General features: G+C 43.3%; 3 protein-coding genes and 2 long non-coding RNA genes across 41 annotated transcripts; 4 read left to right on the top strand and 1 right to left on the bottom strand.

Moving 5' to 3' along the window:
- Positions 1-6259: 6259 nt before the first annotated feature.
- Positions 6260-21721, top strand: ZBTB21 (zinc finger and BTB domain containing 21). 20 transcript variants are annotated; one of them, XM_086879559.1, is made up of 4 exons: positions 7332-7544; positions 15111-15165; positions 16026-16073; positions 17964-21721. In XM_086879559.1, the coding sequence occupies exon 4, from the start codon at positions 17977-17979 to the stop codon at positions 21151-21153; it is 3177 nt and encodes a 1058-aa protein (XP_086735685.1). In that variant the 5' UTR covers positions 7332-7544; positions 15111-15165; positions 16026-16073; positions 17964-17976; the 3' UTR covers positions 21154-21721. The 20 variants fall into 20 exon arrangements, 18 of the variants coding, with proteins under 18 accessions (XP_086735673.1, XP_086735686.1, XP_086735674.1 ...); XM_086879555.1 differs by lacking the exon at positions 7332-7544 and adding an exon at positions 16963-17100; XM_086879548.1 differs by lacking the exons at positions 15111-15165; positions 16026-16073 and adding an exon at positions 8809-8926 and having other exon boundaries at positions 7024-7554.
- A 5913-nt stretch (positions 21722-27634) lies between these two features.
- LOC147653893 (uncharacterized) lies at positions 27635-29207 on the bottom strand. Its single transcript, XR_015284029.1, has 2 exons — positions 29053-29207; positions 27635-28105 (listed from the first exon to the last, which is right to left on the bottom strand). It is a non-coding gene; the product is annotated as an uncharacterized LOC147653893 (long non-coding RNA).
- A 9609-nt stretch (positions 29208-38816) lies between these two features.
- On the top strand, positions 38817-75886 carry C2CD2 (C2 calcium dependent domain containing 2). The gene is made up of 14 exons (XM_086879561.1): positions 38817-39215; positions 41141-41239; positions 49651-49770; positions 50101-50202; positions 53248-53370; positions 53651-53771; positions 56972-57080; positions 59063-59124; positions 60748-60887; positions 61126-61297; positions 62293-62406; positions 64551-64678; positions 65418-65730; positions 70226-75886. The coding sequence occupies exons 1-14, from the start codon at positions 38934-38936 to the stop codon at positions 70450-70452; spliced, it is 2112 nt and encodes a 703-aa protein (XP_086735687.1). The 5' UTR covers positions 38817-38933; the 3' UTR covers positions 70453-75886.
- Positions 75887-79308: 3422 nt separating this feature from the next.
- On the top strand, positions 79309-111961 carry PRDM15 (PR/SET domain 15). Of its 18 annotated transcripts, none has more exons than XM_086879529.1 (25): positions 79309-79482; positions 83211-83257; positions 86447-86540; positions 88797-88950; positions 89666-89918; positions 91034-91159; positions 93499-93597; positions 94360-94587; positions 95210-95345; positions 96380-96561; positions 97188-97282; positions 98063-98150; positions 98865-99032; positions 101009-101103; positions 102212-102343; positions 102720-102854; positions 105189-105352; positions 105802-105881; positions 106474-106593; positions 107246-107377; positions 107881-107964; positions 108183-108355; positions 109456-109536; positions 109866-110078; positions 110537-111961. In XM_086879529.1, the coding sequence occupies exons 2-25, from the start codon at positions 83221-83223 to the stop codon at positions 111014-111016; spliced, it is 3549 nt and encodes a 1182-aa protein (XP_086735655.1). In that variant the 5' UTR covers positions 79309-79482; positions 83211-83220; the 3' UTR covers positions 111017-111961. The 18 variants fall into 18 exon arrangements, with proteins under 18 accessions (XP_086735655.1, XP_086735660.1, XP_086735653.1 ...); XM_086879534.1 differs by having other exon boundaries at positions 79353-79482; positions 96437-96561; XM_086879527.1 differs by having other exon boundaries at positions 79394-79482; positions 108180-108355.
- Positions 111962-130965: 19004 nt separating this feature from the next.
- On the top strand, positions 130966-134353 carry LOC147653892 (uncharacterized). Its single transcript, XR_015285371.1, has 4 exons — positions 130966-131028; positions 132322-132434; positions 132951-133082; positions 134175-134353. It is a non-coding gene; the product is annotated as an uncharacterized LOC147653892 (long non-coding RNA).
- The last annotated feature ends 7710 nt before the right edge of the window (positions 134354-142063 follow it).

Here is a 142063-nt window from a genome sequence, read left to right as displayed (position 1 = left end):
TCAGGGCTGTTTTCAAACAGCAACACTTGTGCTGTGGCTCTCCAGGACATATTCTTGTTGTGATGGTCACATGTGACCCAAAACTATGACCTCTGTGAACATAACTAAGGGAAAAACAGAGAGATGTCATTTGTATAACTGAGAGAGGGGAAGCCAACTGTGTAATGGCACAGACAAATTTTATCTCTTTACATTCAGCCTTCAAAATGATATGTACACATGTGCTGTGTAAGCACATGCAGCTCCCAAATGCCTGGAATGTAACACGTTACAGGCAGTTTGGTCCCCAGCAGGATGCTGGTTCTGGAGAGGCAATCAGCTTCTCTCCTGCACATATCTCACTGGCTCCTGTTTAATGAACTGCCACAGGGAACTGGGGGAAAGAGTGTTAAACTGACAGAAAAGCAGGTCAGGCGAAAAGGCCTCTTCCAGTGCACTGCTTCTGTCCTTCAGAACTGTAAAGCAACCCTTACTAAATAAACCACCATTCTGTTTTGGGGGCTGAATTCATCATGCATGGAATGTAATTTTACAGTCCGGAATCGACAATAAATTCAATCAGTAGCCTGAACATAAAGACATCAATAATTCTGTATCTTGGCTATTTTTGCTATGCCACTTGAGCTTTCCCCTCAGTAAAGAATAAATCCATGTGGAGATGACATCAGTCAGAGAGCCCAGGCCATAGAAATGCAAAGCTGACCCTCAGCTGTCGCAGGGCAGAGCCCCTGTTCATGACATGAAAGCAAATATTATTTCCTCATCTCACACCATGGGCATGTCTGTATAGGGCACAGAAAGGCACAAGAATAAGCCTGAAGTTGTTATAAATTGCAAATTCTCCTTGAAATACATATTTTATCATCTAAGAACCAGCATGTTAACATCAGAAATTAAATTAGTGACACAACAGCACCCTGGCACTATCTGATGGAACAAAGAAATGAAAATGTATTTTTTCAGGAAGCCAGTTCCCTTACTTCCTAACTTCTGCATTTTTTACTTGACAAGAACTTACCACAAATCACCTCTAACACTTGGATACAATTGCTGAAAAGAAAAATAATCTACTCAACATACACCACACTTTTCCAGCATCTCAGCAATGCACAAACACAAATGGACTCGCTGAAATTCTGGAAATTGCTGTCCATCTCTGTGGAATCTCTAACCCCTGAAGATTGTCATCTGAGGCCAGACTGAGACTGAGGAATGAAAGCATCAAGCTCACTTTTCCAGCGTGCCATAGCCCTAATAGCTCTTTGGTGCTCTCTCTGATTCACTTACCTGAACCTTCTCAAGCACTGAGGCTACAGCCACGCTGCTTTCTGCCAAGAAACTCGATCCCTAAAGCCACATTTACAGGAAAGCAGGACATTAACAGAATTACTGTACTACAGCAAAATTTTGCACTATCATTCCACTTCTTCTTCCTGGAAATTAACTTTGTTAAGTATGAAGCAAAACATAATTTTATTTTTTTAAAAATTTTTTTAGTAATAAGCACCAGAAAACTATTTTGTCTTGTTTTTCATTGCTTGAATTTTTTGTCTGGATGGAATTACAGAAAATGCTTGCCATATCATGCATCTCTCCATTTGGTTTTTCCTGAATCTCTTTACATACACAATTAGCTGGGATGAAGACACTTGTAACTAGGAAACCAAAGCCACTTTTTAATAGTCTTACACACTTCCACTGTAATCAGAATACTCAGGATTTTAATTTTAGAAGGCTCAGACACCAAACTCCAGCTGAAGTTATGCAGAGCTGGGAGAGCTGCTAACACAAAATTGCACCCTATCTGCTGCGCTGTGACAGATTTTCTATTTCAGTTGCTCCTGCAGCTTTTCATCAACGTGTTTTTTAGAAATACCCACGAATTTGCAACCCCTTACTAGCTGCAAATGAAGACTTTTTTATGCTTTAAGTGTAGTAACCCATGACTATCTGCCCACTTAGAGAAAACATGCACCAATACCTGTGGCTTATTTCTTTCTGAATAATTGTCCAACCTGTGGAACAATCACCTTTTAAAATAGAAATGTGTTTCTTGCTATCTAACAGCTTTCTAGGTTAATATTGCCACCCAGCTTGTCTCTGTCTGGCACCATTTATCTGAACCTGTCCGAGCTGTTGCATGTGGGCTCCAAGTGGAAAATATTAACTAGATTGTGCTATTTGCAGGAGAATGACAAACTGACAGCTATAAAAGCTCATGAGTTGGCACTCAGAAGCAATAGCATCAATGAAGGCAATTTTACATTATTCTGTATTACAGTTATTTTCCTGGTAAGAAATTTACATCTTCAGGAAGAGTCTTGTCTGTGTGCCTTGTATCACACCGGTAATGGAAATTCTGCAATTTTTTTAATGTTCACACCATGTATCTCACTGTCTGGTTTTCCCTCTGAATACTGGGAAGTGTCTCTACTTTCATGACAAGATAAGTGATAGGTTTTAACGAGGCAAAGTAAGATTCCTTACTTACCTACTAGTATTTGCTACAGGAAGTTTCATCTGAACACATGAAAAGAAATAAATAAAAAATGCAGGCACCCTTTTCCGTGCTGTCAGCAGTGAGAAACTGGTGGAAAAGTCTGTGTTTGCATTTTGGCAAGTCATTAAGTTTTGGCAGAATATTTGGGATCAATAAAACGAGATCTCTGGAGCTCCCAGGAACATCTGCTGCATTCAAAGGAATGGGTTCATTCAAGTGTGTTCTGTGATCCCAAGTAACTGTGCTCCACATCCCAGAAGTTCTGGGATAGAAGCTGGTATCTGAAGGAATGGGGTAACAGCCACAGCATCTGCTCCACTGATAAGATTTTTCAGGGCCAGAGAGACAGGAGGCAGTTTCTCAGAGATTAATTATCTCCCTCTGCACTAAGTCCTTGGCAATAATCAGTTCCAGAGGATTTGGTGAGAAACAAGAGACAAAACCCCGTGCCTGGGGTTTTGCATTTCCGCTTTTACAGCGGTTTCAGGAGAAGCTTGGAGCTGGAAAAGCCCCACTGCCAAGAGGGAAAGGGAGCTCCAGCAGGATACACTCCCAAAGCCACCAGAGTACAGAACAGATCTATGTGGACAGAAGACCTGAAGAAAATTTACCGAGATGAAAAATGTCTCCATCTAGTCAAGGTTCCCCCACTGAAATGAAGCAGCTTCTCCTGTCCTTATCCTCTCTCCTCCCTCAAAACCAAACTCCTCTCTGCAAAACTCTTTCCCAGCTGCTAATAGAGAAGTGCCTCAGGGTATCTGAGCTACTTCTAAGGCTCTCTGCAGAAAAAGAACCTGATGTCATTAGATTTAAATTAATCACACAAGGTCCAAATCTTCATTAAAGAAAATTTTAGGTTCTCTACACGTAAAAGAGCTGAAACTACAGATCTAAAAAAATAGACAGATTAGCTCCAGGATATGACTTTATTCCAACTATTTTTATATTGAATATGTTACTATTCAGAGTACACAGCTTTGCCCTTTAGTGCAATATTTACACTACAAAAAACAGTAATTCTCATACTTTCAATGCATGTACTTCAATGCAAGTGTTTTAGCTTTTACATGTTAATTTGTTCACAATGCCCATGTATAATCATCCTTTATTTACTTTACAGTTTCTTTACATTCTACATTTTGCAGGGGCTCCATTTTTAACAAAATTCCAGTGACAAAGCTTGTTGGCAAGTATGATCCAAAGTTAATCTGAGTAGTTATTGGATACTCCAAATGGAGAACAAACTGTATACTTAACAAACACGCACCTGGTAATAACAGCTGCAACCATACAGATGAAAAATATATCAAACTAAGCCCTCCATCAAAGCATCTAAAATTAGAAATGTTGGGAAATATGTTCATAAACAAGATAATCTTGAAGAACCAGAATATATTCAAATAATTGGGAATAGTACATTTGACAAAATTAACCTACTTACAGACAGCTTAAACCCCCAATAATTCTACAGAATTAATTCCTCCCCAAGATTTCATTAGAATCAAGAAAAACCTAATTTACAGGGATATAAGGCATTCATAAACCTTAATAACATCAAGTCAATCAGACTAGATCATGAAATACAGTCAGATTATGTATTTTTTGAATCACAGAATCTTGGAGGATTGCATTCAAAATTTTCTCAAATTATCTGTTTGTAAGAATGACAGAACTATAAAACCACAGAATGTTGGAAGATCATCTCGTCCTACCCGCCCTGCCATGGCAGGGACATCTTCCACTATCCCAGGGTGCTCCAAGCTCCAATGTCCAACCTGGCCTTGGGCACTTCCAGAGATCCAGGGGCAGCCACAGCTGCTCTGGGCACCTGTGCCAGGGCCTCAGAACCCTCAAACTGAAGAATTTCTTATTAATATCTCACCTAAATTTCCCCTTTTCCAGTTTGTACCCATTTCCCCTTGTCCTGTCACTCCAGTTCCTGATGAAGAGCTCCTCTCCAGCTTCTTTGCAGGTCTCTTCAGATTCTGAAAGATGTTTTGAAGTCTCCACTCAACCTTCTCCGGGCTGAACACCCCAACTTTCCCAGCCTGTCTCCACGGGGGAGGTGCCCCCAGTTCTCTTATCAACTTTGTAGCCTCTTCTGGACTCACACCAACAGAATTATACAAGCCACTGCATGGGCTCTGTTCCACTGGCTGCACTTTCACTAGGGAACCTGACAAATTAAAAATATTGGTAATAAATACCTGCACAGCTAGACACACACGTGTAAGAACACCTTTCAGCAGGGTAATTCTGGGACAGAGATCTGTGCCACAGGCCCTTTTGGAGAAACACAGATGAGAAATTATGCAAGACCAGCTTCTACTTGGCCGAGAAGTAACTAAGTATATATGAAGGGAGGGGAAAAAAAAAGAAGAAAAAAGAAGTTATCAAGGCCTTGATTTCCAAGCTCATGTTAGCTTCCCAAATTTCCCTGGCAGCACAGCCATCATCACTGCACAAACTAGTTTATGGGAACAGTTGCAACTGCTTTCCCAGTATTATTCACAGCAGCCCCTGTGCCAGAGCAGTTGTCTGCACACCCGCACAGCAAACCAGACCAGGGAACTCTTCCAGACAACACCAAGGAGCTTGCTGGGGTTTTGTGCTGGCTCACAAAGCCACACTCCCATCAGGGCACGAGTCCCTGAGTTAAAAAAACCCCACTCCTTTCACAAGCAGCTTCCCGAGTTTCCAAAGCTATTAAAAGAGCCAGCAATGACACAAAAACCCCAAGATGTAGAGATGATAATAAAAAGGAGCCAGACCCAGTAAGGTACATCACCTTCCCTTACATGGGTTTTAGCTTGTTTGCAACAAAACCTTGGCAAAAAAGGGTTTAAATGCATCCCTAAACACATTCCAGGGATTCTACAGCTGCTTTGGAGTATTTGTGACCTAGGTGGGATATCTAAAAGCACACTAAAAACATGTATGGGATTAGAGACAAATCTCTAGTGCTGTCCTTAATGAAAAGATAACGCTCCAGATTAGCTTTTGACAAAAACAAGAGAAATCTTGTAATTCTTAATTTCTATTTTAATACTTGCATTTTGACACATAAAGCCCTATTCAGGTATTTAATTCAAAGCGGATAATCACGACGAGAAGCCAGCCTAAAGCAATGATAATGGCCATGGTAGTTTTTTCAAATCACATCGAAAGGAGCAAGTAGAGCAGCTACAAAGGGCTTGAGCCAAAACCCACCCGGATCTGGACATGTGTGTCCTCGATGGGAATGGAGAGTGGTGGGCTGGCTTGGGAGGGGGATGGTGGGTGGCTTGGGAGGGGGACAGGGGGATGGTGGTGGCTTTTTAGGGGGACAGGGATGGCTTTTGAGCGTTTGGGGTGGTGGCTTTTGAGGGGAATGGGGGTGGCTTTTGAGGGGAATGGAGGGGACTTTTGAGGGAGTGGATTTAGAGGGGGACAGTGGGTGGCTTGGGAGGGGTTCAATGGGTACCTTGTGGTACCAGGGGGTGGCTGGGGGAAGTCGGTGACTTTTGACGGGGACAGTGGTGGCTTCTGAGGGGGACAGAAAAGTGAAGGGTTGAGTGGTGGCTTGTGAGGGACACAGTGGGCGGCACTAGGCACGGCGCTCCACAGTCCACACTGGGCCTTAGCCCTGCGCTTAAAAAAAGACACAACATGAAAAGAATAGTAACAATAACGACCGCAATAAAAACTCACGACGACACAATTACGGATTCGGGTGAATCGCACACTAACGCTGCACGCGGGTTCCCCCCCTCAGCCGCCGCACACAGGCCGGGGGGCGGTGGGTGCGGGTTTACCACAGCGGCACCTCCCAAATCCCACAGGTCCCTCCGTGTGTCCCCCCTCCCCCCGTGCCGGGCCACCCCCCTCACGCGCGGCCGCTGCCTCAGTTTCCCTGCGGCGGGGCGGGCTGAGCGCTGCGGGCGGCGCTGCCCGCGGTGGAAGGCGGTCGGCCGGTCGATCGGTCGGTCGGGCGGGCGGGCGGTCTGCCGGGGGATCCCCATTGCCGTCCCCGTTCCATTTCCCCGTTCCCCCCGCCGTCCCCCCCCGCCGCGCCGCCCCCTCGCCCCCCGCTCCCCCCCGGCCCGGCCAATCGCGGCGCCGCGCACGTGACGAGCGCTCCCCGCGATGACCTCATCCCTCGGTTGTGGGATGACGTCAAATTCAAGATGGATGGAATCACGGCGGCGGCGGCGGCAGCGCGGGCTGAGCCCTGAGCGGAGGCGCCGAAGGGGGCGAGCAGGGGGGGGCGGCGGACAGGGTGAGTAGCGCCCGCGTGTCGCGCCCGTCCCGGGGGCTGCCCGCGCCGCGCGGGTCTCTCCGCGCACAAATCCGTCTTTTCCTGACGTAACTCTGAGGTGGTTTTTTTTTTTTCTTTTTTTTTTTTTTTTTTTCTCTCTTTCCTCCTTCCCCCCCCCCTTTCCTCCACCGAGCGGGGATGCGGCTCCCGCGCGCATGCGCCGGTTTCGTAACCGTAACTCTTCCCCCCTCGCTGGCGGGGCGCGGCGCAGGCGCCCGGAGCGGGCGGGCGGTGCCCGCGGCCGCCGCCACATCGCCCGCCCCGCCCGGGCCCGAGCCCCGAGGGGGAGGCGCGGGGGAAGCGCTCAGGGCGCATGAGCGCGGCCGGCAGCAATGGAAGGAAGGAAGGATGGATGGATGGAAGGCGGGGAGAGGCGGGTCGGGAGCGGAGCGGGGGGAGCGGGAAGCGGCGCGCCGACCTCCGGCTTCCCTGGGCTGCGGCGCCTCAGGAGCCCGTTACCCGCTCCAACGGGCGTGAGGGCCGCGAGGGTCCGGCCGCCGCAGGGCGTGAAGGACCGGTGGTGTGAGGGATTTCAGGCACCGGTGGTGAGAAGGACCGGTCTCCTGAGGGGTGTGAGGGTCCGGCGCTTCCTCCTCCGCCGGCGGCTCAGGCTCTTTCCCCCGCTCCGATCCGAGCTCTAAAACACGAGCGAGGCGCCGGGAGGGCCGTGGCTCGGTGACACGGCTTCTCCCCGGTGTGTCTGGAAGGGAGAGCGCGTTTCATCTCCCCCCAGCGAGGTCCCCGCGTGTAAGTGCAGGCAGGTACCAAACCTCATCCAGACCTCATCAGTGTCTGTCAGTAGAGAAAGGGGAGGTGTCAGAGGATGGTCCGGGCTCTTGCTCGGTGGTGCCCGGCAATGGGCAGAACCTGATGCACAGAAATTCCACCTGAACATAAGAACTTTGCTGTGCAGTGGCCGAGCACCGGATTGTCCAGAGAGGGTGTGGAGTCTCCGTCATTGGAGATACTCCAGAACCATCTGGACACAATCCTGTGCCGTGTGCTCTGGGATGACCCTGCTGGAGCAGGAGGTGGGACCAGATGACCCACGGTGGTCCCTTCCAGCCTGACCCATCCTGTGGTTCTGTAAGCAAAGTGTGGCTTTGCTGGCCTGAGCACTCGTGGGCTGGATTATTCATCAGCAGGATGAAGCACATTTCTCAGCCAGGTGGGGAACTCCTCAGTGCTAGGCTGTGCCTGTGCAGAAAGTTGGGGAGTTGTTGTTTTACCTGGTCACAGCTGTCAGAACTTTACTGTAATCCTGCATGAAGTCCAAGCTGATGGTGTGTTCAGATTGGATGAGATGTATGTAAATAAACAGGAGAAAAACTTCAAGGAGTTACCATTAGACAGGAAATAATTGTGGAGTGTGTGTGTGCTGAGTAAGCTCATCTTAATAATTAAATAGCAATTGCTTTAGTAGCTCTTCCTTTTTTTTGTAGTTGGACTCCCAGTGGAAGTAAGAGGTAGGTAGGCTGTACTTACAAGAAGAGATTGTGATGAATTACACAATCACAGAGCTTTTTGTGAATACACTGGGTATCTTGTAGTTAAATTAAAATTAATATTTTAGCCTTAGATAAATTAATGTGAAACTAGATTTTTTAAAATGTATTTTTGTACAGGACATCCTTTGATATTAAATCAGGAGTAGTAAATACACACTGCAGGTAAATCTAGTACTGTTTTATGTGTAGATTTAGTGTTCTGTTCTGACTTTGCTCAAACTGACAAAGAGCTCTGACTAAAATTTTCCACCAGTGTTATGCTGATCCTCTTGAGGGGAAGTTTGGAGCAAATTTAAGCAACTGTTTTTATAAACCTTGTTAGCAAAAAATCCCCACATTATGTGGCCATCTCTTGGGTGAAAGGGGATCTGACATCCCTTTCTTTTAGATGTGTTTCACCCATATGCTGTAGAGTTGTAATTTCTTAAGAATATTTTGTTTACCTGTGGAAAGTCCACCCATCCTGACTGGATCATGACCATTTCAAGAGCTGTCATTTACAGGTTCTCAGTAGAGGCTTGCAGGGAGATGTCACAAATTAGAACCTCTGGAGTTTTCAGCTGCAGATGAGAATTCCTTGGGGCTTTCACCACTTCGCCTGATTCTGCTTTAATGTTCAAGGTAGCTTATCCTTTAGCACATATTAGCATTCTTATTGACTATAAAACAGGCAGCAGCTTTTAAGAAGTTCCCAAAGTCCTTTTTGTGCTGTACATTCAGTGATAAATGTGAACTTTTGTGCCTCTTGTTCCTGCTGTGTAGGTTCCAAGTGCCAGGGTGACACTCTGCCACGTCCATCTCATACTGAGAACCCTCTGGATCAGTAGAAGCTGGATTTTACTAATAAATTAGGTTTCCTGAGCTCATGGGAGTTTTTTTTTTGTGTGATGCTAGAGAATATGTGCACACAGATAATTAAGTGATCATCTGATCATCTTTGTAGTGATGGCTGATCACACTTTGCTCAGAATTAGTTAGGGGCAGGTCAACATTTGGATTTAAAAGGACAGCTTTGCAGAAAGCCTTGATCTTTCTTACTGTATTGATGTTTTGTTTTGAACTTCAGGATCTGTGAAGCAGTTACTGTTAAAAACCAACCCTCTGCAGCTCTCAGGGTTTTGAAATTTGCTTTATCTGCAAAATGGTGATAACTTCAGCGTGTGACCAAGTGTGGACTCGGAGGGGAGAGGAAGTTGGGCTGTAATCAGCACAAGGTTTGCTCTGCACTGGGAGGGGCTGTGCTCTGAGTCACATGCTCCAGTTGCAACAATTTCAGCTCTTACTAAACTTGAGCAACTGAGCGTCTTCATTTTGAAATTTGTCTCATGTAATGATCTGAGATCCTCAGAAAGCAGCACAAGTCTTCAGAAGCAGCAAAGTCATTTGCTGCAAATGACAAGACTGCAATGTGCCCTCCTTTAAAATAGGTGTTCTGTGCAGGGGGGTTTCTTACCCAAATATTTGTTGTAGTTTCATATTAGTCTTTGTACTGTGGTGCTTTGAATTTTTTTTTCCTACTGGTCATATTAAAGACATCAGCTCTCTTACATTTTCTTTCAATAAGCAGTGAAATAAAAATAAATTTGTTGTCTTTTCTTATTGACTACTTTATGTATTTTGCTGTTCTGGAACAGTTCAGGCATGTTTTATGAACAAGGAAAGAAACTGTTGAGCAAGTCTTCAATCTTCCTGAGCTCCTTCCATCTCCACCCCCATCAGTTCATCAGTCTTGCTGTCCATCAAAAATATGTTTTGAAATCCCCTGGTCCTGATTGTAGAAGGATTTTCCCTCTGAGAGATAGTGAAACACTGTATCTTTCTTGTGCAAATTCTTTCCATGCAGTCTGTGATGAAAAGACATGAAAAATCCTTTGACCAAATATATGTATTTTTTTAAAATGCTGCAAAAAGTAATTTGTATACAATTAAATTGCATTCTTTGGGAAAGGAAGAAATATTTTTCTCTTTTTTGTCTGGGACCATTAATCTCCTTATCCAAGGTTTATCCTACCTCACTACTGAACGTTGTTGAGTAACATTTAGGTTGCAATTCATTCTCTTCAGCTTCTGACAAGTTGTGGTTATTGCAGGGACAGTTCTGACACAGAGCCCAGTGAGTGTCCCCTCCACCCCCTCACAGTCTGATCTGGACACATGTGTGAGTATCTTCAGAGCACTTCTAAAAAACAGGGCTCTTGGGACAGTAAATATGCCTCACAAAGCCCCTGTTAATGTAAATTAAAAGTCATGGAAGGAAAAGCAGCAGAATTGCAGTGATTTCTAATTACTGCAACACTCAGTCATAACCAAAAGGAATTTGTTTATTCTGTACCAAGACATAGCTCTGAGTACAGTCCTTCAGCTGTTAAGGGCCAAATTTCCTGGAATTCCAATAAAAATATGGCCATCTCCATTCTCATAAATACTTTTGAGGAGTAAAGAAAATACAGTGCTCTTGTTCATGGAGCTGGATTTTTAAATTAATTTTTTTAACTGTGTAAGACATAGCCTACCTTCAGTTGCTTGTGGACTTTGAGTAAACTGAAAGTCTTACACATGCTACTCATGAGCTTGTAAATCTCTTAAGGTAAAAACTCAGGTAAAATTGCTGTTTTCTTTCCTCTTTCCTGTATCTTCTTCCCAGTATCTTGGCCAGAATCAGTGATGGCTGAATGACATTTTCTTTGGATCCCTTCAGTGGGAGGAAGATACCTGCAATCCCTGAATCATAACTTTGTCACTCAGCAATTTTTTAGGCTCAGCTTTTATATTCTGCATTTTTCAGATTAAATGTGTTTCTCCCTCATGTCTCATTTTCTTAAAGAAACCTTAGTGTAAACACTATTCTGTTGATAGAAAAGTACCTTACATGGATTTGTGGCTTCCCATCCAAAATACACTATGCCTGTAAAAAGCACCATTAGGGTAATAGAAATGCAACCACAATTAGGGTTTGTCACTTTTACTATACCAGCAAAATTAAAAGCTCTGTGTAGACAAGTTTTTATTGTGAATTAGGCCAGTTAATGTGTCTCATCTAGTAAAGCAGATGACTGAATATTATTCCATTTGATAAGTATATCTCAGCATTGCCAATAAAACAATAAAATCAACCTGTAGCAATAGTACGAGTGTACACATTTGGTCTACAATTCTAAAATTTCATGCATCTCTTACCAAAAAAATAACAAGAAATATTTCTGGGGATGAGATTTCTGTAGGTGTTTAAATTTGATGACCATGGAGCCTTTCAGACTTGTCCCTTCAGAGAGTTTAATTGCAACATTACAAAGCAAATGTTGCTTTGTATTTTGTGTTACAAATACAATTTCCCTTGAAATAAACATTTCAAGGGAATGAAAGATGAAGAACTCCTAGGGTGAGATGTTTTTAAACTTTCAATGTTTTGGTTTAGTTTACAGCAGTTTGGAGGCTGAGTTACACACCTTTTAGTCGAGGCGTGGAGGCCAGGACAAATATCTTATTGAATTGTGTTTGATTTAATCTTCACTGAATGTTTCAGGAAGAACTTTGAGAGTTCCCAGACAGCATTTCCCTGGCCTGTCCCTTCCATCCTTTAGCTGGATCTGCTCCCTGCTCCAGCACAAGGCAGCCCTTCCTCAGAGAGGGAGGAGACACGGGCTACTCCTTGCAGGAGCAATCCCTGGTTAGACTGCTCTGGGAGTAAGATGAAATTGCACCCTGAGCTGCTGCTGGCTTGTAAACAAGAATGGGAATGACAAGAGGAGCTTTGTACTCTGACATTCTGTAGTTTGCTGCACGTCAGGGGGAGCTATTTTAAGTGTCAGAATATGAAACTGAGGGTATGATCTGAATGTGAAAAGTAGCCTCTAATTTCTAAGTGAATTTCATGTCTGTGTCAGGGTAACTGCTAATTATTTGTCCATAGCATAGGGCAAAATAGATTCCAGAATAGTCAAACTGAGAGCAGGTTTAGATTAGGTGTTAGAAAAACACAGTTCTTTACTGTGAGGGTGGTGAGGCACTGGCACAGGTTGCTCCATCTCTGGCAGCGTTCAGGGCCAGGTTGGATGGGGCTCTGAGCAACCTGGTCTAGTGGGAGGTGTCCCTGCCCGTGGCAGGGGGGTTAAAACTGGATAACCCTTAAGGTCCCTTCCCAAACCATTCTGTAATTCTGTGGTTACAAAATTTCTTCTTTTTCTCTCCCTAAATTACTGCTTTTATATGTCTGGAGGATAAATAGGTAGAAATTAGTCCATCAATTTCACACACTAGCAAGCATGTTATTTATCTGATTTTGTGCCTGCCTTCATACCAGTGGGTCTCTCTGTGCTGCTGACCTATTGGAAATGAGAAATGTTTGTCTTCATGGAGAAAGTTCACAGAGCTGTCTGCAGTGGAAAACAGCAAGAGCAGTGAGATCTCATTTCATTAAATCCAGGAAGACAGAATCCCCAAACTTGCAGCAAGAAATTATTTAAGTATTCAGATAGAAAAAAGATTATAGGAATGCAAACAATATTCCTATGTGGGTTTGCAGCTTTTACCTACAGGTTTTGGGGGTATATAGGGGGATGTGTAAATCTGTATGTGCTGCGGGAGATTATCGGTGTTGCAAAGGTTGTTGATGGGAGAAGAGATATTTTATAAACTGTTGTCAAACTCAAGTCATAAAATCCAGTATAGGGTCCTTGAGTAGAAGCTTAAGCACAGTGTAGGTTCCTTTTTCATCTGGATATATGACAAATAAGGGAACTTTCTACTGTTCTGGTGTCTGAAACAGCACCAGCATTGTCAAAGCCATCAGATCCTCAGAAAAGCACTCAAATGGATACAACATTCCTGCATTTTCCAGGGGATGCCCCGGGAAGTCACTTGTATTTTTTGGCTGAGTTTTATAATCCACATTTCTTTGCTTTCTTTAGTGGGTCTGTCCTTGCCATGCTTCTTGTGTGTTTTCCCTGTTTAAACCCCTGTTCAGTCTGTCTCTTCTGTGTGTTTTCTCCTCCAACCTTGTATTCTCCACTTCTCTCACAGCCCTGGCACCTCCTTCCTGCAACACTGCATCTCACTGAAGGTTTCAGAACATCATTTTTCCCACTGCCCCCCCAGCACACTGGTAATGGAGCTTTAGCTGACAGTCAGATGGCAACATCATAACTTAGTTGCTCATGTATTTGAAGGTGTAGCTGTTACACTGAAACCATACATAAATACCTGCCTGATTCTGTCTGTCAAGTTTTAGCTGTAAAGTCAGTGTCTCTGTTGTTTCTAAAGGTGAAATTCCAGCTGGAGGAAGCTGATGGAATAACTTCCTGACAAAGAATGGGGAGGTGCATGGCTTCTCTTGCTGGAACCCTGATGCTCATTTGACCTCTCAGTGAGCTGATTAAGCTCCCTATCCTATAAAATAGCAAACAGATCTAAAAATTTGGAATGGTTTTGTTTATTTGTTTGTTTCCTGCTTAATTTTAAAGCATTAAATCAACTCACTGGAAGATCAAATGAGCAGCAGAGCAGGTGAAAGGAAGGGGACAGTAGGACAGGGCTGGGAGGAGGAGATGTGAGTAAGGAACAGAGGAAAGGAAAGGGAGCTACCACTTCAAAGGGAGGTTGCTGTTGAAGATCAAGAAACTGTTGGGCCTAAGTTTTTTCACCCTTCCCTTGTGAAGAGCTTTCATAAGATTTATTTTACAAAAGTTATTTTGAAATAGTAGAGGCACCTTTTTCTATCCTTGTTCAAAATATAAAATATAAAAACAATCTTATACCAAATATGGTACTTAGGCTTTTGAAATCTAGTTTTCTGAGATCAGTGGAGGGCTGTTGAAGGAGGGAATTAGAGGACTGGAACATCTCTCTTACGAGGGAGGGCTCAGGGAGCTGGGCCTGTTGAACCTGGAGAAGGGATGACTGGACCTCATTAATGTGTATATATCTGTGTGTATAAGTGTATGAATATCTACAGGATAGAGGATGGGCCAGGCTCTGCTCTGTGGTGCCCAGAAATGGGACAAGAGGAATGGGCAGAAATGATGCCCAGGAAGTTCCACCTGAACATGAGGAAGAACTTCTTTCCTCAGCAGTGACTGAGCACTGGTACAGATTGTCCAGAGAGGGTGTGGAGTGTCCCTCACTGAAGATATTCCAGAACTGTCTGGACACAATCCTGTGCTGTGTGCTGTGGGGTGACTCTGCTGGAGCAGGGAGGTTGGACCAGCTGACCCACTGTGGTCCATTGCAGCCTGATCCATCCTGTGATTCTGTGAGGGCTGTCACTAAAATCTCTTCTTGGCCTCCTGAAAGTTCCTGTTGCACTGGCCCTTCCTGGATATGGAGTATAAATTTAGTCACTGTTCCTCCTGAGGACCAGCAGCTGCTGTGGCACGAGGCACCTGCATACAGACTGGGAGATTTTCTGATGCGCTCCTGCTGTTCCCATGATGTCACCTGAACATCATGGAACAAAAGAGGAAAACTTCGTTTCCAGTCAGTAGTGAAGGTGGCTGGAAAAAAGTGGTTATCTGCAGCTGAGAAGTAGGAGTACTCAAACACCTGGAACCAAACCTGGTATTACAGGAGACTGCCAGAGTTGTGTGTTTACACACAGTGCCAGGGAAGCTTTTGTGTGGGGCTAAGCACCGGCAGCCAAGCACTGGCTTTGGGGAACCAGTTCTTGTCCTCCTACGGCTGTTCCTATTGCTGCCTCTTCAGTTCTGCCAGTGCAGTAGTTCCTGATGTGGTTTACTATAAAAATTGACCAGCATTTGAAAAGAAATAATGTTGGGGGTTTATTTATTTTTTGTTCTGCTACGTCATACAGGCCTGCAAATATTTGTACTGGCACAGCTGAAGGAGGAGTGACCTGCAGTGTGCAGGTAAGATGAACACAAGAGAGCAGGGATGGCTTGGATCAACTTTGTTACAGAAAAGTGTTCATGTAGTGAAATTTTGACACATTGTACTCTGACTCAGGTGTTCTTTGGGTTGATTATTTTTTCTACTTCGAAGCATTTCAGTCTTTCATGTGATCTGAGTAAATGCCTTAAAATGGTTCTGCAAAACAGTTCTGGTGTGTTTCTTGCTATTGTTTGTTTAATTTCTGCCGGTTGTGTCTAAATGCTATTAAGCTGAAAGTCAAGCGCTTGAGTTAGGAAATACCAGGATTAAAGCTGCCTTTGGAGGATTGATTTGGTCCTTCGCCATTTGTTTATGCAGCAGCCTTGGTTACTGTTAAAGTGACAGAGTTACATTGCACCCAAGCCTCCTTCACTGTGCCCTGAGCCTGACAGGGAGGGATGTTTATGTCTGTGGTGTTTAGTGTGATGAATTGAAGTAGTTAGAGGAATGAAGAAGGAAACTGTGGCCAGCAGGATGGGTGACTGTTGGGTTCTGCTTTAGTCCTGCAGATTTTACACCACTCTACTGGTTACACTGCACTGCTGCATTAGGTGGGCAGAGGGACACATAGTAATTACATGGTGTTTATTCTGCCAGTTTTAAAAACACAAGAGCAAAGCAGATTAAAATGAAAGCTCTTAAAATATTTCAAAACATTTGACTAATGCATTCTGTTTCCACTGTGTCCTTGAAGTGTGGGTTATGCAGCAGCTTCTCTTGGGTGTCTCTACACCACAGTTAAAGTTCCCTAAGCTCTGTTGATCTGCTACCTCCATTTACCTTCTGCAGCATGCATCCCAGAGGAATCACTTGAGTTTGCAAACTCACTTTCTTCCAGGTGAAGGGAAAGGGAAAGATGCCCTCCTGGAGCACCAGTTATAACTCTGTAAGTGTTAATGGGTGCTCAGACCATGAAACTGGATTAGGGCCAGTCACACTCTTTAAATTGCAGTGGCATCCACAAAGGAGGATAATGAACCACCATCCTCACACCCCCACCTCCATCCTTCCAGTCTTCTTAAATAAAACACAGAAAGCAAAACAAACCAGATTGCTTTCTCAAATTAAGATTGACTGCACTGCTTTTTATAGATGGAGGTGTGGGGGAATTATGCATTATAGCTATCTAAGGTGAATTAAGGATAAATTAGTGTTTATGAAATGACACTGCAAGGCACTGAAATACTCAGTAAAGACTGATTTGGTGAGGAAGCAGCATTCTGGTTTTGCTGTTGCCATGTCACTATGAACTCATTTGGTATTTTTAGGTGGAGAAGTGGTAGCTCAGTCCTTGATAAGATCAGTGCCCTGAGACACTGCATGCAGCATCCTTTAAGTCATTTCTCAGTAATAGCAATTCAGACTTTGATCACTTATTTATACCCATTAGTTTTAAGATTTACCATCATAATTTATTAACCATGGGGTTATAGCTTCTCAGTATTTTTTTTTTTTATTTTGATAAACTTTACAGTTTTGCTTGTAAGCTGATGAGCAGTGAAACCTTTTCATTGTAGTTGCATACATCATGTACAAATGAAACTAAAAAGTAGTTTCTCAAATCAACTGTAAATATAAGAGAATTGCTTTTAACAGACACATCATTGACTTGTTTTATAACCACCATGGAGGTAGAGAGTGTCTGTGAAAAAAATAAGATAATTTAATATTGTTGATTTCTCTGTGTGTCTTCTTGTGCACAGATATATAAATTGCAACTCCTGCCAAAGAAGTTCTTTGTTTAACTTAGAGCCTGGTTATCTTCTTTTGTTAAGCTCTCATCAGAAGCAGTATATTGAGTTATCAAGACATCCTGCAGTATGGAGTAGGCTGTGTTTTGAAGCATATGGATCATGGAGATTTCTGCACTGCAGCTTAATTTGTGCTTATTGTACTCTTGGATGCAACCAAGGGTAACTGCTTCTCAGATATATGGGTTGTGGGCATAAAGTGCTTTAATGCCAATGAATGAAATGGGGATTTCAGTTCTCTGATTGCTTTTCATCCTGAGCAAAGCAATGCAGGGATACTTCAGTGAAAACTGACATTTCCCAGAAACCAGATCCTGACAGTGCAGTTTTAAGGGACACATACAGTTAGAAGTAGATATTAACAGCACTTATTAAGCATAAGTAAACATGATGAATTTGGGTTACAGACAATAATCCTGCTTCCTTCTCTCTTCCCAGTATTAATGCCCTTTCCATCATCCTATTAAAAGTGACAACAAAACCCCCTTAATTTATCTGGTCAGCAGGAGACTGTCAGGGTTGCTTAGCCTCAGAAAGGCAAGTTGCTATAACTAAGCTTTAGATACCTGATCCAAGAGTTTATCAATCCAGTTGTCAAGAGAGATCTTCATAAAGCTGAAGCAGAAAAAGAGATGATCAAGAGTAAAATGGTGGAACTGTTCTTACCTGTGGAAAGGTGTATTTATAGGAAAAGGACACTTTAAAGGACAATATAAAAGCCCATCCATCCATCCATCCATCCATCCCCCAGTTAGTTAGGTGTAATATCCTTGGTGTAAGATTAGCAATTAAAAGGATATTTCAAAGTGGGCAGATGAGCTGGCTCTTCCCATGCCTGTGCTTTTTTGGAGCTAGCAGTGGTGTTTTCATTCCCAAACCTTTCCTCCACACAAGCTGTTCCTTTAATCACTGTTTGATGGTGGTTTAGCCAGTCTACAGAGTACAGGAGATGTGTTTACTTTGCCTCTAACAGTTACAGTTCATATAAGGCAACCTACAGCTTTGTTGTTGTTGTTCTTTTTCAGGGGCATCGGAATCATGGAGGGGCTCTTGCATTACATAAATCCAGCACATGCCATTTCCCTCCTGAGCACCCTGAACGAGGAGCGTCTCAAGGGACAGCTGTGTGACGTTGTGCTGATCGTAGGAGACCAGAAATTCCGAGCTCATAAGAATGTTCTGGCTGCCAGCAGTGAATACTTCCAAACTCTGTTCACAAATAAGGAGAATGAGTCTCAGTCAGTGTTTCAGCTCGACTTTTGTGAGCCAGATGCTTTTGATAATGTGTTGAACTACATTTATTCTTCATCCTTGTTCATTGAGAAAGGCAGCCTTGCAGCTGTGCAAGAACTGGGCTACAGTCTTGGAATATCTTTTCTTACAAACATTGTTTCCAAGAGTCCTCAAGCTCCTTTTCCTTCTTGTCCTATAAAAAAAATACTCTATCAAGATGAAGATGAAAGTAGTTCTCAGAAGAGAAGTGTCATCGTCTGTCAGAACAGAATTGAAGCACAAGCAAAAACCGTAAATCAAACACAACATGACTTAAGCCATACTCCTAAACCTTCACCCTCCGTGGCTGTCAAAGCCAGTGGCAGACCACAGGTAACAAAAGCAACTGAAACCCTTCACAACTTATCACTGACTGAAAGGAGGTGGCTGAAAGAGGGCCCTGTGAGCTATTCGAAGGTTCATGAAACTTCTGTAACTGTGGAGGATCAGAGCAGAGGTGCTTTAGTGAAAAGGAACATGGTGCTGCCTCAGATGTCTTTAGCAGAGAAAGAAATGGCAGGCGGTGAGCCAGGAAGTAGCGCTCAGCTTCTGCGAGGAAAAGTTGCAGAGATGTCTTTGAAAAGACCACGTCCACCAGTCTTGTCTCTGCGTGGGGCAGCGGAATCCACATTTTTGTTGCGAGAGGCAGGAAAAGGAAATGGTCAAGGGGAAGACAGGAATTTACTCTACTACTCCAAGTTAGGGCTAGTAATCCCATCTAGTGGGTCTGGCCCAGAAAACCAAAGTATTGACAGAAGTGGGCCCCTTGTAAAAAGTCTCCTTCGAAGGTCACTGTCCATGGACAGCCAGGTTCCTATTTACTCACCTTCTGTTGACCTAAAGCCTGCACAGGTATCCTCGTGCTCCTCACCGGGAACTAACGATTCCCAGAAGACATTTAATGTTGCATCCCAAAAGTCATCCTCAAAAGAGTCATTGGAGAAGTCAGCCTTGGACGAGAAGCCGCAGGTAATACACCCACATCGCCTTAGGTCTTTCAGTGCCTCTCAGTCAACGGATCGGGAGGTGGCTTCCCCTCTCTCGGAGGTGCGGATCAAAACCGAGCCCAGCAGTCCCCTCTCAGATCCTGCTGAAATCATACGAGTTACAGTGGGTGATGCTTCAGCGTCGGCAAACAAAGACTTTGCTTTTAAAACTGAGGATGACCGTAAGGAACCCAGCAGCCTCCCAGCGAAAAGGAGGTTCCAGGATGATAGGAGGCTGCCGTTCAAGAAGCTGAAGGCAGATGAGCAGGGTTCTCCTGGCTCAGAAGAGAACTTTGAGGAAGGCTCGAGCCCCACGCACCTTGATGCTGATTTCCCTGATTCTGATGTCAGTAAAGATGAGTACAGCGAGATGGAAGAAGCAAGACCAAATAAAAAGTTTAAATGTAAACACTGCCTTAAAATTTTCAGATCAACAGCAGGTCTTCATCGCCATGTTAACATGTATCACAATCCAGAGAAGCCCTATGCTTGTGACATATGCCACAAGAGATTCCACACCAATTTCAAAGTGTGGACGCACTGCCAGACACAACACGGAATCGTGAAGAATCCCTCACCAGCTTCCAGTTCACACGCCCTTTTGGATGAAAAATTCCAAAGAAAACTGATCGATATAGTGAGGGAGAGAGAAATCAAAAAAGCTCTGATTGTGAAACTAAGACGTGGCAAGCAGAGCTTTCAGGGTCAGTCTGCTTCACAAGCACAACAAGTCATCAAAAGGAATTTAAGGTCGAGAACCAAAGGAGCCTATATTTGTACCTACTGTGGGAAAGCTTATCGTTTCCTCTCCCAGTTCAAACAGCACATAAAAATGCACCCTGGGGAGAAACCCATTGGAGGGAACAAGGCTCCTAAGCAGAAAGATCACATTCATATTGAAAACCCAGTGGAAAACAAGGAGGTTTATCAGTGCCGTCTCTGCAATGCCAAGCTCTCCTCACTTATCGAACAGGGAAACCACGAGCGACTCTGTAGAAACGCCACTGTCTGTCCTTACTGCAGCCTTAGGTTTTCTTCTCCAGAGCTGAAGCACGAGCATGAAAGCAAGTGTGAGTACAAGAAGCTGACTTGCCTTGAGTGTATGCGCACCTTCAAATCATCCTTCAGTATCTGGCGTCATCAGGTTGAAGTTCACAATCAGAACACAATGGCTCCATCAGAGAACTTTTCTTTGCCTCTCATGGATCACAATGGAGAAATCACCAGTTCGTCACGGCTGCCTCCGCAGTTGGAATCCAATAAAATGAACAATTTTGTTGCTGCAAAGGAGGACGGTGTGTTCAGTGATTCATCAGAACAAATTAATTTTGATTCTGAAGACTCTTCTTGCCTGCCTGAAGACTTAAGTGTTTCCAAGCAGTTCAAAATCCAGATCAAAGAAGAGCCTGCAGATGATGTAGAGGACGAGGTCACCGAAACGAGCAGGGAACCTAAGGACGTAGTCTCCAAGAAAGATCCCAGTTTGTGGCCCTGTGAAAAGTGTGGGAAGATTTTCACTTTACGCAAACAGCTGGAGCGTCACCAGGAGCTCCTGTGCTCCGTGAAGCCGTTTATTTGCCACGTGTGCAACAAGGCCTTCCGAACGAATTTCCGGCTCTGGAGCCACTTCCAGTCTCACATGTCCCAGGCTGCGGAGGAGTCCACAAACAAGGAGCCTGAGATATGTCCACCAGCTAATTCCCCATCACCCCCACCCTTACCCCCACCCCCGCCACTCCCCAAAATCCAGCCTTTGGAGCCTGACAGCCCCACGGGCTTGCCGGAAAGCTCCGGTACTACTGAGAAGCTGTTCGTGCCGCAGGAGTCGGACACGCTCTTCTACCACGCCCCGCCGCTCTCGGCAATCACCTTCAAGAGACAGTACATGTGCAAACTCTGCCACAGGACTTTCAAGACGGCTTTCAGCCTCTGGAGCCACGAACAGACACACAATTAGCTTTAACAGAACCCTTGCAGAGCTGGTTTGGGGGGGCTGTGTTCAGGATCTCAGAGGCCTGTCACATAGACTACACATTTAAGAGGATCAAAACGATGATGATGGAAAATCTGGAATTTGTGATGCTGCTTGGATTTGGAGATTAGGGAAAAGTATAACTTGGTTAGTAGGTAGAAAGCAGAGTAATTTAAAATACTGTGGTCTGGGATCTAATAGTAACAGAATAAATTTTATTTTATTTCATTTGACACTGAAATACAATTGCATCTGGATTGTATGCATGGATCTTCAACCCGTGATGTTGGTGTGTGCGTGTGTATTATATATAAAGTTATATATTAAACGAAAGAGAAACAACAATTTGGATTCTAACTGTGAGCTTATAGTAGTGAAATACTGTAACCAACGTCATAATTTGTTTTTCAAAAAGAAACCAACACACACAAGCTCCATGTAAGTGGTTGCCATGCACTGGCAGTTTTGGGAGGAAGTGGTTGGAGTGTCTTGCTGTATTGACCTAGGTCTTAGAAACCTTTAGCAATAACAAATAAACCTCAAGTTTGAGTAATCCTGATGTTATTGGATATGAATGTTTGCTATTTTAAGGGAACATAGAATTGTTTTGTTGTTGTATGGAACTTGTGCAAATTAAAATAGAATCTAAAGTCAGCAATATTATTACTAAGATTTTATATAAGAAGTAGCAGCAAGCCTGCTTTCAGCCATTTAATTATAACTTTCTAAGGAAAATTGAGAGAGGGGGTACTTTGCTTTATATAATGTCCCAAAGACTAATTTCCTATGGATACTTGGGTAGCTGAAGTCATTGTGTAACAGCCATCATAATGCAAATGGTACTGTTTATAACATGAACTGAGGTTGAATGGATGTCAGACAAGTTTCATAGTTTTGTTTCCACTATTTGTACAACTGTTTGTAATTTTAACTACAAAGGAATGTATAATTATTAAATCAACAAGAGAGAGCTCATTAAGGGACAGAAGATGAGTTGTGTTTCTAAACACAAGTAATAAGCTCGGCCATGAGTACAAAGATATGTTTTAACAAAACATAAAAATGTAAATATTTATATAGACACCTGTATAAATGAAGATGTATTTGAAATTTGTATTAAGCGTACATATCCAGCTCAAAGCAGAGGAGAAAATCACACTACAATCACTGTATTTTATGGATGCAATGCATATAGAGTAATTCTTTCTGCCGCTTTCTAGCATATGTGACTGTGTTGCAATTTTCCAATTTGTTGAAAATTGTGGTAATAATGGGCTGCAGATATTCTGTGTGGTTCCATTATTTTACCTCAAATGCCAACTGGAGCATTTAGTGTAAGTAAGGTCACACATATTTACCAGGAGCTATAGTAAGGGTCCAAATTTTTCTGTAAGTCAAGGAAATATTTACCCAGAAGTAGGAGGTGAACCAACAATGAGAAATTCTTCTGCTAGAATTTAAACTTAGTGGAGGGGTGGTGGGTTAGAATGATTTGCAAATAATGCAAACAGTGTTTATGATCCTGACCAACTTTCCCCTGCAGGGTTGGGAGAAGGGGGATGTAATTCCACACTGCTGAGTCAGAGCCCAATCTGTGTCCACTGAAACCAGCACAAGTTTGGTCACCAATTTCAGGGGGAGCAGGAGTGAGGCTTGGATTCCCAGTGTAACCATGTGTGTAACTGTTTTTTCAGTATCCCAAGTTCAAAAAGTAGAATTGCAAGCTGATGCTGAGATTCAGCAAAATCAAGCACAAGTGTAACTCCTAAGAATCTGAGGATGGGCACCATTAGGCACACACCAGATTTTTCTCAGTGAAAGCCAAGTGTGCCACCATTTTTTTTTTTTCCCCCCAACAGATATTATTTTTCCTGTAAGGGAAATTTGAATGAATTAACTCAGGATGGACCCCTGATTCTTTTCAGTTACCAAAACAATTGCAATGTTAGTTTCAAGCCTCTTCCGCTTCATTTTTACTACAATCTAAAATTGCTACTGGACACCTCTGAAAGTAACATGTTGTTCTTTTTTTGTCCTCTTTCAGGCAAACTGTGGCTGAGTATGATTAGGCTAATTTGCTTGAGTATCAGTTAAACTCTTTCAGTGGCATTGCATTTAAAACAAGGTACTTGCTTAACAGTGACATTTCCAGTTGCTGACTTTTTTATTCCACCTAATAAGACTATGAATTCCTTTCTTACCAGAAACAATTTCAAAATAAAATGGTTATTGCACTTAAACCTGGTTTTAAAAATCAGAAAACATAAAGCCTTGCTAAGTACCCTTTATATATATTTAAGAAATCTGTGTGTATAAAATATGAACGTGTTTTTGTAGAATGGTTCCTAAGTTTTCCCCAGTGATTCCTCTGCACAACAGCCTAAAAGTTGAGCTAAAGCCTTTTAAAATTCAGTGTGCTTTCTGAAGGAAGGTGGCAACCAGCTCAGCTGGGTCACTTCTAGCTGGGATTCTGCTCTGTGCTACACACTTTAAATCAAAACCTTGTGCAACATCTTTGAAGAAACCCTGGCCTTTTTCCTTGTGTACTAGGTATTATAAAGAATCCATAAAATATTTTTGGCCTAAATAGCCTCCTAAGTTTTTCTTCAGTTGCTTTGGTTTTGGTGGGGGTTTTAAAGTTTTATTTTCCACTTTGAGTGTGTTCTGTGTGATTTTTATTTTTTTTTTTTTTTTTTTTTTTTTTTTTTACATTCAGTTCCTGTTGTTTAGTAAAGGAATTCAGGATCTCTAAAATTTAAATATGAGATGTTTATATAGCAGTTCTGGTTTTCTATTAGCTTTTATACAGTATCTTAAAAGGCCCTTGATAGAAGTGTTTATTTTGGAGGATACGGAATAAATATGCTTCCACTTATATAACTTTAATATATGTCTTAAAATTTAAATTATGGGAAAAAAATGTTAGTTGCTTGTTTATAAATAAAAGTCTTTTGAAGAGTGTCTAGTTTGGCCACAGCCAAAATAAAAGGCAAATTTATTGATACAAAAGCCTGTCTTCATCATATTTTGTTTAACTTTATAGCTGTGTATTGAAGTGACACAAAGTTAGAGGTCTTGTTAAATATAAAAAAGTGTTCTACATTTTTTTCTAAAATTTGTGACAGGAATGTGCAGATGTTTTAATATATAGACTAGAATCTATAATTCTGTCCTTTTTTTGCTATTTTTATAACCTATCAGATAAATCTCAGAGAACTATCCTGCTTCAGTGGGAGTGGAAACTAGTGTTGCATTTCAGGGGAGCAGTGTTGAGCCATGAAATGTATTTTGGTTTGGGACTTTTTTCCTTTCAGGCACTGTGTTGGCAAAGCCTCTAAGCCTATCTTAAGTCCATTAAGATCAGTCTTAACCTTTTTAAAATTGTTCTGTGCAAGTTCATTGCTGAACTGGGACCATGACCAACCTTGAAAGTGAGCAGTGGCAGCAAAACAGAGGAACCAGTAACGAATCTGTGTCTAGTTTTGGGTGATTTGGTAAGGGAGAACAAAACACCCCTTGGCAGGTGATGGAGGAGATAACCTGGTGAAGTGGGTGACCCCAGAGTTTGTCTGGGCTGTTTCAAAACTGAGATGTGTTATCTGTGACCCCAAACAGCTGTAAGAGGCTTGGCCTGTGTTTCCTGTTCAGGCAGGAGCATCCAGGAGGGTTTTTTTGCCTGATGTTGTTTGTTTTCCCCAAGCAGGACATGTGGGTTTGCTCCAAAGCTCTGCGTGCTCTCTGTTGCTGTTCCAAACTTCCAGTGTTAAAATGGGCTCCTCCCATGGGATAAGGACAGACTATGCCTAATTTCTTGGCTCTGACAGTGAGGGTGCAAATATCTGGCATGAGCCTGTAATCTGGCATGTGCCTATACTGTTCAATAAAATTGTTTACATTTTCCTACCAGAAGATTTAGATGAAAATCAAAACAAGCTTAGGGGGTTGTTTTTTGTTGGAGGGTTTTTTTTTGTTTGTTTGTTTTGGTTGGGGTTTTTTTAGTGTTGCTGTTATTGAATCAGTGTTAAAATATTTTTTTTCTGTTGTTGCTGAACACAGCCTGATAGTATTTTTAATGTTATTGATTCTTGTTTATTTAAAATGACTTGTGAAAAACTGTACTGTAACTGCTCTATGGAAAGGGACACTCTCAAGAGAAAGGCTGGATACAGAAAATGAATAGACCTATATTAGAAATACTTTATATTAATAAATAATTTTGAAGAATTTAAAAACAAATTAGGTCATAACACTTGAGCTGCTTGGGCATGAAAATCCTATTATGGGCAGCCTCAGTTGTTGTGAGGATGTCTGAAAAATGTAACTGGATTCTGTGGGTTGAGCTGATTTTTCATGTTGCTTTTCCTCTCACTATTTCCAGAATAAAGGACTCGATCCTCTTCTTCCTTTCCCAGTCTCTCGGTGGTACACATTACCTTTTAAAGACACAAGCTTCCCACTATTGCAGCAGCAGCTTTAATTTAAATGTGTACAGAGAACCAGAACAAACCCTCTTCTGCAGCGTTAAGTGCAAAATACACATAAAGTACATTTTTCAAGGCCCATTCTTGACAGTGTCCCTTTTTAAAAAGCAGGAAAATGGGATCACTTTAAGTGCTTGGGTACAGGGGAATAGTTTCCTACTAGAAATTGGAATTATCCAATATATTTTCTAGAGAGATTTCCGATTAGTTACACAAAATCACTTGTCATTTTAAAGGATTATAGAGGTAAGACAAGCAATTCTGGGTTTATAATCCTGTATACCTTATACATTCTATATCTGTTCAATACACCAGGATGAGTTTTTACTTTTTTTAGGACTGAGACTTAATAGCTTATTGCAACTTTTTCTTTAATGTAATGTAAATCCATTGCTGCTTTGTACAACTTTTTCTACTGTGTGTTTTCTTTACTTAGATCTTGACTAAGAAATGTTGGCGTCCAATAAACTTACACTTTGTTCCTTTTGAGTCACTGTGTCTTCTACTGGAATCTCTTGGCAGAGGGTGGTGTTATTGTACAAACCATTGTGTCTGCGGGGTAGGAAGTGAGTTTGTAAAAGAGCATCTTTTGTCCTGTTTGTTGGATGTGTAAGTGCTACTGGTACACTACTAAAATCATGGGGATTTGTTTGTTTTAGTAAATGCCTCACTGAACCTTTTACTGGAAAATAGAGGAAAACCAGACAATCTCTGAAAAACTCGAGCACAGCCCAAATCCTGCTTCATGAGCAATCAGTGATTTGTGGAAAGAAGTGTCTCCATCTAAAACTGGACTGAGCCAGATGTTTGAAAAGACACAGCAATGTTTTTGGTGTTTGGCAGCTCTCTCATCCAAACCAATTTTGCTGCATGAATTTCCCTCTTCAAAACCCCCTGTGTGGGAATGTAGTGTGTGGATTCCCATAAAGCAGAGAATGATCTTTTTTATCTTTTGGGAATGGGTTTTACTGAGTTCCTCTCTTCACAATAGGTGTGACCTGTCTTTGAGAACACTTAGGCCAGTTTTCCCACCTTCTTGGACTGCACATTTGCTGTCTTTTGCCATTTTTGCCTTGTGTGCCCTGTGGTTGGACCCACTGACCAGTTTCATCCACGTTTAACAGAGGAGACAAGGTCTCAAGAGTTATGTCCCACAGGTTTCATGCAAATCCCTGCCTGGATGTCAAGGAATGGTGTCAGTGGGACGCCACATCTCCAGTGGGGAGGATCAGATTTGCCCAGAGGATGTGCTGGGCACTCTCCTGCACTTTTTACCCCAGCACTTGTCCCTGTGTGTGTGCACTGCCCTCCCAGAGGGAGCAATGGCTCAGGTGGGACACTTGGCAGAGCTGAAGGAGCAGCTCTGCAAAATGGTTGGAACAGGGGTTAAAAGGGCACTGAGCTTGGGAGGATGTGGGCTTCTCCTTGAAAATGGGGACAAAGGGCTCGTGGCCTGTCCCTCACAGGTTAGGGGAGCTATGGAAAAGGCAAAGAGAGGGTGGAGAGCTGCTCTCTGACCTATCCAGAGTCTTAAATCCCCAAAGAATTTGCTGTATCTTTCCCCTTCCAGATAAGAACTCCTCCAGCTCTTCCTGCATCCAGTTAATTCTGACACAGAGCCCTCTCTCCATCACTTCCAGCACAGACTGAGCTTTGCTAGAATGGTTCACAGAAAATGCTCCAGAGAACAAAAAGCCTGTGTTTTGCATAAAATTCAAGAAACAAATCAAAATTATTAAAAGTTACTGGTAATGCCATGAGCATTGCACCTGTTCTTGTGGTTATTTTTGTTCTAATTCCAGCTGTCCCCTTCTAAGACAGTTGGTCTGCAAACAAATCCAGCAATGTTTACTCTTCCATTCATAGGATATTTCCATCATTCAATATACAAATGCAGGAGCATCCTTACTATTAGACCAACAGGGATAGTATTTCTCTTTCCAGTCCTGAAATTCTCTGGCAATAAAAATTTTCAAGGTGTTGGCTGCAATGAAGTAACACACGACTTTTATTTCCCTTTCATTTTGCATATGTTGAAAGAATACATTGAGAATTAGTTTCTGCTGACAAAGAATTTGCTTTAAATTGCCTCTGCAGTTTTGATAAACCCTTAACAATTTATTAATGCCTTGTCAATCCAGGATCTGGGATGGATTCAGCTCTTCAGTGTCATGGAGCCCTGGCTGTAGTCATCAGCTTGAGCTGATAGTTGAGGGCTCAGGCTCCCAGCCAGCCACATGCATCTCTCCAGTGAAGTCCACTGGTGTTAAAAACCTGCTGGGATTGCTGACATCCAGGGGTGATGCTGCTGGAAGGAAGGGACCATGCCGGGGTTTGCAGGCTCTGCAGGCAGGTGGCTGAAGGAACAAAGGGCAACGAGCCAGAAGAAGAGGTCAGAGAAAGTACGATGACAACAGCAGGAGAATGTAAGATACAGAAGTGAGCACACTGTGACCCTGCCAAAAACAACAGCAAGAAAAAAAACAGCCGCTATTTTAAGGTGTCATTTGTGATTAATATGGCTCTTTTTCATTCCCACTTAATCCTTTCTTCCCTAAAGAACGAGGTGTTCCTGGGGACCTCTAACCCTTTTTGGCTGACAGAAACTGCACCCATTGCTCTTGTCATACATTTACTTATGCTATGAAGTCTATGAAACAGTTTAAGGAAAAAAAAAAACCAAAAAACAACAAACCAACTACCCAAAATATATTTAATAATATTTCCTCTACAGTCTTCCACTGAGGGAAGTTAAGTGCTCTTGGAACAGGCTTTGAAGACTGCACATCCTGAGGGCTTCCCCAGGTGTGACAATTACAGCTGTGCAGTATTTGCTGCTTCTTTACTCATCAATCATCTGAGCAGCCAAATGCCACAAGAAAACTTTGCTTTGTTATCTCACATTTAGATTATTTGTATCAGGACAAATTTGACAGAGGTCTGTAAAGGCACGTGAATATATTTTTTAAAACCATGAGGAACCTCTAAAAATACCTCTAAAAATAAAATTCTAAGTCTTGAGGAGATTCACAGATACTAAAATGAGATTTGAAAATGGGTATTTTTAACCAAGTATTTACTACAAGGTTTAAGAGAGAGACTCACATAGAATCTTTGTTTTATGGAGATATCCTATAATCTATTGTGTGCCTCTGATGCTGTGTACAGGCTTTAGAAGGAGACAGAAACAAAAGACTTGCACCACCACACTCAAACAGCATCACACTGAAGGTGAAGCCCTCTATATTTGCACAGGTCCTTGGATTTTCTTATCTGTCCAGCTGAAATGAAGCATTTTCACTGATCTTCCAGAGGAAGACATTTTTTCAAAGCCTGTTGGTTTCCTGCAAAATTCGTGCTGCTGCTCTCAGTCTAAAACGTGAAGGTGTCTTTTGCTACTTACCAAGTCCTTTCTCCTTTCTGATGCCCCACGTTCCCAGCTGGTCTGAGTGTCCTCCAGCATTTGTCTGAGGGACACACGGGTGTTTGTGCTGCCCGGGAGAAGCGCACATCCCTGGGAAGTCCCAGCGTGAGCACCTCTGGGGATCCTGGCGCTCTCTGGTGGAGAGAAAAGAACAGGATCCAGCAGCCAAAATGCAGGGAAAGGAAAAAAAAAGAAAAAAAACCCCAAAAAACAAACAGAAAACAAACAAACAAAAACAAACAAAAAAGTAAGCTGCTTGGCATGCTTTAGTTTCTAAAAACTCAGGGTATTTCACTGATTTTTTTTTTTTGTCAATATATTTTTGAAGAGTTATCATCATAGAAAAAATAATAGACCCAAAAATAATTTTCTTATCTTTCCATTGCAGTGCTAGGGACATTCCAGGCAAAATGTTTCTTGTTAGCTTTTGTCCCTTTTGCAAAATTGTGACCACTCGGAATAGATTAATTGCCAGATATGGAATCACAGAATGGTTTGGGTTGGAAAGGACCTTAAAAACTACCCAGTGCCAGCCCTGCCATGGCAGGGCCACCTCCCACTGTCCCAGGTGCTCCCAATGTCCAGCCTGGCCTTGGGCACTGCCAGGGATCCAGGGGCAGCCCCAGCTGCTCTGGCAATTCCATCCCAGCCCCTGCCCACCCTGCCAGGGAACAATTTCTTCCTAAAATCTAATCTAAACCTGATGTCTTTCAGTTTGAAGCTGGATTTGGAGAAAGGGAAAAGTGTGATCCTACAGGGAAAAGCAAAATTGTTATAATAATGACACTTATAAAATTAGCAGGTGGTATACAGGTGTGCTGTGGTTAATACAAACACCGTGGTGCCATTATTTGTCTGTTTCCACATGTTGTTATTTTTCCTTGTGTTCTGGTTTTGGGTTAAACCACAACCCCATGATAAGCTGCATTAGTGGTGGGTAAAGGGCTTCAAAAGCAAGTACAAGTATCCAGGGTGAACCAACTTGGGTCAACTCAAATAGAATTGAAACATGGCTCTGCAGCTTTGTTTTATATCCAAACACATAATCCAAAATTATGATTGGTCAAAATAAAACATTGTGACACATCTGCTCTGAAACTTAGCCAGTTTGTCAACAATTACATTCGTGGGGCATGGTTGTATTTTCAAGACATTTTTACGACCAAACCTGTATTTTAATAACAAAACTTATTTCTGATCTAATGAAACATTCAGCTCCTGGCAGTGTGTCTTCTTAAGCAGTTAAGAGATACAGGCATTTGGGCAAAGAGGAACTAAATGACCTTAAATGAATTGCAGTTTTTCTACTATGAGGTCATGGTGGATATGTTACTTTTTCTTTTACAGAAATTGGTGTTTGGATGGGTCAGATGTCTCCTGATTTTGCAAATGAACTGAAAATAAGAGCAGTTAGGTGGAGGTCTAGTGATGTCATCACCTCTGAGCTTTTTTTTTGTATGGAGCAAGACTCCTTCATTAAGCAGAGGATGTTCTCTGGAAGACACGAGCTTGGAGGGTTATTCCAGATCAAGAGCCAGACCTGTGCCAACCTCCTTGAACCCACACCAGCTCCAAGTAATGGAAGCTTACTTGGTGGCACATCCCTAGTGCCAGGCTGCTGATCACCTTCCAAAGAGGCTTCTGGGTGTCCCACCTGGCCCTTGCTCCATGTCTTGGCACACCCATCACCCTCCTCCTCCTCAGACAGCTGCCACAAAGACTCACATATGTTCACTCAGTCGGGATGGGATGTGTCACACCTGCTGAGTCTCACCTAGAAAGGGGCTGCAGAAAACAGACTGGAGAGTGCACACGAGGGCAGGAGGGCATGGGGGATCAATATTCTGGCTTTGGCTTTGTGCCTCTCCTGGCCCCACAGCTCCTGAGCAAACCTGCCACAGTCAGCAGGCAGAAGAATAGGGCTGTACCTGTCCTGGGAGAAAGACTGAAATGCTACATGTGAAAGGACAAGTGGTCCCTTCTGCCATGAGGAGCAACATGCTGAGGGATCACATTTCAGGTATGAAGATTTCCAGGTCTGGTTCTGCCAGCAGAGCTGTCACTGAGGAGGGTGCAGTGGCTCCACCACAGGCTGAGGTTATAAAACCTCAAAAAAGACACAGTTATAGCCTGTTTACTCATAGGTAAAGGTAGCCTCATAGAGTCCTGGAATGCTGCAAAAAGCTCTGCTGGCCAAAGTGTAGTTTTGACAAACTAAGCATATTTTGCACTCTCACACTCTTCTGACAAAGCACTTGTTTCAAATCTCACATTAGACTGCATGTATGGCCCCTATGAACCTTCTCTTCCTTTCATGTGTAGAAAATGGAGCACAGAGGCAGAGAATCAGTGGGAAATGTTTGTATTGATTTTATCTCTTTGCAATGTATTTGTTTCTGTATTTGTCATTTTAATTGCAGACTGAACATACTCCCTCTTTTTTATTAATTATTGTATTCACAGCTTAAAAAAATGAAATTTATTAAATAACTATGATTAATTAACTATGAATAACTATAAGCTATGATGTTTATTTCTGTAGCATGGGACTGGGGGTAATCTCAGATCCAACACTTTCCCGTGCTGGGAGTGGCAGAGGAGGCAGTGCTAATCTGAGGCATTTGAAGGTCTCCTCCCACCTTGATGAATCCGGGACTCGGAGATTGCCCCGGGCCAGCTGCAGCACCTGGGCTTTGGCCTTGTTGAACCTCCTGAGCTTCTCCAGGTCCCACTTTCCAAGCTTGTCCAGGTCCCTGTGCACGGCCCCCTCCTTCTGTGGTGTCCCTGCCCTGCTCAGCTTCCCATCCCCTGTAAATGTGCTGAGGGTGAGCTGGATCCACTGTCTGTGTCACTGGGGCAGCCAGGCAAGAGCCCTGGGGCCAAGGCAGAGCCCTGAGGGACACCCCTCGTCCCCGGCCTGCAGCCGGACATGGAGCCACTGCCCACAACTCCCTGGCTGCATCCATCTGGCCAGTGGCTCGTGCCCCGAATAGCCCAGCCTCCAAAGCCTCCAAAAGGGCTCTGCAGGTGGAAGAGACCGTCCCAAGTTTCCCTCATCTGCCTCACGACCATCACAAGAACAGAAACTAAGACCCTGAAAACCCCTGGGGACTTTGTGCAGGGGTTCTGGCCTGGTTGCGGTGGGCTCTTGCTAAGTGATTGTTTGAAGGTGTGCTTGACCTGACACCGGCTTCTCAGAGCAATGTGTCACACCACAACAGTAATAAATCTCACCAACTTTTGGCCAACTGCCCCTCGCTTTGAAATAGACCATAAAAGTGACTTTTCTAAGTTACTTTCTGAGAGAGATCTCCCCATGGAAGAAGACACTGGCAACCCTGTCACATCCATTGGTAGCTACAGCCCCCGCTTTTCTGTCTCTTTCCTTTGACTCTTTATCCCTCTCTCTCTCCCTCTCATCTATCACATAACCCATGATGCTGGCACTAAATTAAAGATGCATTATTGCTGTTGTGATTTAAACTGAAATATCTTGGTGTCCTTTTTGCACTCTGAGATCAAACAAACTCCCACTTGTGCTAGCGGATGGTGACAGCAGGGTGAGGCTGGGGCTGTCGTGTGTGGGACCGTGTCCAAAGCCTCACAGGGGCCTGGGCACATCAGGGGCTCCAAGTGCCCAAGTCTGGGGCTGCTCGGTGCCAGTTCCAGTGGGGTCGGCTGTGGAAGGGATGTCGGGTGTGGCCCTTTGTGACACAGGCGCTGATGCAGGACATGATGGTGCCAGAGGCCTTTGTGACATGGCAGAGCCCCGGCCTGCCAGAGGGGTATATAAGGGGCACAGAGGCCTGGGTGCCCGGTCCCAGAGAGCCGCTCTGTCAGGAGAGAGCAGCTCCCTGAGAGCCTCAGCAGCAGAGCACGATGGAGACGCGCGCAGAGGAGGTGAACCCCAACTCCCCCCCTGCCACGGAGCAGCCGGGCCTGTGCCTGAGGCCCCAGGTGACGGCCAGCCCCGGAGAGAGAGGGGACAGAGGGAGCTGGGATGGGGCTGGAGGCAGCGGCCTGGGGGCCAGGGCTGGGCTGGTGTCTCCTTCCCCCACAGCCGGGGCACAGAGCCAGGGCCCTGCCCCACACAGCCCCTGCTGCCCCCCCAGCCCCTATTCCCCCCCCAGCCCCTGCCCTGGGTGGCTGGAAGCCCTCTGGGAGCAGTGTGAGAGGGCAGTAAGGGGGACAGAGCTGCCAGGGCCACAGACTGTGGGGTGGGACTTGGCCAGGGAGGAGAGAGAGTGGGAACCCTACCTGGGCCAGGGCCTGCCCCAGTGGGAAAAGGAGAATGTCCAAGAGCTGGAGCAGTGGGAATATGAAAGATTTCAGCAGCCTTCCCAATGGGGAAATGAGAGATACCAGGAGCCTTCCCAGTGGGGAGATGTGAGAGTGCAAGAACTCTTCCCTTGGGAATATGAGAGATACCAGGAGCATTCCCAGTGGGGAGAAGTGAGAGTGCAAGAACTGCTCCCTTGGGAATATGAGAGATACCAGGAGCATTCCCAGTGGGGAGATGTGAGAGTGCAGGAACTCATTCCTTGGGAATGTGAGGGACACCAGGAGCCTTCCCAGTGGGGAAATGAGACTGTCCAAGAACTGGACCAGTGGGAATATGAAAGATACCAGGAACCTTTCCAGTGCGGAGACATGAGAGTCCACGAACTGTTCCCATGGGAGTATGAGGGACACATGATGCCTTCCCAATGGGGAAATGAAAGTGCCCAAAAGCTTTACCAGTGGGAATATGAGAGACACCATGAGCTTCCCCAATGGGAAGGCCCAATTGACCAAGAGCTGTATGAAAGGGAAGTCAGACAAGACCCAGAGCTGTCCCAAAGGCAACCCTGGAGAGACATAGAGGAGTTGGAGGAGGGTGTGGAAGAGATCACCATCCACACCATCTGGGTCAACCCCAAGTACCCTCAGCTCCTGCAGGACCCCGATGCTGTTCCACAGAGCCAGGGCCCTGCCCCACACAGCCCCTGCTGCCCCCCGGAGCCCTCAGCTCCCCAGCCGGGAGCCCAGGCCCTCAGGGAGCCGCCGGCTCCCCCCAAGAAACGCCCGTCCCGCTTCAGGCGGGCGCTGCGGGCGCTGCGGGCGCTGTTCCGCTGCCCCTGCCTGAGGCCACAGACGGACAATCAGTGCCCGCTGCCCGCGCCAGGCCGGGCCCCGCAGGTGGCGGCTGGCCCGGAGCCTGCCCCTGTCACACGGGCTGCCTTTGATGGCCAGGTGTCAGGGACATCAGGTCCTTGGCAGGAGAAGGGCCTGGCTGAGGCTTAGGCCTTGACAGGCACCAGTGGTGTCAGAGCCACGGGCAGGGCCACAAAGCCTGGGGACAAGGAGCTCCTGCTCAGAGGGGACACCAAGGACACACGAGTGACAGCCACAAGGACGTTTGGCAGAACTTCCCAGATGAGGACCAAACTTATAAAGCCAACTCAGGAACTGTGCTGAAATCGGCTCCAGCTGGGGAAAAGGGACTTCTGGCACGGGGAGACGGCGACCACCAACTCCTGGCCCAGAGACCCCATAACCCAGCAAGAAAAAAGAAGAGACAGACTGAGCACAGAGGAAGACTAGATAGCATAAGAAGCAAGGGAATCCTTAAACCAATAGAAGAAAAGTACCAAGATAGAGATATTAATGCCAGGATACTAATAGTAATTATTATTACAAATGAATATTATTCAATAATAAAAGTTTACATTATTATTTAATACATAGTGAAAAAAATACTATTATAAATTACAAATATAAATATTGTGTAACAATACCTATAATGGCTATATATAATAAATATTGAGAAAGAATATATAGTAAGATATAATATATATATTGTAACATTGTATATATATTGTAAGAGAATGCATGTAATAAATTATATAAAACATTAGTTACATATAATGTAAATATAACATCTAAATATTTAGATATGATACTATAAACATATGAAAATAATTTAAAAGAGTTAATAATATGTGAAATTAGTAAGGGAACCATATAACTGTTAACCAATAAAAATGAATGCCTTTGTTTGGTAAAATGTATAAATAGTGAAATGCTTTGATAGTCGCTGTGCTGGCTTTGTGAATTTGCCCCCCAGCACCTGTTTCTGTGCAGAACTGTAAATAAAAGAAATATCTGAACTCTGTGTTTGGATCGTCTTCTTGCACACGGGGTGAAAGAATCCATTTTGGGACAGCAGCTTTGCCATGGACACATTGATAAAAGATGCTGCTTTTCCTGCCATGCTCACCTGTGCCATCCCATCCATCCCAGGCACACATCCCTGCATGCCCCCACCTGGCCATCTGGATGGATGTGGTACTTTGGGATGTGTTTTAGGGGTGGTGATGGTGGTGCTGGGATGATGATGGAACTGGATGGGCTTGCTGGTCTCTTCCAGTCTTGATGATGCTGTGACACAGGGACTGCCTTGACCCAGGTGCAGCACTTTGCACTTGGCCTTGTTGAACCTCGTGAGGTTCTCGTAGTTTCACTTCCCAAGCTTGCTCAGGTCCCTCTGCATGGCCCTGTCCTTCCATGGTGTCACCATGGTGTCACTGCTCAGCTTCCCATCCCCTGTAAATGTGCTGAGGGTGAGCTGGATCCACTGTCTGTGTCACTGGGGCAGCCAGGCAAGAGCCCCGGGGCCAAGGCAGAGCCCTGAGGGACACCCCTCATCCCCAGCCCCTTGCCCAGCTGGTCAGAAGACCAGGCCCTCAGTGAGCACTTGGTGGGAGCAATGGATGTGTCAGAGACTGAGGAGGAAGAGTGGGAATCTGGCATGGATCATGAGCTTTCCCAGTGGGGTGATGTTAGGAGCTACCAAGAGGTCTCGGACTGGGAAGGATGCTTGGAGCAAGGGCTGTCCCACGGAGATGTCATCAGCTGTGGGGAACTCCCGCTGGGATGAGGCGAGCAGCAGCAGTCCCAGGGAGAAGCCCTTCTCTACCAAGAATTTTCTGCCTGGGAGGAATGCATGGAGCCAGGGCTGTCCCTTGAGCAGAAGCTGGTAGATCCCCAGAACTGTCTGACTGGGAGGACTCTGTTGGCCGAGAGCTTTCTGAAGAGGAAGACGCCGTTGGCCAGGAGTTGTCCTAAGGCAATGGTAGCAGACCCTCCGTGCAGTCCAGTCGGGAAAATGATGGTGACAAAGAGCTTGCTCAGGACAATTGGGAACACGTGAGGGTTCACAGCATCCGGGTCAAGCCCTTGCTGTGGAGAGAAGGACGTGGGACAAACCGAGCTTCTTGGAGCTGAGTGAGGCAGTCAGGGAGCACAGCCCGGGAGTTTTTGTGGCGGGCGGGCTCCCAGTGCCTGTCCCGCGGGAGGCCCGGGTTGAGCGCGGGGCAGCTGAGCCGTGCCAGGAGCCGCTCTGGGCCTCCCCTCCCCACCTGGCAGCCCCGGGGCCTCCTCAGGGCTCCGCGCCTCCTCCCACCTTCGAGGAGCAGGTGCCAGCGGCAGGGACACAGGGCCCGGAGCCTGCCCCTGTCACACGGGCTGCCTTTGATGGCCAGGTGTCAGGGACATCAGGTCCTTGGCAGAAGGGCCTGGCTGAGGCTTAGGCCTTCACAGGCACCAGTGGTCACACGAGCTGCCTTTGCCCCAACGTGGCCCTCCAGGCTCAGCAATGTGGGGGGAGTTGGTGCCAGGTGGGCCAGGGGTGAATCCCAGAGAATCATCATGGTGGGAAGAGACCTTGTCAGTCATGCAGTCCCACCAGCACCCTGGCACTGCCATCAGCACCCCAAAACCACATCCCCAGGTGCCACATCTAGACGACTCCTCAACACCTCCAGAGACAGCGATTCCACCACCTCCCTGGGCAACTTCTTCTAATACGTGACCACTGTGTCAGGGAAAACTTGTTCTAATATTTAATCTGAGCCTCCCCTGGTGGAATGGAAGGCCATTTGGTCTCATCCTGAAAGGATAACGTGCTAATCCTTTGGGGTTGTGCCCATGAGGAGTGAGCACACATGGGAGATGTTCCTCCATGGACATCACTGCAGGACTGCAACACAAATGATTCTTCCAAAACAATAAAGGCTGAATTTAAGTACTAGTAAGAAAAAAAGACCACAACCTCCCCACATACAAAAAAAAACCCCAAAAAAAAACCCCAAAAAAACCAAACCAAACCAAAAATAAGAAGATGATGGAGAAATAATAGTAGTAAATAAGAACAAGAAAAGGAGTAAGAATAGTAAGTTGAATGAGAATTATGAAGAGAAAAAGATAAGGAGAAATTGTAGTAGTAGTAGTAGTAGCAATAATAATAAGAAAAACAATAATAGTAAGGACAAGAATAAGAAGAAAAATAAATGGTAGTAGTAGTAAATAATAATAATAATAGGAAGATGAAGAAGATTAAACAGTTGTAGAAGTAAATAATAGTATCAAATTAAAATAAATATTCACACATCTTCTAGAACCACAGAATGAAGGGAAGGATCCTAAAGTCCTCTAGTTCCAGCTGTTTCTCTTCTACTCTCTTTCTGAGTCATCTTTCCCATTTCTTTCTACTGCTCTACCTCCTGCTTCTTCGTAAATAAAATCCATGTTAAATAAAATCCCTACGTTGTCCTCACATGGCCTCCTTTGCAGCTTCGTTCAGGCAGAGGCATCTCTCCCTCATGGGCTCGTAACACCTGCACAGGGCCCCTTCCAGCCGCAAGCATCCCGGGATTGTCAGCTCCTCACTTCCCTTTTCTTCTGGTCTCTGCTTTCAGCTGGGAATGTGCTTGAAAATGCCCAGCAGAGAAGCCTTTGCTGCCTGCTCTGGGAGCCCACAGAGCTTCAGGACCTTGTCCCCTGCACCTGCACAGCTCCCTCGAGAGGCACGGCAGAACCAGCACCTGAGAGCCTCGGGAATTCCCTCTGTGGTCCATGGCACACACTGCAATGCTCTGGAATTCCAGCTCCCAGCAAGGATAAGATGCTCCTGTGCTTTAAGGCAAAGCTCTGAAGGGACTGAAAGCCAAGTGGAGCAAGATCTTGACATTTCACTGCCAGCCTTTGGAATTTCATCAAGGGTTGCTTTAGCATGTGGATTGGGGAAAAAAAAACAACCCAACAGGGTAGGATCTTTGGCTGGGAGTTGCCACGGGTGAAGAGACACACTGGGAAAGATAGAGCAGGCACTTGCCCCATACCAACACCGAACCCCTCTACCCCCGGGAAACTGGGTGTCCCCTCCGTGTCCCCCATCCCCTCCGAGGTACCGGACACCCACTCCAAGCCCTCTGTCCCCGGGCACCAGGAGCCCGTCCCGAGTCCTTTTACCCCGGGGCACCGGGCGCTCACCCTGAACTCCTCTACCTTCGGGGGCACCCTGAGCTCACCCTGTGCCCTCTTATCCCAGGGTACCAGGTGCCTATCCCGAGCCTATCTATCCCCTTTACCTACCAGGAGCACATCACGAGCTTGTCCTATCCTCAAGAGCACCAGATGCTCATCCCAAGCCCCTCTTACGCCCGAGGGCACCGGGTGCCCACCCCAAGCCCGTGTACCCTCTCCTGCCCCCGGGCCAGCAGGCGCCCATCACCGCCACGCTGCAGGACACGGCGGGCCGAGCAGCGCCGCCAGCCCCGTTTGTCGCCCGGCCACCGCCCCCGCGCCGGCAGCGCTGGCCGGGAGCCAGAGCCGGGGCCGTGCCCGTGGCCGGGCCCCTCTCCACCGCCCCGGGGCGGGGACTGCGCCGCGGGCGGGCGGGGCAGCGCGGCGCGTCCCAGGGCAGCGGCGGTCCCTGCGCCGGCGCCGCGGGCCGAGCGAGCGCTGCGCGGGGCTGCGGCCGCCGCTCCGCCGGGCGCGCCTTGGAGGGCTCCGGAGTCGCGGCCCCATTATGGTCAGCCATGGCGTGGCTGCCGGGCGGGCTGGCCGAGCTGCGCTGGGGCGCGCTGGTCGCCCTCTTCGTGGCGGCGGTGGCCACGCTGGCCGTGTACCTGGTGCAGTACGCGCTGCTGGCGCTGCGGAGGGGCCGCCCGGCGCCGGCCGCCGCTGCCCCGGTGCGGCGGGACGAGCTGCTGGAGGAGGGCGGCTCGGTGCTGGCCTGGGCGCTGTCGCGGGGCAGCTGGAGGCGGCAGTGGCGGCGGGCCTGGGTGGCGGCGCTCCGAGCCGAGGCGGCGGAGCGGGCGGTGAGTGCCGGGATGCAGGTGGTGGGTGGGCGGCGGAGGGACGGAAGGGACGGAAGGGACGGAAGGGACGGAAGGGACGGGGGATGCCCGGCCGCGGCTCCCCCGCGCCCGCCGGGATGGGGCCGGCGCCTCCCGGCCGTGGGGCATCGCGCCGGGACGCGGCTCCGGGCGCTTCCCGCTGCGAGGAGCGGCTGTGGGGACGCCGGGACTTGCTGCAGGGATGTAGCGGGTGTGTTCCTGAGCCTCCGTGCGTGTGTTTGGATATTTACACGCGCGTGTTCGGCGGCTGCTTGGCTGGGATCGCGGGAGGGAGCTGGCCAGAGGCGCGGAGAGGGAGCGGGGAAGGATGGGGAGGAAGGAAAGCGCCGACCCCCTCAGCCCCTGGCAGGGGTTCGCTCCGCCGATAACATTGTCCGGGCGCAGGGACGAGGAAACAATGGAAACTTCCTGGCCTGGGCCTGCGGCCCGTCCTTCGGCAAATAATTCCCAGAGCTGGGCTTCCCCCGTCACGCCTCAGGCCCCGGCGAGCCCGCGTGTGTGTGCTGTACTCTGGAGCCCGCTGCATGGTGCATGGCATGCTCGGGTTTGGTCAGCTCGCCCGTAACCCGGCTCAGGGAGGATGCACAAAACCTGCTATTTCTGTCCATCCCAACCTGCCCTTCCTGAAAAAGGCGCAGTGTGGCATCCTGGCTCTGGGGTGTAATGGTATGCCCGGTGAGGTGAGGAGGTTAGGTGAGCCTGTGGCAAGCTGATTTCCTTGTCCTGAGGACTGAACCCTTGTCGTGTCAGTGCAAAATGCTGAGGATAAACTCTAGGAAGTGGCATGTCCTCAGGTCTCTGAATTTGCGTGCGTCTTAGACCAAAGAGGTTCTTCCCTACGTGTCAGGGAGCAGGCTGGGGAAGAAGGAGGAGTGGGGCAACATGTGCGTGTGAAAGATAAGAAATAAAAATGAGCACTTCCCAAATATTATAAGTTGGGCAGCAAAAATAAAAGATTTCGTCTGCCCTTTCAAATTTCACGGTGTGGTTGAGAAAAGAGTGGGTTGTGCTAAGAAATGGAGCTTGGTTTGCCCTGCACTTGTGGGAAAGAAGGGTGCAGACAGCTTGAGCACAGGTGCTGGGAGCTGAGAGTGACCAGACACAAGTGGCAGCTCCTGTCCCCAAGCAGAGGGGACACGACACCCTCCCTGCCCAGGTGAGCAGCTGCAGCCAGTTGTTCAGCGCCTGGAACTGCAGCGTGGCGTTGCTCCCGCTGTCAGGATCCCAAAACAGCGTCAGCAGCATGAAGCTAATGAAATTCCTGCGTGCAAAACAACCCCGGGTGATGAGGGAAGCGGGGCTGAGTGCTCGGTGTGGGCAGCAGGTGAAGAATGCGGTGCTGATGCTTCTGAAGGGATGACCTCAGTGCCCAAAGGCTGCCTTCGCCCTGCTGTCTGTGTGAAGACTGAGTGGCTGTCATCACTGTCTGCCTTCACTGATGAGGAGGGCTGGGCAGGGGAAGGCTTCTTTCCTCACCTCTGCAAGATGATATTTGGGGTTTCTTAGTTTTGGCACAGCCTACTGCAGCTGTATTAGAGGGCCAAACCAAACATGCCTTTTCGAACTACAGCACTGATAAATCTTTGCTGAAGAACAGCAGTTTCGCTGAACCCTGTTGCTGTTCATGGACTTGGCTCTGCACTGTGTACCTTGATATTCTACTACAGGGAAAGATGGGTTATGATTAGGTCCATAGTTATGTCCTAAGTATATGTTTTCAGGCTCTACCCTGTATTATGGAGTGAGGTGTCATGCAATTAATACGTGGAAGTTTTGACAGACGTTTGCAATTCCAGGAACTTGACTGGCAGTGCGTTTTTTATCCCTTGTTTTCAAGTGATGGGTTCATCACCTAATAATACTTCTTTTTTTTTCTTGTTTCTTAGGATTCCCAGTTGCTCACGTTTGAGGAAGACGACCCAGCAGAACCACTTGAGCTAGCAATTAAAGAAGTTACCAGTGTTGTAAAGTCAGCTGAAGAGAAGGTAAACTTTGGATTTGTTGCCTTTCAATGTACTTTGGGTCAGGAAATGTTTTATTAGTGTCAGTGGAAGTTTTATTTGTCAATAGATCTGTACCCTTGACCTGTGATTGTCGAGGTGGGTAAGAGGCTGCCTCTCTAAAGAACCTATGCAAACTCCCTGCATTGATTCACTTCTTTTGCATGTTGTGAGCAGAATGTGCTCCAGGGCTTCCACCAGATGCACAATAACCAGGGTTATGCCAGGTTTATAGCTACACCCTCAATGAGCTCATGGAGCAGCCCTTTCCCCCACCTCCACAGTCCTGATGATGGTTCCCCATCCTATTTGCTAAAGTGTGGAGTAGGAACTTCATTGAGAAGAGAGAAACTTCTCTCCTGGGGTGGGCAAGCATCTTTGCCTGCCTCTTGCTGTTTGTGTGGCTGATGACAGGTTTGCTTCCTAAGTGGGAGCTGAGTAAGGATCTGTGGAACAGGTGCAGAGTCCTGAGGGTGAAGTCTTGACTCTGCTGGACCCTGTATTCAATGAGGAGCAAGTGATTTCTGTCCTTCTGTCCCACTGCAAATACTGGGAGGTGGTTCAGTGCCTGTGAAATTAAAATAAGGCAGAACGTGGCTCTCAGAACAGTAAAAATGCATTAAAAAGGGGGAAAAAATAAATCTATATATGTTTATTAACAATGATAGCTCCTGCATTTTTGTCCTAGTGACTGTAACTACTGGTTACATTAGGCATCAAATTAGCCTAATGCTTTTCTTTTAGTTTTGCTTTGTTATTTTGCTTTGCTCGTCTGATTTAGATGCTAAGCAGCTCTCCTATGATTCCTTTGAAAACTATGCATGCTTATCTGCCTGATACACAACTTAGAGGCACACCCTGACTGGTGGCAGCTGGGGATTGTTAACATGTAAAGCTGTTTGTGTACTTATTTTCTCCCCTTCTTATACAAAACTTATTGCAGTGCCAGTGATCCCTTGCCCCAGCAGTGAGGCTGGAGAGACTGGGCTTGGTAGGGCTGGCACAAGTGTTATCCAGTGCCTCTGGAAGATGCCACGATGGGAAATAGTAAGGAGAGGGCAATGCTAGGTCTGGGAGGGATGTGCTGTGTCAGATGTGAAGCCAGAACCCAAGGGAGAGCTGCTTCAAGTAAAAGCTGACAAATAACAGCACAGAAAGCTGGTGTCTTGCAGTGCAGTGTCTAAAATGTTGCTGGAAGGGACAGGCAGGGCTGGGTTGAGCCATTCCAGCATCTTAATCGTGGTGTTACACTGCAGACAGAAGTCTGACGTGGTTTCAAAACAGCTTAGACCAATAGAAGCACATTCTAAAAATTGTTGTAATAAAACAGGTTTGCTTTCATACACTGAGTCCTTCTGAACTGTGCCAAAACCCATTTCAATAGTCTTGTGCACAGCTGCTGGAAAAAGTTCTCTGAATCATTCCTACTCCTTCAGTTAAGGTACAACCTGAATATTTATTTGAATTACAGGCTATAATAACCTTAGAGTGGCAGTCTGGTAGCTACTTTTCCTTCTTCTTTAAATACATCCCTTTCTCTAAACACTTCAGGATTTCTCCTATATGATAATTGTGTCTTACATTTCCTGAGGTAATACCAAGGGTGTTTGGTTTTTTGGGGGGAGTTTTCTTTATCTTGTTCTCTTCAAACTCTTAATGTTTGCATGTGAAATAGAAATCTCTCTCTGCAGCTTTCCCAAACTCCTAGTTCTGACAGAAATTGGTGTGTGCTGCACAGTGCAGGGCTGCAGACACGGCTGGAATGCTGCTGCTTCTCAGCTTGGCCCAAGCTGTGGTGATAGGAACAGAGCTGCTCTGTGGCTGAAGGCTACACCACACTGCCCCTTGATAAAGCCCCTATTTATGTGTTCCCTTCCTTCCAGTTTTGGGCCAGAGCCTAAATATATAGAATGAAGTGGCCTGTTTTCATCATGTGGTATTGGTTGTTTTGTTTTAATAAAGTAAATGCTAGAAATATTCTCAGTCTTGGCTTTTTCTGCCAGCCTTTCCATTAGTGCAGTCTATTTCCAGAGGACTTGAACTTGACAACAGAAACAGCAACAAAAAAGGCAGCAAAAAAGAGGATTCTCTTGCTGGGGACTTGGCACAGAGAATTTGGATGGAGCAGGCTGTGACAGAAGTCTCCCTTTTTTTTCTATTTCATGCTCAAATGGAAAGGGGTAAAACTCCTTCAGAGTGCCATTCCTTTAATGTCACTGCTGCACGCCTAACTGGCTCCATTCCTGGTTACATTCATGTGTTTATTTCTGATTATTTTTGGTGGGGTGAACTATCCTGACCATGACACACAGTTCCTGTTGTCTTTTAACTCCTCATTTTGCTTCAAAAGCCATCCCAGATCTTTGTTGCTTTAATGTCTGGGTTTTTTTTACAAGTCAAGGTGGAATTATGGCCTGGGGAGATTTTTTTTCCTTGGCTTTTCTTAGTTTTTGCACTAATATAATCCCTTCTCCTTAATGTGTTTACTCTTCTTCCATGGTGCTTGCTGTCAGTAAATGTATTATGAAGGGATTATATTTCCTTCTAGCTTTTGTTTAGCTTGCCTACATAAGTTGCTCCTTAAATCTCCTTTTACAAAGCTGTCCTGGCTCCCAAGTCTCTCCTATGCACCCATTCCCAGCAGCAGCTCCAATTAAATCCATGTTTTTGAACTTGATGGCTGAAGGGCCACACAGCCCTACAGGTGAGGTCTCACAGTGCAAGGAGGCAGCTTCTTTTTGTCTCTGGAAGTACTTTCCTGAGGGGTTTTGGGCTTCAGTCTGCCTCTCCTGTGGCTGCTTCATGCTGTGAGTGCCTTGTTGCATCAAGGTCTCTCTCCCTGTGGTGCTCTCCTGGTGATAAGCTGTCCTTTGTGTGAGCAGTAGTTGTTAATTCTTACACACACACAGACTCCGTATTTTGTATTGCATTCCTCTCCTGCATTTCAAGGTCTTTCAGCTTTCCTGTGTGATGAACTAATCTTCCTTTAGGTTGCTGCTTCCCAGCCTGCTTTCCTGAGCATCACATTTTCTTTCAGGTTTCACCTGAGGTATTTTGGATTTTTAATTGTGCGATAGGTCTGATGCCTGAGAGAATCTTTGGTAATCTCTTTAGAGCTTTCACCTCCCTGCTGGCTGTACTGTCCTCTCCCTTTCAAACATGCCAGTCCCCCTGAACGGGGGAATGATGGAGTACAATCTGAATTGTTAGTGGAACGAGTCTACAGAAGGAAACAAGACAACATTATGATCTGACATTGTTCAGAGCTGAGTGCCTTGTCAGGGGAACACATCCGGGTGGGGATTTGTTTGCCTCCCTGGAGGTGATCCTGGGTTTGGCACTGTCTGTCTTCCTTCCAGCTGCTGCTGCAGATGTGTCTGGGCCTCCTGTAGGCTTGTGCCAGGTCTGCCAGCTTGGCACAGGAACCAGGGAAGCCTTAGCACCCCGACATGGGAGCTGGCTGTGCGAGTGAATTGCTCTCCAAGCTACCGCAGCACAAACTGGCAAACCTCTCCCCAGGTTTTCTGTCTCTGTGTCTTCAGCTGTGCTGTGTCTCAGATGGTTTGGAAAGGCTTGCATGACAGTGAGGCCAGACTAGCAATTCTAGTTCTGGTATTGGTTTATATTCCTCTTTCTGAAATACAAGCACTGCTTCCTGTCTTTGCACAGTTTGATGTTCATTTGAACCTATTAGGTGGATTGAAAATTCTTCCTGTCCTGTCTCCTTGTACTCCCTGCTTGTTCATTTTATTCCCTCACTCCCCATTTTTTCCACCTATTTGAATTTGAATGTGTTGGTCTCAAAGGAGTGGATAAATTCAGATGTTCCATCAAGTTCTGCTTTGTTTCTGTTGCTGACATGGAAACTCTCCTGCACTGAGTCCACCCCTCACCCTGCCTTCACCATGGTGTTTATCACCATTTGGAAAACTGGTCTGAGGTTTTCACTGGATTTACAGGCAAATTCAGTTTCATACTGGCTCCTAAAAATCCACAATTGTCTGTGCCTGGGTTAGACATTGCATTTGTCATCTCCCCTTAATTTGCTCAGGTCACTTGGTAAATTGTTTAGGTAAAGAAGGAGAGCAGAAGAAGGTGGAGAAACCCCCTCAAGAAATGAAGGAATTGGCTCTGGTAACCAAGAAGATCATTTAATTCTGAACAGCTGAGTGCTAATGGCTGTCTAAAGGAACATGTTTTTGACTTGAAAATTTTTCTTGTGGTGAGGTTTTAAGCCAAGCACACAAACTGTCTGTGTGGCCATTGACAAGATAAGTTTTCCTTGCCAAAAAAAAGAGCCTTTTCACTGCAGTACGCTGTGAGACATATGGGAAATGGTGAGGTCCTAAATCTTACAGTGAGATCAAGGCAACTTTCACTGTGGGGCTGCCTCATAGTTAATTCTGTTTTTCTTGTGAAAATGTTAAATATTTGTATTACTTACATACTACTGAGTAACCTCAAGTAACCTTCTCTTTCTGGAAGTAAATACCAAGTGCAGTAAAACAAATTTCCTTCTAGAAAACAAACAAAAAAGGCAATCAGGGCCCATACTGCTGGGGGTTTTACAAACACGTGTGGTGTGGTCAGGGCCTGGGGAAGGTGAGGGAAATGTTCCCCATCAGGGCTGTCAGAACTTCCCCCTGAAGTCACAGCTCTTCTCAGAGAAGGAACCTGCTGCTGCTGCACTTGGGGAGGGAAGAGTAAAGAAAAGAGAATATGTAGTGCACAAATTAATGGGGTGCCAGTGCCAAAAGTGAAACCTCAAGGCAAGAGGACACCATGTGTGAGGAGCAGGGGCACCAAGGTGCTTCTTGAGATGAAGCAGCTTCTGCTGCTACTTAAGGAAGAAAAAATCTGAAATTTTGAAGCCTGTCTGGAGGAACTGCAAAGGGAAAAAGCCTGGATATAGATGGGGAGGGAAAAAGGGTTTTAATAGCTGTGAGTACACAAGTATGGACACTTGACTTTCTCAGAAAAATAGTCTTGCTCAAACCACAGTGCTTTTTCTGTCTCCTTTGTTCCTGTGGTTGTTTATCTGGAAGAGAATTGTTTTTAGGATCATTGTACTCAGAGATTTAGGTACGTGTGAGCAAGTTGTGTCACAGCATCTGTGGCTCAGTGGAGCTGGGCACCAGCGTTTTGCACTGGGGAGCTGAGCCCAGCCAGGTCTGGGAGTTTTGGCCACTGCAGCTCATCCCATCACAAGGAAGTCGGGTCAGGGATGAAGAGCAGAGGCTGGAAAGAGCAGGAATAACCCTGGCAATGGGGTGATTAAATACCAGCTGTGTGTGGGGAGGGATGGCAGAGGAGTGAGGAGGAATGGGGACACAAAGGAACCTGAGGAAGGATTGGGAACTCCTTCCATGGGAGATCCCCAAAGCCCATGGAGAGAGGGGTGCTTGTGCCAAGGGAGGTGCTGGAGGGAGGAAATACCTTGGACTTGGTTTCTTTGTGCTGCTACTTCACCCTATTTCTGCTAATTTTGGAGATGTGTCCTGTCCAGAGGTAGGATCACAGGAGGGAGCTGAGGGTGACCCCTCTGGGAGTTCAGAATCAGCTGGTCCCAGCTGCTGTGCAAGGCTTGGTTTTTAAAAATCAGTTTGTTATAAAAGTGACAGGTTTTCTAGACTCTAAAACAGAGGGTTGATACCTGGGGATGTCTCTGGTAAAGTCAGTGGGCGAGAGAATGAGGAATATAAATGAGATTGAAGGAGAACTCTATTCCTATCAGCCCAGGTTCCTCTGTTTTCTTGTGGACACCCATCCTTCCTCTTCCTCCCCCTGCCAGCCAGCAAGGGGTGCTTTGCCTGGTCCTCCCTTCTCCAGCTCTTTGTCTGTGCAGAGAAAATGAATTTGAGGAAGCAGGTTGGAATGAGGCAGGGGGAAAAGGAGCGGAGCATGGGAAGCTGCAGTGTTTTTCTTTGTGTGCCTGCCATGGGGGAAATGGCCTACATATTTCTGCTTGGGTCTATCAGAATCACCTGCTACACTTCTAAAGGAATGTCACTCAGCAAGGGAAGCAGCAGTTGCAGTCTCTTTAATCACCTTTTCACTATTTGTGGCAGCATCATAGATGAAAACAAAGCTGCTTTCTCTTCAAATTCTAGCCCAAAATTCTGCTTTTCTTGGTATTCTGACTCCATCATCCATCCTTCTCCCAGAACAAAGGGATTCACCTGACATAAATACATATTATTTTCCATTTGCAAACATAGAATCACTCCTTTTGATGATTGGATTAAAAATTGGCAGGCTGTATGTGAATACCACAGGGTTTTTTTAGTAAAAGTGAGGACAGAAGGGGAGTAGGGATTAGTACATATCATTGGCAAAAAATAAATTAATCAAGGAGTCTAAAAGTCCAAACTCCACTGGCCTTTGAAATGAAAGGTAAAATATATATATATAGATATATATAAAAACTGATTTAGCATCTCTTGACAAAATGCAGAAAGAAAAATGAAAGTTCCGCCACTTGCAGTGTCTGATTCCATCCTTTACTTGGAATTAAACATGATTAAGAAACAAGTGGCACATGAACTCATCTACCAACTCTCTGGTCACACTTTTATTTCTTTTAAAAACATTAATCAACCACATACTTGGCAACCTTGGCTCTTGGACATCCAGAAATTCCAGATGAATGGCTCTGCCTTGCATGTACAGCAAGTCTAACTTGTTCTGAATGCACTGAACTTCCTATGGATGTGTGGAAAAAATATGTATGGATGATAAAACACTGCATTTAGGATATGGAAGTGTTGGCAGTTGTTGCATCACTCCTGTCCTTTTACCTCCTCTTCTCTCAGAAAAGAGGGAAGAACCTTTTCCTTTTCCAAGTCTTTAAAGAATCTGTGTCAATCCATTACTTTGAATGAAAGGATTGATTCTGTGTTTCATCCCAGCTACAAGTAAAATAAGAAGCTGGAAGCAGCTGGACTCTTTCTTCTTGTTAGCTATAAAAAATCCTTTATATTTTACCATAATACTTGGTGTTGGTGTTGTTTGTGTGGGATTAAGGTCAGAAATCACTTCTGAAGGAATCTGGACTTTGGGAAAGGGGAGAGGTGAGGAAAACTCATTTGTCCACTTCTAAACTATAATTTGCAAAGACAACCTGAAAAGGCAAATCTTATTGCTTGTGGGTGTGGTTGGGATTTTTATTTGTCATATCCAGCTCCCCACTCCCTGCTCCTTTGTAATTAGGTCTCCACCTTGATGTACTCAGGCCCTTGATAAAACCCTGGCCATCCTTAAAATGTACCCCAGAGAGCCCAGAGAGATGAAATGTATTTAAGGAGAGACTGATAAGGATCTTTCAGGAGTTACATGATTCCTTTCAAAGCTTTCAGCTTCAATTCCAGTGCCCACAAGCGGAGCAGTAAGTGCACAAACACAATTTAATAGCACCATGCAGAGTTTATGTCAGACAAACCTTGCAGGGAATTATTTGTCTGTGCATTGCATTGACCTGGTTCCCTCTGCCTGAGTCAGGGTAAGGAGGGCCCAGAAACCACAGAGGGATGGTGACAAGCAGCCCTCCTCCACCAGCACATCTGTTTGCAAAACAAACATGCCTCTGTGGGGTGATGAATAATTTCTGACTTCCACCCCATGGGCTTTCCTGTGCTGCCAGGAACCCTCCAGGAATTTCTGCACACTCCAGGAATTTTGTGTGGCAGCTCAGTCAGTTTGCAGAGGGGAGGGAGCAAAAAGTGTCTGCTGCTTACAAACTCAGTATGATAACAAGTTAAATTACTGCTTGTAAAAGTGTATTGCAGTCAAGTGGCACTCAGACTTTTCCCAGACATTTAGCTTTGTCACCACATTTCAGGGCCTTTCTTGGTTTGGTCAAAGGCTTGAATAAATTCTTAAAGGCTCCTGCTCCTTCTTATCCCACTGAGAACTGGAATTACTCAGAATCCTCTGCTGTAGCAGAGTTTCCCATTTGTAGGATGCCACTAACCTGAAGATTGTGTGGTAAATCAGCTGTCCTGTTGGAGGCTACTTAGCTCAGAGCAGAAGAGGAAGAAGAACAAACATCTTTGTGCTCTTGGAGCTTTTAATACATAGATCTGTGAAATGGAAAGGAGCCCTTGTCAGGCAAGGAGTTACTACTGAATTAGGTAACAATACAAAAGAAAGTTTTATTTATGGAAATGCCATAATCTGCAGGTATTAAATTTCATGTACAGATTTGAACACTTGAACTATGTGCTTTTAGAAGGTGCAGAAGGAGGTGGGAACATGAATGAAATTGCTTGGAAATTTCCCACCTGCTAATAATTCTGCTAGCTTAAATTAATTCTTATTTTCTTTCTTGCCTTCACCAGACCTTCTGAAGACTAATTTGTTTTTCCCTTTGTTTCCCCTTGTCCCTTTCCTTTCTCCAGGTGGTCTCTTGCAACGTTGTGGGAGATTCTGTTAAATTCCTGGTTGCTGTCTCAGCCTCTCCACCTGCGGCTGCCGAAGCTCAGTCGTATTTTGTGAAGCTGTCCCCAGTCCACTTGCAGGTAAAGTCTTAAGTGTTGTTCTCTCTTCCCTTCCTTTTGTTTCCCCTCTGGGGCAAGTGGTAAATACAGGAATTAGGCTGCCTCTTCAGGAGACTGTGGATAAATAACATGTTGGGTAGTCTACTTGGCTATCTAGAACAATTCCCTTTTTTAACTGGCATGTACTCTCAAAGCTTCAGCAACTTCTGCCTCCTTAGAGTGTCACTTTGGAGTTACCTACTGAGAAACTGGTGTCATTCTTCCTGTGCTGAGCCTTAGAGTGCAGATTGACCTACAATTTCCTTACAGGATACCACAACACTCTACAATAACTCTTTTTCCTGTCCGCAGCTTCAGCTCTATGTAAAAGACAAAGGAGAAGATGTCAAAGTTGAGTGGTTCCTCATTAACACCAATGAAATCAACTTTGAAATCCAGCCAGCAGTGCAGGAGGTCAGTCAGTAAATTTTATTTGTTGCAATGGTAGAGCAGATGGGTCTCCATCCCCTTGGTCCAAAATGTGGTGGAAAGCATCTGCCATGGATCATCTATCAAACCCCTACATCTCTGAAACCCAGCAACACCTCTCAAGATTACTGAAACAAGTCTGTATTTGACAGACAAATGACTTTGCAGACATCCTTCATCCAAATTCAAGGTGTGAAAAATCTGTTCCTAAATATCTTCTCTCAGAACAGTTCTAAAATAATAAAAGACAGCTCAGTTGTAATGGTATTTCCATCAAAGCAATTAAAACATTGTTCCTTCCCTAACTTAAATCAGTTTTCAAATCTGTCAACAATAGATTAGAAGTGTCTGGGAAAATACAGTTATTTAAGGAGATGATGGATTATCTAAAATTATTTTGATGCTTTTGGAATTACACCTGATCTTTGTATATGAGCACTGATTCATTGGGACATCCCCTGCAAGTGTTTAATCTGGACTGGGATTCTTTTCTGCATTTGACCCTTCACAATTTTTTTATTTTTGGCACAAATGTGGTGATTTAACTATTACTGAGAACTGTGGGGGAAGGTTTGTTTATGTTTTGTGAAGTTGTTTTCTTGACTGAAGGCCTCATTAAAAAATAAGTTTATTGTAGAGCTGCTTCTAAAGACCTCTACTGAGAGAGCTACAATTATAATAATTTGTCATCACAGCTTTTGTCCATGAAAATGTGAAACTCATAACTAAAGACAGACAAGGCTTTTGAAGTGTGTTTTAATGTAGGTTTTACTATGCACACGTAGCATGTAAATGACCTTCATATGCCAGGGTGGCATGTTGATTATCCACATTTGAACAGTCATTAAGTATTAAATATTTCCTGACAAACACAGATGACTCTGGTGTAGTCACAGGACTTCACAATTTGGATAAAAAACTGGACTTCTCAGCTTTTTGACAGGTGCCCAAGTCCAGCTTTGCAGAGTTGCACCTGTTCTGCTTTGCCTGCATTTTTAGAATGAGCCTGTCAAGGTCTTTATTCCTTAGCAGGCTTTATTTTCACTTTGAAGTTTGTGTTAACACTTATGGAAGAGGAGAGGCAATAAACAGAGGGCTAAAACCTGTGAGCTACACCTTAGAAATTGCTTCAGCTCCTAAACCTCAATGTCAGCTTTTGTGTCTTGTTTTTTCCCCCTCTTTCAGAAGCAATACTGTGTGTACAAATAAATACCTTTAATTACTTGTGATTATCTCCAGGGTGGTTTTGACATCACACAAGCTGGGGATAATAACCCATTTTCTCTTGCTAATGGCTGGGTGAACCTGAGTTGTGTTGGGCAACCTGGCTGGGTTTGGATTTACACAAGGTGACTTCATGTGCTGATGTGCCCCAGGCTGGCTGTGGTGTACGCCCCTAGCCCGAGTGAAGCCCAGAGTGAAACCTGTTGTCTTTATCATTTTGGGGAGGCAGTTAAGCCATTATGGCTGGTCTTGTCGAGGGAGCTGCGGTGGAGAGTTACTTTCCAAAAAAAGGGTGGCTAAAAATGAGGCAGAGCTGGCAGGAGGCTCTTTAATCAATCTCCTTTCCAAATAACTATGGAAACAACAGCAAATAGCAATGAACAGAAGTGACTGAGGTTGCTGTTGTTACTGTTAAATAACAGATGTCACATCAGGCTGATGGCAAAGCAAGAGAGGCAACTGGGATTTTACAATTTAGGTAAGAGCAGGGGAGGGAAATTAACTCCAAAACAATGAAGACTAACCACAATTTACCTGCTTATTTAAGTAACTTAAGTAATGGAATTGCTGTTATTGAGGCTTTAAAAAGCCTAATTTACTGTGATCTTTATTAAAGGAAATGAGTATTTGTTTCCTTGGTGGTTATTTGAGGGCACATGGTGTAAATGCAGCAGATTTTTGTGGGACTGGCCAATGCTGTTGTATGTTTTGAGCATGTCATCAAAGGCCAGTTAGGTAAGAAGGCAGTAAAGCAGGATTTCTGCACACAGCATTCCTGGGATTTTTTGTGAAGCACCCTAAATGTTTTTGTAACACGTGGGTAGCTGGGAAAGGGCTGTTACTGCTGATCTGTTTGACCTGTTGTGTAAAGTGCACATCAGTGAAGCCTCAGTGTGGTATCAGATGAGAAAAGATGGATGGGTCCTCTGCTCTTAGGTCAGATCTTTGTCTCCTACTTCAGTCTTTCCTCTAGAAAAGAAACCTCAGTGAGATTTCAGAGCTGTTGCGTTTCAATCTGCCCTTTCTGGGACAGCTTGATTTAAAAACCTGTGCCCTGTAGGTAACTGAGCAGAAGAGAATTCCTGAGGAGCATTCTGTGAGAAGCAGGCATCCTCCAGGAGCACAGGGAGGGCAGGGCCAGTTCATTCTCTTCATACACCTTAGAATGAACCATGTGAAGCCACATGTGTGCACACAGAATCTTGGTGTGTTCTGACCCCTCAGAGGCTGTGGTGCTGAGCACAGATGGCCGTGACATTTCTTATGGGCAAACTACAGCTCAGTGCCCCAAAGCAGCATGACTCTGTCCATACACTGCACTTTTCAGCAAGGTTGAAGACCTCCAGGAGATGCTGTAATATTTTTTTTTCAGTGCAGCACAGGATTAGTTTCTTCTCAGCTGTTGCAAACTGGCATAACTCCCATTAAATCGGTAGAACGGTGCCGATCTGCTTATCTGATGTCCTGATCTGCTCTTTCAGGGGAGTACAGAGCAGTGCAGAATCTTTAAAACACCATTATAAGATAAAAAACTGTTACAGAAACTTCTGGTTTTGTTGATAACAGCTGTGCCTTCCTAACTCTCAGAATAGCATGAGTTTTTCAGTGTTTAATTCTAGCTTTCCTTTAATGCATAACGGAGAAATTGAAGTAATTCTTTGCATGATCTGTTGTTAAATTCTGTTGTTAGCAACAGACACTGTGTGTCTCTCTCTGAACAAAGCTTTGGTGGTTTAGATATATACCTAATCAATTTTTGCCTCAGTTTCTGAGTTTTGGGAAGCCTGATTGTTTGTTTCCTCACAGGAGCAGACAGCAGGGACATGTGCAATATCTGAAACGCTCAGAGATGTCTTGAAGAACCTCTTCAGCTCAGCTTCTCCATCTGTCGTGTTGAGTGTGAGGCCTGCAGATACAAAGGAGGTTCAGGTAAGCCTCATTCCTTCCAAAATCTTATGAGAAGTGTCCTTCTGCTTAGTGCTTTTATTATATACTCATGACTCAGAAGTGAGTTTAACAGTGTTCAGTGACAAGAGCCAGCTGGGACACACGTTTGGAGCAGCACAGCCCGTGGCAGTGGAGGCTCTGTGGTCACACCTGCAGTGTGGGTGTCACAGCCCAGCTCACCCCTGCTCCCCTGAGCCAGTGTGACACAAGGGCTTGGTGCTGGCACCTGCACAGTGCCCCTTGTCCTGCTTGCCTTTTGCAGAATGTACAGAGCACGAGCCTTCTCCCTCAGGGCACGAGTCCTCCCAAACCTCCAAGGGCTCATGAGCTCAAGCTGCTGGTGAGGAACATCGCGGCGAAGCTGAGCGATCTCCGTGCTGCAGGTAACGCAGCCCGGCTGTTCTGTGTCAGGCAGCCCTGGCATTGGGGTTTTTAACTTTCCTTTCAGGTGAGATAACGTGGGAGTTCTGGGTTACAGCCTACTCTCAAAAGAAGGTTTAAGAAATTGCTGTATTCTGAGAAACAGGCTTCAGAGAACCCCAGAATGGTTTGGGTTGGAAGGGACCTTAAAGCTCATCCCATTCCACCCCCTGCCATGGGCAGGGACACCTTCCACTGTCCCAGGCTGCTCCAAGCCCCATCCAGCCTGGCCCTGAACACTTCCAGGGATGGGGCAACCACAGCTGCTCTGGGCACCCTGTACCAGTTGTTGATTTAATGTATCTTTTAGTTTATTTGAGTATTTAAACATCTTGTTCTTCTTGTAGAGAAATCCATCATTGCTGAAGACAGATTGAAATGACCACACGTATAAAGCTGGCTGATTATTTTATGGCTTTTAGTTTTAATTTCTAAAAGTTCTCACTTTGGCTGTACCCAAGATGAGGGGCTCAAATCCAGCTCTCCATTAACTGCTGGCAATGACATTGGCTTGATTCAACATTCCCTTCTTTTTCTTTACTTTTGAGAGATTTGCAGATGTATCTCAAACTGTCCTCCTGTATTAGAAACTACTGAAAGGTGGCTTTTTTTTTTTGTTGTCAAGGTCATTTTCCCCTGATGAAGTTACTTCATGGTGCCTCTTGCAAGTGGAGAATGAAGCCAAAAAAGAGGTCACAGCCTAGTGAAGTTAGTGTTGGGTTTGGAAAGCAGCACCAGGCCTGTCTTGCAAGTACTCAGACTTCTCCAAGTGCAGGCACAGCTCAGATTCTGTCAGCAGAAATACAGATTGGAGGCTCTGTTATTTATGGCCACTAAACAATTCCATAACGGTGTTTTTAATGGAAGCTTGTGGCTGCTAAATTGGGCAAGGCAGTAGTAGTTTTAGATAAATATATCCTACTTGCTGTTCTCCTTTTTTCAGTTAGAGGTAATAGGTTTCTGCCCTAGAGTCTTGCATAATGCTGCTTTGCTCATCCTGGTTGGAAGTGATCCCCCTAAAAATCTCTGCAGAGCTTTTTGTAAAAAACAAAAAACAAAACAAAAAAAAATTTTAAATCCATTCTGGAACTCTTGGCTGTGAAATGTCTTTTATCAATAAAACTATGCTGGCAACTACAACTCAGTGTAGTGGAAAGTGTCCCAGCCCATGGCAGGGGGTTTGGAATGAAATTATCTTTAAGGTCCCTTCCAACTCAAACCATTCTGTGATTTGTTATTGCTCTACAATTTTGTAGTGCAAACCAAACTTCTTAAAAGATTGGGTCATTTTGCCTCACTTTAAAATTGATGAGATGAGATACCTTTGTGTGCATACAGTGCACAGAACAGAAGAGTCACCTTCTGAGAATCACTGCACCTTCCCTGAAAATGAGAGGGAAAAGAGACAATTCATGTGCTCTGCTCTGGGAACACAGAGTTTGGGAGGCAAAATCCCCATTTGCTATTCTAGCAGGAGATGGAGGGAATTTTGCTGGTTCCCCAGCAGCTCCTGGAGTGTAAATATTTGGAACTGAGTATGAGAAATAAAGCTTCATAATGGGGTTTAACTGTTACACTTGAAATCCCGTGGGAATCCCGCACAGCTGGAAAGGTTCTGGCTTCTGGACATAACTTGCTGACTTTTAATTAATATTCCCTTCCCTTTTCCTGGCCTTCCCTTGCAATAATGAAATATCCTGTTGGAACTCATGCTCCATGGGACTGTGCAGTATTTCAGGCTAACCTGCACAGGTACACAGGGGCCTGGGGAGGGGCAGCTTGTCTGTGCTGATGAAACCGTGGATGATTGATGGATGCTGACAGGGTTTATAGGAGCTGTAGATATCTTACTGGTGAATATCCAGGAGCAGAACTGCTCTCTGCTTATGGGCTGTGCCTGTTTTTATCTCCTTAGTTTGTGTGTGTAAACAAAGATCACCCTAGATTTTGTACACATGCTCTGCAGGGAATTATTTAGGGCAAAAGTGATTTCTGCTGGTAAGGAAAAAGTAGTTAATTGTTGAGAGCAGGGTGTCCAGGAGAGGAAAGCTGCAATGCCCTGTTGGGTACAGTTGGTTTGTGGCTCAGGTGTGGCTCCAGGCTGTGCAGGGTCCCTGCCCTGGGCTGGGGAGGTGGCAGCAGGACCAGGCTCAGGGTGAGCAGAAGCCAGCCCAGGTCTGTCAGCTCAGGCTCAGCCCCTTGAAAGCAGCTCAGCTACTTACTCTGGGCTCAGCTTGGATCCCAAATAAGCTGTGTGTACACAGTGCTTGCCTCCTCTAATCACCTTGCCAGGCCCAGGCTGATCCAGGGCCCCAGAGCATCCCCAGAGAACAACTGAGAGCTGCTCATAGCAAATACAAACCCAGATTCTTCTGGAGAGCTGGGGGAAACATCCTTTGTTTGCTTTGCACACAGTCAGTACTGAGCTTTTTGTTGCTTTCCTTGATGTGTTGGAAGTCTGGGTTTAAATTATTTCTGATGCTGTGAAAGCCATATTAAAGAAACTGTTTTAAGAGGAACACATCTGGCAAACGATTTCCCCATGGAGCAGCAGTGTAACTACTCTTAATATGCCAATTTGCAACACTATCAAATTCCGAGATCAAGGCAGAGATAAGTCTGCAGCAGCGCTTTAAAACTTGTTAGAAACCACAGTGCACAAGCCATTGTGAATTAGCACTGCTGTCATCAGTCACTTGCCAGCAGAAAAAGTTATTTTCATGTCCAAATAAACCACTGTGACTGTGGCCAGGAGGAACTTAGAAAACTTCGGGTTTTTTTAGGCAGATGAAAGGAACTTTAGTCCCTCCTGCTTCACACCCACAACATCACCTTCTCACTTTTTTTTTTTTTTTCTTTTTTAATCTCCCTATCATTTTGGAGTGTTTAATGCCTGCACTTTGTTGCTTCATGGCAAGGTTTAAATTGGGCTGTCATGTTTCACACTGTGTAGGGTAGTTCATACGACAGCAGTGATGCAACAGTGACCTTTGCCATGAATGCACAAACCAAGGGAAGGCATTTATTCTGTGGGAGGGTGAGGAAGTGTCTGCAAAAGTCAGCTCACAAGTGCAGTGTGCAAGGAAAGGGGTTTCTTTTCAGTAAGTGGCCTCTTGGTGACAGAGTATTAATAACTGGCTGCTGATTTTTCTTGCCCTTACAGGCAGCACAGACCTTGTGTGTATAGTTCAGTTGAATGACCCTATGCAGAAGTTTTCCAGCTCTGTAGCCAAAAATGCTGCACATCCCTTTTGGAAGGAAGAGTTTATCTTGTAAGTAACTTACCTACTGAGAATACTTTAACACTAAAGCACCTTTTTTTTCTTTTTTTTTCTTGAACTGTGTGAGAGAAGAATGGCATTTTGAAATAATTCCATTCTTGGCTTTTCTCTGTGTGGCCTCAGAGAAATCTGGAGCTGGTAGGGATGGCAGGATATCTAATTATCCTCTGCAAGGATATGAAATACAGGTCTCGAGGTGTTCCATGGTAGTTATGTGATTCTAGTAGGTGACAGCAGTGATAGGCATAATAAATCACCTCATGCTTTCCTACAATGCCAGAAAAGAAGTGTTAGCAAGGTTTTGAAGTCATTTTACTGTGAAAACTGTATTTAAGGGAATCTAATGTCTCTCCATTCCCTCCCCTGAGTGGGAAAAGCAAATGTGCAAAAACAATTGACCATCTAAAAGAATGGTGGCCATGACTAAAAAGACAGTGTAAAACTTTAGTAGACTTTTCTTTCTCCTGTAGAACAAAAAGAGGGACTTTCAGGCAGCCTACACAGTATTCTGTGATTCACCCAACTGCTGTAAATAAGGTTAAAAGTGAGCAATTCTAAAACTCTTTTTATTTTCATTTTCTAACAGCAGAGCAAAAATGGCTTCTGAGGTGCATGAGTTTAGGAAAGGGGAGAGTCACTGATAAACTTTGTTTTCTGAAGTATTAGAAAGTGCTTCAGCACTTGGGTCTGTGATTCACTTCAGCCATCTGTTGGTGGAACAGCTCCCGTGCTCAGTGTTGCAGAGCAGACAAGTTCCCAGCAGCTTGGGACAGGAAGTTTGTAAGAATAACACCCTTTTCCAGCTGAAAGGGCTGAGAGAGGGCAGGCAGGACATGATTAACTTGACTGGAATTTGGCCTTGAACTAGGAATAATGCTGGGGTTTCCACACTGCTTTTCACAAGTGCATGAGGTAAGCTTGGGGGCTTTTAGAGATAAATGATTAGGATTTTGGCAGGGGTTTTTGAACTTCTTTCAAGTTCCCATACACAAACCTCTGCACTTTTCTTTCTTCAGAGCCAAAAATATCCTCCACTCTCAACACCACTGTACTGACCACCATGTCAGGCTCTGCTTTAGCTTCGTGGCAAAGCAGCAGTAATGCCATCAAGGTGCTCCTTTCCAAGTTTTGGGGTGCAGGAAGGGTGGGAATGGCAGAGAAAAACTTAAAGTCTGCTGCACAGATGATGTGCCACAGCATCTAATGGAGGTGGGGTGTCTGGAGCCAGGATCACACCATCCTGAAGCAGAGACATAGAAAAATTAAATACATGTTTGCATGCCCTTGGGGTTTTTGGCAGAATGCCTGCTGAGAAGGCTATAAAATAAAGTTTTACTGGGGGGTTCCTCAGTAGGAACTGTCTCAGTCAGAGGGAAGGTTTTGTATCTGTTGTCTAGTCCATCTTAGGAAGTACCACATGTGTAATTCTGAGAGTACTTCACCTGGGTTTTGTCACAGAAACTTGTTCTTGTTGGCTTGCAGCATCCTTGAGCTGTGTTTTGGGAAAGTGATACTGACTCTTCTCATTTAAAGCTGTAACTACTTTTGCTTTCTTGCATCTGTCCTGTTTTTGCAGGACACTTTTCTGCTTTGACAGGGATGTTGGTTGAACCTGTTCCAGCATCTTGACTTACAAATTTGATCCTGCCAGGAGAAACAAAGCTTTTTGGTGCTGTGGTGTAGCAGTCAGACTAGGAACCATCTTCAGCTTGGAGGACAGCATTTGTCAGCTCCTGGGGAAAAGAAAAGCCTCTGAAATTCAACAAATTGAGTCTGTGCAAAAGTGGGGGAGGGACCCAGGCCATGGTTTTTCTGACTGTGATCCCTTTAAGTCGCTCTTACCCCACCTGCAAGATGCAGTGTTTGGCTTGGAGAGAGAGGGCTGAGAAAAGCTGGGGAAAGGGGAAAACCTATGTGGGAAGGAAAATCTGCTCAGCCTGCAAAGACCTAACGTGGTTTTCTTTCCTTCACAGTGAACTAAGTGCCAAATCCAAAGCATTGCAACTGCAAATAGTAGAAGATGGAAAATTGGATAGTAAGTATTAAGACTGAGTTATTTTGCATGATTGGTGTGTGAGCTTTGCTGAGTGTTGCCAGAAGTCCCCATTTATTTCTAGATGGCCACAGAAACTGTATCATCAATAATAATGGGTGGAAGGAGAATACACTGACCAGGTGCCTCTCGTGGTCTGGGTTAAAGTTACAGAGAATCTTGGAGTTTCTTCCTAGACTGTCAACATACTGAGTCTTCCAGGTGCTGATATCCTGTATTTTTCCATCTTCTAAACATCTAACAGATCCACTGTGAACCTTTTTGGTTTCAAGTTAAGCTTTTGAGTTCTTTCTGTGGCTGAAGGGGAATCATGGGGGTTAATTGTAAATCCTTCCTTTTCAAGTCCCAGAGACTGCCTAACAATTCAGGTATGAAAATCACAATTAGGTGTAAAGCACCCAATTCTGATTATGTTGGATTAAATATAAATATATTTGAATTAAATATAAAACATGGGGGTTCAAACATTTTTACAACTTGATTCTGTTGTTTCAGAATTATTTTTAATAATCTAGATATACAAAGTTGTGCAATACCTTATATGTAATCACAGGAGGGATTGGAAAATCAAAAGCTTTAAAAAAATTTTCTGATATGGATGCTATTTTTTATTTTTTAAAAAAATATTTATATGGAGCCAGCAAACTTATGTTTTGCTTGGACAAAATGTAATCTTGACTGTAACTAAGCATCTTTAGTCTTTCAAGCAACACCAGGAATGTTCTACATCCTAATTTCCAGCCTGGTTTCCTGAAGAAAAAGGTCCCAGTGGATTTCACTGACAGTTCTCTTCTTCCCCCTCTGCCCCTCCATGCCTGCTGAGCTGCTCTTCTCCAAAAAACTTTAATAGAAGACTCAAAGCAGAATCATATTAATGAGCAGAGAGCTGAGTTATTTGAATATAACATAGATTCCTACTTTACAGGCAAGAGTTTAATATACCTGTTAGGCCTGTCTAAATTGTGTTTGAGAAAATTGTTTAATACAAGTTCTCAGCACATGTTCTGTGATAACCTGACCCCAAAAGGCCAGTGAAGTGTAGGAATTTATTGTTTTCAAACATTCTGCTTTGCACAGAAAACCAGGATTTTGTCTCTGAAATCATGCAGTACCTTTACTAATAATTTGTTCTGGTCTAGTGGAGCTGCTAAAGTCAGGGGAGGAACAAGAGAATTGCTAAGTTTTACTGAAGTTCAAATTAAGAAACACTCTTGTTGTGATGCATCAGTTAAGCAGGAATACAAATTGTCCTCTGAAATGAAAGATGCAGAAACTGGTTATGGAGATTGTCCAAGAACCTAATAGTTGTTTCCTTTTTTTTCCCCTAGACATTCTGCATATAAAGGGAAAAATAATGGCCAGAAACAACAATAAATACATAATATTTCATGATTCCATTCTTTCCTGTTGCACAGTATTAGGCCAGGCTGAGGAACAGTAATAAAATGGAAAAAAAAGCTGTGAAATGCCACTTCTCTGCCCTGTGGTGTACAACCAGATACTGCAAATTTTTGACTGAATTTTTCTCCTTCCTTCCCGTATTCTCTCCCTTCCACATCCTGGCAGCCTAGATCTGGGCTGACCTTGCTGATTTGATTCTTCCAGGTCCTTTATCCGCGAGTGTGACTGTACCTCTAGACCTGTTCAGGAAACAGCCCTGTGGCCAGCACAGCTTTGCCCTGATCAGCGAGCCCAGGGAGAGCAGCTCAGAGCCAGGGCCTGGGCTGGGATCCATCAGTGCAGAGGTACTGCTGGGCTTGGGGGCTTTGGGGTGGATCTTGTGCTTCAGGAAGTGCTTGGGAATGCTCATCTCATGCTTGGACTTGTGGCTGAGTCAGAGTTCTGATTGCAAGGTATTTGTGTCTTATTGAAAGAATTAACTCTTGAGTTTGGCTCAGCAAAAGTCTTGGAGGAGTACCAGCTAGAAGGAGTGTCCTTCTTGCCTGACTGTGCTTCTGAGGTGGTGTTTTTCTGTCTCCTTAGTTCTCTTTCATAGAACCCAGTGAGCTGAAGGCAAGGCAGGTCTCCTCTCCAGTGCTGGCCACCAAGATTGAAAAGGATCGCACTGTGATGCCCTGTGGGACTGTGGTCACCACTGTCACTGCTGTGAGAACCAAACCTCGTCTGGAAGGGAGATCATCCCCACTGAGCACAGGTCAGCACGTCCAGATCTTCCTGTGTCCCCTCCTTGGGCAGCAGGAGAGGCACTGGGGAGCAGGATGTCAGGAAAGTGCCGTTTTCCAGAGCTCCTGAGGTGTTGGAGTGGGGTTGTTGTTTGTATTCTCCAGAGTCAGGTTTTTAATTTCCTTACAAGAGGAACAATTAATGTTTCTTTTAACCCACGCTGTAAATCTTCACTGTGGTGTGATAACCTAGAAAGGCTGGGTTTTGGTGCGTGGTTTTTCACATGACAAATATATCAGAGGTTTGTTGATAACAAACCATCCTGTGCCTTCTAACCCTGCTCTGTATTATCATCTCTGATGCAGGTTGGTGTCACCTGGTGACAAAACACCTTTTTTTTTCAGCATGTGCTCCAGGAACAGGTTTTCCAGTTTTTCTTGGGAAAGTTATAAAAAGTAAAACCTGTGAACAGTCTTGGTGTGAAGCATCACGAAGACCTGTGTTCTTTTAAACTCTTAAAGCAAATCTTATATTTAAGTGGGTGTTGTCTAATGTACTACAGCAGAATGTTTGAAAACATTCTTTAATGTTTTAAACATTTAAGAAGGTTTAAAAAAATTGTCACACTTTACTGGCCTTTTGGGGTCAGGTTTACCACAGAACATGTGTTGAGAATTTCTGTTTAACAATTTTCTCAAACACTTATGATTTGAACAAGCATAACTGGTATAACAAATTCTATATCTATAGAATTCTATAAATTATATATATATATATATAAATATATATCTATATCTATATAAATATCTATAGATATAGATATTATATTTTATATGTATATTCTATCTATATATGTTCTATATATTTATAGATATATATTCTATATATATAGATAATAGATAATTATAGATATCTATATATATCGATAATAGATCTGTACATACATACAGATATATGTATAATAAATAGTATAATAAATAAAAAATGTCTTGAGCAGTTCAAATAACCAAAAAACTTGATCCTCAGATTCTCCTGTGAAAACTCCAGTTAAAGTAAAGGTGACTGAAAAGGATTTCACTGTTGAAGCCCTCCATTCTCATGGTGCTCCAGTCAGCAAAACTTTGTCATCTTCAGATACAGGTAATAACAATGTTGGGAGCTGCCAAGGAGAACATGTCCCTGTTCTGCACAGATGTGGGGTTAATGTGATCCTGTGAAAATGACAGCCAACCCTGTGGCTGCTGCCTGTCAGCAGCACTGGGGTGTTTATGTTACAAAGCACTGTGGTTTGGGGTATGGCAGCCTTGCAGTGGAAGTCTGGTTTTAATTGGCAATTTAAATTGCTGGTTTTGAGTAAATAACAATGAGCTGTGGTTTGGAGAGGGGAGGAGACTGCAGAAAAATAAAAAGTAAGTATTTCCTCTTACTTTTGAATGAAAGTTGTCTCCTTTCATAAAGCATGGGAGATGCTGCACTAAATTAAAACCCTGTGACATGAACCTCTAAGTCCCCTGTGTCTGAAGAGAAGGCAGAGGCTGGACTGATGTAAGGAAGGCTCAGTTCTCTTCCTAGCCCTGCCACTGGGCTTTTTTGGTCTTTCTCTGCCCATTTGTCCACCTTCCTGAGTCACCTGGATACAGCTGAAGCTCCTTCCGAGTGTCAGGTGACTTTGACAATAATTACAAATTCCCTTTGAATTGTCTATAAACCTGATGCTGTCCCTGGGGAATTTACCTTTTCAAGTTGCAGCTGTAAATCCTCAGCTCATTTTTCAGTCCTCTGTGTGGTCACTTTTCAGTGGCCCTGTGGGCAAGAGCAGTGACAGATGTGAGCCCGTGTGGCTGCCAGTGGCACCTGGTGTGGAGTTCACTTGGCTTTGTGCAGGTCTGAGTGGGGAATGGACAATCTGGACATGATCTGGGCTGCTCCTGGCACAGTCAGGGGGTTTCTGAGAGACACAAACCTATTGGCCAGCAAATACTGGGAAGGGCAAGAAGCAGTAACCATGAATAGCTGTAACAGCACTTGGATCTTTTCCTATCTCTAGGATAAGAAATTCTCTGATACCATGAAGCAGTGTGCTACATCAATTTGGGAAATATTAAGATAGTGCAGGACTTCTGAGCTGACTCTAAGTGTTTATGTTATTAAAGACACAAAACACTGGAAAATTCACCTGGAGACAGCTTATTCCGTATTGTTATGGTCATGTTTTTTTTTGGGAGTGCAGGGAGATTTCTGTAAAGTGTTTATACAGGAAGAATTACTCATTAGAACTAAAGCCAAGTGAAAGAAATACAAAGAATCTTTTGGTATGGTAGTAACTTAGGTAAAAGTTGTTACAAATATCATGGCAAAATAACAGCAAGCACTCTGGAAAAGATGCTGTGTCTGTGCCATAGTTCTGAGTCATGACAGCAATAAGAATTAATGCAGGGGATGGGGGAGATGATAAAAATCAAGGTTTGAGATGACTGTGCAGACATACACACATATTCTTAGTTCTAGGCCTCACCTTTTATTGCATTACTGTCACAGTAACAAAAGGCACTGCTCAATTTAGTTAACACTGGTGCTGTTCCTGCCTCTGTGCTTTTTGTTGTTGTTGTTGTTAAAACTCTTGCCAGAAAAGTCTACCTCAGGCAATTAAACACGGGGATTTTTGTCTTCTTGCCTTATTTGTTCCTGAGCTTGATGAATTTGATCAATGTGTATTTTTGTCCTAGATGCCAGAAAGGGCCATGCTTAAAAATAAACTTGTTTTTGTCACTAAAGAGCATTTTGTACAGAAGATTTTATATTCCTGTGCAGTGGTTGGAGGGGACAAGGGGTGGACTTTACAGGATGTGGAGGCAGCTACTTTGCCTTCCCCATCCTATCACAGTGCCATAGCAAAACTGGAAATGCTGAGCAGGGAGGTCTGGAAAAGGAGCAAATTAACAAAAAAAGGTACCTGAGGAAGTAGCATCATGTAGCCAGCCTTGTTAGAACTATGGTTCTTCATGACTGTGATAACTCATGATGTCCCCACTGTCACCACAGGGTAGCAAAGCACTGAAATAATGGCATGTTTTGTCCCTGCTTCTCATGGAAAGGGTTTGTAAGTGCCAGTTTTGGTACCTTTTCTCCAAAAATGGTTGACAGGAGGGAAAGACAGGACCTGATTGCTGGGTGATGAATTGGAAAGTTCAGTCTTTATGCTATTTCTGTGAATTTTAGTTCAAGGACAAACTCTGCTCTGTTTTTTCCTGTTTTTCCCCTCTGAAATGATCCTTTCTTTTCAGAGCTGCTGGTACTGAACGGCACCGACCCTGTGGCAGAAGCGGCCATTCGGCAGCTGAGCGAGTCTGCAAAGCAGAAGCTGAAGTCTCCTCGGAAGAAAAGCACCATTATCATATCAGGGGTGTCCAAGGTAGAGCAGAAAACAGCACTCAGAGTTAATGCTTAGTTCTGTAAAGCCTTTTCTGCAACGTTAACATGGCTTCTGCTGCCCCTGCAGAATCCAGTTTGGTGTGCCAGGTGGTTTCTGTGACTGTTTAATCCAAATCAGGGTGTTTGGTTGTTATTGTTAGATTTGACAGCCTGACTAAGATGCACAGTGTCCTTGGATAGGAGTGGTGTTAGGGATTTGGGAAAATCAATTTAGGAAAAAAGAGAGGATAATCCTTCTCTTTCACCCACGTAGGGAAGATGCACTGAAAAGGTATGAAAGATTTTTCTGCTTTTTCTCAAAGCTGTTAAAGCCCTCTGAAAAACTTGTGGTTCTCTGGTCTCTGTTCCAGAGGGAGGGCAGACAGTGAGACAGGATGAAATGCTTTCATGTTAATTTTCTTAAAAGGACCAAAAGCTTCTCTGTGTATGCTGACACTCCATTACAGCAGCACGTACAGGGGAGTCCTGTTATTTGTCATGGGGCCAGGGATAGGTGGAAGGCATTTACTTAATTGATTTTTTCACCCATTTGGCCTTTGCAACATGATTAAAACTTTGCTAAATGCTCCTCTCTTTTAGTAGAGCTAAGGAAGCTTCAGGTGGCTTGCTGCCCATCCTGAGCAATACAAGTGTAAAGAGTTCAAATAACTTGCAGGGAGGTTTGTTTTTCTCCAGCAGGATGACTTGTGTCAGTGTTGTCTCTTATTTCCACTGGGCAGACCTCTTTATCTCAGGACAGTGAAGCTTCACTGATGATGGACTATGCTGCAGCCATGGACAGCTCCTGCAGGGAAGCAGATCCACCCTCTGTGGAAGAAGCTGTTGCAAAGATCACCTCTGATGAAAAGCAGTCACTGGGTGCTTCAGAACGAGCCCCTGGTACCGACCCTCAGCAAAGCACCCACAAGGCCTGGGGTTTGGAGAATGGCAGCCAGCAGTGGGACACCAGCACACTCTTAGACCAGACCTCTGAAGAAATATCTGGGAGTTCATTAAGTGTTTCAGAAACTGGCAGCATGAAAAAATCTAAAGGTACATGATCCTCGCTTCCACTTCAGTAACTGCTTTCTCTACGTAATTGGCTGCAGTAGTTCATCCTTTCTTATTGATTTTTTTGTCCTTCATGCTCTTTGTGATTATGGTGTTGGTTGAAGCTGTTTTACTTGCAGCTCTCTGAGCCAGCTTGGGCTTTCTTACCCTCCCCTCCCTGAGGAAACAGCTCACCCTTAGAAGCTGACAGCTCATTACACCCAACTCAGTTACCGGGGAGAGAAATCACTAGTCACATTATCAATTCCTCAAGGAAAACTGCATCCTTGTAACCCAGGACTTGCCCTATATTGGCAGCCCCATTACCAAGGTGAAGATGGCAGGGATCTACAGTTGCTTTTCAATACATTCCTCTTCCTCCTTCACATGTCTGAGCACAAGGCTCCCCTGCCTTCACTAAAGTGTTCAGGGAAGCACCACAGCTGAAGCAGAGACTGCCTGGTGAACAGATTTCCCCCATTCCACTCATTTTATTAATGCATAATTTGCTGAAGAAAATGGAATAAAAGTTAATTAAATAGGTAAATAAGGCATCATCATTTTGCTTAGGTAGTTACACACCTGAATAGCTTCAGTTTGAAAATGTCTTAAGAGTTCCTTGTGTTTCCTTGGTAAATCCACTAACCTCTGAGCACTGGTTTGTGGTAAACACAGGGGTTATTAGGAAGTCTTAGAAAAAGGCCAGTGCAGTGGACTGTGCTTTTCACTAATATCCATCCCTCTCTGCTTTCTTATTTTCCATCCTTTCCTCGCCCAGAGATCCTGGGGAATGGCTAACTACAAAACCTCCCTATTTGACTGGGATATCCCCCCCTCACCCACAGGGCAGACACTGGAGCTCTTTGTCAGGACCCTCCCTTAGAGCACGGAGTCCTCTTTTCCCACAGCTGCACATGAGAGATCAGCAGGGCACAGCAACAATCCCTGTCACACACATGCTCAGGCACTGCTGAGTCCTGGCTGTGTTTGGGGTGAGGGGAGTGGGTTAGCTGTCGTGGGATTCGGCTCATTTTGGAGCCTGGAAAAGTTTAGGAAGCTGTGTAAGAAACTGCAAAACCTCTGGATTCTTCTTCAACATGTTATTCTAAAGCAAGCCAAGTGGATGTTTGTATGTGGGTTGTTGTCTAGTTTTGGGTTTCCCTGTGCAAAGAATTGAGGCTTCTAGAGATCCTTTTCACACAATTCAGTGTAAGATTGCAAAAAAACTGCAAAATATCTCTGACAGAGTTGTATCATCTTGAAAAAATACTTGAAAAAAACTGGCTCACATCCCTTTCATTATACACAGATGTCTTTGTGGAAGTCTTGAATCTCTGCTTTGTCACAGCTGAGTAGCTTTTATGGAGTAAGATGGGAAAACGTTTCAACCCCCCTGCCTTCAGTGAGCTGTGAATAGTTGAAGGCTTCTGTTTGTCAAATGCTTTCCCTTAAAAAAAAAAAACAAACAACAGAAAAACCCCACCACAAATAAAACCGCAAATGCAACAACAAAAAAACCCAAATGCAGTAAAAAACCCAAACAAAACCTCTTCTGCTCTGAAAAGCCTTTTGTGTGTGTTAATGTCTTAAAGTTAGGAGGATGGTTTTTTTTTTTACTCTTGCATATTTTTGTTTGTTTGGGTTTTAACCTTTCTGACTTCCTCTTTCTTACCCATTCCCTTTTATAACTTAAGATGACTACTATGCCAGCCAGAATTAATTACCTACACAGTAAGTTATTTTGATCTCTTTTCTTTTTTATCCCTAAGAAAATATAGCTTTACAATGAGACACTCATTGTAAAAACTGAAGCAAAAATTAGTTTGGCACCCATTTTCTTCTTCCCTCATCCATTCCTTTTCTCCTTCCAAAATTACCTTCCTTTGCTCAGGTGTTTTAGCAGACCAGTCTGCTGTGACAAATCATCCTTCTGATGGTTGTGCTGTCCAGGAGGGTCACACAGAGAGGGCAGCAAGGAAGGCTTGGAGGGATGCTCTGCATTCCTAATCTCTCTCCATCATGCCCATTGCTGTAGTATCTGGTAATCAAAATCTGCTCATGCAAACCATGTGTGACCCATGTGTGACAAACTAAACTTATTTTAACACCTGCTGCTTAGACATTTTTAGATAAAGCCTTTCTAGCCTAACTTACAGAGCTACCACAATCTCAGCAGGTATTTACAAAATCAGCAGCTTTTTACAAAACCCACCTGAATGAAAACTGTTTTGGAAGTTGGGAAGGAATGGAAAGCAATCTCTATCATATCCTCGTAGATGTAGAAGGAAATCTTCCTCCATTAGCACCAGTGAGATTCAGAAGTGATCCCACCCCCACGAGCACTTTCAGAACACCCCACATTGGTGCAGTGAGTTCATGCAGTGCTCTCTGCTCATCTCCTGGTGCTGGGGGCAGGGCTGCCACATGGATCCTGTTGAACTGGAGGCATAAGCATGCAAACAGCACATGAGCCAGCACATAAAGCAGCACAAGCACTGCCAGGCTCCTGCCCTGCCCTGCCTCCTCCCAGGGGCTGCATGTCTCCACAGCAGGCAGGGCCACTGGCAGGCAGCACGCTGCAGACTGGCTGCAGACTGCTGGGCATGCAGCAAGCTTCCAGGCAGCAGAGACTGAACACCAGGGAGCTCTCATCTCGGGGGGCTGCTGCTTGTGCTGCTCGCAGGGAAGCGCTGCCCACGGTTTTTCAGCTGCAGGGAGTTGTCCCAGGCACAATTTTTGGAGCATTCTTAGTTGGGTGCTGGTTGCTGGTGTAGAAAATCAGTCTGAATGACAGAGTGGATGGGACTAAAAATCTGTTTAGGGTTAAAAGCTTGTGTCCCAGTGCTGCTGGCATGGCTGCAGCTGCCAGGGCTGCTGGGCAGAACAGCTGCCTGCTCAAACAGGAGCTGCACAGCATCCCCCCAGCCTCTGCACATCAACAACTCTCAGCGTCCTGGGGTGGAACACTGCTTCTTTTGTGCTGCTGACAACAGCTTGAAGTGGTAGTGCCTTGCCAAAAAGATCAATCAGAGGCTGATGGGAGAGCAGTCAAGATTCAAATCCACAAGTTCTGGTTGCTTTCAACTGATTTCTGCTTCCCATCCCATTGTGCCCTGTGAGGAGAGCCTCAGCAGCTGCCAGAAAAAACATGCTTGAATATCCTCCCAGGTGCTGAGTGCTTAGCCCTTAAAGTACACAGTAATAAACCCAAGTACATGTTTGTGACTGCTCTGGTGTGTACAAAGCAGCATCTGGCTGCCATGAAATACCTGTTCTGCAACTGTCACTGTGTGCAATGTGACACAGAGGCCTTGTCAGGTCCTTGGGGGACAAACATTTCATTCTAGCTCTGGCAGTGTCCCGTGAAAGAGCTGCACTGTGTGTTGCTTTTTGTGTCTATTTGCAGTGGGAGGAAAAGCAGAATCAGGACCATGACAGGAATTAATAGCTGAACTGAGAAAGGACCAGGAAAGCTGATAGTGGTGCAGGGAGGAGAGATGGAAGCTTTGCCAGAGATGTGACTGTCCCTGCATCCAAGTCTGACTGCCAGAAGCTCCTGTGCTGGCTTGTCACCTGGGTCCTCCTCTGTTCAAACGGGCTCCTACCAATTCCATACAGAACTGATGCTATTTTAACACAGAGCTGATGTCCCAAGCAGGCTGAGTGCTGCTGGTAGCCTGGAGCAGTGTCCCTGCCAGCTGCACACCAGGCACACGGGCACACATGGAGAGGGAGGGTGGAATTTGGCAGAATGGCTGCAAAAACAGCCCAAACTTGCAAAGAGAGGAGTAGTGATAGCTGCTGTTGGCAGCATGAGTCCCTGGTGAGATGACAGCTGCAATTGCCTTGGCTGCATGCTGGGTTTGACAAGGGGTCAAGGGAAGGAACACGGCAAAATAAAGCAACTTAATTTACCGCAGAAGGGATTTGGGCAGACTTCTGAACCTGCTGGAAGCAGATGTAATATTATTTTTAATCTGCTTGAAGTGCATTGCTATTCCTAACAGGGTTTTAGAATAACAAATGCTTTGTGAGTGCTACTCTGGGTGGTGCAGCTGAATTTGTATAGAACACCTGCTGCCTGGCATGTACAGAACCACTGCACACATGTTTACTGCCAGGTATTCTTGTCACGCACCTCAAATTAAAATTTGCTTCATGTGGTGCCTCACAGGCTGATCTTCACCTCCTTTGATCTTTGAAACAACAAAGAGTAACATGATTTCCTCTCTTTCATTCTTTTTATAAAATCCTTTCTACTTTACTGGTTGGGAAGATTGGATGTGCCTCTTTGACACGTGAGAGCCCTGGGTACAACCCCCAGCTGTGCATGTGTGTATGACCACTAGCGTGGCCTCCAGAAGAGCATTTGGAGCTAAGTGTAAAGAGACTTAAATCAGAGGATCAGCTTTTCTAGCTCGTGCTGCAGTTAAAGCTGAGTTTCAGGAGGACAGTAGCCTGTTCTGTCTAAAGTGTCCTGCACCTTTTCCTTCCACAGGTGGGATTTTGAAGAAAAGCGCGAAGCTGTTTTTCCGCCGGCAGCATCACCAGAAGGACCCGGGAATGAGCCAGTCCCACAATGACCTGGTGTTCCTGCAGCAGCCTCTGTCAGAGGAGAGCCGCAAGAAGGGGGGGACACTCTCACGAATTCTGAGCAAGAAGCTCCTTTCCAGGAACAAGAGCAAGAGCAAACTGAACGGTGCCTCGGGAGAGCCGTACCTATAAACCCAAACCCCCTCCGATGGGATCCCTGCTCACCAGCTGAGCACTTGTTTACAGAGCAGTACTAGAGAATACAAATATGGCTGATGACTTGCATAAAAGGATGTTCACTATTAACAGTGGGTTTTTTTTGGTTTATTTTTCCAAAACGCTTCTTCTTTCTGATGATGAAGTCGCTCCTCTGAATACGAGCAGTGCCGAATGTGTCCTGACAGCTTTTGGAGGAGCATGTGGTTTCTTGTTGAAGAGGAGGGAGGATGGGGAATGGTGCAGGTGGTGACCAAGAAGGCACCTGATGTCCTGGGGTGCACTGGGAAGTGAATTTCCAGCAGGTAATGCCCCTGTGCCCAGCCCTGGAGGCACCTCTGGGCTGCTGTGTCCAGCCCTGGCTCCTCAGCACAGCAGGGACAGGAGCTCCTGGAGCTGAGGAAGGGCCTGGAGCATCTCCGTGCCCAGGAAAGGCTGAGGGAGCTGGGGCTGCTCAGCCTGGAGAGGAGCCCCAGCTGAGAGGGGCCTCAGCCCTGGCTGTCCCTGGGTGTCCCTGGCTGTCCCTGTCCATCCCTGGCTGTCCCTGTCCGTCCCTGGCTGTCCCTGTCCATCCCTGTCCATCCCTGTCCATCCCTGTCCATCCCTGGCTGTCCCTGTCCATCCCTGTCCATCCCTGGCTGTCCCTGGGTGCAGGAGGGGCAGAGCAGGCCCAGGCTCTGCTCCAGGCCCAGCAATGGCACCAGAGCCACGGGCAGGGGCTGAGCCCAGCAATTCCCCCTGCACAGGAGGCACAACTTGTGCCCTGGGCAGTGCCCAGCCCTGAGCAGAGAGCAGAGAGGGGCTGGAGTCTCCTCCTGGGGATATTGCAGAGCCCTCTGGACACAGCCCTGTGCCCGCTGCTCTGGGATGGCCCTGCTGGAGCAGGGAGCTGGCACCAGGGACACACTGTGGCTTCCAGGTTGACCCATCCTGCAGGAAGGACCACAACATGACCACCTGGTTGACATCAATAGGAAACTCAGAACTGAAACATCACACCCAGTTCATGCCACTGAACCTCTACAGAGAGAGAAGACCCCACTGCGCTCCCTCACTGCAGCCTGCAACATTAGCAACTGATTTTTCTAGTCAGACTGAAAGGAGGGGGGAAAAAGAGGCCCAGATCCAGTTTGTGTTGTAGTTTGGAAGCGGGTGAGTGTTCAGAAGCAGAAGGAAAATGCTGACTCAGATATCCTACTGTAACAACTGTAGCCTGCTTTAATCACTGCTCAGCCCCTGTAGGTGGAGAGATGCCTTTGCCATTAGCCATAAATCAATAAATTATGCAAATACCAATACTAGCATATTGTTTCATGTTCTGCTTAAAAGGAGTTATGCTTAAAAAAATAGAATTTGGTTTTTTATTTTAAAAATCTACTTGAAGCTACTTGCAAACACCATATTTGCAAAATCTAACACGTAGCTTTTCTTCCCTGTGTGAGAAGCTGTATTGCTGATGCAAAAACTCATCTTAGGGGCTCTAATTCCTTCTCTCAAGTGCTTGTTAGACAAATACATAAACCATCATATCAAATGAAAAGCTAGAGCAGTAAATGGTGAATAGAGCATAGTCAACCCTACAGTGCTTTTCATTGGAAAGCTTGTCTCACTTGCCAAACACTTACTGAGATCTTAAAATACACAGTTGTGAAGAAAGCTTTTGAAAAAATATTAATTCCCCTAGTTCAGGTTCTAGATCTACCAGTGTTGTCATGTGCTGAGTGGTTGGTTGGTCAGATGAATTTTTTTAACCTTCTTTCCTTGCTAAATATTTCAGCTGCCTCCTTTAGTCTAAAATGAAAAACTGATGGGAGTAAAGGCACAGTTCTCATTTTGGCTATGAAGAAGAGTAAAATGTCAGTATTTCACAGGTACCATTTTTCATGCTTTACCTGTACTTTTCCATCATCTACATTCCTGCTGAGGACAAAGGACTAAGCCTGTTCTCTTCAGCCAAGAAAAACATCCATTCATTCCAACTAAATTACTGAAGTGAATGGATGATAGACCTTGTGCCTACTTTGCCAACAGTGATTTTTCCCCTGGCCCCTTTCCTCCCTTTAAGCTATCCAACACTTTGGCAGATATTTGTGCTTTCAACTTAATGCATTCATCAAAAATAGAAAGTTAATGAAGACTAGAAACACATTTCAAATTTCAAATTTTGACAGACTCAAGGTTCTCTGGTAATATCAAAGTAGAGAGGTTTGGTTTCTTTTTTACCAAGAAAATATTAGAACTGAACTGTCAATATATTTTAACTATTTATAAATACTGTTTATGTGTAACCTCCTAAGATCACTGTGGTAGTACAGTAGACCAGACTATCAAATAGTTGTACGTTTAAGCATGCTGCTTGTTATGAAAACACTTGAAGGCATTTTAATGTTCTGTATTTTGAAAATTGGGTACAAATGAATCTTCTGGAGCTGTATTGTGCTTGGAAATCCCAGTTCAGTAATACAGGTTTGTCCAGCCTGAATGTACCTGAACAGTTTTGTTTATTTCTAATTGAAAACAAAGTAGAAATTTTGTTTCTTCATTTGTTCTACAGTGGTTGATGATGTGAGCCCATGATTAAAACCCCTGATGCCAAGTTCCCTCAAGAGACACTTTTTCTCTTGATTTTACCAGGAAATCCCTGTGTTATGGGGCAGGGTGGGGGCCAAGTCCCTGCCATTTTTAAATGCTCAGTCTTTGTTGCTGAAGGATAAAACTGCAAATTCAAGAAATCTGAATGAAATTGAGCTCCATGGGTAGCACATCCATACACAAAAAACAAAGAGCTGTGGAATTGGGAATGTAGAGGCAGCACATAACATTATTTGAAATCTTTATAAATTACTGAGCTGGGATTTTAATTTACAGAAGCTTTAGCATGTACTATAGAACAGGGTGAAACAACACTGAGTAACTTGCAGGATACAGCACTAGGATTTGCTTGTAACTTACCTCAGAGAATGGATACACATGAAAAAAGTGGTTCATCTTAAGGTCTTGATGATCACTTGAATGCTTGTCTTGATGGTGGGAATGAAGAACATTCTTCACTGCAAACTGTGTGAAGGTTTGGGCTCACGTGTTGAGAAGGAATTCTTCAGATGAGGAGAGCAAGGCGTTTGGTGTAAAAAGGGAATTTGTTTTTTTATTTGCCTTCACTCCTCAGGAAAATAAACATTGTTTGGTTTGATGTTGGATCTCTGTATCTGGCGGCTGTGTTCCTCACCTCTTCTTACTCTGCAAATAATTTATGTCCTGCTGTAAGAACAAGCTAAGGCACTAAACAGAAATTGTGCTGTTCAGTTGTGACAACCCCCAAGACCCACAGTAATGAATCCCATCCCCTCCTTAGGTTGTCATTTAAGATCTGAGGATGTACATTTTTTGTGTATTTGGGTCGGTATGATCCTCACAACTTGCAGGATCCACACTGCAGTTTTGGGTCAGAAAGACTGGATTTGTTTACTGGCACAAATAACATCATACTGCAGTTTTTGTGAAGGATGCCAGAGGGAATCACCTTCTGTGTTTTGTAATTTGATCCACTGTTCAAATGTCTAGTTATTAAAATTATAAAGAATTGAGTAACAACCCACTAGAACAGTAGATAAAATTTTTACATGGTATTATTACACTGAAAACTTCTTGTTTACTGCCTTGCAATTTAATGGCATCAGGACAGTATATTGGTAACAACCTGTGAAATATTCATTCCTTCTGTCCCTTTTCTCACACATTTGTGTTTCTGGGTGTTCTGTACAGCAAAGAAAGCATGGTATTTATTTCATGAGGACTAAGAGATGAAGGCTTGTTTTATTTTCTAAAGATTTTTTCTGCCCATACCTGCAACTGCTTAATTTGTGTTTGTAGTTTGTTTTGCTTTATGGTATTTAAACTTTAAATTTGCCTCAAAGGAGACAAGCCCTATCCTCACCAAGATTTGTCTTAGCTTTAGTGTGAATTTTGACTGAGTAAATAGTACAAGAATTACACTGCTCTTTGTAGATGAAAGCAATAAAACTACCTAATACCTCTAATGGGAATACAAGCTAAGTAACTTTCTTAAAGTGATTGAGATCCCTTTCAAAGTCACTCTAAAGAGGAGGGGAAGACTTTATCCCTAGGTCATTGGTATTTCATATCCTACTTGCCCCAGGTAGAATATTAGAGTCATTTCACTCCTAACCATATATGAAACTTGGGAATCCAAGGCAGAAGGAATGCCAGGGTGGAAAAAAGTTCATTTTGAAAGTGAAATACCTTTGCCAGACTTCTTTGACTTACTGGACAGCTCATACACTGTGCAGGCTTAAATACTGGGTTTTATTCTTATGCTTTCTGACAGATTTTCTTTTTCCCTGCTCTTTCTTTGGGAGACAGGTTGGGGCTCCAGGCCATACAGACCTTGTATGGTCTTGCTCTTGAGAGGACTGGATTTACAATGCTGCTTTTTTGATGAAATTGGCTGGCAATTACACCAGTTTTAGGGATCAATGGAATTTTACAGAATTTTACATCCTGGTACTGCATCTCCTTGCTGGTTCTAGGTGTTTTTCAAGTGAAAACTTTTCTGCTATTTCTTGCAGAGTTCTGGTGTTCCTATGATGTGCAAAACATCATAGGGAAAAAAACAAAGTTGAAAGCATTAAATGCTACCAAATGTGGATGGGGAAGCAAAATAAGAATCTTGCTCTTGTTTTAACACCTTTTTTAGGTCTGGGAGCTCTGGGTGTTACACAGAGCATGGTGAGAGCTGCCTGGATTTTTCAGTTGAGTTTATTGCAGGCTTTGGTTTGGAGAGCTGAGGTTTGAGACAAGTGCTTATAGAATTAACTGTGCCATAGCTCCAGGCTAAGACATTCCTGTTGTGAGTGGGAACAGCTGACCTCATGCTCTGACCTCCACAGGACTTAAGTGGATTTATTCATGTGTTTAAAGTCAGCATATGCTTCTGCACATTGCTAAGCCTCAGCCTTGGTGACAAACAACTCCAGATTAATTATATAACAAGGGTGATTACTTTAAGTTAAGGGTGAATAATACCACTTCACTCAGGATATCCAAACTGCTACTATGCAAGGTGCTGGCATGGTGTGAAAATAGCTGGGAAGGATGATCTGAGGTCTTTCCAGTACTATAACTCTGTATTTCCCAATGATGTATTATGCTCTGTATTATTCCAAGTGGGGTAAAACTTTTTTCTTTTTTTTTTTTTTTTTTTTTTCCTAGCATCAACTGTCATAGTCACTTCTTCTGTGGTGTGTTTTTCTTCCTGTGCACACATAAACTCAAGTTGGTGCAATTATGGTATCTATGATGTACAGATTTATTATATCACTACAAAAACCTAAGAGGATTTTTTTAAAGAAGTAACTCCTGCTGTACATACAATAAAAGCCAATTGTCTCTGTGTGGTGTGCTGTCCTACATACCCGGGTGTAACAGATGGTTTTCTACTCTCCTTCACTAATTTGACCTGTTGCTTAACACAGACCATTTACGTGTTTGTTCAGGGGCAGAGTTCTTTCCTGATAACCCCAGCCTATCAGGCAGCCCCTTGTTGCTTGAGAAATCACCTGAAACACAGATTGGGTAGGAAATCTAGTGCCAGAAGGAATTGTGGGGCTCACTGTGGTTACTCAGTATTTTTTTTCTCTCAGTTATGTCATAATATCCTGAATTAGGGGGCAAAGGGAGAAGAATGTTAGGGCCTGGATCCTATAGGGAAGACACCAGTACTAGAAGGAACACAGCCTGGGAATTAGGTTCTGTTGTGATTTTATTGAAAGGGTTATGTTATAAATCAGTTCTGCCACAAAGCCCTACCAGACTGAGGGGAAAAAACCCCAACACTAAAACCACCACAACAAAACACCCAACAAAATAAATAAAAGGCATTCATGTGAAAATAGCCACAATAATGTTTCTATTTTCCTGCCAAAACTGAGGGCTGTACCCTCTTTTACAAGGAAATGTTACATTCCCTTACTGGGAGTTATTGCCCATATTTACATGCCTGTTCACTTAATATTATTTAAGTGCTTAGCTCAAATTTCCTGATAGTCTCTTATTAACAAACCTTTATCCTTTTCCTCCCTGCTCCAATCTGTGGTGAGTTTTTTTACCTTGTATGATGCCAGTCCTGTGCATTAGCAAAAGTGACAAGACCTGTCAGAGGGAGAGCAGGAATGGATGTAGCTCCAAGTGTGGCACCAAACTCTTCCCTCCAGTTCATCATTCTTAAACAATAAATATAAAGGATCTTCAATTTTTCACCTCTCTACCCAGGTGAGCCTGGCATAAGGTGCAATTTCACAGGCTGAGGTTAATGCTGAAAAAAATCATTTTGGAGCTGCAGGATCCAGATTCACATGCATTGTAAATGTACAGATAACTATACTGAATTAATTTATACTTATTTTGAAAAAGTGAATGCACTGCAAGTAGGATAAACAACTCTGGTGTGCTGGATGCTGGTGAAAACCAGGCAGAAATCCATGTGAGAGTGCACATGTGAGATATAAAGGGAAAATAACTAAAAGCAGACTGTACAAAAACTACCAGTCAGCTTCAGTCCTTGAAAAAGCAAATGATTTGTACATGCAGTTAGATGCTTAAAAAAACTCCAGCTACTACTCCTGTAGTAATTTAAAACTGGTGAGTCATTTTGAAAGAAGAAATGGTTCTGTTAATCCTGAAATTAACACTGTTTTGCCAAGTACAATATTTTGAAAATTCAAATGCTGCCTTGTTTCAGTATCCCCAAGCACCTGACGAGTCACAGGATGGCCGTGGTGCCCTGGGGGGCATCGTGATGAGCATTTTTGGCAGGTCAGGGAGAGGATCCTGTGCCTATGCCCAGCCCTGGAGGCACCTCTGGGGTGCTGTGTCCAGCCTTGGATCCTCTGCACAGCAGGGACAGGAGCAGGGCCAGCAGAGGGTGACAAAATAAGGGCCTGGAGCATCTCTGCTATGAGGAAAGGCTGAGGGAGCTGGGGCTGTTCCGTCTAAAGAAGAGACACCTGAGAGGGGACCTCATTAATATAAATTTATTTATAAATTAGCTATAAATAGCTAAAGGGGGAATGCCCTGAGGATGGCTCCAGGCTCTGCCACGGGGTGAGAGGAACAGGCAGAAACTGATGCACAGGAGTTCCACCTGAACATGAGGCAGAACTTCCCTGTGCAGTGACCAAGCCCTGAACAGATTGTCCAGAGAGGCTGTGGTGTCTCCCTTGCTGGAGTTACCCCAGAACCATCTGGACACAACCCTGTGCCGTGTGTGCTCTGGGATGGCCTTGCTGGAGCAGGGAGATGTGACCTGGTGACACACTGTGGTCCCTTCCAGCCTGACCCATGCTCAGAATGCTCTCTATGCGTCTCTTTTGAAACTGGTACTTGGCTTTGTGGGATGGGTGGCAACTGAGAAAGGCCCTGGCTGTGTCCAGCTGTTAAAGATGTAGCCAGATGTGAGAGGAGCACATTCCCTGGGGAAAACAGAGCTGGTGCCAGCTTCCCACCACCTTTTGATGTCCAGGGGTGTTCTGCCTGTGAAGGCTGACCTGTCACACCGTGGTGGCAGGGAACACTGCATAAGGCTTTGGGGGGACTCCACTGCGGGCAACACTTCTCAGCAGAGGAAAATATTGGGGCATCTTGCTTGAATACAAAAAGCCTGTGTGCTTCTTACCCTGGTCACTACCTGCAGTGGTGGAATAACCTGAAGATTTAACCCCCTCTAAATTATTTGTGCTGGCTGGCACAGCAGGGCTGGGTGCTGACAGATCCTGGTAATGCCAGAATGTGAGATTTAGGAACCATAGAATCATTTAGGTTGGAAATGACCTCCAAGGTGATTGAATCCAACCCTTGCCCAATCCCCACCTTGTCACCCAGCCCAGAGCACTGAGTGCCACGTCCAGGCATTGGACACCTCCGGGGATGGACATTCCAACACCTCCCTGGGCAGCCCCTGCCGATGTCTAATCACCTTTATGTGAAGAAATTCCTCCTAGTGTCCAACCTGAACCTCTCCTGGTGCAACTTGAGACAATGTCCTCTCATCCTGGAGCTCTGAGCCTCAGTTTGGCTTGGATAAGGAGGCTCAGGTGCTTGTGTACATGGCCAGGGCTTGGGCCAACAGATCACTGAGTGCCTGATGTGGCTTTTGTCCAGAGAAAGGCAACACAGCTGGGGAAGGATCTGGAGCAGAAGACCTCTGAGGAGCGCCTGAGGGAGCTGGGGGTGTTCAGCCTGCAGCAAAGGAAGCTCGGGGGCGATCTTCCTGCTCCCTACAACTCCCAGACAGGAGGGCACAGCCGGGTGGGGATCGGGCTCTGCTCCCAGGGAACCAGGGACAGAGCGAGGGGAAATGACCTAAGCCGCGCCAGGGTGGGGGCCAGGTCGGACATTAGGAAGAATTTCTTCAGTGATGTGATTAAACATTGGAACGGGCTGCTCAGGGACGTGGTGGAGTCCACACCTGGAGCCTGGGTGTGTTTCAGGAAACACTGGACGTGGCACGCACTCAGTGCCGCGGTCTGATGGACAAGGTGCTGCTGGCTCACAGCTTGGACTGGATGATCCTGGAGGTCTTTTCCAACTTAACCCACCCTGTGACTGTTTCTGCCAACCCTTGCGCCAGCTCGCTCCGGGCCGCCTCCCCCGCGGCCGGCACTGCCCGGGAGCAGACGGGAAACCCGGCGGGAGCCACGCGGGTGCTCGGCCACCTTCAGCGCGGCCACCGCCCGCCTCCAGCCCGGCCCGGGGCCTCCGGGGGCTCAGGCGTGGGGCCCGCCCGTGAGGGGAGCCGGGTGGCGGCACCCCGGGCGGCGGGGCTGTGAGGCGGGGACGCGGCGGGGGTCAGGGCCGGGGCCGGCCCCGCCGCACTACACTTCCCGCCCTGCTCCGCGCCCGCCCGCGCCGGCTTCCGCTGGCGCGTGGTTTCCGGAGCGGATCGGAACCCGGAGCGCGGATCCGATCCGGGTCTGGCCATTCCCAGGGCAGGTAACGCCGGCTCCCCGCGCTCCTCCCGCCGCACCTCGCGCCCTCCCCGCCACCCCCTCCCGGGACCCCCCGCGCCCGCCCCGCCGCGGCTCCCTCCGCCGCTCCCCGGGACGCGCGGCGGGGCCGGGGCGGGCGCGGCGGCCGCTCCGAGCGCTCCCGGGGCGGCGGCTGCGGCCCCGCCGCCTCCTCCTCCTCCTCCTCCGCCGCCGCCGCCTCCTCCAGGCCGCCTGTTCTTTGTTACAGCGCCCGGGAGGGCGGTAGCGAAGGGGGCGAGGCTGGTCCGAGGCAAAACCCGGCGGAGCCGCTCCCGGATCCCGGGCCCCGACGGGCTCCGGGCGGCGGCGGCGCGGTCCCTGAGGGGCGGGCGCGGGGCGATCCCCGCGGGCTCGGCCGGGCAGGGCTCGGCCGGGCAGGGCTCGGAGCCGTCGTGGCCACGGGGATGCGGGGCCGGGAGCGGGGAGCGCCTGGGCTTGGCCGCAGGGGGTTGGGGATGGAGGGGGGTGGGAGCTCCCAGGTGCGAGGGCGTGATGGAGAAGGGAGGAGGAGGAGGAGGGAGGTGTGGGGATGCCGCCCTGCCCCGGCGTGTGCCCTGGGAGAGCGTGCGGTGGGCGCCCGAGGAGACAAAAGGAGGAGAGCCGCGGTCTGCGGGGCTTCGCACACGTGAAATTTTCTGCAGTACTCTCGTTTTCTGCTCAGGGCCATTAAACTTTGCGTGTAGTTTATTCAGGCGGTCGCGGGAAGTGCTGGGAAGGGCAGGTGGCACAGACCCCGCCAGCTGCTGGGTTACCCCATGCCCCCCTGACTGGCCTAGAAATCGTCTCCCTCCTCAAAAATAATTGATAGAATAGCCTTCTTTTTTAAAGAAATATGAGGCCTCACCGTAGTTTGTTCTGCAATTCTTTTGAGTGGTAGCATGAACAAGTTCTACTACATCATGAGGAAAACTGGGTTTTTAGCGTATCCTTCCACATACATATGTGCAGCACCCATCTGCTTGTGTTCTCAAGTTATTCACACTCATAGAAACCCATTCTCAGATTGAAGAAAGGGTAACTTTAATTCTGCCTTGTTGATCATTAAGTTCGAGTGCAGATTTCCAGGCATTCTTTTAATTTTTCTGACCTACTTTTTAAAAAACCCATTAGCAAGATCAAAATGGCTCAGCTTAGCACTTGAGCCTGATTTTTTTCATCAGAAGTTTATAAGGGGAAAATGTGATTTTACATCTGTTCTTAAATTTTTACAGCTCACGTGGTTCCCTGACAGTATCTTTGCACATCATGGGCTGCAGGCAGGTACCTGTGATGCTGCAGCTCCTCAGTGTCATCATTTGGGTTCCCTCAAGTTCCAGATATGCTCAGAGGCCTGTGTTGTAGCTGGAATTTTTGTGTGGCTCTACACTTGGGCAAAAAAATCACCCATCTAATTATACAAGCCAAAAAATGATTTATGCTCTTTTACTGCCATCAGAATTAGGCTTTGTACCTGGTCTAATTTCCTCTGTGTGGCTTTTCTTCTGATTATTGACCGCTAATGATTACTCACTGTTTTATGGAAAAAAATACCTGGAAGCTTTGATTATCCCTGCAAGACAAGAACAGAATTAGGAGCAGTGGGATGAGTTGACTATATGAAGTATTTTTCTGTTACAAATGTTTGAAAAGGAAAAAAAAAAATTCAGACGTGGCCCATAGCAACGGCAGATGAGGGCAAAAACAATTCTGAAGCCTGTCTTCAGTGCCATCATGTGAGTGGCACATCGTGACTCTGTTTACCAGCTGGAGCGGGTGGCATGGTGTCGTTTATTTCACAAACTCCTGGGATGTGCAGCTGAGATCAGGGAGGAGGAGTTTTTAAAGTGCATGGGTGAGGAGGGTGTAAATCAGAATTGTAAAGCAGGTGCCGGTTGTTTGTTTGGGAGCGAGGGGTGCCGATGGAGCAGGAGTGCTGTGATGTGCAGAACACGGAAAGTCCTTGCTGCAGAGACGGGAACTGCGCTAATGCAGATCGCTGAGGCTGCTGTGAGAGGCACCTGTGAGGGCTCTTCACGCTTCCTCCCCATCACCTTGAGGAACGCTGATGATTTCTCCGCCCCTTTGTTGCTATTCTCATCTGACACGGAGCTGCTGCTCCTGTAATGTCACTTGTCCCCAGTCTGCTGTTTGCCAAGGATGCGACACAGCAGCGTCCTGGAGGGTGAATGCCTTTGGTGGTGTGGTTGCACTGCGCCCCTGAACCATTGACCAAGGCCGTTATTTGTTAATTCAGCAGTATTTAGGATTAAAGTCTTGTCAGGACACAAACTATCTAAAAATAGCTGGGCATACCCCTCTCGAAATAGTGCAAAGCATCCCAAAAAAGTGTTGGTTAAAAGGCAAACCAAACCATTTTTGCCACCAACTTAGGCCACTTGTTTTGCAGTGTTGTGCCTGGACTCCCCTAAATACCTGTTGCTTTTGAGGAAATTTCCTGAATTGCTGTTTGTGCTCAGCATTGGACTTTCATATAAATTTTTTTTTGTTCTGAGAAAAAAAAGACAAAAAAACCCAAAAAAAGAGCTTTTTTGTTCTGTTATTTGAGCTTAGTCTCCAAAAGCTGCAGCCAAGAAAGGCTCAGCTTGTGCCACGGATGGGGAATGTTTGTCCCTTGGCGCAATATTAGGGAGGGATCCTGCTGCTGACAGGTGGAGTTGGGAAGGGCAGTGTTTGAAGAGTCCTGATCCTGAGTAGTGGCTGTGCTCCCACATTTCTGGCTTGGCTTTTGTTGCTGTAGTAGCAAATGCTTTATCTATTTTCAAACAGGGCTCTACGAGTTTAGTGTGTCATGTTTCCTCTCCCTCTCACAGATTCAGGCTCTTAGTCCTTCCTGTCCTCTGCTTGGCCAATACACTTGCTGTTTTGCAGCCTCACCTCTCTCAGACTTGGGTCATGATCTTTGGGTTGCTTTGCTTCTCTTCTGGGGCATTGGGAAAATTGCTTATTTGAGGAGGAGACCCTTTTTTGGATAGAAAAGGGAAAAACCTAGAAAAACCTAGAAAAACTTGTACGTCGTGCTTGTGTTGTGGGCTTAGCCATACTTAATCAGACTTTTTGCCAACCATAATTTAATTGTTGAGGGCAAATAGCGTTCATGCAAGTTTTTAATACAGACTGACACTAATGAAGTGAATATAGATTAACCTTATTTAACTGTGAAATCAAATTGGTCAGTTACCATTTCATGGAAGGCCAGTGACAGAGGCAGGATTTTATTTCCCCAGATTTTCTGGTGCTCAGTACCACATTATACCTTTAGCTCTGGAAAAGATACAGTTCAATAAAATGTTGCACTGGGCCTCCTTCCTGCTGTGGTTGCTGCTGACCTGAATTGTCCTCTGGTCCTGCATGTTCTGAGGCTCCACAGGAGCTTTTTAGTAGGGATGGCTGGAACTTTGTCAGTGATGGGGAACAGCAGGAGACAGCATTTCCTCACAGAGAAGTGTCTAAGAACCCACAGACACTGAGGCTTCCTTGGTAGTGATGTCTGCAACACGTGTAATAATACAGCAGTCTCTGAGGCTTTATAGCAACTTTAATTTCTTTAATTTTCCATTGATACTCCTGCAGGGACATTAATGTGTTTGGGTGGACTCTGGGTCAGTCAGCATCATTACTTCACAAAGGGATGTTTGTATGAGACAGAAAGTAAAAGTCAATTCAGAACTAACTTTGTCTTTTGTATTTTGGCAGGTCTAAGAAAATGGCTGAAGATGGCACCGAGGAGATTGTGTTTATCTGTAAGTATTAGGAAAAGGATCTAACTCCCACTGTGTGTGACTTGTCTACTCAGAATGCTTGAAATTAAAGCCTAAACCAGACTTAAGATTTTATTTAGAAAAATTGCTTTATGTAAAGGAGGCTCAAACAGCTAATGGATAGATAGAGAGGAGGCTGTGTAATTTAAGCATACACTTTCTGACACTGTTGGCAAACACACAATGAAACCTCTGAATGTGAGTTAGCAGCACAGCTTTTTCATGGCTGAAGTGAGTGAGATTGAAGGTCTAACACTCATGTAAGCCCTTTGTTTATACAGCCAGCTCTAGCAGCCAGGAGTGTCTGGGGATAACTCTGACCTCTGGCCTGACTTGGGGATCTGCACCTCCACAGCAGGGGCAGGCAGACTCATAATTCTTTCAGAACAAGCCTAGTTTAGGATGCACCAGCTGCCCTGGCAGGTGTCACTTGTGGCATTCACTGTGCTTCTTGCTGTGCCCTGTGTGTAACCCTGAGTGCCAGGCTGGGCTCTGCACCGGGCTCCTGCTTGGTGGTGGTGAGGAGAGGCTGCAGCAGGGCTGTGCCCAGGCTGGGCAGTGTCCCACCCTTGCTGGGGCTTGGCTGGCAGGCTTGGGTCTCACATTAATCCTCTCTTTTGTCTCCAGCCTGGACATGCAGGACCTGGTGTCACTGGAAAAGAGTTAAGGGATGTATGGTCCTGGTGTGAGCAGAGAGGGCCCAGATATTGTGGATCCAGACAGGGTGGAGCAGAATGGAGCACATCCTTGGTTTTTGGATCCACAGTATTTTACCTGTGATAGTTCCACAGCTGCATTTATGGCAGCTATCAGAAAGTTTAATTTTCTCCTTCTACCCGATTCCTTCAAAAATAGTGTTGACAGTTTGCATTTTTACTGAGATGCAGATACCAAGAGTGGTTACCTTATTTTCCCCTTCATAAAAAGATTCTGGTGGAAAAGAATGGGAATGTGATGCCACTCCTAATTAGATAGAAGGTGTAAAGCAACATGATTTTCTCCCTTCCAGTGGGGGTTGTGGTCACTGAATATCTTGAGTTTTTTCTTGTGCTCTCTGCAATTAGTTTTTCCCATGGGATATGGGGACTGCTTATGTTCCAAAAAAGTGAGCTGCTATAAATGACACACTGCACTTCCAATAATAAACATCCTTGAATATATATTTCATAGACAAGAGAATTTTTGATTTTTTTTATTTTTTTTTTATTAAGTGTGTGAATATAGTCTCCCTAGGGTATTTTATGGTTATTCCCATGCTTGTTTTTGTGTTTCTCCTGTGTTTCTCTCTTGAAAGTGTCACAATTGGCAAGTGTAACAGCTTTGGGGATGGCTGCAGTAGGGCATTCCTTGGATATTGAGCTGTGCCACACAATGTCATTGTCATGTTCCCCTGCAAAGGAGTGAGAGGAATGTGTGGCTTGTTCCTGCCTCTAGTTGTGGGCAGTGCTGTCTGCACCTTTCAGAGTCTTATCTTTGCAGAAGTGAGGAGTACCTTGATCCAGTCAAGGGATAAGGAAAATGACAAAGTGCATTTTCCTTTGGACAACAAAACCTGTTGGAGAAGCTGTTACTCAGGCTGTTCCTTCCTGTCCTCTTGCCTATGACAGCCCTTTGTGGATGACAGTCCATTTCTTTTCAGCAGTCAGTTTTACACATTCCTCTGTGGCTCCATCACCCTCTGGTTTGGGAAATCTGCTTTTAGCCCAGATTATTTCAGTAATACTAAAGCCAGCCTGGGCTACAGGCACACCTGGAGCAACAGGGGAATGGTGGAACAGTGAACAGGACAGCTGTAGGCTGAGCTTTGGTGCTGGTGCTCTGTGAGTAGCACTTGGCCATCAATCTTTTCCTCTGGTACAATAACTCTGTGGTGTTGTACAGCAAGCCAGGCTGGGAAATCCCTTCTGCTGAAAAATCATGTGAAGAGCTGGTTGTTTCATTCCTTGGCTCACCATAAACCAGCAAAAACAGCTCGACAGGAGGCAGTGACCAGGCTTGGGGGTTGCACCAGCCAGAAATGCTGTTTGTCAAATAAATGTATTTTTTCACTGCTAAGCTGGTTTTGTTGCCAGAAGAAATGTGAAGCAGTTTGAAATCCCTTGTTTTAGAAGTCCTTTTGTTCACTGGGACGAAAACCTGGTGGGGAGAGAGGCTTCTAGTTAGGAGCACAGAGTAGCTTTGCCAGAGGGGATATACCTTGGAATGACGTGGCATTTGTCATGTCTTCCCCAAACAAAAGGTTTAACAACCCTCTACTTTACACTTTCTGGGGTGTCTGAGTTGCAGTTGTAAGTTTGGAGCTCAGATGTAAAAGGCCCCACAGCAATATAACCCCTGTGTGATGATCTCTCCTGAAGCTGTGTCAGCAGCTGACCAGGCAGGGCAGTTTGACAGCTATTTTTTTCACAGTGAAGCACTGTATAAGCATTTGGAATCCTGTTAAGTTTGCTTATTTTAGAAAGCCTCAAATTATCCTTGTCTGAAAATTGTTTCTTAGGAACCACTCAGTTCTGGGTAATTTACAGCCACTTAAACTAAAAGTTAATTTAGCTAAGCTGACAGTGAATTAGTTGGCCAGTGTGTGTTGTGCAGGCAGCTGACTTGTCTGGAAGGGCAGCAGGAGGTACCTGGGAGCTCTCTGTCCTGCCCTGTGGGTAAGAAGTGTGTGTGGCCAGGCAGATCTGGGCTCCCAGGACATGCTGGTGCCCTGCTGAGCCCTGTGCCAGTTCTGCTGCTGGTTCTGGGTTTGTGCCTCCTGTCACTGGAAGCACCACAATTCCCAAGCTGTTCATAACAGCCCAGTTCCTGGGGAAGGCAGTGATGTGGTTTTCTTTAGCTGCTATGTGTTGCAGCACTTTATCTGAAGAATAATGCTATCTTCAAGCAGAATATTTACTGTGGGTGTAAGGCATTTATTTTCTTTGAGAGAGAATTTATACAATTGTCCTCTGATGGTACTGATCACAGTGTGTGTTATCTCACCTACGCAGGTGCTAGCTATCAACTCGGTGTTCAATTATTCATGTTCTTTCAAGCAATATAAATAAACACCTGCCCCTCTACCTATGTATTTTGCATTTTGGATTTTGTATCTGGTTTTCTCTTGAAAGAGGGAGGAAACTATCTTACAGAAGTGTTTTCCACCAACCTCTTCTTTCTGGTTCCTTGCAGGGTGCGAGGACTGTGGGCAGTACCATGATTCAGAGTGTCCTGAGCTGGGCCCAGTGGTGACAGTCAAAGACTCCTTTGTATTGAGCAGGGCAAGGTAAGAAATGTTTGTGTTAATCCTGACTAACCCAACGCCCATGCTAGTCCTTTAAAGCATATTTGCTGTTCAGTGGATGTCACACTGAAAGCTGGAAACTGAAGTCCCAGAGGATGACAGAAATCTATGGAAAGCACATGGCCTTGATTAAATAGAAAAATTGATGCACACACTTAAGTGCTGCGCTGAATTGAAGCCAAAAAAAATAACTTGCTGCTCATCAGGACTAGTTTTCTTTGCTGAGGTTTCTGGCAAGAAGTCAGGTGGTACCAGATGGGGTGATGACTTCTGTCGTGGTTGAGTACCTGCCAATTTTATCCCCCTTAGATACATCGGATTCATTTCAGAGAAGTGTGTGAGGATTTCTCATTCATGTGTATGAACTCTGTCATTCCTCCACTTAGAGGCAAAACAAGTTGTTCTCATTATTGTGGGTCTTTGTAAACGATTAGGGGTAATAGTTCTGTCAGCAAATCTGTGACAGTGCAGCAGAAACACTCATGTTTGCCAAAAGAAACAAATAGATTCAATCTAGTTGGGAGAAAACAACACTGACTAATGATTTTTACAGGGAAAGACAATCAGGCACTGTCAGCAAAATTCATATTAAGGTGTAGAATGTAAGGCTAAGGAAAAGAACCAACCATTGTGTAGTACAGATCCAAAAAGAGAAGTGTTCAGATGCCTTCATATGTTACATAATGTGTGCAGGCCTTCTATATTTCTTCTTGGGAAGTCACAGGCACGTGGGCAGCAAGTCTGGCACATCCTGGCTGTGTAGGCCATGCTGTGTATTCCCAGCATCATTTTGTAACAAATGCTGATGTGCTGGATCTGCCACGTGGGTGCCACAGCCCCTTGGCCAGGGCAGGGTGCTCTTGGTGTCCCATGAGTACAGTGGCTGCACCTGTGTAGGAGTGTCCCTGCTTCCCTTTCTGGGCCTTCCCAGAAAAGGAATTTCCCTGCAGTTCCACTGCCTTCCTGTGCCTGGACACCTGCCCTGGATGATCCCCTCCAGCAGCTGTTAATGGTTAACAGCTCTGACACTACAGGTGTTTGAGGGTAATTTAAAAATTTAAAAATAATTATTAAAGCTGGTGAGGGAGGTGCTTTTACTGTAAATAAAAAATGGGCAGTACAGTAAGTCTCTAGTTTGTACTGCACACATTTAATGACAAACTACTATTTCCTACCTTTTTTCTATTTTTTTAACTTACACTTTAAGGTCCAGATGTTCCAGCTGGGAATGTTTGCAAATATGGTGCATGCACTGGTTTTCAGTCTCCTTTTAATATGCAAATGCTAAGTTTTCCCTAGTGGAAGTGTGGGCTGCTGGACCATAGACTTTAAAGCAGAGCTTAAAATTGACTTCTTTACAGATAAATGTATTTATTCTCCTGAAGAGTTTTCAGCTGAAATCAGGTAAGAAAAGAAAAGAAGAAATTTAGTTGCAGCCTTTATAATGTGGGGAACAGTAGCTGAAAGTGAGTTATCTGAGGCTGAGGGCAAGTTTAACCACAAGCTGGATATGAATCTTTTAAAAACAGTCTGCTTGCTTAACCATGTTTGTTGTTCCCTCTGTCTTACTGAAAAGATAAAATGGATGCTTTATAGTTAGAAGTGTTGGGAAACATCTCCTGAACTTCTCTAATGCTGCTTATTATATATTTCAAACAATAAAGTATTTTTATTTTGCTATCACTGTGATTGCCAGTTTTTTGTATTTCTCTTTATCTAGGCAGTAAAGCAGTTCTGCCACTGTCAACCTCTACAGGATAGTCAGTAGCCTGTCTGACTATTTTTATATTTATATTTATTTATTTTTAAAATATTTTATAATATAATATAATATATAATATAATATATTATATTTATTTTTAAAATATTTTATATTTTTCATCTATTAGCACAGACCTAAAAAACCAGAATTGCATTTGGTCTGTAAAACCAATACGGTGGGGTCAGTCATGTAAATTTTTGGGAAGATGTTCTCTGTGTATTGTATTTAGTAACAGTATTTACTACATGTGGTTCTTCTTCATGAAACTTGTTTGGGAAAAGAGAGAGGCTGGGAGCACAGAAACACTTGTGTTTAATGCTGACTTCTTTCTTCCATGGGCTCCTGCAGTGCATAATGATTACTGGACGAGGTGGTGTTCAGCCAAAGGTTGAACTTGATGGTCTTGGAAGTCTTTTCCAACCTAATTAGTTCTGTGATTTGTTTATTTTTTCTCAATTCTCTCTTAAAATTTTTAGATCATCTCTGCCTTCTAATTTGGAGATAAGACAACTGGAGGATGGGACTGAGGGTGTGTTTGCTCTGACTCAGCTGGTGAAACGTACCCAATTTGGCCCCTTTGAATCCAAGAGAGTTCTCAAGCTGGAGAAAGAATCAATTTTTCCCCTGAAGGTAAAACACAGAATTTGTAAAGCAATAAATAGGAAGGAGTCAGTTTTCCCTGGGATGAATTAGTGCTGTCTAACACTATGGAAACAAAGATACGTGAAGGGGGATTATTTGGAATATCTTTTAGGTGTGCCCTGTAAGAGATGAGCTAAACAAACATTCTCTGGGCAAGGAACAGCAGAACCAAACTAGAAGCTCAGTTATTTTAATGAGTCTCTTCAATTTGATTGAATTTCCCTAATGAGCCATATATGCATTAGGTTTATGGAACATGCAGAATAAGTGGGTTTTTTTCCCTGTCTTGCAGTTGTTTTATTCCTCTCTTGACAAGTTTTGGTAGGAGAAATGCCACATTAAGAATGGAATACAGTCTTTGTTTCCACTAATACCTAACTCAGAAGTAAAGTTTTAGAAATGTGCTTTTGGCTGATGGCTGTTTGGATACCCTTCCACTTATGTATGCACTAATTTTTTGGGAAAAAAATAGTGGCTACAGCAAGAATTCTTGGGATGATTTTGTTCAGTTTGTTCCCATCTTGCTTTTGGTTGTCTGTCTCATCTGAAGGTGTGACTAAGTGAAGGATGCAAGACTTGAGGCTTGCTTCGTCCCTGATGTCCATTGAAAAGAAACCACTGAAAAAGAAAAAAATAATTTTTTTTTCCCTTAACTTTGTATCACTTCTCAGGGATTTTATTCTGTGCACATTTTGCTTGGCAGGTGTTCCAGAAGGAAGGGCCCCTGGTGTATTTTGACACCACAAACGAAGATGACTGCAATTGGATGATGATGGTGCGCCCAGCCACCGAGTATGAGCATCAAAACTTAACTGCCTTCCAGCATGACAATGACATTTACTTCACCACCTGCCAGGACATCCCCCCAGGAACTGAGCTGCGAGTGTGGTATGCAGCTTTTTACGCCAAAAAAATGGAAAAGCCAGTGCTGAAGCAGGTCACTAGTGTTGCCAATGGTATGTGTGGGGGCCTTTCTTCCTTCCTAAGGGCCCAGTGCTGGCAGGGACTGGCAGTCCCTGGCTGTTGGAGTTGACAGTGCTGTTTGTCCAGTAGGCTCTTACCCTGCAGAGTCAGGCCAGCCTGCACATGTGGGTGCCCTGTGAGAAGAAAGTGTAGATTCTTCACCATGATACAGCCAGGTTTTTTAAAACAGGTGGCCTAGTTAGTGATTCAGCCTCTGCAGAGTGGACAAACCTGATACATAGTCCTTAACTAAAGGTTTGGTGGCTGTATCAAAAGCATTTCTGGGTAGAACAGCAAAGGAGCTCAATTATCAGAGAAATCTGTGTGCAGATTTGCTAAAAAAGCTGTTCTTCAGTTGCAGTGAAAATGGTTTGGTTTTGCACAGAACTGTTACACAGTTTTAAAATGCCAGATTTGTCTTAAGCAGCTTCACATGGGACCCACTAGAGTAAGATCCACACGGCTGTGCTTTGGAAAGAACAGAATCAGATCTTTTAGAATCTGAATTAGAATTGCCACAAGTTCCAGTGTTTTTCCCTTTGTATTCTCCTACTTTTCCATTTCTACAGCTGAAAGGCAAGATCCTTTAGCATTGCAAGGGCGTTTTCTTCCTGCTCTTGATCTGGGAGACTCCCTGGATGTTACAACTGCTCTGCTGGGTGTAATTTGTGGTTACAAATTTGGGGAGAGGCCATTACCACCAGTGTCAGCTTTATGGCTGCCCTTTATCATAAGCAGAGTGCTACAGCTGAATCAATGCAGTTGCCATGTTTCTGAACTCTGAAATGTTTCCAGTTGGTATTAACGGAGAGGTTTCATCTTTTCCCACTTCAGTTTAACCTGTTCATGTATTTTTATGGGGTTATAGGTATTTAAAAATACTGTTGAAGTATGCCCTGCTCTCTCTGTTCAGCACTTCACAGAATATTAAAGGCACAGTGGGTGAAATTCAAGTATAAGAATGCCCTGGTTGAAATTTTACATGGAGATGTTATTTGCAGGCCTGTTACAGAATAAAACATTCTGACTGTGGTTACTGCCCTCAGCACAGAGCAAGAGTCAAAGGGTCTGGGCAGTAAAGAAGATGAACTCTTTTTCCTCTTCACAGATACGTCCTTGGTAGCGATGGAATCTGATAAAGAAGGGGATAATAACCTCTCTCCAAAACCTTCATCTGCTGTCTTGCCCCATAAAAAAACCAAGAGATCCAGCATACTAGCAGCTGATCCAGCAGGTATGCAAAACTACAGTGCTCTTAAAAGAGATGGAGGACAGATACAAGTCTGCAGAGATGTTAGGTGTAACACTCCTACACATGTATTATGGATGTATAACTTCTGGCAAATACTAATTTGGAGAGGATTTGAAAGCTTGAATTTTTCTTGGCCACAATGCTTAAAGTGGATACACAGGTTAAAAAGTGACAGAGGGGCCAATAAGCTTTTAAGCAGATTATTTTCATGAAAACCACAAGTGCTCCTGACTTTGGAGGTTGTTAGTGTTGGGGTGGGGGCAGTCCCCAAGAAAATCTTCATTCTGCCTATTCAAAGTGTAGTAATTCAAATGATCAAGCCAAGTCTTAGAAGAAAACCTTTCAAATATTTGGAAATGACAAGAACACTAGCCATCCCCAAATTACAATAATACCACAGTATGTGCCACTATTAGAGTTCAGACTGTTTAAATTACAGAAACTCAAATTTAAATAAACTTACAAGCAGTATATATCCTCTTGGCAAAGAACAAATGGCTGAGGAAATACCTGGTAGTGTCATAAGAACTCTGTCCCAAGGATTCATTACAAAGCAGTGCCCCCCCCTTCCCAGTCTCTGTTAAATGAAGCAGTGAAATTAAGAACCCACTTAACACAGATTTCAAAAAGTACACTCAGAGTACACAAGATCAAAGGAAAACCATTCTAGGTCTGCCCTTTGAGAGGTTATTTTCCTAAATATGCTTATTAATAGTAAAAGTAGCCAGGAGGAAAGGAGGGGAGTTGTTGCAGACGTGTACAGAGCAATTGATCAGAAGATCCATTTGTCATCTTAGGTTCTGTCACAGCTAACCTGTGAAGGTGTCTGGGGAATTGTCTTCCAGTTTGGCAATATTGGTTTTTCCAGAGGTAAAATGATGAGCTGGAGCAGCCCCATATACTTCCTTCACCCTACTGCCTTAAAGTCCAGCTTCAGTAGAAACAAAATGCTGCCTCTTATATTTTCGGAACCCTGAGGTGTTCCCACTGATGTAGTCTTTTGGTGTTTCCAAAACAAAGTTTTCTTCTTTGGATTCTGTTTGCCTCAAGTCATACCAAGCAGTTGCCAGCTGTCAGATCTGTGGTTCCAGGTCAGCCAGGTTGCCCTGCAGCTGCCCTGGGAGCCCGAGGAGGTGGGAACTTAAAAAGGACCTGACTCTTCCTGACAAACCAGGAGCAAGGGAAGTGCTGAGTCAGGCACAATTAGCTTACACAGAATCTTGGTTTGCTGCTTTTGTCCTTCTGGACAGAGCCCTCAAGAAGTTCTTTATGTAGCCTGTGAAGAAGGAATTTTTGTTGCTGTATTGCCAAGTCATTTCTTATTAATTTACTTATTGTAGCATGGATGAGATCACACCTTTGTAGTGCAGAGTATTGAATGTATCTTGTAGCAGGGAACAGCCTCTGCCTCAGAGAATCCTTTATTTAAGAGCCAGCACTGAAAAGAAGGAAGAACTTTACTGTTCAGATGTAGTCCTCAGGCAGAGAGAGATGAGCTGACATGTAACAACCATCCAGGAAATCTGTGGCAGAAACTGAGGCACAATGTGAATTCCCTGTGCTGCCATTCTTACCCAGACTTCAGTGTCATCCTCCTCCTCTGCAGGAGGAGCCTTTTACACTGTGGGATATTCAGCTTTTTCTGTGCCAAAAAAATCTCTGAATCCATCCAAGTTTATCAGATCCTCATGACAATTCAAATAGATCATCTAGGGACTGAAATACAAAGGACTATGAACAGAGTAACTCTATTTTTTTTTTTTATTCCAGTTTCATTTTTGCCCTAATTTCTTCATTTTCTTTATCTTTCTTGAGTTGATGTGTTAATTAAAGTATTAGTATGGTGATTTCCTAGCACATCTAATTAATGAAACTGCTCAAACCTGGGTTTTCATTGTTGTCACCCTTACTTCCATTAATCTAAATGTTCTTACTCTGCAATGCCCTTCACAGAGAGCATGGAGGTTTTTCCTGCCTCTGTCCTCAGCTAACCCAGAAGAAGACTGGTAGCTCTGGTTTTAAAGGTGCTAAAAATTGCTTTATGCATGCCTTTTATGAACACAGCTCTTTAGAACGTGATAAAGGAACCCTCAGGACTTTACAGGGGCACTGATACTCTCTCCTGACATCATTTATATCTTCTGATAGTTCAGCTCTTCATGTTGGAGAATCCTGTAATGGTCCCAGCTGCCCCCAGGGGCTTCTTGCTGCTTAAATTGTACCCTGTGATACTCAGGGAGGTACTGCAAGATAAACAAAGCTACAGGGCTTTACCACCTTCCCATTTTCAAAGCTTTTCAGTATTTCTTGTTGTGATTTAGTGAACACTCCAGAAGGCAGTGGAACAGCAGAAGCAAAGCCCAACCAGTGGACGTGTAAAGTGTGTTCATCTGCTTTCCAAGAGCCCCAGCTGCTGACAGGTAGGAAGTGCTAGAAATCCACGTGAGAGCAGTGAGGATCATCAGCAGAATTCTGCTCTTCCACAGCTGTGAAGCCACGCACCATCCATGGTGCAGTAAGATTAAAGTTTTAAATTTCCCATTCCTTTAAGGAAAGGAGTAGTAGGGAAGGTAGAACAGGGATATTTTGGTTGTTTTGACCATGGCAGTGTTCAGGCTCTGGACAAACAATTGTGATGTTGAATCAGAAATAAAACTAGAAGATGATGTGACTGTCAGGAAAATCAAGGATAGGGAGTTGCATGAGCAGTGTAAAGGTCAGTGATGCCAGGTTATACTTGGTGATATTGTCCATCTGGTATTTGTGGCACAGATTTAGTAAGGGCAATGAAGTACATATTTCTTTTCTGCATTTCATTTGCAGCTTTTTTATGCAGTTTTCAGAAGGACTTAAAATTGTTTTGGAGCTTTGGCCATTTGATGAATCAATTTTTGAAAAGGGAACTTAAGTCAGTAAATAACTTGGGCATTTGGAAAAATGTACCCATTATTAGAAACACAAACTTTTTACTGTGATATCAACAAATCTCTTTAAAAATTCAGTTCTTTGGACTCTTGAATAAATTGTAGGCTTTGATTTATGAAGGTATTGTGACTGCTTTTGAAATAATTTGAAGTCTCTGCAAAGTGAAATGGACCTAATAGAAGGGCTTCAGCTAGTTCCATTTGAATATTTTAAGGATAATTTTTTCCTTACTCTCCTGTTTTTCCCTATCCACCCAGAGCACTTGCTGAGTCACCTGGAGCAAGCCAAATGTGCCCCTCCAAGCAGCCAAAATGATGCTGAGAAAGCAGAGAAAGCAGCAGAGGCTGTGCCAGCAGATCAAGCAGTGGCAAGTGATGCAGCCAGTGCCAGCACAGACTCGAGGAGAAAGGCCAGGAGGGGAAGAAAAGCTAAAACAGCAAAAGTAGAAACACCTCTTATCATTGATGAAGAGAAAGATTCTGCAGGTAAAACAGAAATCTAGAAAATGCTAAGCAATAAATCTGCTTATACATCTGTGACGATGCCTTTGCAGAAAGGTCAAAAAAGCAGCAGAGACAAGAGGAAGGTTTTTAGTTAGATCACTACAGCTGCCAATTTACAAGTTTTGTTAGTTATTTCTGAGAGACTTGAAGGCAGCACCCACACTCAGTCACCTGCATTCTTCTGTCCTGGTTTGTACAGAGCCCCAGAGAAACACAGGGTAGTGATTATGAGAATTGCAAGGAGAGGAAGCATCCTTCCTCTCAAGAGGACAAATCTTTCTCTCTCTACCTCAAGTTTAGTTTAGAAAGGGCTTTACCTTCCTTGAAGAGATGTTCTAATAGGAAATTTCATGATGCTTGGTCAACTGACCCTTCAATAATAGCTTGGAAAGGTAAGAAGTTAGAAGAAGGTGAGATGTCCCTGCCCGTGGCAGGGGGTTGGATTAGATTTTTAAGGGTCCCTTCCAACCCACACTGGTCTATGATTATTTGAATGTGTTTGTGGACATTTGATTTGTCCTCTGCCACATCTTATAACAAATTAGAAGTTTTACTTCCAGCTGTCCACATTACTGCTGTATTTATTTCTTTGATGTGTGTGCAGTGGAACGTGTGGCTGATGCTGTCACCGAGGTCCCTCCAGAAGATGTGGCCCTGCCTCCAGCTCCAGATGAGAGGATTATGGATCTGGTTCTAGGAAAGATGCCCAGCACCACAAACAGCATCAGCTCAGTGACAAAGTAAGTGTTCTGGGATGCAGAATTTCCTCTTAGTTGTAGCTTAGATGATGTAGCATGCAACAGTTCTGCTCAACTTCTGGGCCCACAGATGCTCTTTTTATCAGCATAAAATTGTGTGATGCTGCTGCTGTTCAAGAGGTGATTTTGAGTGCCACTTGTACACTGGTAGGATTTTGGAACATAACATAAATGAAAATTTCTTTTTTCATCATGTTACTGCTTTTATTCAGTGTGTTTCCAAAAGCCTCTTGCAGCTGCAAGGTGAAATTTACTCCCATTGAATGTTAGTGATAAGATAGGCAAAGGGATTTTTTTGTTTCAGAATATGTTAATCATTATTATTATTATTCAGTCTTGCTTGTCATCTTAGCTCATGAATGACTTCATGTTGTTCTTGCATGTGATACTCTAGATTTGGAGCAGTAGGAGGGAAACTTGAATATAACAGATCCTCAGGAAGGCTCTTAAGTATCACATGATTAATTCAGATTCTTTTATGTCCTTTTGTCTTGGTAAAATTGGCCTTTTGAATTTTCTTTTTGTATAACAGAGCACTCAATTTTTATGAATTAGCTGGTAATGGTATATATTGAAGTCCCTAGCAGACACAGAGCTGTGAAAAAGGAATTTCAGCAGGTGGTTGTGCTGGGAAATGGCACAGTGCTGCTTGGCACCCTGCTGCCCTCTGCCCAAATACAGCTTTTACGTGGGGGCTGCCAAGCTTCCTAAGCTGAGATAGTGCTGATGTTTTCAGAGCAGAACAGATCCTTTCTGTTCCTCTGAGGGGCCTGCAAAGAGAATCTCTGCTGCTGATTTTTGCCTTGGTAGTTCTGGGTGAGGAAAATTTGGAGTGAGTGACATCCACAGCTTCCAGGGAGTGGCCAGGGGAGCACCCTGGAGCTGGGAAGCTCCATCCAGGCCCCCTCCCTCCTGCCAGGAGCTGAGTTGAACACTCCTCTGGCTTTTGCCAGCTGCTGGAACTCTGTTGCAACCTGTGGGATAGCTTTCAGTCCCTGCCTTTCTCTCTAATCCAGTAGGTTTGCTCATCACCAAAACACCATGTCCCTCAAAAGAAGTTTAATTCTCTCCAGTAGACACGGGATTCGGCGGAAGCTGATAAAGCAGCTGGGGGAGCACAAGAGGGTCTATCAGTGCAGCATCTGCAGTAAGATCTTCCAGAACAGCAGCAACCTCAGCAGGCACATCCGTTCTCATGGTGGGTTGGCTTTTCCCTTGCCTGGGCATTGATTTTATGTCTTGGTTCCACCTTTGAGTTAAACAGCAGGGCTCGTTTTAGGTATTGGGATATTTATAAGAGAGCTGGTTTTGCTTTTTTCTTTCTTTAAGTCTCTCTAGGAAACTATTTTAATATTTCAGACCAAAGCATGAGAAGATAACAGTGCAAAATTGAAGTTAAAACTGTTTAAAATTTTGATCATCTTTTAAATGAGGGCAAGGATGTGATGTTTTTTCCAAAGCTCTTATTGCCTTTAAATATATACATAAATATCACCCCCACCGACACAGGCACATGGGTAATATAGTTGTAATATGGGTAAAATGTCAGGTGAGTGTTTTTCCACCTGTGATCTGCAGTTCCAGGGGTCTGTGTCCTATTCTAATGGTTCAATGAAAAAATCATCAGTGAAAAAGGGTGGGGGAACTAAACCAAAATTGCTGGAAATGGTTAAAATCCTCTGGTTACATCTCCTGAATTACTGAATTTTTCATCACTAGACTGTTTGTTTGCAGTTGCTTGTGCTTTGGTTTCCTCTGCCTTGCCTGGAGTTGGTTATTATCAATCACTGACTACTTCCCTTTCATCTGGATTGATCCCCTCAGGTGACAAACTGTTTAAATGTGAGGAATGTGCAAAGCTGTTCAGCAGGAAGGAGAGCTTGAAGCAGCACGTTTCATACAAACACAGCAGGAACGAAGTGAGTGGAAATGGCTCTTGCAGGGTTTGTGTGGAAAGGCACAGTGAGGTTCCAGGTGTGAGCTGGGCAGCTCCATGTGAGCAGGTATCCCATGTGAGTGAGAAAGGACAGAGAGGGGATGTAACATCTTACTTTAGAATAACTGATGAATTTGAAAAGTGTTTTTGAGCAGGTGCAAACCCCTTTCCTATAGAAAATTGCTCTCAGGCATCAGTTCCAGCAAGACAAGCTGGAGTTAGCTGGACCTGCATGATACAGAGGTGACATCTGACTTGAGCTATGCTGCTAAATAGGGTTGTTCTATTCTTGCTTGCTTGTCCTGTTTAATTTCTCCCCACTTATCATTCCTTTCATGTGTGAACTCTGCCTTTGGATGCTGCTGCCATAGAAATATTAAACACACCTGTAGTGGCACTTTATTAGTGAAAATTTCTGTTGTTACTTGGCACCAGGGTCCTTAACCCTCAGATTGCTGCCATCTCTTCTGGAAGATGAGTCAGGTCACAGCTTGCTTCTCAAACATTGTGTGTCTGTGTTAGACCAGGGGAATACCAGGGAGACTGCTACATCCTCACAGGAGCATAGTCTTTGGGGGTTTTTTATAGCTCAGATGTAGGAATGTGGCAGGATGATACAGCATCAGAATTTTGCACCACCGTGTAGTTAAATGCCCTCTTGAAGGAATAAAGATTAGAAAGGAAACAGAAAACAGAAGAGGTGTGCAAGGTTTAGAATTTCTCTGTCAGATGTGACTTGGCTTTTCCTGTTTGTGACCCTCAGGTGGACAGTGAGTACAGATACAAGTGCACCACGTGTGAAAAGGCCTTTCGGATAGAGAGTGCATTGGAATTCCACAACTGCAGGACAGGTGAGAATGGATAACTCTTCCTCTGGCATCTTCTGCTCCATCCTGGGAAGATGTCCCCAAATCCAGCTCAGCAGAGAAACTACAGAAGGGGAGTAGGGATTTAGGTTTTTGTCATCATCACAAGAAGCAACCTGGTTTTTTTTATAAGAAAAGTGTAACCAATACCTGTAGAGAAACACATCCACTTAGGAATTAGCTTTTTTTTAGTATATCTGTGAACAAAGGAAACACCAGTGAGGGTATTACACAGGTGAGCAGGAGAATCATCTGTCATCATCTCTGTTTAACTTTTTTCTCTGAAACTAAGTTCCACCTCACTCCTCTGAAACAGAGGAACTGGAAACAGGAACAGTATTAGTGGTAATTTGCAGTTTTCTGGGATTACAGTTTTATTCATCTTTCTCCAGCTTTATACTTGCAGTAGTCTCTAAATTTTTTTATCTTAGTATCACTCCAGTCTGTTTTTCTCCCATAGCCATCCCTTGTGGTTACTCATATTATTTATACTGTGATCTTATGCTCAGAAAATGACAGCCTGGTTACCTTTATGGCCCCACAACAATGTTCAGTCCAGGATCACCCAGGTAATTTCCCTCAGAGCACAGGGATGGTTTATATGTTTAAAACCCAGATCCAACAGAAGAGCCACCTGTCTCACAAAAGTATAAAACCTGTTTTCAGCTGTAAAGAGCTGCATGGTTCTCTTGCTTACAGATGACAAGACATTCCAGTGTGAGATGTGTTTCAGATTCTTCTCTACAAACAGCAACCTTTCAAAACACAAGAAAAAGCATGGGGATAAGAAGTTTGCATGTGAGATCTGCAATAAGATGTTCTACAGGAAGGATGTCATGCTGGACCATCAAAGGCGGCACTTGGAAGGTAAATTTACTGCAGATCAACCTAATTATTTCTCCTGAAACATCAGTGGAGGTGGGCAGGTTAAGGAAATGATAGTGTGCTTTAGATTCTTCTAGGTGTGGGCTGGGTTTTTTTTATTCTCAGTTGCCTGACCAAGAGTTTCAAGTTTCAGCAAAATGTGACATTTATGAAAAATAACAGTAGTGGGTCCAGAGCTATTAATAGCCATAAGCTGCATGGCTTATTATGCAGCAGTTTAGACTGGTTGATTTTAATTATATATATTTCTTCCTTTGCATCCTATTCTTCCTTTTTTTAAAATTCATGTGGTAACTTGAAAATCTGAAGGCAGAGAGTTAACTTGCTGTGTACAGCTGAAAGTGACTACAATATAAATACAGTGTCAGAGGCATGTTATCTTTGAAATGCTTGAGAATATATGAAAAAGAGATTATGAGAGTTTACTGTTCAAAATCTCAAACATCTAAGGATTTTACAGGTACTCAAAGACTGGAAAAATTGGTACATTGCTCAACATGTATTAGAATGTGGTTTGTGGCTTAGATGATAAAACCAAAAGTGATTTTTAAAAAAAGCAGCCAGGTTGTCTATTTTGTGTCATGAACCAGGACAAGGGGCTGTATCACACTGGCAGTGTCTCATTTTTAGCTGTCAAAGAAGAGCAGGAGCCCTCTGCTCTCTGTAAGTAGCAGACAAAAAGGTCTGAAATCCTCTCTGAGCATTACAGCTGGTGCTGGATGGTTGCATCTCTCGTTAGAGATCTCCTCTCCTCTCTTTCTTAGTGAGGGTGAATTTCTGGGCCAGATACCAGATTGAAGTGCCAAGGCCTATGAGATCTGCCTGTTAACTGGTGCTGACAAAAATGCTTTTGACAAGTGTTTTCAGACACTTTACTGTTGTACAGATACTGTACAGTTGTTGGTAACCAGTAAGCCATAACCCATCACTTTGGCAGACTGCTTCTATATTCTTAAAACACACTTTTAATTTAGAAATCACCCTTCTGTTAGCAATTAAACCCTGCATTGAGGCCCTTCCCAGTTGGGGACACCATAAACTATCAAAGACAGTGAAAAAAGGAATTAAGTTTTAGAGGGGGAAGAGAAAATAAGAAGATGCTTTAATAAGCTAAAATATTTTTCTGTTAAAACTATAGAGATGAACAGTAGTGTTCTGAAAAAAAACTCCTTTAATTCATAACAGAGTATATTGAAAAGAATGGAGTGTTTCAAAGTGTAGATTTTGAGCAAATAGTGAAGTAGTTGTGATCCTGTGAGATGCAGGAACAGGGGGGGAAAAGTAATAGTTAAAGATTTGTAGCCTTTAAGAAGCAAAAAAAACCCCTTCTGTTTCCAGAGAAACTCACAAAAACAGATAAAGAAAACTTTTACCTTTGAATAACTCATCCTTAAACTCATTGACCCATAACACACCTCAGAGTGATAGGAAATGAGAAGAAAAAACTGATGACAGAATTTCTGAGCAGCTAGCATCAAAAAAATATTTTTTTTCTATGAAAAAAATAGTTTTCTTGTAAAAAACTCCATAAATTAACAAAAGAAAACTTCTTTTTCCCCACAGAAACTGATAAAAAAACTATAACAAGAATTAAGACTGTTTTAACCACCAAAGTTTTTTGTCTCTATGTTGTCATGTAAACAAGAAAATAATTAGGGAGTTAGAGAGAAAAAAGGGTTTCTGAAAGTTTTATTCTGGTTTCTTATTCTTGTAGTTTTTGTTAATAAACTTTCTTTGCTCTTTTAAGTTTTAAACCCATTTTACTCTTGTTATAATCCATGTCTCACAACAAAAAAGAAGTAAGTTTTCTAGTGATTTTTTAGTTACTGCTTTAAAACCACAACACCAGTGTTTCACTCTTCTTCCCAGTCTCCTCCTGAAAAGGCCTGCAGGCTGGAGTGGAAAGCCATGGTTTATTTCTTGTTTTGTTTCTTTTTGATGGGAACTGTTGTGTTAAGGGGTGAGGCGTGTGAAGAGGGAAGACTTTGAGCACAGCACGGAGAACATGGTTCGCTACAAGAAGGAGCCCTCGGGTTGCCCTGTGTGTGGGAAGGTAGGAGCTTGTGCCAGGTGTGCCATCAGAGGCTCTGCATTGTCCAGGGGTGCTGCAGTTCAGCCTGGAGAGGACAATACTGGGGGGATCCATCCATGCATTTAAATACCTCCAGGGGGTATCAGAGGGGGTGCCAGACTCTTTCTGGTGGTGCTCAGCAATGGCACGAGGAGCAGTGGCCATAAAATAAAACAAAAGAAGTTCCACCTGAACATGGGGAAGAAATCCCTCACATTGAGGGTGGCTGAGCTCTGGAACAGCTGTCCAGGGAGCATGTGGAGTCCAGTTAGGACATTCCTCTTCAAACACCAGTAGCTCTATTATTTATCCAAGCCCACTGTGGCCATGGATGGTGGGAGCTGTTAGCACGAAGATAAGAGCAGAAGTGCATTTCAGGCCTGGACTTGTACAATGTAGAGTGTCACATGGCCACTGTGTGTGTCAGTGGAATTTCATGGCTTGTGTTATTTAAAATGGAATTTTTCTGGCCGGTTGTAAACAGCTGGAGTTGACTGTGTGCATTGGGAATCCTCTCCCATGGGGAATAAAAGTGAATTCGTGGTGTAATCATGGCATGGTTGCATTTGAATGCTCAACACTCATGATCTTAAGTCACTGATGTCACAAGGAGTGTGGGTTTAAGTTGTGATTTTATAAATGTTTAATGATTCATGGTGAAAAATGTATTCAAGAAGTCTTAAGCTGCTGTGTAGACCTCTGGTTTTGATGCTTTGGGTATGTTTCATATCAGTCAAGATAGATTTTGTGGCTATGTCTTTATTTAGGGATTGAATATTTGTGATTCAAAAGACATTGTCTAAATATTTCAAATTCTGCTCTATGTAATTCTGCTGGAGCTTGCTTTGGAAGTCCACCCCTGACAAGTGGCTAGTTTCAGCCGGTTCCTTGGAGCTGTGCCCCTGGATTTTGCCATGCCAGCAGTTTGGAGGCAGACTGCTGGCTGGCTAACAGGAGCTCCTGCATGCTTCTGGCCAGAATGAATAAAAAAAGACAGTAAATGTGTTCTGTGCTCTCCATTGGACAGCTTGCAAAGAACTGTAGCCCTGCTGGATGTGATCCAAAAATCCTTCCTTCTCTTTTCCTTTAGGTATTTTCATGTAGGAGCAACATGAACAAACACCTTCTAACACATGGAGACAAGAAATACACGTGTGAGATCTGTGGACGTAAATTTTTCAGGGTGGATGTGTTGAGAGATCATATTCATGTCCATTTTAAGGTATCATGTTAATAATCAATTGGAGCAGGCAGATTGTTTTGCCAACACTGAATTGTAAGCAATTAAATGAAATTGAAAGGGAATTGTATCATTCAGTGGTGCTCATAAAGATGCTTTTATTGATGTCACATTGTACCAGCAGAGTCTCTTTACATTCAAATTCCTTTTATGTGCAGAAAAATTAATATTAGTTGTTCAAATAAGTTATTCCTTGTGTGGTCCTGGACAGAGAAACTCTGGATTCAATGAAGCAGGAGGATATTAAATAAATAATAAATAATACTACAGCAGTTAATGCAAAGCAGTCTGTTTTGGTGACTTTATTTTTGAATTTATTAAAATATTAAAACAAAATATTCTTTCCCACTCTACACAGGACATAGCCCTGATGGATGATCACCAGAGGGAAGAGTTCATTGGTAAAATTGGAATCTCATCAGAGGAAAATGACGACAACTCTGATGAAAGTGCAGATTCAGAGCCTCACAAGTATAGCTGCAAAAGGTGCCAGGTAGCTTTAAATACTTTCAAATTAACTTGTTTTGGCATGGGGGAGGGAGTGGGGGTGTCTATAAATCATTCAGAATTTTAAGTAACATTAAGGGTTCTCAAGGAGAAGACCAGTTTTCATGTCTGATGTCTTCTGCAGTGCTGTTACCTCTGATCTGTGAACTGAGGCTATTCCATAAGAATTGAGGTGGTGTCCAGTAAGGAGGATGATAAACACTTAAAAAAAGGAAAGACAGATACATTGACTTTTTCCTGTGAGGAAGAAAACAAGCAAAATTAGAGGAAGGATCAATAAAGGAGCACTCACATCTCAAACTAACTTTTAATTATGTGCAGCTTAAAATGGTTACAGCATTTCTGATTGATAAAGTCCACAAATTGATTAATTTTTATGAAGTCAAAAGGTTCATTAGTGGTTATCCAGTTCAGGGGATTAAGACTGCTGCTTATGTTCAGTGACTGCTTATTCTTGCCCTACTCCTGTACAAACAGGATGGTGTTGGAAGTGCTGCAGGAACATAGCTCAGTTGTCAGCTGAGAGAGGAAGGCTTTTTAAACCTCTCACTGTGTGGCTTTTGCCATTTTCTAAAGAAATGACATGTTCTTAAAGGCTCTGTGTCCTTCCTGGGTGAGCACACAGTGCTGGGACAGGTGGGATGCAAAACCAGTCAGTGAGAACAGCAGAACTGACCCAGGGACAGGGGGTTTTAGATTGTTCAGCTGCTGAATTGATCCATGGAAATCAGAGCTTATTTCACAGCCCACACTTAAAGTGGTGAAAGTTCTTACTTTATCTTCATTTTAAGACCTGGAGATAATAATATTTCAGTTTTCTTACCTGGGAACTGGTTTTAAGTGCAAACTGATTTTGGTTTTTTTTGGGTTTTTTTGTTGGTAAACATGTGAAGGTGTGGTGTCACAGCAGTTCATCATGTGCTTGCTTTCACTGTGCTGATTTTCCTGCCTGACACTTCATGGATACATAAACTACATAAAATTATGTGCTTCCAAGTGAGGGCAGTTGGGCCATTCACATCAGAAAGATCTTTTTGGAACTTGGGTTTTTTTTTAGTTCTTTTGCAGGTATTTGTGAAATAAACAGTTGTGTAAGGGAACAGCTGTGGGAAATGGGATTTGATGTCAGGAGATGGGAACACTGAACAGCCAAAGAAAGAACATCTTGGAGAAATCTCTCTTCTGAGCTCTTGAAAAATCTGTTTTTCTGGTCTCAAAGTACCAATGTTCACCAAGCTGTGCAGTGCTGTTAGAAATGCCCTCACTAGTTCCAAAATTGGAGCAAAAGACCATGTCATTTTGGCACTTCCCCTGGCATGCTGAAGCATGTATGGATATGCTGGAGCACATCTGGATGTGCACATCTGGAGCTTAGTAGTGCAGCATCTGTCTGTTGTAGCTGCAGCACTTCCAGGAGCTGAGCCAGAGTCACTGCCCTGCAGTGCCTGGGAATTCCAGCCCTTCAGGAGCTGCTGCCAAAGCTGATGGTGCAGGCAGGAGCTCACCATGCCCCTGGAGCCCAGCAGATGTTTTCTCCATCTCTGGTGCCCTCAGTCTTACAGAATCACAGAATAAGCTGAGTTGGAAGGGACCCTCAGGGCACACTGAGTCCAACTCCTGGCTCTGTGGAGCCCCAAGAATCCCACCCATGTGCCTGAGAACATTGTCCAAACGCTCCTTGAGCTCTGGCTGCTGTGACCAGAACCTGGGGAGCCTGTTCAGTGCCCAGCCACCCTCTGGGGGAAAAACCTTTTCCTAATATCCAACCCAAACCTGTCCTGTCACAACTTCAGGCCATTCCCTGGGGTCCTGTCACTGTCACCACAGAGAGAGATCAGTGCCTGCCCCTCCTTCTGCCCCTGTGAGCAAGCTGAAACTGCAGTGAGGTCTCCCCTCAGTCTCCTGCAGGCTGAGGAGACCCTCAGTGGCTCCTCACAAGACTTCCCCTCCAGACCCTTCACCCTCCTTTAGACATTCTCTGGTACTTTAATGTCCCTATACTGTAGTGACCAAAACTGCTCACAGTACACAGGGTGAGCTGGTGGAGCTTAAAGGTGGCTGTTCCTCAGTGCACAAACAACTGTAGGTCCTCTTGTTGTGCAGAGGTGGAAACACCATCTCCAGCTAGAGAAAAGAGTGAATTGATGCTTGTATTGTCCAAAGAGTTTGAGGCCTAAATCCGGTTGTCACAGGTTTTTCATCCTGCGGCACACGGGATTTTAGTGGTACACGGGATATTTATGTCTGCTCAATGTTACACAGTCGTTGTCGTGCCGAGGATGTTTTTCCCCCTTCCATTCACTATTGGTTCATTCCCCAGCTGACCTTTGGCAGAGGGAAGGAGTACCTGAAGCACATCATGGACGTGCACAAGGAGAAGGGTTACGGCTGCAGCATCTGCAACCGGCGCTTCGCCTTGAAGGCCACGTACCACGCGCACATGGTCATCCACAGGGAGAACCTGCCCGACCCCAATGTGCAGAAGTAAGGCTTGTTCCACTGAGAAGAGCTGTCTGCTTGGAGTTCTAATGGTTCTGCCACCTGGGGTCCTCTTAGAGAATTTGGCTGTGCTGAAAGAACTGTGAAATGGGGGTTAAAATGTTATTTACAAGCTTGAAATGCGTGTCTCTGGTGGTTGGCTTCACACAGATTGATGAGTCAGCAGCCCCCCAGTTTGGCCTTTGCAAAGTATAAAACAATGATTTTAATAAATGTTTTCTGAAAAAAAAATGAGTGTTTAGCAATGCCAGACTGCTCCAAGCTTGCAGTCAACTTGGGGGTTTCTTAAGGCTCATTTAGCAAAACTTGTGCTTCAAGGAACTTTTATAGTAATTAGTATCAGCAAACAAAATACAGTTAAGTGACAGAGATGCCTGAGAGAATCACCTCTGCCTCAAGAGAAGAATCACAGTTTTTGGTCTCTTTGGTTTCAGATACATCCATCCATGTGAAATCTGTGGGAGGATTTTTAACAGTATAGGAAATCTGGAAAGACATAAGCTTATACATACAGGTAAAAATGTTGTGTTTCTTAATCAATACTAAAGAGAAATTGCTGTTGCCAGTGCCTGCCTTTTTTTATTTATTTTTTTTTTTTTTTTGGCCAGAGGATTTTCATTCTACATTACAACAAGACAAATAGAATATTTATTCTTTTATAGTAAACCAGTTTTCTAAAGCAGGTAATATTAATAAAGACATTTGATCTGGACACACAATCCAAATTCCTAGTTAATATGTTTGCAGGATTCACCTAATTCTGTATTCTGTTCTTCTCCAAATTCTTATCCATGCCACCTTCTCACCATTACACAGGCTGAAACCTGCTACTGCAAAATCATTTTTAACAGCTCATTACTATTTCATGCTATTCAGTCTTCTCCTACCTCAGGCTTTATCTTCTTTTTCTCACACAAAAAGCCAGCTTTTCTCTCTCTTCAAAGTCCTCTAATTTAATTTGGGCTCCAATATCCATGAAAGGTGTGGTTGTCAGCATAGGTGGGCTGTTGCCCTCTAATTCACCACTTTAATCAATATTTAGGAGATGCACATTACTCATTAACATTTTTTTTTTGTTTACGTTGTCTTTTAAATTTATTTTCAAGGTGTAAAAAGTCATGCTTGTGAGCAATGTGGCAAATCATTTGCTAGAAAAGACATGTTAAAAGAACATATGCGAGTCCATGATAATATCCGAGAATACTTGTGTGCAGAGTGTGGCAAAGGTATGTCTGATGCCTTGTTTTCCATTCATTGTGATACTGAGTAGCAGGTGAATATTTGAATTTAAACAACTTCTGTGCTGAGAGGTAGAAAATGTATTAACCAGGTGCATTATGGTTACATGAGCTGCCCTAATTTTGTAGTTTGGTTTCATGGCCTGTAAGACAACACTGATTTTAGTAGCATTTGTTTCTGTCAGGTTAAGGAATGCCTGATTTGCAGCACAAAAGTGAGTGGAAGTTGATTTCTTTCATTCTGGGCTGTTTACAGCTTAAAAAATAGAGTAATTTCTCTCTGTAAGAGCCTTAAGAGTCAAAGTCACTTCAGCTTTTTTAATTTCTCGTGTTATAACTTGAACAAATCTGAGCTGGTATTTTAGTGAAAGGCAGTCTGACACCTCTAAGGATGTTTTATCTTTGCTTGTCCCTGCTGTTTTGTTTGTCTATCAGTGATCACTCAGATGTTTTCCAGAGCTTTTTTTCCCTGGAATTAAATTAATAATGATGAAGTGCATTGCTACATAAACAATTAAAAACACACAGCAGTGGACTCACAGCAAATATAAAATAGAGCTGTTGGTTAACAACACGAGCCTGTGTTGTCCCCTGAAGGTGGGAGTGATGGACTAAGTGTCCTGTGCCTTCTGTCTCACAGGAATGAAGACAAAACATGCCCTTCGTCACCACATGAAGCTTCACAAAGGGATTAAGGAATACGAGTGCAAGGAATGTCACCGAAAATTTGCACAGAAAGTCAACATGCTGAAGCATTACAAGAGACACACAGGTGAGGGCTTCAAAGACAGACAAAAGTTGCACTGAATCAATTAAATGTTTCCCAAGAGAACTCTTGCCTAGAACAGCCAGACAGTATGACAAAAACTATTAAAATATGCGTGTTCTGCTCTTTGAAAAGTGAGATTTTGTCCTGTTCTCAGCCAGGGCCGCTTGTTCTACAGATAAATGCAGTTTAGTTGGTTTCAAGGTTTGCTTTTTTTTTTTTTTTTTAGGTTCTTGGTCTAGGGTAGCTCTACAGTGTTGGGTTTGTTTTAAGTTAGTGTTGGGTTTGTAATTTCCCAAAACAAAATCTTACTTCCCACATCTGTTTCTCTGGGATTTATTTTCTGCTGGATACAGTGGAATGGATTAGATAAAAATAGCTGGTGAAGCTGCGTTTCTGCCTTTTTTTCCTGTGATTTAGGTTGTTTTTATGTTACTAATACAAAACTCAGAATTGTCCCAGATACCTTTAGGCTGTTTTCACAGGTGCCAAATGTGCTTTTCATGCAGGAATCAAAGATTTCATGTGTGAGCTCTGTGGCAAGACGTTCAGCGAGAGAAACACAATGGAGACTCACAAGTTGATTCATACAGGTAAACCCTCTAAAAAACAGTATCCAGCACAACTACCTTAATTTTGCTCCTTAATTTTGATTTAGACTGGCCAATCTTGGAACTAATGTTGCACATCCTATTACCAAACTGTGCAGTTACCTAAACCACTACCCAAACCCAAGCTGTTGCTCTGGTCGAGGCACTGGCAATCTGATGCTCACCCATGGGCTTTCCTTCCTTCCCTCTGCCACCAGTAGGAAAACAGTGGACGTGTTCAGTGTGTGATAAGAAGTATGTCACTGATTACATGCTGCAGAAGCACATCCAGCTCACCCATGACAAGGTGGAAGCCCAGAGCTGTCAGCTGTGTGGAACAAAAGTTTCTACCAGGGCGTCCATGAGTCGACACATGAGGCGTAAACACCCAGAGGTGAGGGAGTTTCAGTGGAGGATTGTGGAAATTTTTATTAATTTTTCTTTGAAAGAATGTTTATGGCCTTTGGTGACTTGAAAGGAATTTCTTTCCTCTTCTCTCTGTTTTTTTTTTTTTTTTCTGTTCTTTTCCCCAGTTTTAAGTAGTGAAACATGGACTTAACTAAATCAGCCATTTTATTATCTGATTCTCAGTCCCTAAAAATTAAGTTCTTCTGATTATTTAAATCTGCTTTATTTTTCTGCCCTGGCTGAAATACATGTTTTTGTCATGTTTTGTGTCCATCCATTAGTGAGTATAATTGATTCTTTTTTCCTCATTGTGTTTTCTATATTCAGAAGTGATCTGAAAGAAGTGGTGAATAGAGAGGTGATGAGAGCATCTGCTGATGATACAAAATTATTCTCAGTGTTAGAGATGAATGCTGACTGGAGAGAATCCGGATTAGAGGGGTGTTTTGTCTGCCTCCAATGTTTTTTTTTTCTGTGTTCTAAATATTGTGTTTCTCCTCAGCATTTCTTGTTTAGGTTTGACAAAGGCTTGTCTGTTCCCTTTGAAGCTTTTTAAGATTTTTTTAACTACCAATTTTTCATTAGCATTGCTTTGCTGTTTTATCATGATGACTGGGAAGGAAGTCAACAAAATGCTTTGTTTATTGATTTGGGGATTTCAAATGCAGCTACATATCTGAAATCCAGAGGACACTTTGTCTCTGTTCTTTGATGAACTGTGATGTGTAGATTCATCTGAAAATAATGAAGTAGGACACAGTTGATAGGTTTATAAATTGAAATGCTAACATAATACTTTTTTTTTTCCAAACACGTTGTTCTCTGTAGAATTCATCACTTCCCAGAGGGTTATGTTCTGTCTAGAATATGAAAATAGACATGTTCTTTTACTGTGTTTAGATATTGCTGGATTTCAGCAGGAGGGAAAAGACGATATGCCAAGAGGTTATTTTAAAAAGCCACAGTTAAGTCTCTGTATTAAATACTATTAGATTACATCACTTTTGCTTGGTGATGGGGTTTGTTGGGGAAGGGCAGTGCATTTGCCTGTGGTCAGTTCTGCAGCTGACACCTCTTGGTGTTCAGATTCTTTCAGTGAGGATTGATGATTTAGAGCCTATGCCAGAGACGACCACCATTGATGCCTCTTCAATTGGGATTGTTCAGGTGAGTTCCTGCTGCAGGGTGAGGTGGGACATCACTTTTTGGGTACATAACATAGCTGGGCGTGGGCTGATGGGTGAGGAATGTGCTTTTTTAGAGAGTCAGCCCCAGTGGAACATGTCCAAGCAGTCACAAGCTGCTGATCTGCTTGGTTGTATAACAGGCAGAATGTAATTACAGGGTGAGGTCTCAATCCCTGGAGTCAGGATTTTGCTAAAGTTTGTTTTTTTGCTTGAGAACTGACAGTAAGCCAGCTTCAGGTGATTGTCTCTTACTTGGAACCTCACTAAGCAAAAGGAGTTGATGTTTTGTTTGGAACTGTATTGCTGCAGCCGGAATTAGCCTTGGAACAGGGTGAACTACCAGAGGGGAAGCAGCACGTAAAAACTCCTAAACGTGGCCAGAAACAAAAACAGAAGTCAGGTGAGGAGGAGGAAGCTCAAGTGCCTGAGGACCCTGCCTTCAGTGAATACACAGAGAAGGAAGGTGAATTCACAGGGAATGTTGGAGATGAGACTAATTCAGCTGTACAGAGCATCCAACAGGTGAGCTGCAGGAGCAGAGTGATGGATGGCATTGCTTGGAGGGGTAACCCTTCTTTTGGTTAAGAAACATCACAGAAGTGGTTGGAACATTTGGAGCTGATTGGATAAATTGTGGTAATACAAAGATGGGTTTAGAGACCCAAGAAGTTGAACCGATAAGCTCCTCATGTTTGCTTTCATTTCCTCTGGTGTTAGCATCAGTTTGCTAGATATCACTAACTGGCTGAAGCTGTGATTAAAAGAGTGAAAGTTAATTGGGCTGTTTGTTCTGAATGTCACCTATCCCTCTCTCCCATCACCATCTCTACACGTGGAAGTTGGTACATCCCAAGTTTCCTGCGTTCCCATCTGCTTGTGACTTCTCTTGCTGGCGAGGTGTGAGCCCACCAGCTCTTCCCTGGTGTTTGATGGTCAGTTGGAAGCTACAAGGCTGAGGTTCCCTTTGTGTTTCTCCTCAGGTGGTGGTGACCCTCAGCGACCCAAACGTCACAGCCCCCTCCAGCTCCGTGGGGCTCACCAACATCACCGTCACCCCCATCACCACGGCAGCCGGCAGCCAGTTCACCAACCTGCAGCCCGTGGCCGTGGGCCACCTGAGCGCCCCGGAGCGCCAGCTGCAGCTGGACAACTCCATCCTGACCGTCACCTTCGACACGGTCAGCGGCTCGGCCATGCTGCACAACCGCCAGAGCGACCTTCAGCTGCCGCCGCAGCCCGAGGCGCCCAACCCCCAGTCCGTGGCCCATTTCATTAACCTGACCACCCTGGTGAACTCCATTGCTCCCCTGGGGAACCAGATGACAGAACAGCACCCCCTGAGCTGGAGGTCAGTGCCTCAGACTGATGTCCTGCAGCCGCCGGCGCCGGCCGCGCCGCAGCAGCCGGGCCAGCAGCCCGTTCCCACAGAGCAGCAGCAGCAGCAGATGTACAGCTACTAATTTATACCTGGGGAAGTGCTGGCATGGACAGTGCTCAGAGACACACACAAAAAAAATAAACCCCACACAGACCTTTGGAAAATTTCTAATAGGATTGTTTGCTGGATACCAAACAGAGATGGGAAAATGTTTATACGTTGAAATTTAAGCTGAAATTGGCAGATCACCCTGCAACACCCTGGTCTGAGATTCTCGTGCAGTCTTTAGACCTTGCACTGTCTTAAAAAAATAACAGGGAAAAAAAACCAAAATCTCACCACAAATTTAGCAGCCCCTTGCAGTTGTGCACTAGGATTGAGATTTGACAGGTGCATCATCACGCACCTTAACCACAGCAGGGAAATCCTAAATTTTGCGGCACTTGTGTGCATCACTTTGTGATGTACAAAAAACCCTTTCAGCCATACCGTGTCACTTCTTTCCAAGTCTGGAAATGACATCTGAAGACCTTGTTCACAGTGGGTGGAATGTCCTTGTGGTCAGCTGGAAAAGACTGAAATGTGAAGACACAAAGGGGCAAAACAAGAATTGTCTTTGTTTCTTATCTTCTTTAAGTCTTGTATCTAACAACATCGGTAAAGTAGGTGGAATTTGGGGTTTTGGGGTGGGCATGAGTGTGGTGTGGAAGAAAATATTACCAATTATTTCCATTTTAGTCATGGGAAAAGCCCTGTACCCATCAGACAGTGTTAGTGCTACTTGAGCCAGAGAGCTGGGCTAATGCTGAAGCAAACTTCTATGGTTTTCTAGTCAAGTTTCAATCAAACCAATTACAAACTGAAAGAAGAATGTGATACAGTTTTATGTAATTTTTCAAACCTGCTCTTTCAATCTTGCTTTTAGCTAATAGGCCTGAAGAGCAATTAGTCCCCTTTGATGAAGTTCAGGATGTGAATTTTTTTCAATTAGACTTATTACATCGTGTAATAAACATTTGAGAAAGCATTCTTTTTATATATATATACATATACATATATATATATATAGCCTTTGTATTTTACTGTGTGTTCCTGGTGAATATTTGTGTGAAAAACACTGTTACCAACACGATCCATGAATTTTTTCATGCCCATGTTGCCCCTTCTCATGGAAAAAACATATGCCTTCTGTTCCTTCTGTTTCCAAAATTTATTTCCCAAGTTCACAGCCACACACAAGGTTGTGTGAAGTGCAAGAAAAAGAAAAAGGAATGTCTGAAGCATATTCTGTGTCCTGCCACATGGAGTCAGTGTGCCCCAGTGTATAATGGGTGAGGTTTGCATGACTGCTGGGGATGCAAATTGTGGGTTGGTCAAACACATCTTTGCTGACAGTGCCCCTTCATTTCATTCTCCATCCATGGATGTGCAGTCTGGACTTTTGCATGTCAAAAAGATAGTATTATTCCCACAAGGAAAATGAGCTGATGGCAAAAAGGAATAAACTAAATATATATATGTATATATGCATATATATATATATATAAAAAAAAAATTTTGTTGCTTGGAATCCTGAAGGGGAAACCCAGCTGTGGCTGAAGAACAAGGTCCTTTGGGGCAGCAGACTGAGCCACAGAACTTGCTGAAGGGTTTTTTTTTTCCTGAGGATGAAGCAGCTGCTGTGTCTGACAGTGAGGATGGATTGGTGGTTGTATAAATCCTGTCTGTGCCTATGGTATTTATGAAAAAGTTGTATGTTTTAGCAAAAATATGAGTAGGAACGACTTCAGCTTTGAAAGTCTCTATTAACACGGACTACTTCACCCCTAAAGGTTGCCTTATAATCTCTACAACAAATTCTCCCAAAGTATAAATGTCTGGATATTAAAATGAATCTCCAGTGGTTTTCTTGGTGCTGTGGTGTGGCCAGAGGCTTGGTATAGCAGGCTTTGTGTAAAGCTGCAGGACATGGATTGGAAAGGGATTTCTGGGGACAGATTTTGTGTGTCAGAAGAGCAGAACTGTTTTTATTTAAATGTCATCTGGTCCATAAAATACCTGCATGAGAGGGACCAGTATTTGATGGGACAGGGATGCATATCAGAAAGAAAGGAACCTTTCAGCAGTGTGGGAAAGAGAATTTTTCATTCCCTACCCACTTTTGTCTTCCTTAGGTACTTCTCACACAAATACTCTAAGATCCTGTAATTTTTTTGGCCTCCTGACATCCTGAGTACAGTTCCTGGATTATTTCACCACTGCCTTGAGCTAGTTCAGTTTCTCCTCAGCTGTCCTGTCCACAAATGCTTGTGTTTCACACCAAACCACTGGGCAAGAGGAAGCCAGGTTTTATTTATGAAATATATTGTTTATGTACTTGAAACTTTTTTTTTCCCCCCTGTGTTTGGTGCCTAATTGGTAAAGGCACATTATCTTTTGGCAGGGTACTATGGAAAAAGGGGAAAAAACGGGAAGGAAAGCAAATGGAGAGCTCCTAGGTTGAGTTGTTGTGGTAAATACAGAATTTTTACACAATCAAAGTGTTTTTGAGACACATAAATAGTGATTAGGCTTGTAATTGGGGAGGAAGAGATTTTTTTGCCTTAGCAGAGCAGATGAACTCTTGATACTGACAGTGGCATTTGTGCTGCATTGAATCAATCTGCATCATTTTAACACTTAATTTCCTGTTTGATAAGAGGAAATCAACCTTTAGAGATCTCTCTGGCTTCACAAAATCTCTACCCTAATGTGATACCCTGGTCTTCTGTACTCTTATGGGGTTTGGCATCCCTTCTGTGCTACCTGGCCTCAATAACCTCACCCAGGCAATGGGATCTTGCCTTTCTGGCAGTGATTCCAGGTGATTTTAGAAGGAATGTTCCCTCAGTAAGTACTTGCATGCTGGTTTTCATTTGGAAATGTCCCTCTTCAATTTCTCAGCATCCCCAAAATCATAGAACAGCCCAGGCTGGAAGGCACCTCAAAAGATGATTGATCGATCTGGTCCAGCCTTTTTTTGGGGGAAAGGGAGCATAGGTGAGGTGATGGAATCATAAAATCACCATTAACCAGCATCCTGTCTAATTGCCTCTTTTAAATCCATAGTGACACAATTCTGGGAAGGTTCTTGTAGTGGGTGATTGTTCTTCCTGTAAAAATTACCTTAAATAATGTTCAGGAGAGGAAAATATAACCACTGGGAAGGCTTTGGTTAGGCCAGGCAATAGAAAGCTCTCTAAAAGTTGATCTTCCCAGAGCACTCCTTTGAGATGGTGCCTCATCACCTCCCAGCATGGTTTATTATTACTCCTGTTATTAACATCCCTATGAGAAAACAACTGTATCTTGGGTGTGCTGCACCATGGGGAACAACAAAAAAAAAAAAATCCAGAACAAATTACTCTGTTTGCTTTTTGTTTCAAATTGTTTTGTTTGGAGATGTTGGAAATTGCTGCCTTTTCAGACAGAGCTTCCCTTGGACAAGCAGCAACTGCTCTCCCAACTAAGCCTTTTCCAGGTGAATACCAAAGTTGTACTGATGCTGTTTTCAAACTGCATAAGAAATAAAACCACTCCATAAGGGATGTGCAATCTAAATTTCCTCTGCCAATTTGTTCCTTGCCTTTTCAGCTGTAGGATGTGAAGGCTTTATTGTTTTCAGCCACCTGTTGGAGGTTTTTGCATAACAACTGTTCAGTCACAAACTGGAATTACTTTGAGCCAAAGGAGTGATGTTGTGTGGTGTTCTGTGTATTGTCATTGTTTATTGCTAAGACTATTATTTAATTGAATGCTGTCTGTGGCACACTGGGCTCTGAAGTAAAGGAGCATCGAGGTACAGAATCCTTTCTCTGCCAGTGTTATTCTTTACTGTTCCTTAATTAAGATATTATTAGGATAAACATATTTTTTCCTTCCCATCTCTCATATTTGCCTCAAAAGAAGGAAGATTAACCCTCATCCCGTGAAACCTTGTACATCCCAAATTATGGAAACACGGGGTAGCATTTTAAAATATTTAGAATCTAAAATATTTATTCTGTAGCTTGTTACTGGTAATAACAGAGAGCAGAAGAGATTGCATCTTTCATAGTTTCTGTGCTGAGTTCTCTCAGGAGAACTGACTGTATCAAGTGTTACTACACTTTATAAAACCCCCTTTTTAACTGTGTCTTTGTGAAAAGTGAGTATTTTTGCAGAAACCCTCCAGCCAGTCTCCTGGCAGTCTAACCAGCCACATTTCTGTACTCTTATTGTTCCAGAGATTGTCTGAAGTTAACTTCCAGGTAACACTTGGATTTATTTCAAGAACTGAATTCCCTGCCAGTTTGTCAGTGATTTATTCTGTATACATAAAGATGTCTCAGTTTCTCATCTGGAAAACCAGGAATGGAATAAATTCCACACACCCAAGTGCCAGTCATATCCAAACTATAGGTACCCCATGCAAATGGGGTAAATACCTTTGTGAATTCTTGGCCAGTGATGAGATTTCCCTGGTGCTGTTTACAGTAATAATAATGTCACTCCTGATTCCTTTTGGCCTGACATTTATTATTGATTTGGGTGTACCTGTTGGAAACTCTAACTCTTGTATTCTTGACCCTCTCACTGTTGGCCTCATCTGTAAAAGGAGATGAATATGGGAGGAGGATCTGCTCATCCACACCACGATGCACAGCAAAGCTCTGAAGTTTTGGGAATGACATGCAGCCAAGTGACTTGAACCTCTGAGGTTCATTACCAAGGTTTGTTTCCATATAGAAGTTGTTGGTTTTATTTTGTTTGTTTGGTTTTTTTTTTGCTACAGCAAACCCAAAATCCCATGATGGCAGCAGGATAAAGGAAAAAATATATTTCTATCATGTTTCTCTTCAACCTGACTGTTTTGAGTATTGATTTTGCACTCTTCATGGCAGGAAGCTGTTAAAAAATCAGTGCAGCCATGGTTGGAAAGGATGTTTCTTGCCCTAAGATGCTTTGAGAAAGCTCTTCTGGATTTATTTTTCCTCCTGGGTGCTGCAGGGCTGTTCTGCATCTGTGCTGCTGCTCTCAGTTCAGACAGGATTCTGCAGTAGAATCTTAAAGCACAGAATGGCTCTGTTTGGAAAGGACCTTAAAAATCATCCAGTGCCACCCCAGCCATGGCAGGGACACCTCCCACTGTCCCAGCTGCTCCCAATGTCCAGCCTGGCCTTGGGCACTGCCAGGGATCCAGGGGCAGCCCCAGCTGCTCTGGGCACCCTGGGCCAGGTCCTGCCCACCCTCAAAGGGAAGAATTTCTTCTTAATACCAAACCTAATTGTACTTTCTTTCAGTTTAGAGCCATTTTCCCTTCTCCTGTCACTGCATACCCTTATAAAAAGTCCCTTTCCAGCTCTCCTGCACAGCTGATGATGGCTGAAACGCTGGATCACTCATCCAAAGAGCCCAAACTCACTGTTGCTAAATTTCCAATATCTGAGCAGAAAGAGTCCTGGAGATTTCAGTGTCACTCCCAGAGGAAGAATTCTGTCAACATTTGGGGTGTAATGCCCTTGTGTTCCTGCTTTATCCAGGAGCTGTGTTGGCCAGTTACAGTGCCTGGTTAGATGCTAGCACTTTGGAAAAGCTGATTGTTGGGTGCAATGGCTGTAGAGCAGCTGATAGGAAAAGCAAGAGAAACTACTGGGTTTGGAAGTTTATTTCATTTAAAACCAAGTTTTTCAGTCCTAAAATCTTTGCTGTCACTCGAGTGCTTTCCTGTGTTTTTACTTGCAGGTTTTGATCCTAGAAGGTTTTTAAGGTGTCCCAGAAGTGTAGGAGAAAAAAAAAAGGAAAGGAAAGAAAAAAAAAAAAAGGAAGAAAGTAGGAAAAGAAAAGGAGTAGTAATGGCAGAATGAGGAGTTAAAATCAGGAGAAACAAGTGATGCTCATTTTCTACAGATTCCCACCCTTCTCCTGCCCACCTGAGCCTTAGGTTCCTGCTGTGATGGATGGTGGAAGCTGAGGGAAGGAGGCAGCACAAGCTCTGGCTCGTTTGCCAGAGCTGTGGGTCGGGATTGACGTGCAGGGTGTTGTTAATGAGAGCAGACACCAGCTCTGCCAGCTTGCCTTCCCCTCCAGCCACGTGCTCATCTCAGTGCCTGTCCCAGCACAGCTTTGCACAGAGCTCAGGGGAACCTCAGAGTCTCCAGGACTTGGATCTTTCATGTTTAGTGAGTGTAAAATCTCAGAATCCTTTTGGGCTGGAAAGAGATCATTGAGTCCAAGCTGTGCCTGATCCCCACCTTGTCCCCAGCCCTGAGTGCCACATCCAGGTGACACCTCCAGGGATGGGGACTCCACCACCTCCATGGACAGCTCTTCCAGTGCCTGACCATCCTTCCTGTGAAGGAATTCTTCCTGATGTCCAACCTGAGCCTCCCCTGGCACAGCTGGAGGCTCTTGTCTTATTCCTGCTTATCACAGAATGGTTTGGTTTGAAAGGGACCTTAAAAAACCACCCAGTGCCACCCCTGCCATGGCAGGGACACCTCCCACTGTCCCAGCTGCTCCCAATGTCCAGCCTGGCCTTGGGCACTGCCAGGGATCCAGGGGCAGCCCCAGCTGCTCTGGCAATTCCATCCCAGCCCCTGCCAGGGAACAATTCCAAGATCCAATCTAAACCTGCTCTCGGTTTGTAGCCATTCCCCCTTCTCCTGTCACTCCAGTTCCTCGTGCATTGTCCCTCTCCAGCTTCCCTGTAGCCCCTTCAGGCACTGGAAGCTGCTCTGAGGTCTCCACACAACCTTCTCCTCCCCAGCCTGAACAGCCCCAGCTTTCTCAGCAAGAAAGGGATTCAAAACTGGGGGGAAAGAGGGGCCTGAGGGGCAACGAGGCACATTGGAAGCACAACTAAAAAATGTGTGAGAGAATGCAAGCTCAGCCTGCTGTGCTGAACTGATGGCAGGCTGTGCTTGGCTGCAGGGCTGTTCACTGATGGGTGATTATTGCACAGAATCTGTGTGTAGGAATCCAGAAATGGACATTTCTCTGTTTGTCCTGTTCTCCAAAAAAGGTATTAATCCTATTTGTCACTGACAGAAAAGCCTCCAAATATCCCTGGGTAAACCAGGATTTATAAAAAAATTAAGTAAAAAGCAGTAGAGTGTTTAGTATGTCACTGAAATGAAAAAATACGGATTTTAAAGTGTTTAATACATGGAATAAAGATGGAGGGAAAAAAGTGTAGTTCTTAGATCTCCTTCTTCCTTATTCTCCATGATTCTGCAGTTTTTAAGGGCACAAAGAGTGATTGGTTGAAAGTTAGTTGCAGTTTTAGTTATGTAAGTAGGTATAGAAAACTCATTTGTTAATATATAAAAACAATACACGTGTCTATTGTTAATAAAGTAAAAATAGATATAAAAATAAAACAACTGCGTGGTTCAGGGCCATTTTATGCCATCAGAACCAAAGTGGGGCAAATTATAGTGATTTAAACTTGTGCAGAAAGTCTAGAAAAACCTGCCAAGTTTTGTGCTAGCATCCTAATAAACACAAGAAACAAGATCCTAACGAGCTTTAAAGTTTTCTTCCTAACCCAAAGAACTGAAATAAAGGGAATTCCCCGTGAGGGAGTATTCCAGAAAAACTCAGCTCAAAAGAGACTGAGAAACCCAAGTGCAAGAAGTGCAGCAGAATCAAAAAGAGAAAAAGTTTCACAGTGTTCTGTCACCTGCACAGGGAAAAGTGTTGCTGTGTGCTCGGTGTGTGAATTTATGAAATGAATAAAATAGTTATGTGCAGCAACACGCAGGAAGCCAGCAGTGAGATGCCCAGTGATAAGAGAATGAAGAAGGCCCAGGTTTTGTGGCTTTTGGGAATTGTGGAAGCGAGGTTGGGAGCGGATTTCTCCAGGGTGATTGTCCTTTCTCACGCACAGCACAAACCTCTGTGGTGCCTGCACCAAGTCAGGCACAGGAGAGCTCCCTGAGGGGTGACACTGGAGTAAAGGAGGGCTTTGCAATCAAAAAAAAACCTCTAAAAGAACCAAATCAGCTCATTTCAGGAAAGGGTGGGGAAGTACTAACCCAAGATCCTTGCTCTGCAAAGGGGCATACAAAAGAATGGCTCAGTCTGCTATACTGGTAGATAAAACAATAATAAATAAACTGCATGCTTACACTCCTTTTCCCTTCTCTCCACACCAATGCCCTGACCCTCATCAGAGCCTTCAAAGCAATAAATATCTTTTCTGACTGACATGCAGATGGCACTTGTGCCCTCGTTAGGGAGTAAAATTGCTGAACTGCAATATGGGGGCATAGGTTGGGGGTGTTTGGGCAGGAGTGGGTTCTTCTTGGGGCTGTGTGTCTCTTTAAAATCAAAGAACTGCTGCTTTATTGCCCTCCTGTGAAGTCCATGCTGATGCAAATAGGTTTTTGCTGAAGAGACTGGAATCAGTGACAAAGCACCATTTTAAAGACACACACAACACACACACACAAAAAAAATATTTAATATTGCATAATCAAAGAGAAAAATTGGAAACTTTGTCCTGAAGGCAAATGCACCTATTTCTCATTCACTCTCCTCCCTTTTTCACTATTTTTTTCCCATGAAATACATGCAAATCCCAACATGCACTAAGTTTTCCTCCAGGCATGATATACTTGTGTGGTTATTTAAGAAGTGAGTTGAATAGAGATATGAGGTTTTCCCAGCAGAAAGAGCTTGGAAAAAACCAGAGTGCTCTGTTTACTGCTGTTGTTTTAAAGTTATGCACTCACCCCTGAGAGCATTTGTAGGTAGTAAAGGGGATAGCTGTCATTCTAATTATGAAAAACACACATTTCCTTCTTAATTTGCTTTGTCTTCTCACAGTACAGCCACTGTTTCTGAGTCTGCCTACTTGGAAAGGTGTCTAGAAATTAAGTTGTAAGCGATTTATCAAAATGAAGAGTGGTTTAAGGAGTAATTCAAGTAGAGCAAGAACTTGCTGTTATCAATTAATGCTTGAAAGAAATCACAAATTCTGGTTGCACAGGACATTTGTGAGTCTGGAAGCAGCAAATCAATGTGTGTGGTCTGCAAATCCTTCCAGAATCCTTCCAGCTCTCCATTGCCTTTCAAGGTGTTTGGGGTGAAGGATATTGAGAATGGTGGGGTTGAGCCTGAACTAACAGAAGTACAAACAGAAGGATTAGAGGATGGGTGGGGTGTGGAGAGGAGGGAGGAGGGTTGTGGGAGGTTCAGCTGGGATGGGAGACAAGGAAAGGGGATGTGGGAGGTTCAAATAAAGTATAAAAACCAGGAAGGGGGTGTGAGAGGTTCAGGTGGGACGTGGAGAGAAGGAAGGGGGATGTGGGTGGTCAGGGGGGATGTACAGACAAGAGGATGCTGTGCCATTATGGACAGAAGGATTTCAAAGGCTCTCCCACAGTTTTCCCTCTGGTGGTTTTTGCCTCCAGTCGTTGGGATACTGTGGATACTGGTGTTGGTCAATTAGAATAATTATAACTTGAGATATTTTGTTCCAGTGGTATAAATACCGTGGCTGGAATGGCTTTAATAAAGTTACTTGACCACAGATTATTTAATGTCCAGCACAAACACTACTCTTCCTGCCTTTCCCTCTGTCTTTAGGGATGCCAGGAGTTCCAAGCTTGGCTGTAGGAGTTTGGATCAAAGTGTCACAACGTGAGGAGGGTCCCACTTGGAATACCAGCCCATCATTTCTCTGGGTAGTATTCTATATATATTCTATTTCTATATAATATATAGAAATATTGCAGTATTTCACTTTCTGCTAGGGGAACACTTCCAGAGGGGTATTTTTAGTAGCTGGAAGTACAAAGAGTGCAAGGCCAGTGGTGTGGGTGGTGCCTGTTGAACACCCTGGAGTTGGCACAGCGATTCCTGCACGTTTTCCCGCGTTCCCACTGGGTTTTTTCAGCCCTGAATTATGTCAGCACCCACGTTTTATAATCAGAGGGATCAGCACGAGCATCAGGGAAGACACAGTCAGGCTTTTACACTGATGCTTGAGGCTACTGGGCAGAGTTTGTCTTCCAGATCTGTATGAGAAAGCGAAGAGCCTCCTCCCAGCTGCTTGTTGCCATCCTCCTCCCGAAGTCTGCCTTGACTGAGATCCATCAGCTGATCTGCTCCGAGGCTCCTCCAACCCTAAAAACTAATCCAGGCTGCTGGGAATAAAGCAAGCCAGGGAGTGGCTCTCAGAGCAGCTGATCTGGCAGATCTTTTGAGCTCCTCACACAGGGAAGAGGAAGGAGGTGGGAAACCATGGAGAATGGGCCAGGAGAATTTTTTTTAATGAAATTTGTTGTTGGATCTGTTCAGAGTAACAAAAAGCCAGTGGAACTGTCCCTCACTGGTTTACATTCCTGTGGCTTCCCTTATACAAACATGCATCCAGCTGAGCAGAAAACTGATTTCTCTCTCTATAATTCCTCCCAAGAACCAGCTTTCAGCTGCAAATCTATTTTTTTTTTTTTAAATTTTATTTCCATCAATTTTCTCATCAATTCAGCAGCTGTGCCAATTCCAGAGCTGCATCCTGAGAAGTGCAAGAGAATGGAAGCAGCCCTGTTCAGTGGGGTCCCACACTGGTGTCAGTGACTGGAATTGCACTCCTGGTCATGGTTGGGTTGCTTTGGCTTTCTGTGTGAAAAGAGATTTTACAGCTCTGCCATGGGCTTAAATTGTAAGAAAGGGACTCTCAGCATGGCATGGTGATCATAGGACTCTTACTGTGTGGTTGCAATGAAAATGTTACAACTTGTGGCTTCTGGCAAGGTGTAAATGTTTGCAAAATACAGTCTTAGATACTTAAAATAAGGTGAACGGTAATAATAAAAAAAAACAACCAAAAAAGCAACAACAGCAACAAAAACCAGCCAAACAAAAAAAAATTCATGTCATTGAGGAGGCTGTAATCTTGACTACTATTTTTACAAGAGAAACTCCCAGAAATCTGCTATAACTAAAACTTCCAGGCACTGGCCCCAGGAAGCAAATTTAAGAGCACTGGGTTGATGCTGCCATGTGTGAAAGGAAAGAATTCTGCTTTGTAGGGAAGTGCATGGAGGCATTTTGCAATCCCACTGGGGAACACTTGCAGGAGCACCCACAGCTGGAGCAGCAGGTCACTCCTATCTCACCTTTCACATAGATTCTGTGTGAGAATATTCCGGGGCTAGAAGGGAATCCTGACTTCAGGTTACCTGGGAAATAAATAACACTGATTTCAGTTCACCTGGAAAATAAATAACACTGATTTCAGTTTACCTGGAAAATAAATAACACTGATTTCAGGTTACCTGGGAAATAAACAACACTGATTTCAGTTTACCTGGAAAATAAATAACACTGCCTTCAGTTTACCTGGAAAATAAATAACACTGATTTCAGTTTACCTGGAAAATAACACTGACTCCAGTTTACCTGCACCTGAGCTTTGGTAAGCCCCACCTGCATGAAGCCCTTCAACAAGGCCTTATACCTGGTTTTATTTCTTCCTTCATTCCTGGATTATTATTTTTCCTTATCCTGGATTTTTGTTTGTATTGATAACTATTACTAATATGGAAAGAGAGTGAAGAGGTGATGTCATGAGAACTTCTGTTTTGGTTTTCTTTTCCAAGAGATTCCAAACCTTGCAGATTTTAACAAATTGTTTTTCATGGCAGAGTTTTCTTCCCTTTCAGGGGTAAGTTTTAAGTTTAAATTAGGATTTGTATGAATCTTTCCAGGAAAAGGGAAAATTTTATTGTTTCTATGGTGTTTTCCTTAGTACACTGCTGTTATCATGATGACTATTGTGCTTTACAATTTTTAAATAGTACTAAATGTACTCCAAAAGAAAACAAAAAAAAAATCCAATTCTGCAGAAAATTACAGGCAGACTCTGTGGATGTAATAGCAATAATATACCAGACTTTTTAATATAGCTGGTTTGGCTCTTGTGTATCCTGCTCTTTATTCTTAACACTGTAATCAAGTGTAATTACAGGTGTAGACATTTTAATTAAAGGTGAATGAGTTTTAATTAAAGGTGAAAAAAGTAGAATTGGACCAACATTAACAATGTCTCTGTGACCTAAGCCAAAGAATGTCACAGTATATAAGTAAGAAAATTCTGATTTTTACAAAATTCTCCTATTGAATCTATGAGGTGCCTTTGTGCAGGAAGTTGTGCTTTAAGGTACAAAGCACCCAGGTGTTGCTGCATTTGTGGGACAGTGGGAAATCTGTTTGCCACTGAGATTTGCAAGTTTTATTTGGTGCATTATCAGTAGATAGCAATTAGCAGCTTCTCTGCTAAGGCTGCTCACGGAGTATGAAGTTACCACAGAGGAGTTTGCTGGCAGAATTGTGATGTGAAATACTTGATATTGGCATTTGCTTTTCCTCTCCTAACTTCAGGATTCTTTGGATTTGGCTCACAATGGGGAGTTTTTTTGCTCAGTCTTACCCCTGAACAACGTGTCCCACTGTCTTTGTGACAAGAGATTGTCACAGCAGCAAAGACAAGAATGAAAACCACCTGCCCCATATAGAAATTAAATCTTTCTTGGATGCTTTGAATTTCCAGGGGATTGCAAGTCTGACAGAGGATTTATCTTTAGTATTCTTCTATGCTATTATTATTCCTCATTTGATTTTACTACTAACTCTGTGTGTTGTTCACAGTCTCTTTGAGCCCAAAGACCAAACCACTTTTTAATGTCCTGTGCTAAATAAAATAATTGATCTGTTCTGTGCCATTTTTGTACCAAGGCAAGAGCAGTTGCTGTATTTTTATTAACAATGCTAACATAAATACTGATGCCTATATGATTTTTTTTCCTGCATCTACAATATTTTTTTTCATGTTTTGTGAGCTTTGCTCTTTCATTTAAGTGATATAACTGAAAAAATAATGGCAAAGAAACAAGTGAATTGAGTTACTGAAAAACTGTGAAACTAAACAATTTTGCAAACCTCATATGGACAAATCTGGTGCTGGTTTTGAAATAGTGAACTATTAATCCATACAAAAAATTCATTTCTCAGAAGCCTTTGATAATTTTTTCCTTATGTCTCTCTATCTCTTTCAAAGATTAATTTCTTATCATCCTTAAATCACATTTTCTATTATCTATGAGTTTTCTATATCAAAGTTTGTGATAATACTAATGACACAAACTATCTTTTTGAGGTTAAGAACAAGCACTAATGAGGATGAAAATATTTCCACACAAGGTAATGTCAGACCAAAGGGTGGTGCTTTACAAAGATATTTTATTTCTCATGTGTGTCATATTACAATTAGAATCAGTGTGATACTGGAGTATTTATTATCAGTATTTACTGGAGTAAATATACTGCAGTGATGGAGCAAAGCCACTTCTGTTTTCTGATGGTGCCATGCTTTGCTTTACTAAACTTTGCCTTATTTGGTCTATAATAATTTCCTATTTTCCTCTTAACATTTCAGATAGGTTGTCTAAGAATATCCTTTTGACCCTAAATTTAGAGTATCTGTATTCACATAATGCTCTCTTTTCATTAATTCTTCCTTAAATGAAATAAGGAATGACATACAAATTCTATTTAAAGAGAGAGGTAGTTCTGTTGTTAAATCAATCTGTGAGAACCTCCACATAAAAATTTTTATTTAGAAGTTTTATTTTATTTAGAATTTTATTTATTTATTTATTTATTTTATTTAGAATTTTATTTTTTTTATTTATTTTATTTTATTTAGAATTTTTATTTATTTAGATTACATATGGAGTACCCCACTGTCATCTTTTTAAAGCTGTAAGCCTAAGCAAATAATACAGATCATTATCTGTGGTAACTTTTGGATTGTCTGCATAGTTTGGTTACAAACAATTTTTACAAACAAACTTTATATTGTCATTATGTCTGATATCTTACAGGAATCATTTAATGCACACCAATCAGTCTTTACTCACACAGATCGGTCTATTTATTTTAAAAATGAAGAAGGTTCAGAAAAAGTTCAAAACCCTCAGAATTTTGCTTTGCTGCCTCTGTCACTAAGCACAGTCTTTGCTTGAAAAACCTGCTTAAACCCCAGCTAATTGATTTAACATCCCACTTTTTTGTATTTTTTTAAGTGGCCAGTCTGGGCTGATGGAATCCTCGAGTCCACAAGCATTCTGCTTTTTTATACATGTTTCTTCAAGTTCCAACTACGTAGTGAATTTTATTAATTAGAAGAATGTTTCCCAACTCAGTAGGCAGGCTCCACCAGCCCCAGGAGGTGGGGTAGGGCACGCTGTGAAAGAGGAGAACTTTGAGGGCAGGGAAAACTGCTTACCTTCCCCACCCGCCTGCAAATACCTTCCCAGAGTAATGAATATATAATTCCCTTGGAAAAATCACTTCCCCTGACACCTGGGAGGGGGTTCAGCTGTGGCAGGTTCAGTTTCCCCACAGGTAAATCTTCTGACTCAGGCAACAGCCCCAAAAACTTCGCTCCTCTCCTGTTTACACACAAAGAAAATTTGAGAAAGTTCCGTTGAAACACTCAAAGTTTTGGGGCCAATGAATTAAAATGAGTTTAAGCCCCATATAGTTGCTCTGACTAAGAGTGAAGTGGTTTTCCTTCTGTCTAGCTCAATATTTTAGTTGACTCACTTTTATGTGCCTCTATGTTTCCATAGACACAGGACCTTGGATTTCTCAGATCCTGTTTCAAGCCCTTCCAAGGAAATAAGGGAAGCTAATAAGGGAATAAGTTTGCCTCAGGGAGCTGTTGTGAAATACACTGGGGTGTGAATTTAAAATGCAGCAGTTTGCCTGCATTAACTCCTTGTGGGAATTCTGCACACAGAATGCTCAGCAGCTTGGTTTAATCCACTCTCCTAAGATTAGAATGACTAAAACCAGGTAATCCTAAAACCTAAAAGAGGGTTTTTAAAGGTATGTATTTTTCTTTAAACAACAGGAATGATATTTCCATTTTAATCAGCTGTTATCACCCTAAGGAGTTTTGCCCAGTTCCCTGGTGCTTGATTTGGTTGAAAACAGTTCCTTGCCCCAAATTCAACTTACAAAGCTGTGCCAGCAGAAGCTGAGGCTCAGGTGGTTGGGAACTGAGGGGAGCACTTTGAATTTGGACTGCTGGCAGTGTGCTGCTGAATGGCACCCCTTCACACCACAGAAAATGCAATATACAGCCCACTCTCAATCTCAGGTGTGGGGTTCTGTGGACTGAGGCAGAGGATAATTAAGGTTTAGTCCCCTCCTTGTCACATAAAACTCGTGAGGTGCTGCATCCTGACACCTAATTCAATTTAATCACTGTGCACTTCCCATTTCTGTTGGAATTCCCTGCACTGCCCTCATAAACCTTGAGAAGGAGCAGGGAGGAATGAAGGGAGGGGACAAGGTAAAAATATACAGAGAAATAAACCAGCAGAAATGCATGAACAGACACATTCCTGCTCAAAAGAATGAGGAGCATTCACTCAATTAGTCTGGACAGACTTTTCAACCACGAGACAGAAGGTGAGAATTCAGAACCTGGTTTGTGTTGTGGATACTGCAAAATTTTCTGCATTTTTGTAGTTGATGTAATTGTCTCCGTGTTGGGGTGAGTTAATTAAATGTTACTGCAATATTTACTGGTGTCTGTTCGGTTTTTAAAAACACTTAATTCTGTGTTCTTGTCAGTTCATTTTCTGCCAAAACCATCTTGTCTTCTCCATCCTTCTTTGGTTTATGTAACCCTGTGTGGTTTTATGAACATGTTGCTCTTCATGCCTCTGATAAGGAGGAAGAAACTGTTACAAATTAAAAATAAAGGTTGTTTGTTGTCAAGTGGAAAGGTAATTTATAAAAAAAATGAAAACACACTATCTCAAAAAGTATTTCACATATAAATGTTTCTTCTAAAATTCACTTAGTGCTCTATGTGCATAGGAATTTGTGAGAGATCTTTGGGTATTTTTTCACCTATCTAAAATAGTTGCAAAAACACTTCTATTTTATGGGCACCACGATTTAAGCAGGATAGTTCCTCTCATCCATGGGCACTTCTCAGCTTGGGGTAACTGGAAGTTTAACAGAGTTGGGTTTCCTCATGATTCTGCTTGTGGGTGACAGTGCACAAACCATTCAAGCAGATTTTTATTTCTGCCAGCCAGGATCAGAGTTGTCTCCCTCATAAGAATATTTCACAGTGAGTTTACTCCTCCTCCTGTCCAGCTGATCCTTTCAAATCAAGGGACACACACCTACTGCTGCCCCACTTTTTCTCAACTCTGTGGTAAGAAAGAGCATTTTTAATGCATTCTCTATATTGCAAGCTACCTCTTGTGTTAAAATTACTGTCGTGGCTTCAAAGGTGATGTCCTGCCCGTGGCTGTGTTGGAGCCACATTCCATTGAGAGCCTTTCATGGCAGATGCCTGGGCTGTTTGAGTAACCCAAACTATTGGGTTTTATTTGCTGTGCATGCCATTCACCTGCAGAGCTGGGCAGGGTGGGAGCAGAGCCTCTGCAGATGAAAAGCTGAAGGGAAATTGGGCAACCTGTGGGACTCTGCTCCTGGAACAGATCATTCTGTGCTCTCTTCAAACCAATCAGTTTGGCTTTGTTTGGTAAAATGGGTCAACAGAGCTCATGTGTGATGGGAATCCTCTTGGTGAAGCCCCAAGATACGTGTCTCTTCAATTTATGGGCTGAAGTTGCTTTTTGGGGTAGCTCTTAATGACAAAGTCCCATCAGTGGATGCAAGGCAACACAAATGTGTTCATTTTCCCCCTGGAGATTAGCTGATGCATTATTTTTTGTCTGGAGAACTCAGCTCACTCCAGTGACCTGAAAGCTAAAATTTCCAGTCCTTAAGAGGAACAAAAATCACACATCACTGGGACAATAGCTTTGGAAATAAAGCCCATTAGGCCAGGTGAAAGAATTCCTCTGGCTGTATAGCCTAAATATGGGAATGGGAAAAAGTCAGATGTGGAAGAAAAGGAATATGGTGAGTCTTCAAAGATGTTTAGGAACAGTGAAACCATTTGTTCTCCATGTCTGTGTAAAAAAGATGAGAAGTAATGAGCATCAGTTACAAGAGGGGTGCAAGATCTGCTGTAGGCAAGGTGAGGTTTCAGAATTTCCTGTCTTTTAATAAAGATTTTAGGGTTCTGACCCTTTACTAAGCACATGAATTTGTAGCTCTGTGCCAGGAAATTGCCTGTATTCCATGCACTGGAGTGGATGTGGGCTGTGATCAAGGTTTTATATTCTTGCTCTTCTTGAGAGAACATCCTGATGAAGAACAGAAATGGATTCACTGTGCACCTACTCAGATACATGAGCTGGGCAAGTCCTTTTGGTTAAATTAATTTTACATATTCATTTCTGAGACCTAAAGATATCCAAAGTGTCATTTAGTTTGATTCACTTGATTATTCTTATCATCAAGAATATATTCTTTCCCTGCCTCCTGTTCTTGAATTTAGTCCTCTTTGGTTGGGTGCAGGCTATGACTTCACCTTTCTAAAAAGGAGATTTCTGCATAGCTGTCACCTTTGTTAGGTAAATGATACTCGTGGCTGCTCCTTGCATGAGATGATAGGATCTTCCTTTACATATGTCTGAAGTTTTCTCCTGAAAGTAGATTTTTAGCTCTATTTACAGCTAAACATAAAACCACTTGGGATTGTCCCCATCAGCAGCCAGAGCTTTCTACTTCTGCTGTTAAAACTTGCATTGTGTCCACAGTATCAGAGTTCCTGAGCTCAAGAGATCTGAGGACAGAGCTTTTTAAATGCAAAGATTGTTTGGTGCCTTGCTGATTGCTTGTGGTTAACCGCTATGTGAATTTAAATATAAAGAATAGAAAGTGTGAAGTTTTTTTAAAAACAGGCTGGAAGTGGAGTTCTGGAGATGTACAGCTGACATTTATTCACTGCCCCATCATCCTGGTGCTGCAGAGACTATGGAGATATCCATGGAGACATTCCAGAACAGTCTGGACACAACCCTGTGCCTTGGACATTTGCAGGGTTAAATGTTCTGTGGTGTTTGCAACACTGCTAACAGGATTTCTATCTTATAAATAAGAGGTTTGTGTACTTCTAAAAATATAACAGACAAATATCAGACACAAGTATGTGATGGCTTCTTCTGCTTCTGCATTAGAAAGCACAGTCCTCATGTGCAGCTTTTTTTGGTTGGTTGTTTTAGGATGTTTGGGTGTATTTAAAGGAAGGTGTAGGGTTGGCTGTAGGTGTGGGTGGAAGTACTTAAAGAACCCCCACAAAACAAAAGTTTGAAGCATGTCCTTCTTGTGGAGGGATGGTCAACAACACCAGGTATTTTTATCATGCACAGAATCAAGTTCCAGGAAACAGCAAGGGGTTATGCTCTCATTTCTGTTTATATTTTTAAGATTATAATTTAATGTGCATGTGAAACTTAATAAATATTTCTACTTGCATAGAAGTCAATTGCATGAGAGCAGAGTTTGCTCCAGGAAGGTTGTTGTGGTCATGAAATTCACAGAAAATTCACAGAAATTCTCTTTCCTTTGTGTGTTTGGTGAGTATTTTCTTCACCAGAACACCCCCTGGCTCAACCAACTGTGCATTAAAAGTGCTGTGCTTTCCTGCAAGCTAAAAAGGGAGGGACAGGTGGTGTTTTTGTTCTGGTTTTAAGTGCTTGGAATATATTTAGGATTTGTGGATGTTTTGGTGATGGGAAGTGTGTGCATTGACAGAAGATCTCAAATTTGAAACTTGTTTTTTTGGTTATTATTCTGTTTAGGATATTTACTTACTGATAAACAATCCTCTTCATTTAGCCTAAGCTAAATTTGTAGTGAAAAAGAATACTGAAACTGTCTCAATGCCATATTAACGAAACTGGCAGCTAAATTAATAATAAGTTATTAATTAATAAAACTTTCAAAAGTTATTTGTGTTGCCACTAAATAGTTCTGGTTTAAATTCAGAAAAAATATTTGTTTGACAGAAACATTCTGCCAATGAAAGGCTGCTAGGAGATCACCTGAGGTAACATGGTTAGAGCTTCTTAAAAAAAACCATCCTTTTCTCAAGGTTAGATAAACTACAGGTCAGATAAACAACAGAGCTACAAGAATTGTTATATCAGCTAAGAAAATTGATTTATGAACCTAGGTCAACTGTGTTACAAATGCTGGGAAAGTAAGGACTGTCTGTGCCTCTCAGGCATGAAAATTCCATTCTTTTTGCCTTCAAACCAAAAAGCTTCAAGGGGCTTTTCTCTTTAGCAGCAGCTCCGGTGCAGATGTTTGTTCTCCTCTCCCACCTCTGTTTCTTCGCTTTCAGAGCCAGGGCTGGGTGAAAGCCCAAGGCGTGTTCCAGCTGGGGCTGCAGCCCTGCTCACCTTGCAGCACATCACACAGCCCAGTCCTTCCCTGACCTAACCACAGCCTCCCTCGGGTCCCCAGAGATCCCCACAGGTCAGCGATGATTTGCTGGGAAAGAATCCTGCTGCATGAGAGCGGGAGGAAACCTGGAATATTGCTGTGGGACAGCCAGGAAATGCAGGGAGCAGGGTGGGAACGGGAATATTCCAGCCATGCAGCCAGAGCTGGGAACACTCAGGTTGTATAAACACACAAATAGCTCTGTGCAGACTTGCTCAGCCCGGGTAGATTCTGTTTTCCAGTTGCATTCTTAAGGAAACACGATTTTTCACTGACTGCGGCTCCACGCATTGATGCTTAGGCACTCTGCCTTTCATTAGATCAGACTCAAGGTGCTTTTGGGAAGAGATTGGAAATAAATCCAGATTGAGATTTTTATTTTTGTTTTATTAACTAATGAAGCTGGTTAAATATGCTGTTTGGTTTGGATTTGGTTTTTTTTTTAGTTAAAGCGTAACACATTAAGGTAGATCTGATATATTAAATAAAGCACATGGCTAACTGAACTATTTGTTTCTGGGTACTCTGGCTGTGATTAAACCTTTGTGAATTGTGCAATGTGCCTGGCTGTCCTTATCCCCTGATAATTCTGCCTGTGTTCTGCTTGCTCAGGCAGGGAAAATCTCAAGGTGGCTGGAAAGGAGCAAGGCTGATCTGAACCTGTGTCATATCCCAGTAAGTGAACTTGGGAGCTGGGAGGCATCCCAGGGTCCCAGCTGCTCAGGCACAGCCTAAATCCATTCAGATATTGAAGCCAGTTACGTCCCTGGGTCATGATTCAGCTTTCTTTAGCAATTCTGGCAGCACACACGTCTGCATGTTGGTGCAGAGCGCCAGTGCAGACCTGACATTCCCATATTCCTACCCTGGTGTATTGCATAACAGCTTGCTGATAAATATTGAAATTCTCTTTTAAAGAGCTTGCTTACCTATAAGGAATTACTCTGAAATAAGCTGTGATGTGAATGCAAATGTTGCAGATATTCTGAAAGCGCTCCCTACGTGGACGTATTTACATGGCAGACAACTAAGTAAACTTGGATACTCCCATTCCAAGAGCCTGTTCAATTCACTGACACAGTTTTGCAGATTAAGTTATTCCAGACAGGCTTTTCACACGAAGCTGTTTATGTTAGGGGGAAAAGCAAAACAAAATTCCTGGTCTGAGGTAAACTATGAGGAAAAATCCCTGTGCAGGGAGTGATTCCGGAATATTGCAATGCATTACATTTATTTTTGAGACAACATGACTGTTTTTTTCTCTGGACATCTGTAAAGCAGTGGGCTGGTTATTAAACAGTGCAAGGTTTCAAATTCCTATAAACCCCAGCCTTTGTCCAAACTCAAGCATTCTTCACAGGACTCTCCCTCCGGCGTTCACCACGCCGCTGATTCACACGCACAAAGCAGCGTTTGTTCGGGGTAAATCCCTCCAGCCCTGCCTGCCCATCTGCCAGAGGCTGTCCCAAATCCAGAGTCACAGAATCCCATATCTGAGCAAGCCCTGAGCACGGCTGTGCCTCCAGGAAAGAAATCCCACTGCATTTCCTGGCGGAGGATGCTCCTCCTGCTGCCCCAGTGGCAATACCTCAAACCTTAAAGCAAATACCTTAAAGCAGATTTGACACTGCTTCTCCCTCAGAAGATCTCCAGACAACATCCACCTTTTAAAAACCCTCCAAAAGTGCCAAAGGTGAAACAATAATCATCCTTTTCGTGAGAGCCTAGAGGGTGAAACATGATCTCACTGTCTATTTTTTGGAAGTAACCTGAAATGCTGTAAATCGACCATTATTCCACTGCATTTCGTTTTGATCTCATTCCTTCTCTGTCTATTTATTCCCAAGTGCATTATAATATGCTGATTCTAAACTGACATTTTCTTTTCATTTTGGTCATGTAGAAGACAAAATCCTGGTGAAGCTGTGCTAACAGAAAGGATGTTTCTGTCTCTATTATCTTTTCTAGTTAACTGTGTTACCTGTAGCCTTTGTGGGTACAGGTGAGCACAGGAGCCTCCTCACTGAAAGCACACATCCAGTTTTGACACCATAATTCCATTGTCACCTCTGTGACAGCAGGTAAGAAAATCTGAGGCTCCTGGCAAAGCAAGTTGCACATATAAGCACTGTCAAATTAATTTTTCCTGAGAAGATGAGAGGCCTAGGCTTTGGGTGCTGGAAATGGGGTAAAATACATCAATATTTAATTACTTTTGAGTTCACATTGCGTGTGGATAGAAGGAAATAACTGGAATTTCTAAACCAAAGAAGATGATTGGTAATGGACAAGAATTTTCTCTACGTGAACATAAAGAAAGGGTGGTAGTTGTGGAAAAATGACCTGGATTTGGGCATGGTGTGGATGTGTGGGAAGAAAGAAGGAATGGAAAAAGAAATGAAGAGCACATCAAAGAGATGTCTGTACTATCCCCTTTCCACAGGTGGAAAAACTGAGGCAGAGAAGCAATTTACACAAATTCCGCTTTCACTTGTCATCGTCAGAGCCAAAAATTTCTACCTCCCAGTCCTAAACACGAACCACAAGGCTTTTCCTCTGTCCTATTATATCTGTTATTTGTTTCACCTTGTTTTCAGTTTTGAGAGCTCCTCTGATCTACATAAACATGTTGAAACACAGAGTGATTCAGGTGCCTACAGCTGTGATGTTGGAGGATGTGGTTTCATTTCATGGACTTCACCAACTTTGAGACAGCACTGCAAGACAGGGTAATAAACAACAGGATAAAATATATTTCTCTAAATGGATCCAAAATTTCAAATTTATGTGCATTTGGTTTCGTGTGAATTAATGAAATGTTTCATTTTTTCCATCAAATCCAGCATTTATTTGCACACATTTCTAGGGCTCTTGCAAGTGTTATGAAATACCTGATTCCTCCTTTTGAGTGCTTACTGCAGGTACATGCAGTTGCATTCTCAGAGTCTTGAACTCTGCCCAGCCTCCTCCCACCTCGTTTTAATTTTTTTATTTTTTTTTTTAAGGGAAAAAAAAATCCCACATGGCAATTCTGATCTCAACAGCAAAGTATTTCAGGGATTAAAATCCAACATCACCTTTCTGGATTGTTACTCCATACTTAGAACTAATATGTTACCAGAAAATAGGGGAACTTTTAATCATGTGAGTCTGGTCACACATTAAAATTCAGTTTGGGCTGCTATAATTTATGCATGCTTGCTGCCTGTTTCTTCAGCTTCCTGAGCTGTGATCACTCCTGTAAAATGAATATATTTCAGTGGGATCTGTCATCCTGCTCTTGGAAACCTGCAGTAGCAATGGCCAGGGCAGAGAATTTCCACCTTCACTTCCTTTAATCAGACAAGTTCTAACAACCACCAACTGGAAATATTTTAGGAAGCTACTTCAAAATTTCAGCTATTTAGTGTGGTTTTCCCCTTTTCAACAGGGGATTAATTTTTGTCATGTATATGTGCAAGCCTTCCATGACCCTAACAGTCTTCCTTTCCAAGAGGAATTCTGAAATATAAATTCTATATCTGTCAAAACATTTCCCCTGGAGTTATTCACTGACCCAACATCTACAAAAAGCTCATAAACTCAGCAGCCCTTCTCATTCCAGGTATGTCACCAGCTGAGTCTTGCTCAGGCCATAAAGTATTTTTTCTAAAACATTCTGATTTACAGATCCAGATAATTAAAATTTGCTGCAGTTTGGTTCTATTTTAGACATTCTGAGTGTTAAACAATTTACTACTTTGCATTAGGTTTTCCATCCTGGTAGTAAAACTTAAGATTGTTTAAACCAAGGAAATAAAAAGGATTTTTTGCTTTTACAGCTTTTACAACTGTGAAAATCTTGTCACTGATGCTGTTAGAAGAAATTTTTTTAGCCCTGCAAGTTGAATCCACAGAAGAGAGTACAGTAATATATGAATGGCTTCTGCAGTTTAAACAAGCTGTTCCTTCCATTTTGGGATGAGAAAATCCAACAAATAAAATATTAATATGAATATCTATCTCCTAATTTCTCTGACATGCTGCATATTTGATAAAAACTACTTATTGGAGCCCTCCTGCAGGTGTTCCATCACAGAGAGTGTCTTTTGTTTGAGTGCCACATAGTAAACAACAACCTAATTCACCTTTTAATTGCTGACATTATCAGTTTTGGCAATCTAATTAATGTTATTCTAATTTTCTGCTGCAAACACTATGTTTGTAGTTTGTGTTTTCATTATTTTCAATTTTTTTTTCCCCTTGGACATAAAGATGACAATGAAAGTCACTGGAGTTTGGATGTAGCCAAGGTTTGGGTCAGGATCTCTAGATGGTGACAAATCAGGCCTGACCAAGTCAAAATAATTTTAGCAGTGATGGAATGGAACTGGGCTTGGGGATTCAGACAGATTTCTAAAAAAACGGTCTTTTATTGGATTTTTACTATAAAAAACATGAGGATTTTTACTCTTTGGAAGAGGTTTGCTTTCTTAAGCAAAACAAGTCTTAAAGTTTTCACTTTTATCCTTGACAAATCTCATATATAACACTGTGTTTTCTCAGCTTTATTAAATTATTCTGATGTGCTTAGAGAATAGGTTGAAGATCCACTTCCAATAAGTTCATTTATAGCTTTTGTGAGAAGAAACTTTGAAGTTCTGTATATTCATATAGCAGATATATGTGTTCATTTATTTATTAAAAACATACAGGCAGTGGGGAAAATGTTGAGCCAGTGCATGACACAAAGAGTTTGAGCTGGTAGGTAAAACATCCCATTTTTTATTAGCCCACTATGTTATTTATTAGAAATTGCCTAACAGCTTGTGAGATGTATAAAGGAATATAAAAATTTTGGCAGGTTTCTTAGCTTGGTTAGTGACTTCAAAAATATTTCAGGAGTTATTAGAGGGATTTTCTTGTTATAATGGAAATACTACAAAGGAATTTATAAGCCCTGTCACAAATACAGTGGCAATAAAAGGGGCAGGTGTAAAAATCTCCTCCCCTAAGTTCCTGCCTGAAAAGCTTTGCAGGCAGCTGAGATCTCCGTGCTCAGGTTTTAATCTCACTCAAAACCCTGGGCTGTAAAGTGATGTTTCAGGAGCACTTGAGCCATCTGTGCAGAGGGGGAAGGCCAGACACGTGTGGGTGTCAGCCTGATTTTAATCTGGGTGAATCAGGGAGGCAGCATTTTTAATTCTGCACATTGCAGGTAGAAGTGACTCACGTTTCTCTGGGCCATGGCTCGGTACCACTATAGCCTCTGGGATTTCCCTTGCTGAATATCAAAGCAACAAGCAGAGAGGTGTTAACCCTTCCCAAAGAAAGAATCCTTTAGAATGGAAAGTGTTTGTCAGCCAGAACACAGCAGCAGCCTTTTCCAGGCTTTTCCAGCAGCTTACCTGCAGTCTCTGATCCCATATCCCACATTTTCCTCCCCATGCCTGATGGGGAGCTTGCTGCCCTCGCTGCAGGCTGCACTGCAGGTACCAGGGCTCATTTACACCAAGCCCACTCAGGATTCATTCCACTTCACTCAGCAGATCCAAACACGGCGTTGTTTGATTTGTGCTTGTGCTGTGGAGCTCAACACGAACAAGAATACAACCTGCAACTCCAAAACTCCCACCTCGTGCTGTGAGCCTATTAAATACATTAAATACACTACAATTTTGTAAGGCAAAATCAACTGTGGAGTCAGACTGAATGGGACAATAACTTATTAATGGAGAGCAGTTTTTGATTTTTTTTTTTTAAATAATTGCTCTTGTTTATTCTATTATTGCTTAGTTACCTGGCTTATTTCATTGTTATTTACAGAGCTTGCATTCAAGGGGTTTGCAAAGATAAGAGTTACTTTATTTTATCTTTTTTTTTATCAGTAATCTATTTTAGAATTTCCACCTTTGTATTAGTTTGTATATGGAGGTTTCACTAACACCCGTGTTTCTAGCAGACAACAGGAGTTAGCAACAACGAATTTCAGGGATTTTTCAGCATTTTTCCAAATTTTTGCCTAATATTTTTAATGATCTTATGATCAAATGTTAATAATCTTTTGTTAAGATTTTAATAATCTTTTGTCAAGATTATTACCACCCCAAGATGCTGATGTGAATGCACTAAATAAAATACCCATTTGAAAGCACTTTGGTGAAAAGACGTGGCTTTTGACAAAGCAGTGATGAATTTCAGGGTATTTTTTTCAAATTTTTGTTAATATTTTTAATAATCTTATATTCAAACGTTAATAATATTTTGTTAATATTTTAATAATCTTTTGTTAATATTTTAATAATCTTTTGCCAAGATTATTAGCACCCCAAGATACTGATGTGAATGCACAAAATAAAACACCCATTTGAAAGCATTTTGGTGAAAAGACGTGGCTTTTGACAAAGCAGTGATAAATTTCAGGGATTTTTCAGCATTTTTCGAAAATTTTTGTTAATATTTTTAATGATCTTATGATCAAATGTTAATAATCTTTTGTTATGATTTTAATAATCTTTTGTCAAGATTATTACCACCCCAAGATGCTGATGTGAATGCACAAAATAAAACAGCCATTTGAAAGCATTTTGGTGAAAAGACGTGGCTTTTGACAAAGCAGTGATGAATTTCAGAGGTTTTTCAGTGTTTTTCCAAATTTTTGGTTAATATTTTTAATAATCCTATATTCAAATGTTAATAATCTTTTGTTAATATTTTAATAATCTTTTGCCAAGATTATTACCACCCCAAGACGCTGATGTGAATGCACAAAATAAAACACCCATTTGAAAGCATTTTGGTGAAAAGACGTGGCTTTTGACAAAGCAGTGATGAATTTCAGGGTATTTTTTTCAAATTTTTGTTAATATTTTTAATAACCTTATATTCAAATGTTAATAATATTTTGTTAATATTTTAATAATCTTTTGTTAATATTTTAATAATCTTTTGCCAAGATTATTAGCACCCCAAGATACTGATGTGAATGCACAAAATAAAATACCCATTTGAAAGCATTTTGGTGAAAAGACGTGGCTTTTGACAAAGCAGTGATGAATTTCTGGGATTTTTCAGCATTTTTCCAAATTTTTGCCTAATATTTTAATGATCTTATGATCAAATGTTAATAATCTTTTGTTAAGATTTTAATAATCTTTTGTCAAGATTATTACCACCCCAAGATGCTGATGTGAATGCACTAAATAAAATACCCATTTGAAAGCACTTTGGTGAAAAGACGTGGCTTTTGACAAAGCAGTGATGAATTTCAGACATTTTTCAGTGTTTTTCCAAATTTTTGGTTAATATTTTTAATAATCTTATATTCAAAAGTTAATAATTTTTGTTAATATTTTAATAATCTTTTGCCAAGATTATTAGCAACCCAAGATACTGATGTGAATGCACAAAATAAAACACTCATTTGAAAGCATTTTGGTGAAAAGACGTGGCTTTTGACAAAGCAATGACGAATTTCAGGGATTTTTCAGCATTTTTCCAAATTTTTGCCTAATATTGTTAATGATCTTATGATCAAATGTTAATAATCTTTTGTTATGATTTTAATAATCTTTTGTCAAGATTATTACCACCCCAAGATACTGATGTGAATGCACAAAATAAAACACCCATTTGAAAGCATTTTGGTGAAAAGACGTGGCTTTTGACAAAGCAGTGATGAATTTCAGAGTATTTTTTTCAAATTTTTGTTAATATTTTTAATAATCTTATATTCAAACGTTAATAATATTTTGTTAATATTTTAATAATCTTTTGTTAATATTTTAATAATCTTCTGCCAAGGTTATTAGCAACCCAAGATGCTGATGTGAATGGACAAAATAAAACACCCATTTGAAAGCATTTTGGTGAAAAGACGTGGCTTTAGACAAAGCAGTGATGAATTTTAGGGTGTTTTTTCAAATTTCCGGTTAATATTTTTAATAATCTTATATTCAAATGTTAATAATCTTTTGTTAATATTTTAATAATCTTTTGCCAAGATTATTACCACCCCAAGACGCTGATGTGAATGCACAAAATAAAACACCCATTTGAAAGCATTTTGGTGAAAAGCTTTTTTTCCCCTCCCTGATTTTGATACCAAATTTTAATTATTATATTTTTTTGTACTGAAACGGCAGTGTGGGGATGTATTTGGGTTTGAGAAGCAGAGTTTTGGTTGGGTTTAGTTTCGGGGATGGTTCTGGGGTGGATTTCCCCGCAGCAGCGCTGTCCCACAGAGGAGGGCAGTGGGATAAGGGATGCAAAAGCTCTGTGGTGTCAGCCCGGGGCTCTGGCACAGCATTTGGGTCCCTCAGCTCAGCCCTGGGCTCTGTGTGGGCAGCAGCAGCTCGCCCTGATGCCAAAAAGCCCCTGCTGGCCCTGCCCGCAGAGGTGATGGATGCCCTGCAGCGCAGCCAGCAGCAGGGAAAAACAGCGTGCCCCAAAATGTACCTGGGAAATGTGTACCAGAGAAATGTACCAGAGAAATGTACCTGGGAAATGTACCTGAGAAATGTACCTGGGAAATGTGTACCAGAGAAATGTACCTGGGAAATGTACCTGGGAAACGTACCAGAGAAATGTACCTGAAAAATGTGAACCTGAGAAATGTACCTGAAAAATGTGAACCTGAGAAATGTACCTGAAAAATGTGTACCTAAAAAATGTACCTGAAAAATGTACCAGAGAAATGTACCTGAGAAATGTACCTGAGAAATGTACCTGAGAAATGTACCTGAGAAATGTGTACCTAAGAAATGTACCCAAAAAATGTACCTGAAAAATGTACCTGAAAATTGTGAACCTGAAAAATGTGTACCTGGGAACTGTACCTGGGAAATGTGCCCGAAAATGTACCTGGGAAATGTGTACCTGAAAAATGTACCCAAAAAATGTACCTGAAAAATGTACCTGAAAAATGTGTACCTGGGAACTGTACCTGGGAAATGTGCCTGAAAAATGTAGCTGAGAAATGTACCTGGGAAATGTGTACCTGAAAAATGTACCCAAAAAATGTACCCAAAAAATGTACCTGAGAAATGTACCTGAAAAATGTGAACCTGAAAAATGTACCTGAGAAATGTACCTGGGAAATGTGCCTGAAAAATGTAGCTGAGAAATGTACCTGAAAAATGTGTACCTGAGAAATGTGTACCAGAGAAATGTACCCAAAAAATGTACCTGAAAAATGTACGTGAGAAATGTGCCCGAAAAATGTACCTGAGAAATGTGTACCTGAAAAGTGTGTACCAGAGAAATGTACCTGAAAAATGTACCTGGAAAATGTGTACCAGAGGAGTGTACCCAAAAAATGTACCTGAAAAATGTGCCTGAAAAATGTAGCTGAGAAATGTACCTGAGAAATGTACCTGGGAAATGTGTACCTGAAAAATGTACCCAAAAAATGTACCCAAAAAATGTACCTGAAAAATGTACCTGAGAAATGTGTACCTGTAAAATGTACCTGGAAACTGTACCTGAAAAATGTACCTGGGAAATGTGCCTGAAAAATGTGTGCCAGAGAAATGTACCTGAAATATGTGCCCGAAAAATGTACCTGAAAAATGTACCTCAGAAATGTGTACCTGAGAAATGTACCTGAAAAATGTGTACCTGAGAAATGTACCTGAAAAATGTGTACCAGAGGAGTGTACCCAAAAAATGTACCTGAAAAATGTACCTGAGAAATGTGTACCTGTAAAATGTACCTGGAAACTGTACCTGAAAAATGTACCTGAGAAATGTGCCCGAAAAATGTACCTGAGAAATGTGTACCTGAAAAATGTGTACCTGAGAAATGTACCTGAAAAATGTGTACCTGAGAAATGTACCTGAAAAATGTGTACCAGAGGAGTGTACCCAAAAAATGTACCTGAAAAATGTGCCTGAGAAATGTACCTGGGAAATGTGTACCTGAAAAATGTACCCAAAAAATGTACTCAAAAAATGTACCTGAAAAATGTACCTGAGAAATGTGTACCTGAAAAATGTACCTGAAAAATGTACCTGAGAAATGTGTATCAGAGAAATGTACCTGAGAAATGTGTACCTGAAAAATGTACCTGAAAAATGTACCTGAGAAATGTGTATCAGAGAAATGTACCTGAGAAATGTGTACCTGAAAAATGTACCTGAAAAATGTACCTGAGAAATGTGTACCTGAGAAATGTGTACCTGAAAAATGTACCAGAGAAATATACCTGAAAAATGTGCCCAAAAAATGTACCTGAGAAATGTGCCTGAAAAATGTATCTGAGAAATGTGTACGTGAAAAGTGTACCTGAAAAATGTACCTGAGAAATGTACCCAAAAAAAGTCCTCAAAATATATCTACCCAAAAAATGTACTCAAAAAATGTGTACCAGAGAAATGTACCTGAAATATGTGCCCGAAAAATGTACCTGAGAAATGTGTACCCAAAAAAGGTACCTGAAAAATGTACCCAAAAAATGTGTATCTGAAAAATGTACCTGAGACACAAAAAAAGTACATGAAAAATGTGCCCTAGAAGTGTGTACCCAAAAAATGTACCTGAAAAATGTACCCAAGAAATTACCCAAAAAATGTACCCAGAAAATGTACCTGAAAAACGTGTACCTAAAAAATGTGTACCTGAAAAATGTACCCAAGAACTGTATCCAAAAAATGTACCCAAAAAACGAGCGTGGCTGCCAAGAAGCAAAGCAAGACTGAGCTGGAGGAAATCAAGCAGAACTCATTATCTGTCCTCAGAGGTTTAAGAATTAAAATTTAAAACTAGCCATTCTTCTCTGGAATAGCATACACACAATTGTGTTAGTCATTTGCTGCTAATGCAAACATTAATAATATTTATTTTTTTTTATTACTATTTTTTCCCATTGTGCAGGATCTCCATCATTAACAGAACTGATAACAAGGTGCATGTAAAATTTGGGCTGTTTAATACTTCTCAATTAGGCTCTTGAATGCAGGGCTTTTTTTATTATCCATGCAGAGGAAGAATGTTAGCAAAGATAGTTCAGCAGTTTCTAGGAAAGAAGCGGAGAAAAACCACAATATTTGTCCCTGGGAAAAAAAGAGTCTCAAAGCTGGATCACTAAGCAATGCTATTATTTTGCACAGGCTTTAAAGTTTGGTGTCTGGGAGAGGAGTGGTTGCCCTGATATGGCTTTTAGTGTGTAATTCCATTAAATAAGAGCTGTTAAAAGCAATCTGCAAAGCCTGCCTAAAGCCCCAAACCAGAAATGTTCTCACTAGATCGCATCAAATGCAGCTTGTTCTGTTTTTGTCTACAGCAAGGAGCTTTTGTGATCTCCAGCAAATGATGATGTGCCTCAATTCTCCGCCTCTAAAGAAGAGTTCTCATCTCTACAAGGAAGCCACGAGGTTTTTATTAACCTGTGTTCTCATTTGTTCGGCTATTACGAGCACTAAAACCACCCTGCTGAAGGCCCAAGTGTGGTCCTCAACCTGCCTTTTAATTCCTGGCTTAACTTTTGTGCATTCAAATCAATTTATAAATTGATTTGGGGTACTGAGCAGGCAGAGCTGCCTTCACCTTCAGCTCTGCACTCAGAAAAATCCACACACATGCCCAGAGCAGTCCAGCCCCACCCTGTCATTGACTTCAGTGGGACTGCCTGCACCTTGCTTTTTTTAAAAAATTCCCCCAGTAGAAGCTGGTTTCAGGATTCCCCCTGTCTTCTCACGGCTCATTTCCATCTCCACACCAGGGTTTGCCAGG

This window comes from Cyanistes caeruleus, chromosome 3 (assembly GCF_971803275.1).
Source record: "Cyanistes caeruleus chromosome 3, bCyaCae1.hap1.1, whole genome shotgun sequence".
In the NCBI taxonomy this organism is placed as follows: domain Eukaryota; kingdom Metazoa; phylum Chordata; class Aves; order Passeriformes; family Paridae; genus Cyanistes; species Cyanistes caeruleus.
This window is presented reverse-complemented; position numbering and strand designations above follow the sequence as displayed.

Excerpts from the sequence above, each read along its gene's own strand:
- PRDM15 (XM_086879527.1), top strand. The coding sequence starts at position 83,221 with ATGGCTGAAGATGGCACCGAGGAGATTGTGTTTATCT. Across the intron at positions 96,562-97,187 it reads CAGGCACATCCGTTCTCATG|GTGACAAACTGTTTAAATGT; the intron begins GTGGGTTGGCTT and ends TGATCCCCTCAG. Across the intron at positions 101,104-102,211 it reads GTTGCCCTGTGTGTGGGAAG|GTATTTTCATGTAGGAGCAA; the intron begins GTAGGAGCTTGT and ends CTTTTCCTTTAG.
- ZBTB21 (XM_086879560.1), top strand. The coding sequence starts at position 6,626 with ATGACCTCATCCCTCGGTTGTGGGATGACGTCAAATTCAAGATGGATG. Across the intron at positions 6,763-17,963 it reads GGGGGCGGCGGACAGGGTGA|GGGCATCGGAATCATGGAGG; the intron begins GTAGCGCCCGCG and ends GTTCTTTTTCAG.
- C2CD2 (XM_086879561.1), top strand. The coding sequence starts at position 38,934 with ATGGCGTGGCTGCCGGGCGGGCTGGCCGAGCTGCGCTGGGGCGCGCTG. Across the intron at positions 53,772-56,971 it reads GAGCGATCTCCGTGCTGCAG|GCAGCACAGACCTTGTGTGT; the intron begins GTAACGCAGCCC and ends TTGCCCTTACAG. Across the intron at positions 60,888-61,125 it reads TGGGATCCATCAGTGCAGAG|TTCTCTTTCATAGAACCCAG; the intron begins GTACTGCTGGGC and ends CTGTCTCCTTAG.